The sequence below is a fragment of the Lytechinus pictus genome, chromosome 1 (assembly GCF_037042905.1).
Source record: "Lytechinus pictus isolate F3 Inbred chromosome 1, Lp3.0, whole genome shotgun sequence".
NCBI lineage: Eukaryota > Metazoa > Echinodermata > Echinoidea > Temnopleuroida > Toxopneustidae > Lytechinus > Lytechinus pictus.
Window position 1 is genome coordinate 14,881,802 of NC_087245.1, and position 103,260 is coordinate 14,985,061.

A 103,260-nucleotide genomic window follows, 5' to 3' on the forward strand; every position below is an offset into this window, starting at 1 on the left:
AGTATGGACTAGTGCCCTTTTTCCAGCAAAAATGAATGAGCAGCAGGTCCACTTGAACTCCTACCCACCATGACATTAAACCAAGTTCCTATCTGTCACCAGTGTTTTATAAATGCTGTCAAACATCAGGAGATATTGATAAACAATTACAGATGTGGGTTGATTTATCATGCACTGTAATGCATTCATGTATACATTAAACCACACATGAAGATGAGAGGTTGTATCAACTTGCATGACAGATGGTCTCTCCCACTTCTGTGTGGGAACAAATTTCAAATAATGTTGGAGAGGAAAAGTTGTAGGCCCGTGTTCTGAAGTCAGGTTTAACTTTATAGACCATGGTCTAACTCTGCGCTGAAATTATGTGAAGCCATAAGTGTCAAATTTTTTATCAAGTTGTATGTTTCTTATGTTTACTGTGCTCTTTCCTGATTCATCGATGGTGAAGACGATCATCTTTTTATACTTCCTAGACAATTATGAATGATTTGAGAGCCAAATGAGCTGAAATATAATATCTCTACCGTTAGTGATTTATGTAACAATTGGCTATCCATACTTAAACCACAACTTTAAACTTGAGTTTAAGTTAAACCCGACTTCAGAATACGGGCCTGAGAGTCTACATTATTTTCATTTTCACTGGGCGCCTTAGAGTCTACAATATTTTCACTTTTAATGGGCGAGTTTTATTGTGGTGCTATCCCGGTGCTATACAAAGGCTCTGTGGCAGATCCCGGAGTGGATGTCAATACTCATCCCACTGTTATGATGACTGTGTATCATGAATAATAGATTGAGCTACCAATTAATCAGAATGTGTTATTACATGTACTGTATTCAGATGAATCCATCACCATCCAAACAATTAACAATTCCAATTTTATAACAAACCCAGAGTCCATGTTAGACAACAATATGTCCTCCTAGTTAATTTTACAGTATATTGATACATTTACGAGCCACATCATTTCATTTCATAATTGCATAATTTTTTTCTGCCTTTTTTTTTTGGGGGGGGGGGGGAATATGTTTGTTTTTTCATTCTTTTTTTTCTGAGGACTGTATGATTACCTGTAAATATTGTAACTGCTTTTGATACATTATTTTATGTTTATATTTTGTTCTTGTTGACCAAAAAACAAAGAATATAAAGATAAATTAAATCCAAGAAACATAAAAAGGATTCAATATGAACCCTCCTCCCCCCCCCCCCAAAAAAAAGAATACATTCATGTACATAATGTTATTGCTACCCTTAAATTGACTAGCTACTGTACATGTACACACATGCAACAAAACCAATCACACCAAATTTCCTACTTTATCAAGCAATTACAATGCCCTTTTGCTGTAAAAATTATTTAACTAAATCACTCTCAAACCCTTAAGTTTATCGCAGATTAGCATTGAGGTTTCCTCTTATGTCCAGTACATGTATGATCCTTGTAACCTGCCATGAGAGCCAACTCTCATCCTTTATAAACTTGACCACAAGAGGGTGCTGTGCCATGAATAATTTGAGGAAACATACATGTACATGTACAGGTTCGCTTGCCTCTTACAGATAGAATAAGTGAATACATTGCACCTTGAATTATTCACAACAAATGCATATGATTGTGTTAATGTAGATCATTAACACCCCCCCCCCCCCCCCCCCGCCCCACCAACTAATGTTTTTAAGCCTGGAATACTACAAAATAATAGTACAGAATGCCAATTACATGTATAATGATTCTGCAATTAGCAATGTTAATAAAATTCAAAGTTTTTACTATGTACAGCAAAATCAATTTTAAATTTCAATATACAGATAAAATTTATTTCAGTCATTATTACCATTTTTTCTCCTCAGGTTGACTAATTTGACTAATTGACTTTGTCTGAAAAAACCTTATTTCTGACTAGAATCATGACAATACATGGGTACATGTAGAAATACATACATGTACATGTAATACACTGATACGTAGAGGCACCAAATTGAGGTCATTTAATAGCTATGCCATTTTTTTGGTTCTTGCACATTATTGCTATTAAAACAATGTTTCAAATTTGATGTGACATAAATAAACTTTAGGATGATTTCATCCAGTTCATCGACTTAAATGACTTTGACAGTATGATAACCATACACTGAGTATAATACATGTACATGTGTACATGACCTTTAAAAGTTATTGGCAAGAAGCACGCTAGCAAAACAAACTGTGACTTCAAAAAATAACAAACCTCTGCCTGCTTCAATAGAGTGAAAAATTTGCCATGCATCTGACAATATTTATGAAGTCGTCTGCTTGTCTGGTTCATGCATATTTTCAAGGTTGAGAAAAAAATTTACAGTTCAAGATCTTCATGTACCACTATATCATGAAGCATTCATTGTATATTCATATTTAAATTGTAGCTGACTGCTGACATAACAAACAAATAGGCCTACATTGATGTATGTATATTACCGGTTACCGACATGCATTTTCAAAATTTAAGCCCGAGTCGATTCTGCACTTACATGTAAATACCATTCCTTGGTTGCCAAGCCCAGTGCCATTTTGGCTCTAAGGATTCATGAACATGTAACTCATGCCATGATATCATAATCCTTAGTAATTCCTCACTACAATTTTATTCATCCATGTGTATGTCTAGAAAATCATACAAGCTTAAACAATGTGAGAAATAAAGAATAGGCATAATTATAGAGAGATTGGAGGTGGAACAAGTCTGAATACTGTGATTTTTTATGACACAAGATGGTGGTTATTTACTAGAATTCATGCGAAAACTACTGTTGTTGAGATCTGTTGCTGAGTTTGTGGGAACAAAACTGTTACAACAGAAACCAAAGGTCTATTCCCATTAACTGAATATTATTTCACTCTGGTATAAATGGACCTTTAATAAGTGCAACATACAAATACAGCAGCTGGTCTAGCTATGGGCTAAACATTGATTCATTTGATCATAATTGCTTCCAGGGATCACTGAATGTTTCATCCTGTCCCAGGGGAAATCACAGTGGAATAAAGCATGAATAAGGTGTCACAGCTCTGCTTCAGATCCCTGACCCCTTTCAGATTACTAGAATCAGTGTACAGAACCAGTAGCCACATTCCCTTCCATTAATATTTCTAGTCTGAAACACAGGCCGGCTTCATCAAAGACCTGTTCAAGATAGAAACTGTGCCAATACTACATACAGTATAGCAGGGCCACCAAAGAAACAACCTTCACCTGGAAGCTAAAAGATACACTGCATTTCTTTCCTTGAATATCACAAGCATACAAACTCTATGACTCTGAAGTCTGGATGGAAATAAAGCATACCTCTGGGACCAAGTCTCTATTGTCAATCAGTCAAAAAGTGTGATTGTGTGAATGGACTTTCAATTCTGGAGTCAATACTCAATAGGCCTATATAAAATACAAGGAAAATGATTGGGGTTTTTTCTGTTTGTTTGAACGGCCCGAAATAACTTGACACTAATCTCGGATTTACAAACCTATCAGAGTCCGCAAACTTCAAATCACAAATCAAGGCCATCTGGAAAGCAAAGGCAAAAATGTTGATGCAAAATAAGCCTGGCTTTGAGCCTAAAGATTTCTCCTCAATGTTAAGTTGAGGTGATCATCACCCCATTTATGTTTTCATTCAGTGACATGAGGATTGTGTGGGGAATAAAAATCGGTTTATTTTCAATTGGTCTAATGTCAATTCATTCAATGAAATGACCAACTCGTCTACTATCATTCGCTCTACCATCAGTCGTCCACTATCCACAGGGCCTAATTGCCATTTCATCCATCCATCATTTCATCTAATAACCAGTTTGTCAAATGGCCATTTAGTCCATATACATGTATATGTCCCATTTGGTCTAATTGAACTAAGTGTTAATTGGGGGAAATGAATGAAAAGAAAATGGGTATTAGACCAACAGGTTATGATACAAAATGGTCATAGACGAACTAGTGAAAAGATGCAGTGATTATTGGACCAAATGGTTGAATTAAATGAAATATTGATGGACGGAAAGGCATTTTAGATTAATTAAGGGTAGACCATGAGATGTGTGGACGAGTTGGCGGATAAATTGACAATTTACTTCTTACTAAAAATCAACCAAAGGCTAATTACAGTGACATAAAATCCAGTTCCTGTATTTTGATACTAGTTTTCTTTATTCCAAAGTAAAATTTGAAATACATGTACATAGACACTGTGTTGTGGCTGAGAGCCCAGGGATTGCTCCGACAATGACATCATACTCTGCTGAGCCGAATTGCACAGATTCTTCATATCAGGAGAGCCTTTGATGGATGACCAGCACGTGTGTGATGGACTTTACATCACATACAATCAGCTGATGACAGGGAAATACATGAACTTGTGCAGCAACGTCTTCAGTCACACCAATGAAACCGACTCCAGACCGACAGATGATATGCCATTTGCAATAACGTAATAGCTTTGATCGGTCTTGAGTTGAATTCATCTGTGTGACTGTAGCATACATGTAAGGGTGCATTCAAGCGATTTTCTTAAACTAGAAAGTCATTAATTAAGGAATAAAAACATAAACATACACTGTAACAATAACCACCATAAGTGAAAGACACAGGCAGGCAAGTAAAGATCACAATCACTTGCCCGATTTGATTGGGAAGCGATGAGTTGAGTGCAGGACTTCCATGTTTTTTACAATACATGTATTTCACCTTACAAACGCAATAACACAAATTCAACAACAAATATGTCACTACCAACTCTTGAGAAAACATTATCAAACATTTGAAACCAAGTCCTCAAAACTTCTGATAAAGAGCGAGTTTGTCTAGTGTGCAGACTTATTGTAATATTTATAGGCCCCTAGTTGACAAAATGGGTATTAGACCAACAGGTTATGAGACAAAATGGTCATAGATGAACTAGTAAAAAAGTGCAGTGATTATTGGACCAAATGGTTGTTGAATGAAATATAAATTCAGTAAAAAACTTCCCCTATCTTTTCAGATGAATAACATGCCACTGCGCAGTTAATTCAGGGGAGCATTTCATTTCACTGACCATGCAATGTTTTATAAGCTACCAAAATCCTTGCATCTGATGGACCCTGATCAAACTAGATATATCACTGAAGGTGATTATTAATACCGTCGTCCTATGCTGTTACCATGGCAATGCAGTTTCAAACACACTTGGAAAATTAAAATTGCATGTCGACCTTTACCCAAGATGTATGCGTGTGTAAAGTTTCAAGAGTAATAGGTAAACAAAAATCTGGAAGTAGTTTTCCTAGGTTTTTGCCAATAACATGTTGTTACAATGGCCACACAATTTCAAACATATTTGGAAAAGGGAATTTTAAATTATTATGTTTTTACCCAAAGACCAATGTTGTTGCCAACTCTCATGAGCACTGGCCATAAACTGGGAAAGTATTTTGGTCTGCAGTGAGTTTTCCTGGGTATTTGGCGATAATATGCAGTTACCATGACATGATTTTCAGCACATGCAAAACTATGTCTTGCACATCTTTACCTCAAACCCAATGTGTGATGTGTGGGCTAAATTTCATGAGAATTGGTGGAGAACTGATGAGGTATTTTTAACCACAAGATTTTTACTTAATTTTGATGTAACGTACCATTACCATGGCAACACAATTCAAACCTATGCGAAAAAAGTGTCTTGCACATCTTTACCCTAATAAAGACCAATGTGTCTTCCAAATTTCATGAGAATTGTTTACTACTTGAGGAAGTAGTTCGAAGCGCAAAATCGGCAACGCACCGACCGACCGTACGCTGATTCCTATATAACCCCCTTCAAACTTCGTTTGGCAGGGTGTAGTCAGTGATAATCAATTCGATACATAGTTCATGAATTAGGCCACAATAAGATCATACGTGTAGAATCATCATTGACATATACATGTATGCATATTTCAAGCAATTTCTAACAACCATGGATCTTTAAGTTTATATTACTTCTAAACCCAGAGAAAAATCATTTAAATACAACCCACTTTTGAACTAAAACTTATTTTAAAAAGTGTGTTGAATATGAAACAATATTATGTAGGATGGATTATGATTTTTTTTCACAGTTGCACTTGCATTGACCCCTGTGTCAGGAGGTTTACTTCAGTTACTTCAATCAAGGGTGAAGTAATCAGTCCTCAAAAAATAAGTTTGAATATACATGTAAGACTCTTGCCTCCCACCCCCCCCCCACGCTAAATGAGAAATTAATTAAGAATTACCTGTACACATAATTTTGTCTCATTTTTTGTTTATTATATCTGATTCAAATTAAAAGAGGTCTGATCATATATGCATCAATAACAACAACAACAAAATCCTTATGTATGTTCACATTACTGGTATATGTTAGAGAAAAAATTATCTGCAATCATTCCATTTCAAATACATCACTTCCCTAGTGTGAAGTCACTCCTGTGTGTATTTCTGGAATTGAAATTCTCACATGGTGGATTTATGTAGGGGATATGTAATGGAATTTGAAAACTGGAAAACAGATGTACCTTGGCATTGCCATCGGAATGGCTTCCACCCACGTCTTAATCTACCTCACCTTCACTCGAAACTGAACACAATGCAGTAAACATGCCTGAGAATATCACCACTCAGATAATGTGTTTTTTTATACTTTTACCTCAAAACATATATATAATTGATAGGCCCACATGTATACCCAGAATACCCATTCTCAATGAACAGGTGAGTTCCACTGACTTTTCCCTTCTACCTTCAACTACATGTAACATCAACAAGGACTCATTTATGTCGACTAAAACGCACATGTATGTATTATTTATTTCATTCATGATTTAATCCTGGGCCCGTCTTACAAAGAGTTGAGATTGATCCAATCAATCACAAATATGGAAAGTCATCATGTTTATTTAAAACAAGTGGAGCGCCTCTGGCAGTCTCACCTGCATCACGCAATTCAATATAGCAGCAGTGCTGACTTTGAAAACTACTATAAAATAATTATTCACAAAAAACACCATTCATATATTGATACTATACTACGTTCATTGACAATAAATGACATTGGACCTTAATCATGCGACCTAAGACTTGTCAGTGATACTTGATTACCCCTATATCCACATTTTATAAACTACCGGTATATCTACAGTGCGTCCCAAAAAAAACTATTCACTTTTGAAATGGCTACCAAACAAAAAATATGTCACTCTGGGGGAAAACACTTATATATATGAAAGCCAATAGTCAATTTTCAGATGACACAAAAAAGTTGGAAAACTATTCATGCTTGAGTGAGCACTACCCACTTAAACAAAGGGTATGGAAATTAAGCTGGGCAGGAATTAGCCTTCCAATTTCTTTCAGTTTTTGAGATGCGAGTCCCTTGGAACTTGCAAAGTTAAGGGTGTTTTGATAAATCAATGATCAAGCATTATCAATTTAGGTTTTTAAAGCAAATTTCAAGAATGATTAAATTGAAATTTAATGCATGAGTGAACATGAAATACAATTCTTAACTTTTTCGAACACTTAACCCCCCCCCCCTCCCTCTCTCCCCCTTTCTCCCCTCCTGAGAGACTAGCCTTTGCTAGGGTGTGCAGGAATTAGCCTTCAAGTTGTTTTTTTTTAGGTGAGTCCTTTGGAACTTGCAAAGTAAAGGGTGTTATGCTAAATTACTGATGAATTGAGATCAGTTTTGGTTTCTTAAGCAAATTTCACGAGTTACTAAATTGAAATGCAATGCATGAGTAAACAGGAATTGTAATTTTAGTGAAGCATTTTTAGTTTATTATGTGGATCTTATCAAGTGTGCTTGTTAGAGTCAGAGTGATGTGATGGTACCTGTTACATGCAAGGGGGTGAGATAGGGTAAGACTGGATTAAGGGGGCATTCTTCTTTGTGTTCTCTTACAAATTACAAATCATGTGCTCACCCCTGCCCTCCACCCCCTTTCTTTCTCCTGGATGGTATTCAAACTTAAATACCAAATGACTTATGGTTGATGGGTCTTTCTTTTCCATTGAATGATTATAAAGAACTTGACTAATTATGATGATTTATGAAATAATTTATTGAAAAAGTTGAATTTTTGATTGATAATTTATTGAAAAAGGTGAATATTTGATTGATCACATTGATTGAGTTGATTTACTAACAAATTGTTGATTGAATGATTGATAGGTAAAAGTTGACCTAATTTCAGAATTTATTATCAAATTGACAGTCCGCTCTGGACTTAATGCATACATGTAATAGCAATCAGTCTCAATCTCAACAGGAGGGGGGAGGGACGGACCTGTAGGAGGGAGACTAAACGTTCTGTTGACCCTTTTCCCATCAGCTTATTTCACCCACTGAAGTCCTATCTTACCCCTATTTTCCTGACTCCAATGAACACACTGCTGAGATCCACATTGTAAAGTTAAAATGCTGCACTAAAGATTGCAATTCACGCTCACTCATGCATGAAATTTCAATTTAATAATTCTTGAAATTTGCTTTAACAATTTAAATTGATAATGAATGACCATTAATTCATTACAACACCCTAAGTTCGCAAGTTCCAAGGACTTGCCTCTCAAAAACTGAAAGAAATCGAAAGGCTAATTCCTGCCCAGCCTTATTTAATTTCCATACCCTTTGTTTAAGTGGGTAGTGCTCACTCAAGCATTAATAGTTTTCCAACTTTTTGGTGTCATCTGAAAGTTGACTTCATTGGCTTTCCATATACATATACATAGGTATTTTCCCCCAAAGTGACATATTTTTTGTTTGGTAGGCCTTTCAAAAGTGTATAGTTTTTTTTAGACGCACTGTATAAACTTTGAAAGTTACGACAGCAATCTAATAATTACCTCCAAAATGGCCAAAGTTCAATTACCTTAAATGACCTTTGACTTTGGTCATGTGACCTGAAACTCACAAGAGATGTTCAATGATTCTTGATTACTCTTATGTCCAAGTTGTATGAACTAGACCAATAAACTTTCAAAGTTATGATGGTAATTCAACAAATACCCCCAACTTGGCCAAAGTTCATTGACCTTAAATGACCTTTGACCTTGATCATGTGACCTGAAACTCGCACAGGATGTTCAGTGATACTTGATTACTCTTATGTCTAAGTTTCATGAATCAGATTCATAAACTTTCAAAGTTATGTTGGTAACTCAACAGATACCCTCAATTTGGCCAAAGTTCATTGACCCTAAATGACCTTTGACCTTGGTCATGTGACTCGAAACTCAGGCAGGATGTTTAGTAATACTTGATTAACCTTATGTCCAAGTTTCATGAACTAGGTCTATATATTTTTTAAGTTATGATGACATTTCAAAAACTTAACCTTAGGTTAAGATTTTGATGTTGATCCCCCCAACATGGTCTAAGTTCATTGACCCTAAATGACCTTTGACCTCGGTCATGTGACCTGAAACTCAGGCAGGATGTTCAGTAATACTTGATTAACCTTATGGCCAAGTTTCATGAACTAGGTCCATATACTTTCTAAGTTATGCTGTCATTTCAAAAACTTAAACTTCGGTTAAGATTTGGTGTTGACGCCTCCGCCGCCGTCGGAAAAGCGGCGCCTATAGTCTTATCATCTGTTAGTAGTCTTCATTTTCGCCTACCACGCTTATATTGTTAAAATATTTTTTTTAATAATCAGCATTGAACCTCCAGACAGAATCCTGTAAAAATTTCCACGCTACCCCCTATCTTCTCTCAATCTACGAGTCGAAAGGTGTCTTGTTCCCTGGAAACATTGAGACATAACCACCACTGATATAACATTTACAAATAAAAACTTGTTTTTATATGGAAAAGAAAAATCAGACAAGTTGATAGGTGAAAGTTTGAACAATATTGGACAAACAACAAGAAAGTTATGAATTTTTAAAAGTTGTAAATATTGGTAATCGCTATACCCTTGGAGACTTCAAATTGGCAGCATTTGGGATGTCATTGTGATGTAAGGCAAGGACTACTCTTCCATGTACTATAATACATATTATGGCTAAAATGTCATTTTTCCCAAAAGTTTTATTTCAAATTATATTTTTCTTTCATGTGAACTTAAAACAATATACTACCTGGGTTATATTTAGATTACTGCCCCAGAGGAATGGGTACTTAGGAGAAAACCACAAATCCCTGATAATAAATTACATGGCCTATGGGAAATTGTCCTTGCCCCTTGTCATAATTTACTTACTCAGTTGCCAATTTGAAATCTACATAGTATTAGTGATCTCAATTTTAAAGCAGCTATAACTTTCTTATTGCTCGTCCGATTTCTTTCAAACTTTCACCATTCTGTTTAATTTATTTTTCTCCTTCCCAACACAACATTTTATGGCCAAGGCTGGATTCCCCTTTAACTGAAATCCAGTACCAGGGTACAAAATAATTTTCATATCTTTTAGGGGCTACTTTATTGCCATATAGGTCCAATGGCTGAACTTTGGGGGCTATTTCTTAAATTTCAAGGGCTACTTTTTTCCCCAAGTGAGCAATTGTGCTGTAAAAGCACTATTCTAATGTATGTAGAATGTTGATTTTATAAAAGGACAAGTCCACCCAAAGGGAACAAAAGGAAATAGTGAAAGAGAGACATCATCGAATCTCTCATTTACATGTCACTGAATTGTGCACATTTTTTTGGTGAAAATAAATAAAACTTTTTAAAATGTCATAACTTTCTTATTTTATATTGCAGCAACTTAAGAAAAGATGGTTGGTCCAAAGCTTTCTATTTTTGCAAGTTTTAGGGCAATTTTGACTGTCATGAGGGCGAAATCCCCTGTCGCCTTCATACATTTTCTACAATGTGCAATTGCAGGGTGGTATAACATACCTGCCAACATTTGGAAACCCAAAATCTGGACAACCACCGGCCGGGGGTCCATGGGGCCGCCTAGGCCCCTGGCGGGGTCCAGGGGCAGCGCCCTTTGCTGAAGCTGTTGGATTTTAGCAACTTTAAAGACCAAGGGAAAACAATTTTCATACTTGAAATGAATGTATTGAAGGTTGCAAAATCTTTTGAAATACACTGAAATACAAGTGGGCTTGTACATTTTTATCATTTGTAATTTATTTGTAATTTATTGTAATACAACAGCAAGTCTCTTAATTTTGATGTCACCCAACATTTTGCACTATTTACACTAGACATATACCTACCTTTCAACTGAACTTTTATTCTGTGGAACTTGAGTAATGTCTACGTTTTAGACCAAAAGCTTCAGTCTCTGTATTTTGATTGTTCCGCTGAACTGCGTTGGCTCACTCACCAATACATAGACTGAAGAGCTTGGAGGCCCGTACGTACATACAACGTATTAGCAGTAACGTTAGATCTAACATTCGGCGGAAACCCAATTTTCCGATCGTTTTTTTAACATAAAATGTCACATTATGGAAAAAAAATTTCATTCATATTGACGAAAAAATGTATAAAATTCAGAAATATCCTACCTTGGACCGCAGTTACCGCTAATTCCTTTCAAATGATGATCGAAACATCGTCATCTTCGATCCTTTCGTTGGTCAACGTATTAAAGTTGCCTTCTTGGATGACGTCATCATCCTTACAGACGTATTTACCAGTCGCTATATATCGCGATTTGTGCCGCTGCTTTGCATTTGTAGATGTGCGTGCGTTCGGAACTTGTCACTCGCATTGATTCGCCATGATATCGAAAATTAATCGGAAAGCCTTGATAAAAGCACAACTCATTGAACGTAGAGGGCAGCAACACACGGCTGACATTTTTTCATCTCCGGCATGTATTACCTACATGTATTACGCACTGCTGAACGCTAAACTGCAGAGTGCATACTGTACACACGCTGTGTGAATCGCAGTACGTAGCATAACATGAAAACAAATATGCCGGTAATATGATGACGCCCTCTTTCGGTTAAGTTTACAATATCTTTTTTTTCTCACATGAAATTTCAAAAATCGGGACGTCCCGATTTTTGGCCATTTTTTTAAGTTGTAAATCGGGACGATCCCGATAAAATCGGGACAGTTGGCAGGTCTGGTATAATACTAAAAATTATTTATAATTACGTAATAAATTTAAGTATAAATTTGTGAAATAATAATTTTTATCTATAAATTGTTCTTCAAGACGGCATTGCTAGCCGGAAGTACGTCATACATATGCGGTTCAAGGGTTGACGCTATATTGACTATTGTATTTCCGTTGTTTACATGTGGATCGAGGGGTCAGGTCTACGTGGCATCAGTTAGGTAAGAAACCTTTATTTTTTTCATGATGGTGGGCCCCAAGTCTGCGCACCTAACAATTTGAGTAAAGATTTAACATGAATTTCTTCATATTTCACAAAATCTTTCAGTTATAATGTTCCTTATATTATCATGAGTAAGTGTACCAAATTTCTCATTAAAAAATGAAAGAAAATATAGTATTTACTTGAAAAAACCTCGGGCAGTCATTTTCAGATTGAAAAAAAAAATGGTACCCCATGTCTGCACACTCATTCACTTTGCACACGATTCAGGAATTTTGATGAGAAAGGCTGCATTTTGAGGTCGCAACATGAAATGCCCTAAATTTATAATTTTTCCACCATTTTGAGTCGGATTTTTTAATGAATACCTGTCTATGCATTGCATGTGTAAAGTTCATGCTCGTTGCATATCTTCTTTAACTAGAATCGCGCAGATACGCCTGTGCGCAGACAAGGGGGAATGCGCAGACTTGGAGGAACTTGCCATACATTTTTATCTAACATTTTTTAAAACCTTCCTACGCATTAGGCGTAGCCGTAGGAAGGTGTAGAAATGAATAAAATAAACGTATTTCACGCGATTCTGTTATGAAAAGATGGATTTCCTAGGGAAATCCATCTTTGTTTACTTTGTTCTCTTACAGTTACATGTCTATGAAGGCCTGTTCAAGACGTCAATGATGAAGAAGTATATGACAGGATTTTAAATTTAAAAGTCATCATCATTGCGTCCTCAAGACTATCTGATCCCCGCCCCTTTTTACCGCCCATGGTCCGGGCGTGCGGAGAGGAACAACGACATGTACGAGTTCATGCCGGGTCGGCCCTGCCTTTGGCTTCGCTCAAAACTGTCTAATGCCTGGCAATGCACTCTGCAGCTGCATCTGCTCAGCTCAGCAGCTCATACACCACACCACATCACACGTACGGTACTGTACCGGTATCGTTGCACTGAGTGCACACGCATTAAAAACATGGTGAAAATGCAAGTTCCTTACCTCATCCATTGTTGAAAGAAGAATTCCGTCCTTTGGAAAATATTGAACCAGATGAATTGGACCTGCAGCCGTATCTCGTAGTCGTATCACTTCTCACAAGATTCACTTGCGTCAAACTCCGCTTCTTTCTCCGTCTCACTCTCAGACTCAGTCAGACCAGAGTCTCAGAACTCACGATCACGAGCGAGCATGTACACACGAACAACGTAAACCGCGTCTAGTTTATCATTTTGTTGACATTTATACACACGAGGGAACTCTTCCTCTTTTGCTTTGAGGTCGCCGAAAGTATCTAACTGTTATGGTACACCCAACGTGATTGGTTTATTATCTTTAAGAATGTGAGGAATTTCAGGACAATTGCCCAGATTTATCTATTTATTCCATTTCATTTCCAGGAACACAATTACACTCATAACTGTAGTAAATTTCAGTAAACTGAAAATAATCATCGTACAATATTCAAATTACAATATCAGAACGAAAGCCTAAAAAAAAACACAATAGGCCTATATGAGGATCAGTAATATAACACCATATCTATTATTATGCATTGGGATTATCAAAAGAAATCAAACTTCTGCATCTTCTCATTATTTATAGGATAGCTATATAATGATAAAAAGAACTTTAACATTAAAATACAGTTCAACATAATATTAACAGCTAACAAATATAGGCCTATAATTTGAAAACATAATTCGCAAATGCAGGGTACACTTTATAAAAAGGAGGAAAGAAAAAGAAAGGTAAGCATACGTTAGAAAGAAAGAAAGAAAGCCGGATAAACTGAAAAGGGAGAATTAAATGGTGAAAGCAAAGTATACGGAGAGAGCTAGGGTGACAGTTTGAATGTAAAAAGAGAGAGATAAAATGTGAAAGAGGGGGAAAGGGGAAAAGACAGCTAGGATTTCAGAGTTTTCCTAGCAATCCGTGATATTTCAATAAAATGTCCTCGGTAAACAAATGACACTACTCAAATATATATTGAATTACGTAATTACGAATCAAATCAGCAATGCCACAGAAACAGCCGTGGACATTCAACAACGCACCGTGGTATGTGTCTGAACATTACAACTACATATTTCAATCAAGGAATCAGCCAATCAGCAGCTACGTTACATAGAATAACTTACCGTACGGAGGGTTCCTATCGTACAATTGTCTGCTTTGACCCGAACGATCAACGAGTTGCATTGAAAATACTTATTTTCCGAATAGTTGCAAGATGGAGAAAGATCAGTTCAAGGATGCTATTCGTGTTGGAGAGATCGATGGAATGTGGTCATTTTTGTCTCACGTAAGTGTGTGTAATTGCGATTATTTACCCGTCTCTTCGACTTAGCTCTTGTCTCAACTTGGCCACGTCACAATTGATTTGAGCAGGCAGTTGCGAGTAAGCATCGCCAGAGGTTAGGCGGACAGGGCCTACACTACAGACCTGTGTTAACCACCACCTGCACCTAGCTCGAGCGTGCCCTCCTCTCCGCCTTTTTAATAAAATCCGGCCCAGGCGGCTTCTTGAGAGTAAAAATAATTTACTAACGTAGGCTTAATCTCAATGAAGCCAGGGAGTCCTTCCTAAGTTCCTAGTAGTAGTACTAGTAGTCTGAAGCCACACTGAAAAGTGTCAGCATAAAACAGGCTAATTTAGGGGGAAATATGGCACATTTTTTTCGGGGAAGTTCAGGCTACTAGAAAAATGTGATCTGAATTGATTATTAACTTGTGTTTGGCATGTATGGAAAGAGAAAATTCAGGGGCTTCTTTTGACAGTAAGGACAAGTTTATAGTCCAGTCAATCTAGCCAGAATAGGAGGGTAACCCACCACTAATTGCAACACGAGATATTCCACTGAAATGCTTTCCAGGAAGGTCCCCTAAACAACATACTAAAAGTCCCAAGAAATCCAAGCAGTGGAAATTTATGAAATTTGCATATTATGCAAATTAGCCATGAAAATTTAGAAAACGAAGAGAAATAATCCAAAGATTACAAATTAAATGTCCAAAACAATTTAATTTGAATGGAAACTCAAGATAAATAACTGAATTCAATGTTTTTATTCAAAAGTGCAAAAATTTCTACCTCATTTGCATATTATGCAAATAAGCATCCTTATATGGAAAAAATGTCAAGATATTGTGATTTTTCTCATATAAATTGCTTGAAAACATTTCATTAATGTTGACATTAATATGTTACTATATCACTAAGCATGAGAATTCATCCCAATGCCTGAAAATTAATTTGCATATTATGCAAATTAGCCATTTGAAAAAATAGAAAATGAGGAAATTAATCCAAAGATTACAAATTAAATGTCCACAGCAAGTAATTTTGAACAAAAGTTCATGATGACTAAATAAGTTCAATGTCTTTATTTTAAAAAAGCTAGCAAATCTGCCTCATTTGCATATTATGCAAATAAGTATCCTTATATGGAAAATATCAAGAAATTTTGATTTTTATGACATTGACTGGAGTGAAAACATTTCAGTTTTTCAAATTAATATGCTGCTATCACTAAGCATTCAAATCTATACCAATATGATTTATATTCAAGGAAAGATACTGGAAATAATGTTCTTTGCTTCCTAAGCCGCGTTGTTTGTCTGACAAGATGATTTGATTGGCAAGAACAAAGCACGGTATTTGAATTGGTGTGTAGTTTGTTAGAGTTGACAACCCTTTCTTATATGGATGGGAACGACTTAAACTTTCTTGAAATTTCACGTTATAAACATGATAAAGGGAGGCCAGGAAAAGCAAACTTATGGCAGGTAAGATCTGATGAGTAGTCTCATTAAGAAGTGTAGCAGAGATTCCATCTGTAGTAGCTTCATGCAGGTTGTTTTCTTTAACAATTTCTTCAGTAGTCTGGCTACACCTGCTTGACTAGTATCTGGCCATATCTTGGTCAGGACTTGTAGATCAGCGTCATCATCATCATGATCAGTGGTGAATACTAAGACTAAAAATATTTGCCTTCCTTTAATAATGGTATTCCAATGTAGTCATAGCTATTGATATTAAGGGCTCCCAACATGCTAATTGTTACAGCCTGGATCATTGTCAATCCGGTCAGCAAATTATGTATTATAGGCTTGTCTACAAACCCTCTTATGGTCCTCTTTAATGCATTGTAGCAATTCTGAGCTTTACCATACTGATGCTTTTGGAGCTCTAAAATGTGCAAGCCTTCCTAGCCTTTCTCTAAAACTCTTGACATCTTCCGACACAACTTATGTCCATTGTCTCATTGAGGCAACTTGTGTCGGAAGAAGACACGGTTAACGATGTGTTCTTGTTGAAGTCCTCTTGATTGGCATTCAGTCTCCTATGCTCGACTTGTCGGATTTCAGTACAGAGAGTTGTATGATTGTCCAAAGTACATCTGCATGACACTATTAAAGTCAGCATTCCTCCAGAACATCCTTAGTCTACCATAATTACTAAAAGGTTTATTCCTCTGGATAACCTCTCAATATACCCATGAGTAACACATTGTGGCAAACAAATCCTGGAAGTGGTACACCCTGTCTAATCAATGTTGGATGGTATTTGATGGTGATGTTAAGGGTGTTCCATTACATTGTGTCCTCTTGGTGGAAAGGCAATAATCTGGCTTAGTCCTCCATCTGTTTCGTTCATTGTCTCACTGAAGAATTTATGTTTACCATAAATATCAGGAAATTAATATTATTATTTGCATACGACTTACTTAGAAACTATAGCTTTAATATTTGGAGATGGTTGCCATAGGAGATTTATCAAAGAGGAAAGAATAGAAAATGAATGCTCCATCATGAAGCAGCAACTGGATTCAGCAAGAACGTCTAATCACGATTCCTGTATCTGAGAAAGATGCCTATAATGCACTTTAAGCCTTCATGAATTTATGAATGGCTTTCATGACGCTCGTATAGGCAAATGCCCATTGTTGCTCTTATTAAGCATGCCCAGAGATCCTGTGATCCAAGCAAGTACTCATATTCACCACCAAGACAAGTGATGATGATGATGACTATGGGTTCTTGTAAAGTGCCAGTATCCGCCCCAGCTGGACGCTCATGGTGCTTGCTCAAAAATAGGAAATATCTCACAAATTTCAATGTCTTCAAACAGTGCTTAGGATCATCATTCAGTTCAAGTACTGTCCTAGTAATGCTACAATTGAGTTATTCTTGGGATAACGTTGGAGTGGAGAACAGAAATGTCTTCAGGTAAGACTCAAAAGTTGATTGGGTCTCTGCTCTCCTGATAAATTGGGGAAGGCTATTCCACAGCTTTGGTCCAGAGATGTAGAAGGGTCTGTCACCCCAGGTTGTGTGGCTATTCCCTCAGCAATGCTGATCTGAGACTGCGTGTTGGTCTATGCTGAGATAAGAGCTCTGATATGTAGGGTGGAGATTTATCGTTAAGCGCTTTAAATACAAGGACCCCAAGTTTATAAGTGTGCTACAAGGACCAAATATTCAAAGCTAATGGGCTTTTGTTTGTTAGGGTGTGACATCTTGTACTGATCACTTGGCAATCCAGGAGCTTGCTAGCGTGGACTATACTCGCAAGAAACGCAAAGTCTCTACAAAGTCAAGAAGAGAGCAAGACACTGGATGGAAATGAAGCATTCAAGCAGTGGGATCTATGTAGAATGGACTCATCATTGTACAATATAAGTGGGGTAACTGCTTGTGACAAAAGTCAATATCAACCAAGCAAGAAGTGTAGGGAAGGTCACCATGGTTAATACACATAATCTACATGGAATTTTTATAAAGGAAATTATCACGTATGTGTTTCCTTAAATATATATAACATGTCGGGTGCTTATTTGCATAATATGCAAATTGCACTTCAGATATTAAGCTGATTGTTAATGTATTTGCCATTCTGAGTGATCACATCATATTGATCTAGACTGAAATGTTTTCATAACAGTTTTTGTGAGAAAATTCAAAATTTCTTGATTTTTTTCATATAAAGATGCTCATGTATATGCAAATGAGGTAGATTTATTTACGATTTTATTATTTAGAAAATAAATAAATTTGTAAAACTTATCATGGGCTTCAGTTCAATTCGTATTGTTTTCTGCACTTGATTTCCAATATTAGGATTTTTTTTCCTTATTTGTAATTTATTATGGCTAATTTGCATAAAATGCAAATTTTGTGATTTTCCTATATGCTTGTATATTTAAGGACTTTTAATATGGTGTTTAGGAAACCTTCCTGTATTAAAAGTATTGCCATATTCCAATTTCAATAGATAATCTACTTGCAATTTTTGAGGGATGTATCACCAGTGTGTTTTCTTGAATATTTATAACATGTTAGATACTTTTATTTGCATAATATGCAAATTACACTACATACACTAAGCTGAATACAAATGTATTCAACGTCCTTAGTGATAGCAGCATGTAAATTTCAACATTAATGACATTTTCAATCAGTTAATGAGAGAAAAATCACAATACCTTGACATTTTTCCATATAAGGATGCTTATTTGCATATTATGCAAATGAGGTAGATTTTTTGGCACTTTTGACAAAAAACATTGAATGCAGTTATTTATCTTGAATTCTCGCTCAAATTAAATTGTTTTGGACACTCAATTTGTAATCTTTGGGCTATTTTCCTTATTTTTCTAACTTTTGTATGGCTAATTTGCATAATATGCAAATTTCATAAATTTCCACTGCTTGGATTTCTTGGGACTTTTAGTATGTTGTTTAGGGGACCTTTCTTGAAAGCATTGCAGTGGAATATCTCGTGTTGCAATTAGTGGTGGGTCAAACCCTATATTGACTGGACTATTATATGATCATTTTAAATAAGGATTTAGAGATAAATTGCAAACCCTTATTTTTGTGTGTGTTGAGATTGCCATTTCTCCATGCGTTTTCTATGGGAAAATGAAATTTCTGTTTTGCACAATTTTTTTCACTTTGTCGCAATTTTTCATTGTGATCTGGTTTCCAAATCTTTATAAAAATCATACTATCAGATAGAGCATAAAAAATCCTATTGGACTCTTTATGGACAAGTTTTTGGCATTAATAAATAAATAATAAATTTATAACAGCTCTCGGAAGCTAAAAATTTGGATTTGTGTGTGTCCATTTCTTAACTACACAGTCTATGGTAGAGAAATGCTGAAAATTTACCTAATTTCATTCTTCTTTTTTGCAGCCAATAATTTGATTTTTTTCAAACATGTTACATTTTTGTCAGTCTGAAGGTTATTTCTCTTCAAATTCACAAAGAAAATGTGATATTTTCTTGAAATAAGAAAAATAATTTTTTTCTCCAGACACCCTACGTACTAGTAGTATAGTATTCACCTACACGAAGGACCCCAAAACCTGAAACTTTCACCCCCGAGATTTCTACTTTCCTTCTAAAAGATCTAGCTCTAAGTCTAAATCATGTACATGGGATAAAACTTCATTTCCGACATTTCTACACTCTCGTTATTTTTAAACAAGAATTCATCAAAAAAATGAGAAAAATATTGTGAAAAGACGGAAGAGACTTGCCCGATGTTTACGCCGCCATCTTGTTTCTTATTGTACTTCCCCAACGTTACGGACGCGAGCGAGATGGAAGGCAAGATCGATCCGATCCAAAGTCAAATTCGCTTGACGGAATTAAAAGTATATAGGTCAAGGGTTTCGCTTGTATCGCGATCTCAAAATTACATGGCGATCGACTAATCGCACTCGGCTGAAAAAGTGTCATAAAAAAGTGTGACCTTAATTTGCGCATGATCGTTTTGCAAAGCTTTAGAAAAGAAATCAAGCAGACAAAGGTAAGATAATTATATCAGATGGAGGTTAAAATGCCATAAATTCGGTTGGTATCAAATTTTACTTAGGCCCTACTTATTTATTTGGATAACTCTGCTTGCAAACTGGCGATTTTTTATGCTTCATCATCATCTGCTGTAAATCTTCAAAGGGCTCTGCAGCCTATCTCAAAGATGAAATTAGACATGGACGCACGTTATGAGGAGGAGTGAGGGAGGGATATTTTCAAGGTGATTTTGCAGGAGCTTTTGGAAGCTGTCAAGCGAGACTGCATTAAGTACTATTTGAAGAGGGAGTGTATTCCATTCAGGTACAGATCGTTGGGCAAAGGCAAATTTGTCAATATTGCCTCTTGGATGATATGTCTGAAAACACTTATTGTGACTTTTCCTATAGTGACAGTGGTGCTTAAAGAAAAGAATTTGTCTTGGGGTATTGCCACAAGGTCTTTCACAATCCTATACACCATGCTGAGTCTGCTTACAGTGCGTTCTACGGTAATCAGCTAAAACATAGCGAGCCGCTTGCCTTTGGATTCTTTCCAAATTCTGTGTATCCATGATAGAGTGAGGATCCCAAACACTGCAGCAGTACTCTAAGTGAGGGCGTATAAGGGACTTGTACGCTGCCTCTCTGAATGACTGGGGAAGAAACCTTGTATTACGCCTGACAAAGCCTAGCTGTTGGGTAGTTTTCTTGCAGATCAGTGAGATATGAGTTGACCATTTGAAGTCGTTGGATAGGGTAATTCCGAGATATTTTCCACACTTACAGAATTGAAAGAGTGCTTGTCGAAAATTTCACATTTTCTTGGAGCGGACGCAAAAGGAAACAAAATTTGCCGATGTTTTGCCAATATTTTCACAAATTGAAACCTTACTGTAACAAAAATTAACCATACTGAGTAATTTAGGGTCGCGTTTTCTGTTGGTGATACCAGTTTTTCAAGATATTAATCAGATATAGAGATATTCGACCGTGCACAAAATTAGGTAACGCTAATTAAGGTCACACCACCTTACTAGATGAGGATCTTCGAGTCGGGTTACATAGGAGCCATGTTTGACATTTGATGGTTGATTTAATTAATGTAGTCTGTTTAGAGTGTTTCTAAACAAGTAAAGTTAACTCGCTTGTAGAAGGAACAACCGACGAAACAGACTGAACTTGAAGCATTCGGACTGGCAGGGTGCCTGGCCCGGCCCTGGTCCTGAAATTGATAAAGAGAAATGCATGAGTCATATTGAATGTTTTATTGTTCCAGATGAATATTTAATAAAGAGTCTCTGTTCTTTCTTTTATTCATGAGTTATCAGTTTTTTTTTACTTTCCTTTGTTTCACTGGCTGCATACTGTACTGCACTTTACTGAAGTATTTAGGTATGCAACTGTGCATGTACTACTATGCATCGAATGCTTAGACCATATTCTAAGAAATCATTTCATCATGAAATACTGACATTTTTCGTTGTTAACCAATTATGGTACCAAAAAAAAACCACTACATGTACATGTTGTGGTATCATTGTGTAAACTTACTAACATAAATCACATCGATTGTCATGACTCTCTCAAAGTTTAGACAAATACCTTTCAAATCTGTGCTCTCTAATTAAAAAAAATAAACCCACAAAGGGATGACTAATTGATAAAGTAATGACTTCCAGTAATAGCTACCCTTACAGTTACAACTAGAGGTTGGGAATTCCAGGCTTGCCTCTTTGCCCTGTAAGTTACCAAATGATGATGATGAATATGATGATAAATCTGAGGAGGAGGACGGTGATGCTGCTGCTGCTGCTGATGATGATGAAGTATCATATTTTTAACTCTCCTGAATCTTTTAATACAGATGTCAAGGTTTTGTGACCCCAGCCCAGAATAGAAGGGATAGATCTTGAAAAAGAGTACAGAGTTAGCGTCTTTCGAAATATCTTTTGTATGTTTCATTCCATTTAGATTGACTGGTCTGAACCTTGGCTAATCTCACTGATTGCTTTCCATCTATTCTGCCTCATCATCACCATCATCACTAGGAGATATAACAACTTCCAGATCATCCTGTTTCTCATTATGTGTAAGACTTTTATTTACTTCTTTAAAGATAGTTCTTACTAAATGACATGACCATAATTTGCCTATTACAGAAGATTGTGAAGTCTTATCACTTTTCTATCTGTGTTGTGTTACATATTTGATTGATTTGTTATTTTTGAACCAAAAGAGATTTCATTAAAAAAAAAATTTTAGGGGAATTAAAAATGCATATTAAAAAATAAAGGTAGATGGTAATGTAAAAGAGAAATGAAAAAAAAACAAGGCAAAAATAAAAATATATAGTATTAAAATTCAGTACTATAATTGTATGATATGACAGGGCCGTTGTGGAAAGCAGTTTTGAAACTGACAATGCCACCCTGTATAAATAAAACTATAAATAAAGAAATAAAAGAACAATTTTGAATACATGTAGAGTAGCACCATTTAGGATCATTTCCAAGACGGCCATTTTCTCTGGTCACTGGGTAAGTCGACCTACCAAACCAAGTAATTTTCCATACCAGTTCCATGTACTGTACCTGGAAATGTGAGTAAGTGTAATGTTGAAATGTATTTTACTTTTATTTCCTTTGACAGTATTAATGATCTACCTGTCAGAATATCTGAACCAGTATGCTGCCAAACACTACAGGTATGTTGAAATTAATGTTAATTTTATTATATACTCACACTATCAAACTCTAGGATACCCTTTCTAATAGAATTTACTCGAACAAACTTTTTGAAATGCGTCATTATCAATGGAAATTTTATGTGGCACACAGATCAGGGACAGTTGCCCCCTGATATTTGCAAGCCATTCTGCTTTATCCATTCGGACTTTGCCTTATTGCAGTGTGATATACTGTAAGAGTAGCACAAAGTATGTAATTAATACAAGCATTTTTCTTAACATTCATATATATTTCTTTTCTCAAAGTTTATTTTCCTCCTTTTGCTTCAAATGTCTTTGGATTGAATGAATTAGATTGAACGTGAATGATTGCATTGAATTTAGTTGGGTGCATTGAAAAACGCTGAAAAATACATGTAAGCTTATGCAATATTAATCCACCAAAGATATCAGTGCATACCCAAATAAACAAACGCTGTATGGGAAAGGGGACGAAAAGAGATATTAGAGAGTTTAGGAAAGATAGAGAGAAAACAAAATTAAAGGGAATAGAAAGAGTGTTTGGGAATATGAAAATTTGTCTTGTTATTTTAACAATGCACAACATGTAATAATTCATTCCTGGGTCTTGTCACTCACATAATAAAATAACATTATATTACAGAGCTGCCAAGAAGTACAGATTTTCTGTATTTAGTACTAAAAAATTAGAAGAATATTGATAGTTTCATGCAAAATACTGATCTCTAAAGTTTCAGTTTTATGTGTTCTATGGTATTTCTTTGAAAATGCTGATTTCTTCACCAATATACTGATTTTCAGCTTTAAAAATACTGATTTCCTCACCAAAATACTGAATTTCAGCTTTGAAAATACTGAGATGTTCTTGTTCAGGTTGGCAGCTCTGATATTATCTCTGCAATTATTGGGAATACCATGGCAACATATAAATAAAAGTATTCATGGTAGCAAAGTAACAAAGTACATGCCACTTTTTAAGCAACCCAACCCAGGTCTTAGAATAATATGGTAATATTTTTTTAAAAGTCATTGATATTTAAAATAATTTTTTTTTCTTTTTACAGAATGTTCTCTCGACTACAGTATTTTGACTCTGGAGGCCTCTTCATTTCTGTTGTTTACAATGTTCCTTTACTTATCAATTGTCTTGTTATGATTGTAAGTACCTTTTTTTTTCTTTTCCTTTATACAAATATTACTCTTATATTTTGAAGATTTGAATTTTTTTAAATTTCATTTAAATCTCAAATTTGCAAAACTCTCATTAATAAAAATAAAATGTGATTTAAATGTCTTGAAGTAAAAGTTTCAGATACATGTAAATGGATGTTTTATTTTATGCTTGAAGTGTATTGTCAGGAATTGGGAATGAATAAATGACCATCAACTAATATATAATAGAAAAAAAATTATTATATATTTGTATATTTGTTATTTCAGTGTATATGGTTACACACAGCAGCACACATGGTGGTGTCTGTAAAAAGAGGAAAGCTAAAGGAAAAGGCCAAATCCCAGGAAATGCAGTCCTTAGAAACAGAAGATCAACTGGTTGAGAAGGATGAAGACAGTAAAAAGAAAGACTGAAGAGGTAACAAATTTTTCTACAGAGATTCACAGATTTGATCTGCAACATAAGCTATAACTAGACAATTGTTTTTTTTAATCACATACAAATTCAATCTGACTACATTTTTCATTCATATTTGTATTTATTAATGATAATAATTGTACGTATTCGATATCATCTCATTAGTGTTACAATATTTTATAGTATATACATGTATACATAACAGATGCCATCCTTTTCTTGAAGAATGGCTGCAGCAATGGAAAAAAGTTGAGGAATGTTTCGCATGATTTTCCTACTGTTTTAGAAATGCAGAAGGGTTCATAATAAGTGATTTGAAACTTGATCATTTGCCTGGTGATTACATCCTGGAGAAGTAGCAGATTTATAAAGATTAGGAACAAAAAAAATTTGCACAAACAATAACGTCCATGAAATGGTATTCTTTCTAACTAATCTAAATCTGTCACTATCGGATCCCATAAGAAGTCTAACACACCATGTGGCACGATAAACATCAGATTTACCTTGTATCACCAGTGTATACATATGTTTATTGTAAATTATATAAATCACTTTTACTATGACATAGAAATGCTAATATTGAATGATATTACATGTACATGTATGTAGCATTACTTGATTAATAGCAGGGAGATAGAGATTTTATTGGGAAAGAGTTACATCTTTGTCTGAGGGTATGTCCAAAGTCACCCTGGTTGATTTAAACAGTAGTTAGATATAAAAGAAGAATGTTATTATCAACACATACTAGTATTCATCAATATCAAGTACTACTTATTAGAAGGCATTAACCATACCCTTTCCATGACCCAACAAACAGTTTTAAAGGTGCGTGGTTCAGAATCTCAGATTCTAACTTGCAGAACATCTCAACTCTAGTAAATTCTTAAATATATCCACATTGTCACCTTTTGTCCATTTAGTTAATATCATGAAACTGAATAAAAAATTTTCACAATACGTTTTGTTTTCCCTTTGCGTAATACATTCCTTACCTGACTGTGTCCAGTATGTTGATTTTGCCTTAAATTTGATTTAATATCTAACATTGCGAACATTGTGCAGTGTGCACTAAAGATAACAGTGCCAGCAATTGTAATGGACCAGTAATCATTAATATTCTGTCATAAGTGAGCTCCATGATTTATTCAATGATTTTATGTAATTGTGTTGTTTTGTTTAAAGCTAAATGAAAGTAGATGCAGTAAAACACTGATTTCGTGAGAAAGTCTGTAAAACAAGGTTAAGTATTACAATGTCATCGTGGATCTAGATCTGGTACAGTTACATAAACTGAACTTTGTGTAATCATAAAATCTAAGCTGAAAAACGATCACACTGAAGATTGCCAACACAGATAGGCACACTTGGGACAGTGTATATTATTATTGCTGGAATAAAGACCCGACGGAAGTGCCCGAATCCGCGCTTATTTTGCTTATTTCTCAGCAATTACACAATTTCTTCCAGAATCCTTTGGCACATATTTTTTTATTCATACAGACACTTGGGTGGTCATTATATTGGACTGTGTAAAAAGTCATTTTGAGATCATTATCACAACTGGCATTTATCTTTAATTACTGCATAAATCCTGAATGTAACTGGAAAAAATCTTTCTGTATCTTTGTTAGAAAATCATAGATATGTCCATGTAAGTCAGCTGATTACATAGTACTTTTAAATAAAATTTTAGTATTTTTAAAAATAGTAGTTTTAAATTTAAAAAAATAAATAAACGATGAATTTATGCAATTGAAATACACCACAAGTTCCCCCCCCCCCACATTTTCCTTTTTGTACACCAGGTGGGTGTCTGTGAAATTGTTACAATGTACAAGAGATAATAAAGCCTTTGGTTAATTTAACCCTAATAAGACTTGGGAAGATTCAGCCCCCCTGAAATTGCACAACATTTCATACGTGCATGCAGACCCAAAATTGCTCCAAAATGTGAATTTGTGTACAAATCCAATGCTAATAGTTTTTTTTTGCCAAAATTCATAAATATATCATCAGTTCTCCTTTTACTGATTAAAATCAATTAATTTCATCTTGTTTATGGTCAAAATAAAGTCCCCTCCAATTTCCATTGAAAAAAACACACAAAAAGAAGAAAAAACAAAGAAGTACATAAGAAATTTAGAAAACAAAAAAATACATAAGTAAATAAATGTAATGTTGAAATTTTTTGTTAAAGTTCATTTGATCAGACTCCTATAAAGAGTCTATGAACCAAAAAATTAGCATTTTAGGGGCATTATTTAGTTAATTAGAGCAAACTTATTATTTTATGTGTAAATCTGCTATTAGCAATGAGATTTTTCACAAGAGTTTTGTAGATTATGCCATGGGTTACACGTGTGCCAATTTTTGTAGTTATCGTGTGATCTACGGCTGAGATAATTAGGGGGGTTAATCAGTCCCCCCCCCCCATCTTCTAAGGGTCTATTTAGGGTTAAAGCAGTAGAATGCAATAATTCATAATAGGCTTAACAATCTGAAGATATTCTTCAACTTGTGTTTAATAGGATTTGACAATTTTCTCTTTTCAGATCTGTCTCTCAAATTCTGAATTCCATGCTCGAATGCTTGCTTGGTGGATTCAGACGCAGGACATCATGGCAGGAATAATCAATCAGTCATGGAAGAAGCTTTCTGGATTTGTGAAGAATTCTCTCAGGCTGGAAACTCAGAAGTTGAACACTGCCCTCTCTGGTCACCTATCTGTACAACATGAGAGAAACAAGACAATGTCAAAGAAAGAGGATATACATACATGTAGAAAGCTCAAGCAACGAAATGGCCTTTATTTTTGTAACCATGAAAAGTACTATTTTGTATATTTTGCTAGTGTCGTGGAGAGACATCATGAAGAAAATATTCTCTTTGAATATTTCATGCAACACTTGCCATTGTGACAGCTATGACTTTGGCATTCCTTGAAAGTTTATAAGAAGACAAATGGTTTTAATCACCACATTTACAAGCTGTATCATAATGATTTATAGAGCTGCTTGAGCCAGAAGTTAAAAAGGTGGTTTTTAAAACCATGGCTTGAGATCAAAGGGCAATCAAGTTGAGTTTAAAACTTACATTCAGAAGGGGTACATTATTGAAAGAATAGTGTTTTATGAAATTGTGCTAACTTTATGTTTGTTACTTGTTGGTCGTGCACAATTTTGTAAAGAATACCCCATTTTGTACAATTTTATTTCAATTATGCAGTTGACTCCAACCATAGTCAAGCATTCTTTGACAAAATCATGCACTGATTGTTGGATCCTTAATCAAAGAACAGAACATAAACCACAGTTTCAAACCATATGTGATTTGGGGCCATAAAGTGCAGTTTAGGATTAATCCACAGAATTCCACTCCCACTGGAAAATCCCAAAATTAATTTGTCAATGTATGATTTCATTTAAACTCTTTAAGATTTGTATATTTTGCTTATAAATACTGTACACTTACAACAGAATCTTGTTATGGAGAACAACAAAGCTCTATACAGTGAGAAATTAGTGTGAAGTCAATTAATTTATCATGTTATACCAAGAACACCCTCGATGTCAGGTTTAGAATGAAAAGCAGTCTTGTTATATCAGGAAGTGGCTTTATTAGTGGGCTTTTTCGCAAAGGATAAGAATTTTGGTAGCATGTGGTATGTAACACAATACATGAATTGGTTAGTAATACCTATGATGAGACTGTGTTAATGAATTACATGTATACACAATTACAAGTAATTTATTTCTTTGTGAAGTGATAGGTTTTCCACCGTAAAATAGGGTTCAACATTTTTAAGATCACAATGTGGTACCTTAGACTGTCATATAAGAGGTTTTTATGTTCTAGCCCAGTCGTCATTAAATTCCAACTAACATCTGTATTTCATATATTTATCATTACTAAGTTATAACATTGAAATAATAGTATTGTGCTGACAGTATTCAGGACAGATGAAACAATGAATATTTTGATTCACTTGACTACAAATCACACCAATTTTAATAAAAATATGACATACCAGGTGGGTGTTTCATAAAGCTGCTTGTAAAGTTACGCACAACTTTACGAACGACTGGAACATGTTCTTATGTCCTAAATGAATGACATAGGGATGAATCATTTAGTACAAGAAGGGGTCACCAGTCATGCGTAAAGTCATTTTTATCTTATGAACAGCTTTATGAAACACCCATAGTTTGTTACTGTTCACACCAAAGATGTGATTTTCACTTGGAAGACATCCAACTTCTGTGTATGTTTGTATATGTTCAACAAGTGTTTTTAATTTCAGACCTAAGAATCATGGGTTTGGCATATGATGATTAAAAACAAAGTTGTGGGTTATAATGGTCATGCAATAATCATGATTGATAGACATTAAGATGATGAAAGGGTAATTTTATATATGTGTCTCCAGGAATCAATATTGAACATGTTAGAGTCGACCAAAGTCTTTATCATGTTTATGAGTTAACCTTTTATGACAAGATTCCATACTTAGTGTCAAAGATGACTTTGGGGATGTAAAGTATCCAAGAAAATGCAAATTTTCAGCAAACTTTGTTTTTTGTTTATTAAAATGACACATGCTTTTCATAGTCTGGGTTTTAACAAAAAAGTGCTTTAAACTGGTGATTATTCGATTGTGAAAGGTCAACTTTGCAGACCTAATTTTAAATGTACAAAATATCCAAATTGTACTCGAACACCATTCATATTGAAGAGTAATTTTACTCTCTTTTTTCAGGTGTACTTATTTTATTTAATTATTTTCATATCCACAATTTCTTTGTAAGGAGCTATGTTTGTGAACATGGAGTTCATTAATTTATTAAATATGATGTCAATAATTACATCAATATGTTTTCATTTAAATTTCTTTGTCAACTTTGTGCCATATCCTAATTTTCCTTTTGGGTTAAGGGGATGAATTTCGTGACTGTCGAAATGAGATTAATGGTTCAGATGAGATTTGAGGTGTAATGAATCTCTTTCTAGTGTATAATCAACAATACAACATTTTAGACAATCTATGACTATCCCAAAGATTTGACATTGTCTGCTAGAAGCATTCTCTATGGTATCTTGATAAAAAATTACACATGGCCCTGGTAAATACATAGAGTCCCAGGAAATCCTCATTTACTTTATCATTAAGGCTTATCCAAAGTTGCAGATTTAGGCAGTAGGTTTAGAAAAGTTGGTTTGTAACCAAAATGAAAGATTGTGTTACTTCTTCAGAAAAAAAATCAAAGGAGCAAGTGAAGTGAAGTTTGAACAAATCGGACAGAGTAATGATTTCATGAAGTAGTAGAAAGTTGTAATCACTGTACTTATGGGAAGTGGAAATTACATCTGTTTTAAATGAGGATGTAAAACAATATGATATCTATGTAAATGTTATACTTTGATTACTGCCCTGAGGTAAAAGATGCTTAGGAGAAAACCAGAGAGTCCTGATTATTATTATGTACATGAATGGGAAAGTTATGCTACCATTCGTCACAATCTACCCATCATTTTGCTCATTTGAGATTTGCATAGTCAGGTGATCTAATTCTATTCAAACAGCAATATACAAATAGCGAATAGGCATGAGTGCGATGGTGCGAGATTTCGCATGAGGTGAAAGAAAGATGCTCTATTCAACGAGTTGAATAGAGTGTTTCTTTCTTTCACCGAATGCGAAATCTTGCACCATTGCACGAATAAGAATATTCGCTATTTGTGTTGTACAACGCCTCGGAGTTTAGCGAATTTATGAAAAAACTAAGAGTTTTTCCTGCAGTAATCTATGAAAAGGGAGCAAAAATATGAAAAGCGAAAAGCAAAATCCCACAAGCGAACACCTCGGGCAGCATTGCGCATTTAGCCAGCAGGCTATACGCGTATTGCACCTGCATTTTTACTGAGCGCAATGAATTGAATCGTATTGTGACGTCACCTCCTAAAGCCGTGCAACGGTACATTATGGACGGTACATTTTGGATGGTACGTCTTTTGTGCAACGGTACGAATGTTTGACATTCAGCCTCCCATTTGCTCGCGTACAACAAGCTAAGTAGGCGTTGTACAATAAATTTTGTATTCCTTGTCCGATTATTTTCAAATTTCAACCCATTTGTTTTTCTGATAAAACTCTCCCAATTCCTCTCATTTTCCAAAGTGATTGTAATAAATGACTTCCATTTTAATATAAATATTTTTAGTTGAACTTGTTATAGAGTAGTTAACTATGAATGAAGTCCCCCGTTTCCCCTTTCTCAAAAGAAATTTCTGTTGTTCATCATTCTAAAATTCAAATTATATTTTCTTCAACAAAATGTGCATAGCAATTTTAAATATCAAAATATGTTTTTAAAAATGACATTATACACAAAGCATTCCAATCAATTTTGCTTTATATTTTCATGAATGATTTAGTCTCATTCGGTAATAGACATTTTGCCCCCCCCCCAAAAAAAAAAAATGTAGTTCAATATACAATTAAATTTGGTGTTCCTGCCAAAGTCTGAAGTTTTTCTGTTTTATCATAGAAAACTGGGGACCTAGAATTAAAGTAACCCATTGCTTGTAGAAATTCAATCATCACTCAGAAACTTGTTACAATAATATATTTACAATTTTTTAAATCCTATTGACTCCAGGAGCCTGTTTCATAATGAGTTGTTACCATTGTAACTTGGCTTTTTAGTGGTAATATCACTAAGGGGGTGTTGCAAGAAAATATTTGCAATCAATTGCAAATATTCTGTTGCAATTTTACAATTGAATGATCAATATTAGCTGTAGCAAATCAGATTACACTCCTTTTTTCAAAAAGAAGATTAGCAATCAGTTTGCAAATTTGTAATTAAGTGCATGACATATGATTGATTTAGGGACTGAAATTATACTTGCAATTGATCGCAAGTTTCTTGCAAGGCCCCATTAGTCTGTAAGTTTAAAAGTTGTTTATGAATCATATTTTCATTTAACAAAGTGCAAAATAATGTATACAATTAGACCATCTGGCCATTAGAATTATTGAGAATTAGACTAATTGGGTATTAGTAGACCAAGTGAAGTGTGGATTGAATTGGTAGTAGACCAAATGACTTTAGCCCATGTGGTTTTAGATGTACCATGTAGACCAAATGCTTGTAAACCATTAAAGGTAATCCTGGGCCCCGTTTCATGAAACTTTATATAATGACAAATTTGCAATAATAGTTAACAAGCTTCTGACTGGCTGATAGTGAATAGAAATTGTGCATTTGTCATTATAACAAGTCTTTATGAAATGCGACATTCTTCACATTTATCATGGGGGTTTTGTGCTCACACACTAAGGTTAATATTAAAAGTTGAATGCCTGAGGAATATCTACCAAAAAAAAAGGTTTCGTCATAAATGTAGGTATTGTTAGTTTCTAATCCCAAACGTCCCATCCACAATAAGAAGATCTTATATGAATACATCAAATCACTTTATCAATATTTTTCTTCAACTAAATGCAACTTTGTAATTTCTTAAATAATCCCCCCCCCCTAAAGAGTATTCAGGGTGTTAAATACCATTCTAAATTTGCAATATATGATTTATGAATCAGATACCTAATTGGGAATTAAAGAGGCTGTCTTATATACCATAAAGGTCAATGGTGCAACCAGTTAGGAATAGTAAACTTCAAACAATTGCACAAAAATCACCCCTAAAAATACATCATTTCTGGTAATATCTTTTCAGCATATCAATGAATTACAACAGACTTATATACTAAACCATGTGTGGTTGAAAATTTTGAAACCATAAGAGTTCATGCTTATTTCATTTTGAGAATGATATGACTGGCCCTTATACACACTCACCATTCTTTCAGTGTCAGTCTGTCTACCAAAACCTTCCCACTATATGCAAGCAATGCAGGTGGACAAAAAAGGGAGAGAGGAATGCAGAAAGCACCACAAAGTCCATAAGCATTAAAAGTGTAATACAAAAGTTTGTATGATACTTTTGAACCAATCACCGTAATAGTCAACAAAAAAGAATTGTTTCATGACAAATTAAAAGAATATAAGCACAGGCTACTAAGAAAACCTGATTAGTTTGCATGGGAAAGCGATTTCTGCAGAGAAAGCACAATGAGTGACATAATTGTTATAGATAAAAGTTTGAATTATGATTTTGAAATACATTACAAGAAAATGAAAAAATAATTTTATATAACCTGTGGATCATTCGGAATTATAGACACGACTATATACCAATGGGAGAAAGTTATGTGATAGGAACGTACAGAAAATGCTTTAGAAATTGTATACTGATACAATGTTTTATGCAGCAGTATGCCCCATTTAAATTGAATTAATATATCTGTTAACATTTTTTGTGAGTCTTGACTAAGATCCAGCACTTTCCTGCGGCCTATGATAGTTCATTAACTGCTGGTTGTCATCCTTATTGGGCTTATAAAGCATTGAAATTATCTACCTCCGCTCATGAAGATATGATAAATTAATTATGACTTCTCATACAGGCACGGATCCAGTAGGCATGTGCACCCCCTCCCCTCCCTGTAGCCCATATCCCCCTGTTTATGACATGTCCCCCGTTTTGAAAGTGAGAGCCATTTATCTTTCAGGGAACGAAAGCAATATTTTTGAGCTAGTCAGATTTTTTTAGGGGAAAGGAGGCTTTTTATGTGCCCCCCCCCCCCCCACATTTACGAATTCATGAACAATGTTAACCCATCAGTCTCAACATTGAATGTACAGTCAATGTCTCATATAAATTTTATTATATCCTACAACCTCGAACGAATAATATACCCGCTATACTTCCTCAAATCCTGGTATATTTGTATAATGTAATTGGAGATGTCGTGCCTGTCTATATCATTGAAAGAAAAGGGTTAAAAATGACGTCCCGATTTTTGGCAAAGTATCATAACTCGGCATGTGGTCGCCATTGCATTCAAATAATAAAAGAAATAGACGGGGATGAATAGAATTATTGAGGCATAGTCAAATTCGGACCGAAAAATATCATTCATTTCCAATGTTTATTTTGTCTGACAGACATTACATCAAACTCATGTATGAAATTAAACCGCTTCTCACGCAGAGAAACATATACATATACTACCCGGGTATATCATCTGAAAAGTATGGTTCCAAAGCTGATAGATTTAGTAGTCAAGGCAATTTATTATTTCAAGTTGGTGCCTCGATGATGTTCACTATATTTTTCTTCTAAAATCGGGGGAGAAAGGGGATACGTCCGGGGCAAGCGGAGAAAATCGTCAATTTATCCACCAATAATAAGAGCGAGCAACTCCCGTTTCACATATAAACAATATTGTTGCCAAAAGAAATGAACAAGAAGGAACAAAAAATTGTAATGCCTTTTACTCTAATGATCGCGGCGATATAATTAGTTCAGATGTATGTTAATTTTCAAAGGGGAAATTACTATTTATTCAAGATATATCTTTTTCGTTCGTTCTTCAAATATAATGTTTCTCCAACAAATTATGAATTGGACTGAAAGATATTCTAACGTCAATTATCATATCCCCGGGGCCGTGGCAGGTACTCGGGCAGGTACTCAGATTTGGTTCTGATGAGGGCGTGCCACCAAAGACACAAAAATCCAAACCATTTTCAGGGATCAATTCAGCGGGAAAAGGTATTACCTGTAATGAAAAAAAGTTTTTCTGTGCACTTTAGCGACGGAATGGACGAAACTGTCAAGTTCAAACATTAACATTAAAAAATCACACTCGATGTTTAATGCTTAGGGAATCTTTAATTGTCCGATAACCACATCCTTTGTTCAGAACTTATGGCGAAAAGGTCACCCGCCGAAACAACAGACTCCCGTATATCACGCAGGGTGAGCAGGGGCGGAAATCTCTCCCAAAAGGTAGGGGGGACACAGGGGCGGATCCAGCCTTCGCCAATAAGGGGTGGGCGGAAATTTGTTTCAGCCATATTTTCCCCGATCGGCAGCTCGAAGATGATTTTTGTTTGTTTCTTTGAAGGGGTAGTCCTCATTAGTCACTTCTTAGCTTTATTCTTATAAATTAATATATAATATCATAATCCTTATTTATATGGTGCGAGCGCGAAGCGCGAGCTAATTTTTTGGGAAATTTTATGTATTTTTTCCTAAAATTTGATTATTCTGGGCAATGTTTGTTATCCTGAAAAAATGTGTATGCAACTTAATAATTACTACAAACGCAAAGCGCGAGCAGAAATGAACTGATGGAAAAGATACCTGTTAAAGACTGCGTGCAGTTAGCATTTAACAATCAAATATTTTCGAGCGCGAGCTGATTTTTTTTGACATTTTCACCTAAAGAATGGAAATTCTAAGCACTTTTTGTAACTCAAGCAGAATAGGCATATACGTCAACAATTAATGCGAGCGCGAAGCGCGAGCGGAAAATTTCGAGATTTAGTACTATAATATTTACTGAACGAGACACTCTATTCATGTTTTGTAAATCCTGAAAAGGATGAGTATTAAGAATGCGAGCGCAAAGCGCGAGCAGAACAATTTTATATACGTTTTGAACTGGTACCAGTTGAAAAGGTACCTGTGAAGGACTGCTTGCACTTAGCCATGAAGGCGTTACATATTTCAGCAATGAGCGCGAAGCGCGAGCTGAAAATTTTTGAACTTTCTAAAGAAAGAATGGACAATTTTAATCAGTTTTTGTAATCGTGAACAGGATAGGAATATCATTTGACGATTGATGCGAGCGCAAAGCGCGAGCTGAAAAAAATTCGAGATTTAGCCCTAAAAATGGGCCACTCTGTTCATGTTTTGTAAATCATCAAAAGGATGGGTAATATGGGGTCTTCCTACATTAAGAATGCGATCACAAAGCGCGAGCAGAAAAATTTTGATATTGTGATCTGAAACTGGATAATGATTTGAATTAGAGAACAAGTTGAGTATCTGAATAAACATGCGCGAGCGTGTTTCATATTTAGACCTAGAATCTAGGCATTCTAAATACAACTTTAATCATGAAAATCATGAAACTTTGATATTCCGATCTGAAAAAAGAGTCAATTTCAGCTTTATATTTCAAGCACTTTGTATAAAAATTGTAAGGTGGATATGGATCGCACTTAAAAAAGAGCTGATATTATTATTACTTTGAGTTTTGACATAGGACCGGGACATCCTTACGACATGTCATCATATGAAAATGATGACTATCCTCCTATTCCTCTTGCTAAGCGCGAGATGAAACAAAAGGGACAATTTCATTATTAAATTAATATCATATTGATCATAATGAGGGCGCGAAATCTGATGATATCATGGCATAAAAACTGGACATTTCACTTTTGTGATTATAAATAGGATGCATCAGTTAATATATTTCTAACCATTAATGCGAGCACAAATCGCGAGCTGAAATTTTTGATAAACTGTAATGAAAAGGGGATTTTAAGTAGTTTGTTGTATAATCAATATTGAAACATTTATATAACTCGCCAATCAAAATGCGAGCGTGCAGCGCGCTAGCTGATACGTCTTGACAATCAGACCTGAAAAGGGATATTTTGAAAACTTTATTAAATACACGAAAATAATAGGTACCTGATAAATCAAAATTTGCGAGCGCGCAGCGCAAGCAGCAAATGTTAACATTCAGACCATAAAACTGACATTTTTACAAAGCACTTTTTAAAAACCAATTTGTAAATTACACAAAATAATGAATGTTCGATTTCCGAGGTGAAATATGTTTTGTATATTGACTTCCAAACATGATATTCGAACTCCATATTGAACAAGATATGTTAATCACATAACAGGCAATGCGAGCGCGAAGCTTGAGCGAAAATTTTATATGGTGGCACGAAATATTCTTTTTATTTTCCAAGTCTTCCCCTCATCTTATTTTAAGCACTCGTCGTCCTTCTCTTCTTTTTCTCCTCTCTTTTCCCTCTTTTTCCTTCTTTCTTTCCCTTTTTTCTTTTTTTGCTCCGCCAAGAGGGGGGGGGGGGGGCTTCGGCCCCCGGATTCGCCTATGGGGACAAGGGGCGGGAAAATTTGACAAGCAAAAAAAAGGTTATCATCGCCAAAGTAAGGTCATCTTGTCCCAAAATACATGTTTTATTTCGATTTAGAATGATGTATTTCTTACCATCATAAAAGACCAAAATAGTAGGGGGGACATTTGATATTGTGTCCCCCCTACTATTTTGAGTAGGGGGGACACGTCCCCCCTGTCCCCCCTGGGATTTCCGCCCATGAGGGTGAGTATTGCCCCCGTCCCAGGTCAAATCTTAGGGAATCGTGAAAGGACTGGTATAATTTGCGCCGCCCCCGCCCCCACCCCCCTGCCGTACACCCTAACATACGGTCGGCAAAATCATCCAGATATGTATACTATCCATATTTACTTTTGGTGACGATGACGAGAGAGATGATGACAGCAGCGACGACGATTAGAAGGATCATGAGAAATGAAATGATGAAGATCATATTTCTTCGGAACCTTTGCTTCTTTTTAATGACAGCCATGCCTGCGTCGAGGTCAGGATCGACTGGCATTGAAATCTGGGCTTCACCCTCGCCGTCGACCTGGAAAAAAAAGAGGAAAACTGGTACTGCTACTTCGTAATATATATATTTTTGTGGGGAGATCATCTAAATTATGTAATTACTAAAGTGAGTCAATTTCACTGTTGATTTTAATTTAACTACCGCAGTACTTGCGAAAAGGGGTTTGGTTTACTTTCCAAAATACATGCATGGTTAACAAAATAATTTCCAGTTTTTAAACACAATTTTTTTTCTTTAACCACTCCCCCCCCCCCCCTCCTCGGCTCTCTTTCTTAAGGTGAACGCAAGAAATAATATCTCGTTACTATATAACGATGACTATGGAAAATTTTCCAATTCATGAAAATCCAAAGTTATCATAAGACTTATTACCTCCATTTATCAAGGTGATTCTATGGAGAAACGTGGTATGATTTCTCTCTCTGAAAATCTATTGAATCAAAAGTCATATTGTAAAAGATACTACCCCTCCCTTCATTCCAGTGGGGCTAAGCCTGAAAAAATGAGGATGGGTAGCTGGCAAATGGGCCTTCCAAGTTTACTTTATGGAATCACCTCGGTAACCTTAAATATTTGACAGTACTTTAACCGTGCGTATCAACCCTGCCCCCTCTATCTAAATCACACTCCGTTGCCGTCTCCCTTTTAGGGTTCTCAGCTTTTCAAGAAAAACTAATTCCCTGATAATTTATTTAAACCCATTCCCAGTTTTGCGTGTTTTCTAAGTTGTTGCAGTGAATTACATGTAATTTCAGTATAAAAACAATAATGTAAAACTAATTAATACTATTACACTGGCATGTAATGGCCTCCCTTCTCCCCATACAGCCATCCTTTCCTCACCTTCCACAGAAAGAGGCTGATTTAAGGCAAACCTATCATTAAATTACAACAAAGACGCAACTTTGATATGCAACAAAATATAACAGAGTCTGACTGACTACCGTGCTTTCGACTTTTGGGCCGATGAAAATCCCCTGACTTTTCCCTCATTTGAAGCATTTTCTCCTGATTTGATGTTTTTTTTAATCAAATTCCCTGATTTTTCCCTGACAGGAAAAAAAAGTAAAATAGTTTTCCCTGATGGGCTGGGAACCTTGCCTTTAAATAAAAATCATACCTCTCCAGGAACCATTGTCGGTTGACCATCTATACTCCTGACGCGAGTCAGAATGATCCCTGAGCCACCTGAGCTGTTGGGTCTGGTGACGACACCATCATTCTCATTCTTCGTCGAGGACGTCGTCGTCTCGTCAACCTCGGAACTATGCTCTGTTTTCCGTATAAGCAGTATCCCATCGTCATCTTTCTTTTCCGTCCCTGCATATTTCGGACGTGGTGTCGCCGGGATTTCAAGACTTGCATCAAGTCGTGTATGGGTCCTTATTGTTTTCGAATTAGGTCCTGGCCCTTGAGTCAAGTCTAATTTCTTCGCGATGGACGACCCTGGCAAAGGTGCTTGCCGTTTCGATAGTGGTTGAGGTGAAACTGTTCGGGATCGACCATCGCTTGTACTTTCAGACGGATTAAGAATTACATCTGATGTTCTTAATGGTGTTGATGAATGAATACTGGCTTTGTTTTCAGAAATGCATCCCAAAGCATTTTCCGTTCTGTCATCTTCTGAATGTCGATGATCCAACTCGGCGTAAATAGGATCTCGACCCTGTCCAACAGTTTTGCCATTCGTCAAACCAATGCGACTTGCCGTCCCTGGAGAAACCATGGAGGATGCCGACGACAACGATTGACCTGTGGCTGGGGTTGATGACGGCGAGTCAACGTCCTCCTCCTCTTCTTCCACAAAGTTAGCGGCTGGAATCCTAGCATAGGGGCGTGTCTGTATACTACTGTGTCCCTGAGCGGGTAATGCTGATAATGGTGGGGGTCGAGGGGCGTTGAGCTCTTTTTCTGAGGCTGGGACCAGTGCCGGTTGTTGAAGACCTGGGGTTTCGGCATAGATGTGTAGCCTACGATTATATTCATCGTCGGGTAAATTGCGGTCCCTCATCTATATAAAATAAAAAAAGAAAACAAAACTTTATACTATTAATATGTCTATGTATATTTTTTTCCATTTGATATTTCTTTTCAATTTTTGTTCACTTCTGCTCAGAACTTAAACTATCGCGCAAGTAATGTAAATCATACAATATGCCCAAGTATTAATACAATTTGCCAGGGCTCTAGGATACACTCTGTGAGCCTCGCAAAAAAAAATATATGCCTACAAACAATCGAAATTGAGACACGAGGTCCTTGTGGTTCAGAAACAGAAACACATTTCGGATAAAAGGCGATAAAATAGTCTAAAAATAATATTGAACAATACTAATACTGAACAACCTTTTTTTTTCATATTAATAAGTTAGTTCTCTATTTAAAACATTCGTTGTGCTTACATACATACACTTTGGTAAAATGAATAGTATATCATGCATATGCCTATTTTCATAGATGAAAGGAGTATGTGTGTGTGTGTATTTGAGTTTTTGTCAGACGTGTATCAATCAGATATGATTATTTACGTCTGGGACCGACCTTTTAACGTCACCATCCGAAAGACGTGACCAGGGCTCGAACCTCGAACCTCTGCATCAATTTGTAACTTCCCCACAGCTTGGATTACAGGCGCACGCCACAACGCCCAGTTGTACATCTTCTCATCTTATCTATATCAAACCATATCATAACCTTGTTATATTACTGGGTAGACGATGCGGAGTACCACTTCAATGACAAATATCGATCGACAGTTATTTCAGTAACCCAAAATCGATATGGTGATATTTCGAAAAGGCTAACACTTCGAAATAATCAGTTTAATTTGTATCGTTTGCGACATTTTAGAGGATGACCACATTTCCAATGTTAGCATGCTTAGATGTAACTTTGATAAGATCATGAAGAAACTGGGGTACACACGCCGAGATAGAGTTGTAAGACAGGGGTGTGAGAAGGGGGTGAAAGAAGGGATATACAAATGAGTGATTGGAAAACAAGACTGAAGAAGAGGAGTGTCGTTGATCTAGTTCCCTTATGAGCACAATCTAAATTTGCTGTTTTAAAGGGACACCATGATCATATATGAGACCAAGTTAATTGAAAGAATCAATATAGTAACCACATTAACGTATTATTATAGATTTTCATGGGCCACTTCGGATAAACATGTCCTTTACTTTTGATAAACTCACAATATGAACCTGACTTTGTGAAAATATTTACATAAAGTACCATTGTCGTAATGATAACAATGTTGGTATCTCATATACAATAACAACAATTAATCATGACAATTTATACATTGTAGTATGAAAACGAGTTCGGGTCATTATGAATTACGTCACACAGGAAGAATTATTTAAAAAAAGAACATGTGCGTGAAAGTTTATTGTCATATATATTCATTTTCAGTGAAACTTTGGTAAATATGATGGTTACATTCGTAAAACATCATTGATCTCCAAAAAAATGCGCATTATATCTATGCAAGGCTTTTGGCCTTTTGCTATTGGATAATTAGGCTCACGGCAAAGGTAATGACCGCTAGAAATAAAATATGAAGTATTGTTCATATTTTCATTGTCATATTTTCAATTGTTATCCGTTGCCTTTGTACAATATCAAGCTGATTGTCGATCTTTCTAGATATCAGTCATTTTTTACTCATGAAATGTTACTTAAAGAAAAGGGACAGGTTTATCAACTTTGGAAAACAATTATATAGGTCTAAGTTGGTTATTGGAACCACTACAAACAAACTTTTGACTTTTCTATTTTATTTGGAGTACTCATTTTAATCGCGATATGACAGTTTAATTCACAGAACAACCATGGTACCATTAATTATACCCCCCCCCCCTCTTCGGGTCCCCTAAAAGGGAACAGTCAAGTGAGTCATTTCTATTACGATGACCATTGAATTGATGTGTGTGCCACTGACTGTGACCAGGTACAATAAACGATTCTATAGGCTAAAGGTCTGATTTCTTTTACAATGACGATTTTATGGACAATTACTTACCAAGCATATCGTCATTGTGATTTTGTTGAGTTCCGAAACACAAGTAAATGTTATGACATTTGAAATTTTCCCCAAACATGCACAAGAGATGTGTATAAAAGAGGGTCCATGATGTCACTCATTCACTGTTTCTTTGCATTTTAGTGTTTGAATTATACAATATTTCATTTTTGAATATCTGACAATAATAAGACTCTTCATCAATTAACAATAGATTACAATCGCAATTCCATAATAGTAAGATATAAAACTTTGTGTAACATTGTAATGAGGAGAAAATAAAAATATTCCAAATTCGATAAAGCAAAATGCAAAATAAATAGTGGGTGGGTGATATTATCAGTTGCATACCGACAAGGATGTGCATATAAATTTTTTGTGAAATTAAGCCCCAAATTAAAATTTAATAACTTTTTCAATTGAGGTCCTATTTCGATAAAAATGTTCATTATTAAACTGGTATGTTTTTTTCTCCCTCTCACTCTCTTTAATTATCTCATCCTTTTGCTGGGTGAACTTTTCCCTTACAAATAAAGCTTTTTAACAATGTTAGTGGATGCATTGACAGTATTTTAATATTTTGGACATACTCTAACATCACCCAAAATGTCCAAGGGCAGATATTGGATTTACCAGGAGAGAGATGCACTTTGAAAAATGACAATAAAAAAAGAAAAGATTGGGAAGACGCTATGTACAGTGTATAAGCAGATCTGAAAGCACGAGAGTTCGTCATTATCGTCACTTCTTTTCCACCACCACCACCGCCATCATCATCAGTTGCCATCGTCGTCACCGCCACAATCATTATCATCATAAGTTATCATCTCCACCATGACCCCATGACTACTACAATTATCATTGTCAACGTCCGTCACCATTTTTGTCGCTATGCCATCGCAATATCATTATCTTCATTTTGCCAACCATCACCCACGATGATGACCACCTCTATCATCATCATCATCACCACCATAATCACCATCACCATCATCATCGCCACCATCACATGCACCACCATCATCTTCAACATCGTCGTCGTCATCATCACCATCAGCAGCAGCAGAGTGTCATCACCGTCACCCTCATCTTTCGTAACCACCACAACAATTCATTAACAACATGATTGATGCAGATCGATGTAGTCCATAATCGTAGAGCAAAACATAATGCCGGAATTGGCACATCACGCTCATAATTATTTACAGAACTGTAATTTTCGATTGATGTGTGACAGAATAGACAATGGCAATATTGTGTTAACATTACGTAATATGTCTTCACTCGTTGATTCATCTTGTTTTCGCTATCTGAATCAAAATAATTAAATCATTATAATACGATTATGGACTACATCTGCTTAATAAACCTCTTGTTAAACTCTCGGAAGACTGGTAGAAACAGTGATTTCAACGAAGTAAAGTATGTTCAGATATTTTCATGATTATAACATTACGTTAAAAACACTGACATGGAGAAGATGGCATCAACCCTCTGTGTATTATGAAACGGTATGATGAAAAAATACCATATTTGTTAAACATAAACAAAAAGGCGTTACTTACCTTGCATCGTGTATTGAATCTAGATCTTTGAAAAATAGGCGTGTTCTATCTCGTATTCTACTTTGTAAAGTAACAGAATTGGCCACAGAATTATGTGCTCTTACACCAGGCTCCTGGAATATATTATGGAATTTCTCGACGCCTTGAGCTCTATTATCATGCTAACTACGCGGGCATCTTTTTTATGTCTTTCCGAAGGAGCATTGTTAAAACCCTGAACTCAAGGAGAACAATGGCGTAAATCTCTCTGCAAATATGAATTTTCTTGTAGATCAAGAAAGCGGTTATAACAATACCAGCCTTTGCACAGGACGCATGTAGTGGCCGGTGGCAGTATGAATGGGAGTGTCGGCGACCGTCTGCCCAAGTGAGTAAAATGAAAGAAAGTATGGATGAATGCCTCCGAAGAACAAAATCGATTTGAATAAACTCAGGGCGGTGTGTTGTTCCCAAAGTCCTCCAAATTTAGAACCACAACTGACGGGTTTTTTTTTTTGCTGTCTATTCCAATCACTTTCGTGAATGGGTTTTGGTGTTTAAAGATATATCGTCCGTTAGGTATTACGTAACGACGTACCATCTCCTATTGTTATGGTGAAGAGTTGGTGGTAAGGCTAAAGGTAGGTCATGAAGGAGCTCGATCGTACTGAATCGTAGGTATACCGATGCCTCGAGGTAAATGGAAACATCGGGAATGGTTGTTAATGACCTTTGAATAAAACATTCCTTTCTTCAGGATAACTCGAAGGTCTCGATGCTCTGATTAAAGGTCAAGTCCACCCCAGAAATATGTTGATCTGAATCAATAGAGAACATCAAACGAGCATAACACTGAAAATTTCATCAAAATCGGATGTAAAATGATGAAGTTATTACCTTTTAAAGTTTCGTTTATTTTTCACCAAATAGTTCTATGCACAACTCATTGATATTCAAATGAGAGAGTCGATGAGGTATCTCACTCACTATTTCTATTGATATGCAGTCTTGTAAAGAGCTCACAACTTTCTGTTGCAAGCGGCAAAGATCGTTCAAAGATTAAAAAATAATAACTACAACCTACTCATCTCGACCCTCAATATTTTTTTCTGCGAGATTGCGTTTCTGTTGTGACAGACTTTAACAGCCCAGAGAGACAATGATGAACTTTTAAAGAAGTTTCAAATCAATTCAGTTTCAATTTAATGCTTCTTTCAATTCCAATTAAAAGGCAATGTAGAGTAGGCCGGCCCTTTAAATCAGAGTAACAATGATAAGGCAAGCAAGTGCAAGATGGAACGATAGAATAAACAGAGCCCCCTAGCTGCCTCCATATGACAATAAAAAGACACAATATTACTAGAATTGAAATAAAGCATGCAAACAACTTAATGAACGTTTATGTCAGACATGGATAGGCACAAAATAGGCAAATAATTTTTTTTCTCTCCCCCTCTCCTTTTCTCACTCTCTGTCTCTGATTATTATTTATTATTTTGGTATTAAAAATGAATATCACAAATTATGTCAAAGTACCCAGTATTATTAACCTATACAAAATAAGCAATAACAACAGAACAAATTACATAATAGTTTTATAGATACAAACGTGGGATTGTATTGATTATAATGATAAAAAATAAAAACTAATAGAGTGCGCATAATCGGGTAATATTATTTTGATTGCTCTTTTATTAACGTGCATCCATCTCTATTAAACATTATAAATGGTTCAAGTCCATCCGAAACAACTACAAGTTAATTCAATTAGATAGAAACAAATAAAACGATTACAACGCAGAAAACCGGATGTGAAATACGAAAGATATGATTTATTCCCTATGAAGTTTCGCTTAACATGAACAGGTGCATGAGAGAGTCGATGTCACACTATCACTGTTTCTTTTTGTATTTTATTAACCCTTACTGTACATTTATCGGGCTATTTTGTGAAGAGAATACCCCGTGAAGTCAGGGCTGAAGATGGATACAGAATATTGTAATTTTTACAGATTTGAAAATAATAAAGCTCTTCATTTCAACCGCAATAACAATTCCACACGTTAAAGGAGAAACATACACAGTTCACAAATATTTCATATTGCATACAATCCAGGATGTGATTATGTAGTACGCAAAACTTTAATGTAATAATTTTCTTATTTTACATCCGATTTTGATGATACTTTCTGTTATATGTTTGTTTTATTTCCTCAATCTTTTCACATTTTTGTTTTGCTGTCTAATAGCTCATTGTACATTCTTTTTTTGGGGAATAGTTTCAACTATTAAATAATGCGAGCGCAAAGCGCGAGCTGAAAATTATTGACATTCCGACCTAAAAATTGACGTTCTAAGCACTTTTTGTAACCATGAAGAGGATAGGAAAATAATTAAACAATAATTGATTCGAGCGCGAAGCGTGAGTAGAGAAATTGAGATTTCAGCCCTAAAAGCGGGACATTCTATTCACGTTTTGTAAATCATGAAAAAAGAATTGGTAATTTGGTATCTCCCTATTAATAATGCGAGCGCGAAGCACCAGCAGAAGTTCTTTACTTATATTCTGATCTGAAAGTGAATAATTTAAGCACGTTTCAAATAAAGAACAAGCCATGCGTATCTCAATATAAAAGCGTGCGCGTGTTTTAGAGTCAGACAGAATCTGTGCATTCGGCAAACATTTTTTAAATCATGAAAATCAATAATGCGAGCACGAAGCGCGAGCTGAAAATATTTGATATTCCGACCTGAAAAGGGTCAATTTAAACACTATTCGAGCACTGTGAAGGAAAATTGTGAAGTAGATGTGGATCACTCTTGATAAAATTATGCGAGCGCGAAACTCGATTATTTTGACCTAGGGCCGGGACATTCAATGGAATGTCATCATTATATAACCATCTTTCTATTCCTCTTTCTAAGCGTGAGACACTAGCGTACCTAGGGGGGGGGGGGGCAGACTGCCCCCTGACGAGTCACGACCCATGCAAGGGACATATCCCTGCCCCCCTGACGAGTCTTGAAGACCTTAATTTGTGGTTGAAGACCTTTTTTTTTTTTTTTTTTTTTTTTTTGCTTGTCAATTTTTTTGGCGGACGAGATCCTTTATTTGTAGTTGAAGACCTTTTTTTTTTTTTTTGGCTTGTCAATTTTTTTGGCGGACGAATTTGCCCCCCCCCCCTGTGGAAAATTCTAGGAACGCCACTGGCGTGAGATGAAACTTGTCGATTCTCCATTCTGAAAAGGGAACAAGTTAGTTATTAGGAATTCATGAAAATCTTATTATCTTATTTATTAATCTAATAAGCCAATAATGAGAGCTGAAAATTGACATTTTAAGCACCTTTGTAATTATGAATAGGATGCATGGGTTAATATATTTTTAACAATTAATGCGAGCGCAAATCGCGAGCCGAAATTTTCGATAAACTGTCATAAAAAAGGGATTTTAAGCACTTCGTTAAAGAATTACCACAAAGATATACATAATAACTCTCAAATTAAAATGCGAGCGCACAGCGCTAGCTCATACTAAACCTATGTTTTGACAATCAGACACCTGAAAATATTTTGAAAACTTTATGGAAAGACAATTGGTACCTGGCAAATCAAATAAATGCGAGCGCACAGTGCAAGTTGAAAATGTTGATATTTAAACCATGAAACGACAATTTTACATAGCACTTAAAAAAATAGATTTGTACATAAAACTAATTATGAAAGCTCGATGTCCGAGCTGAAATATGTTTTGTATATTGACTTCAAAAATATTTTTTTAAGCTGTATATCAGCCCATTGAGCAAGATCTCATCGAACAGGCAATTCGAGAACGAAACGCGAGCGAAAACTTTATGTAGTAACACGAAATATTTTTTCCCGCTAATAGCTAGGGGGAGGGGGCCTAGCCCTCGCTCCCTGGATCCGCCTATGTAGTAATAGAATCATTGATGTACTTTTGTACCTAATGACTTTTTCCATTGTAATGAGTTTTTAGTTATTGATTCTACTTTCTGTTTCTTGTTATGTTAATCAAGAAAATAAAAAAACATTAGTGAAAAATTTTACATTAAAGGAGAATGAAACTCTTGGAGCAAGTTAGCTTTTGTGAAAGCAGAAAAATCAAAGAATAAGATCAACAACAGTTTGAGTAAAATAGGACTAGCAATAGAAGAGTTATGAGCATTTGAATGTCGAGATCACTAATGCTATGGAGATCCTCCTATTGGCAATGCGACCAAGATCTATGGTGTAACAGATGAACAACTCTCCCTTTTTGGACACTGAAAATATATAGACGGGTCAATATATGGTTTGACCCGGAACAAATTGCAACAAATAATTTTTCAACTGTTTCTGGTAGTATTTGACCTCAGGAATAACATACTAAAAATCTACCAAAATCCGCATACGGGAAAGTAGTTATTTTCAAGATGGCGTCCAAGATGGCCGCCATTCACTGAAAATTGATATAACTCAGTCATTATTCACCCGAAAATCCTAATTCGGTTCATATTCCATGGTCGAGTGGGTAAAAGAATTTATTGATACGAGTCAGAGTGAATATTAGCGCTCCGGGGTACCAGGAAAATCCAAGATGGCGCCCAAAATGGCTGCCGTATGCTAAAAAATCCACAATTCATCTATTACTTTCTTAGGTGGCTTTATTTTGGTTTCTATTCAATGGTTTGAATGGTGAAGTAGTACATCGGGACAAGTTACAAGGACAGCCAGTGGTTTGGTGCGTCCAAAAATCCAAGACGGCTTCCAAAAATTGAGTTTAATATGGCTGTCAATACTTAAAATGGACATAGCTCATATCATATCCACTTGGGAGATATGATTTTGGTGTCTAGACCATGGTTTAAATGGTCAAATAATACATTGGAACAAGTTACAAGGACAGTCAGTGGTCCGGTATGTTCAAAAATCCAACATGGCTCCCAAAAATGGAAAAGAAAATTCTCCTGCTACTAAAAAAAAAAACCCAACATAGTTTGTTCAATATCCGGGAATATGATTTTCGTGTCTATACCATGGTTAAATGGGTCAAATAATTCATTGGGATAAGTTACAAGGACGATGGGTGGTGAAGTATGTCCAAAAGTCCACGGTGGCTTAAAAAATAGTATGAATTAGCCACTGGTATTTAAAAATGGACAAAGTTCATGTAATATCCGTCAAGGGCATATGATTTTGATGTGTATACCATGGTTTTAAAAGTCAGAGAATTAGTAACAAGGACAGCCAGTGGCCCAGTATCTCGAAAATTCAAGATGGCTTCCAATAAACGGAGTCTAAAATGACTGCTGTTTCTTTGAAAATGGACATAGTTCATTCAAAATCCACCAAGGAGATGTGATTTCGGTGTCAACACTATGGTTTCATGGTTAAAATAAGACGTTTGCACCGGTTACATTGATATGTAGTTGTCCAGTTTTCCTAAAAATCCAAGAGGATTTTCAAAAAAGGCATCTTAAACGACTAATATCACTCAATAATGGTCCGAGTTCTACAATTTCTTTCTGTAAGAAATAATGTTGGTGTCTAAATTGTGGTATGATGGGTCAAATAATACATTCGGACAAGTAACAAAGATGGTTAGTATTACATTTTGTCAAAAAAAAATCCAAAGGGGATTCTGAAATTTCATCAAAATGGGTACTGTTACCAACTCATGAAACAATATGAAAACTAAATGTAGACACCAAGATTATTTCTCACAGGTCTATAATGTTTGAACTATGTCCATTTTTAAGTAACAGCACTCACTTTTGAACCAATTTTTTGAAGCCAACTTGGATTTTAAGGCAAAACGGATAACTGCATATCATGGTATCCAGTCCCAAAGTATTTTTGACCCTTGAAACCTTAATGTAGACACCAAAATACTATCCCCAAGTAACAAAAGTCATTTAAAACCCCAATTTTTAAAGCCATCTTCGATTCTTGGACACACCTGACACCTGACTGTCCTTTCAACTTAACCCAATATATTACTTGACCCTTTAAACTCTAGTGTATACACCAAAATCATACCTTCAATGTGTATTTCTAATAAACTATGTATACTTTCAAGTAACGACTGTCAATTTACACCCCATTTTTGAAGTCACCTTGGATTTTTTAAACATACAGACAACTGATCTTGTAACTTACCCTGGTGTATTACCTGACCCTTTAAACCATGGTTTACACACCAAACTCATATTCTCCAGACAGATATTGAACAAACTATGTCATTTTATAAGTAACATCAGACTTTTTACTCCTTTTTTGGAAGCCATCTTGGAATTTCTGACATACTAGTCTACTGACTGTCATTGTAACTTGTCCTTATATATTATTTGACCCTTGAAACCATATTTTAGGCACCGAAATCATATCTCACAGGCGAGTATAAAATGAGCTACATGTATGCCACTCTTTATGTATCAGCAGCCATTTTAGAATCAATTTTCGGAAGCCATATTGGATTTTTGGTCATACCAGACCACTGAATGTCCTTAAAACCTGCCCTAATGTATCATTTTGACCCTTGAAACCAGTGGTTTAGACGCCAAAATCGCATCTCCCAGGCTGATATGAAATAAACTATGTCCACTTTCAGTAACAGCAGTCAATGTAGAATCAATTTTTGGAAGCCAACATAGATTATTTGAAATGCCAGGCCTCTGCCTGTCCTTGTAACTAGTCCAAATGTATTAATTGACCCTTGAAACCAGTTGTTTAGACACCAAAATCACATCTCCGAGGCCGATATGAAATGAGCTATGTCAGCAACTTATTTTTAAGATCAATTTTTGGAAGCCATCTTCGATTTTTGGACATACCAGACCACTGACTGTCCTGGTAACTTATCCTAATATATTATTCGACCCTTAAAACCCGTAGTTTAGACATCAAATTCACATCTCCCAGGCCAAAATGATGTCCACTTTAAGTATTAGCAGCCATTTCAGAATCAATTTTTGGAATCCATCGCGGATTTTTGCACATACCAGGCCACTGACTTTCCTTGTAACTTGCCCCAATGTATTATTTCACCCATTTAACCATGGTATAGACACAATCATATTTCTGGATATTGAGCTAACTATGTCGGTTATTTTTTAAATAGCAACAACAATTTTAGACTCCATTTTTGGAAGCCATCTTGGATTTTTTAACATAATATGGACCACTGACTGTCCTTGTCACTTGACCCAATGTCTTATTTGACCATTGAAAACATGGTCAAGACACCAAAATCATTATGTCCCAGGTGGATATGAAATTAACTAGGTCCATTTTAATTATCAACAGTCATTTTAAATTCCATTTTTGGAAGCCGTTTTAGATTTTTGGACACCATCTTAGATTTTTGGACACACCAGATCAATGGTGTCTTTGTAACTTGTTCCTATGTACTACTTCACCCTTAAAACCAATGAATAAAAACCAAATTATTACCACATAGATGAATTGTGGATTTTCAGCCTACGGCAACCATTTTGGGCGCCATCTTGGATTTGCCAGGTACACTGGAGGGTTTATAATTCACTCTAGCTTGTATCAAAAAAATTTTACCCCCTAGACCATGGAATATGAATCGAAATAGGATTCTAGGGTGGATAAAGAGTCATTTTCAGTGAATGGCGGCCATCTTGGACGCCATCTTGAAAATAACCACTTTCCCGGATGCGGATTTTGGTAGATTTTTAGTATGTTATTTCTGAGGTCAAATAGTACAAAAAGCCATTGAAAAATCATTTGTTGCAATTAGTTCCGGGTAGGGGTATTTTTGGTCGTAAATTGACCCGTCTAATACCCCAAAACATCTCTTTTTGCTCATTCTAATCATATGACAAACGATTCATCAATGATATAATTTTGTGAAACCTCTGTACTTGTCCTCTCATAAAGAGAACACCTCACCTTGTGACAGACTCTATAAAAGTGAGAATATAAGTGAAATAAGTACTAAAGTAATGAGGGAGTTGTACGTGTGTGACATCACAGATCTTGGTCGCATTGCCAATTGGAGGATCTACATGGCATTAGTGATCTCAATGTTCAAATGCTCATAACTTTCTTATTATTCATTCAATCTTCCTAAAACTTTCAACAATACGTTTCTTTGATTTTTCTCTTTGATATGGATTCAGCTGGTTTCAAGGGTTTCATTTTCCTTTAAAAGATATGTGTAAACAATTAATGATTAAATTTCATCATGCATTCTTAAAAATCGTTTCCTTTTTAGGTTTTATTAAAAAGAGGTATAAAAAAATTAACACATTGATGAGCTGGCTATTTTCAGTGAAAAATAATAATTTCAACAATTTTCTAATGAATTAAAAAAACAGTTTGCTAACTTAAATAAATAATTAATTCTACTCATTATTGATATAATTACAGTTATTGTTCATTTACATGTATTTTTACTAAGACAATATTTAATTAGACAAATGATTCAAAATGATTTGATGCACGTTTTTTAAGCAATCTTCAGTGTCACATGAAAACGTGTCATTGTGCAAAATACAGAGGTCAATTGGCGAAATCACCCTCACAACAGCCCAAACCGCCACTATAAAATTTCTAAAATCGCCAAGATCCGCCACAGACAATACCTCCCCCCCCCCCCAAAAAAAAAAAAAAAAACGGAATAAAAATATTATTCTACATCAAAACAAAATTATGAGATTTGCTTTGTCAGCATGATTGCTAGTTCAGCCAATTGTATTATTTGATGACGAATAATGGGATGAATTCTGCCCCAATCATAAATCGAGAAAAATTATAAAGACATATAAGTCCGGGTAATAAAAGTTTAGCTCCCTCTACGTTTCGTACATGCAAGGAACAAAATTTACACGACTCATGCCAAAAATCGGTGTCTGAAAAGTTCATTAGGTGAGTAAATTACATTTTTGTATGACTTATGCGAACTATTGATTGACTAAAGAGTTGTATTTGAACTATAAGATAAAATTTCAGGTTCACTATGTGACTTTCTTTTGGAAATAATGACTATAATATATGCCTTGCTTCATCGTTGAATTTAGATCTTTCACCTCGGTCCCATATGTATACATTTTTGTCGGTTGGCCTATACGGGGAAAATTCTGAATCTGACAATTTCCTGGAGCTGAGCTGAGTGAACTCCGTGCAGTCGATTTTGAGTTAAAAATGTGGAATTCGCGAGATATTTTCAAAGCAAGTGGCAGCTTAGCTCCAATTTAAGAAGTGGGTCACTGAAAAAATGCACTAAAATAAAAATGAAGAAATCCGTGGTTTTTGAATTTTGGTTCCGATTTTGCGAATGTTCTCGCCAATAATGTAGATTTTTTATGATCGTATACTATTGCCATTGAAATTGCACAGAAATCAAGTTGACATGCTTGCGGGAGGTGGCACTGCGGCAGACCTCCATTTGACATGAAGTCTGGGTCCGAGCGCAGGAGCTAATGAGTAATGGCCTCTGCAACTTCCGGGTTGCATATCGCATGCTGTGCTCGCATGCATTGACTTTGAACGGAGGAGGGCAGGGCTATCGAATGGCTGGTGCTAAATATTGTGTTTCATATCAAGATTTTATGAAATATTGAGATAGGAGGAGAAAATAAACATTGCATTTGAAAAAAATTGAAACAAACATTGAGGCATCTTTCATTTTGTGAAAAACCGTTTAGAACAAAATATATTGCAGAAATAAATGTTAAACTCCAGGCAGATTACTCTAGAGTCTGTTGAATTGTGAGTTGAAATTGGATTTTGCAATTAAGAATAAACAATGTATTGGGGAAATTTTTTGTAAGGAGAGGATTGAACAAATAATACTGCAGTTGAATCTTGGGCAGATCAATCTCATGACTCTAGTATTTAGACATGCTAGATAGAAATTAGAAGATAGACAAGACCTTGTATTTCCTGTCTGATAGTACTCAGATTCCCTTCAGAGAGCTCTGCTATGAGGCAGCAGAGCTTTAGGTAAAGTTAAAGGAAATATGTTCCTGCATTTTTTCATTCATCTTTTAATAGGGAAGATAATAATAAAAAAATCAGGAAAATGAGGGGTGTAATCCACCATAACAAGAGGTTAATTGTTGGATTTTTGAAATTTTTTATAAAATTAAATACCTGAATTTCTGAATCTCATGCCTTTTGCCCAGTTTTATTTGCAGGTTGAATCAAATCTAATTCAATGGAGTAATATGTATGGACGTCTTATGACTTGTCTTGTCTCTCTGTCTTTCCGTTAATGCCCACAATCATTACATTGATTATTATGGCAAATGAACGTCAAGATTGACTTGACCTGAATTTTGCTTGGACCGGCAGGTGCAATGTACCGGGTGAACACCCTACTCTTTGACGAATAGTGTATTGGTTTTAACGTGCATAGTTTGTGACTCTCCTATACACGGACCAACATTTGCGTCCTTTCCGATGGACGGAATGTTTTCCAACTGCATTCACACCTGCACTGAATACAGTGGTGAGGCATGCTTACACACAACGCTATAGCATCAGATTTTTTGTTAGACGCGTTTCTGCATGAGCGGAACTCAAACCCCTCACCTTGAGATCTACGATCTTATCCGAAACATAACCGACTGAGCTACGCTGCCTCCCATGAAATTTTGAACTCATGTACATTTACAGGTATTATTGAAGGTTTGCAACCAGTTTAATCAATATAAGAATGCCAAAACACAGAATGGGATTTTGGTAATATGCCAACTGGCAAAGCAATATTAAAGTTTGGAGAAAATTTGTACAGGTTGGTGTCATTGAAACTGGGAATAAAAAAAAAACATGATTCTCTTCCAATTTTCTTCGTTATCTTTCAGTTGAAATCACCAAGACAGACTCCCACAATGGACAGGTTACTTAGACTAGGAGGAGGTATGCCAGGCCTTGGGCAAGGCACCACACCCAGCGATGGACCCGTTGTTGATACTGCAGAACAAGTGTACATATCATCTCTTGCTCTTTTGAAGGTAAACTAAATAGTTATGTTTATCTGGATGAAGAAGTTTGAATTAAACGTTTGCAGTTTTCTTGTGTTACAATTTTCCTTTGAAATTCTGCAAATTGATATCAAATGCATGGGATTTGATTTGATTGATTTAGCTTGGATGTGATACCCCTTAATATATTACATGCCACCCCTGTTTAAATGCATACAAAAAGAATCCTTGTTCAAATATACTTAAAGTAAGAAAGGATATCCTTTGTTATTCATGAATTAATAAGAATGTACTATAAATTTGCAGTCAGCCAAAGGGACATAATTATAATGGTGAAAGTTGTCAGGAGTTGTCCAGAAATTAAAGGAACAAGTGATTACATTTTTTTTTGTACTGGTACAGTATATCATTACACATGTGTAAGTGCAGTGCATGCAATATAAATGTTTTGTATTATATATAACAGGATTCTTTTCTTTGTGTCGCTTTTTACCTTGATCTCTCATTGAAAAAGAATATATTTATATCTTAAAACTAAATCTAATATTACTCTGTCACACTTTTTAGATAGTTTGACAAGTAGAGTAAGAAGTTTAAATAACAGGGTTAGCAAGATCAGACCATTTGTTAAATAGAACTTGATGTGAACTTTTGATAATTTCATTTGATTGATTTGTTTTCTCTTGCAGATGTTGAAACATGGTAGAGCTGGTGTACCTATGGAAGTTATGGGTCTTATGTTGGGAGAATTTGTTGATGATTACACAGTCAGAGTCATTGATGTCTTTGCTATGCCACAATCAGGAACAGTAAGTTCGCAATTATATCATGATCCCTCGTCTTCTTTGCAGTGATCCTTAAGAATATTATTCCTTGAAATGCCACTGCGCTGTAAAAGGCTGCTAAAGCCAGGGTAATAGTATCCAATTATTAAAGCGCATAGGGACGCATTTGGCAGTGATATGCGCTATATAAGCATGTTGGTATTATTATTATTATCTGTCAATTTCTGTTGTGTAGCTTTTCATTAAAGAAGTTATACCCTGTTAGTATCCACAGTAATATTTCAAAATACATGTATTTCTGTAGTCTATTAAACTGGGACTTTAATGCAAGGGCAGCACCAGGGTATTTTGAAAGAGGGGACAAGGGGACCTCCTTTTCAAGATTCTCCTTTCCTTCTCTTCTTCCCATCAAGTATTATTTTTTGTATTGCTTAGAAAATTGAAAAGGTAGCAGGCAGTTGCTCCACACAATCCCTTCTCTCATTGTGGTGCCGCCTCTGCTTTGATATTATGAGAAAGTTGGAAGATGTTAGTAGATTTACACTGGTGCTAAAAAGTTAGTGAACCCCACCAGAAAATGAACATACTTAAAAGTTTTCAAGTTTGGCCATCTTTTAGATATGTAATTGTGAACTCAAGTCAGGTGATAAAATATTACATTCAATAAAGTTTGTTTCTCGAGGCTCACTGGACATTGTAGTGTTTTTGTCTACATTCAACACTCGGCATGAAGAAGTGCATTTTCTGATGGGGTTCACTAACTTTTTAGCACCACTGTAAATGAAGATGTTAGTGTGTATTAGATGTTCATGTATCTAAATGACTCTCCTGTGTTTTAGGGAGTGAGCGTAGAAGCAGTAGATCCTGTATTCCAAGCCAAGATGTTGGACATGCTGAAGCAGACAGGTCGTCCAGAGATGGTGGTTGGATGGTATCACTCCCATCCCGGGTTTGGATGCTGGTTATCGGGTGTTGACATCAACACACAGCAGAGCTTTGAGGCCCTATCAGACAGAGCAGTGGCTGTTGTGGTCGATCCCATTCAGAGTGTCAAAGGAAAGGTGAGAAATCAATCCCTTGCCAATGTTGAAGCCACTATTACCGTGTTTACACTTAATTGACTCCCGGTTCTGAACCGCGAGCCGATGCAGCATCGGCTTTTCCATAGCGTGTAAACGCGAATAACTTGCATCGGCTCGCGGTTCAGAACCGGCAATTTGCACCACCAAAGTAGTATGTTCAAAACCGCGAGCCGATGCAGAATCGGCTTTTTTACTACGTGTAAACAGAAAGCCGATTCTGCTTCGGCAATTTGTGCGCATTTCATTTACTTTACCATTGTGACGTAATTGTAAGCGCACTGATCCAGCGTTGTCTTTATTATGACGTACAATGTATATTGTTGGTGTGCGTATCATTTCAGGTTTTTGCATCGGCTTGCGGTTCTGAACCGCGAGCTGTAACAACGTGTAAACGCAAACCAAAAGCCGATTCTGCATCGGCTTTTGGTTCTGAACCAACAACCGATCAAGTGTAAACACGGTAAATGTTACAGCCACTTTGAAATGTGTGATCTCAAGATCTAAATCATCTTATGAAAATCTCTCCAGTGATTACTAATTTAACCCTGTATACATGATTTTCTTTCTTTTTGTTTAGTTGAGAATACAAGTGCATCAATCAGAAAACAATATCTTTTACCAATAACTTGAAACATTAAATCACTTATTAGCCATTTGATATAAGAATTGAATCCAATTATGATAGTTACTTCAACATAGTACTTGATACAATATACCAGGCTGGTTAATGGTCGATGTAGCACATATATATTGATGCCCTCATATCAAAACTTATGAGTAGAGCATGCAGTATATCGAGTACCTGACGGTTTGTAACCAGTCTCTTATTATTTTTGTTGCTATCTCAGGTTGTAATAGATGCATTCCGATTGATCAACCCTAACATGATGGTGCTGGGACAGGAGCCTAGGCAGACCACATCAAATCTTGGTCATTTACAGAAGCCATCCATTCAAGCCTTGATCCACGGCCTCAACAGACATTACTACTCAATCGCTATCAACTACAGGAAAAATGAATTAGAACAAAAGGTAATACCATAATTTTGTTTAAATAAAAGGCAGACAGTATTGAATTGATTTACAAGAAAGGGGGGGATCATTATTTCACTTCTGAACTAAGCTTGTAACCGATTTTGCAATCGGCAACCGATTCCATTCGATTTCACAACAATCGGCGATCACTTGCCGATCTTCGATCATGCCCCTTGAAGGAAAAAATCGGATATAAAAAATCGGCATACCTGTAGATCTAGTTACAGTGCAGTCAGAACATATTTCAAGATTGTTCTTGCGGAGGTGCTAACTATTTAGAGCTTTTTAAACAATCGAATAGTTCGAACAATGGAGATTCCTGGAATGTCAGAAATTACTCATAAAAGGTTGACCTACTTATGATGACCTGCCGGTAGCTGCGCTGACTGGTATGGTGGGAGTGGAACTTGGAATGAATGTATTGTATAATACAAACAAGGAACATGTACTTGTACTGTGTTTGTCATTTATCCCGCCCATGAGTGCACACAATGGCCAATAGCAATGGAGTTTGAGAGCTGTATGTGGCTGCATGGGTGCATGAATGTGTTGTATGCATTATGTAAGCTAGTGCTTATGCTGATAAATCCCGCCCATAAGTGAATACAATGGACCAATAACAATGGAGTTTGAGAGCTGTATGTGGCTGCATGGGTGCATGAATGTGTTGTATGCATTATGTATGCTAGTGCTTATGCTGATAAATCCCGCCCATAAGTGAATACAATGGACCAATAGCAAAGGAGTTTGAGAGCTGTGTGTGTACTGCATGAATATTACATACATTATGTATGCTAGTGCTTACACTGATAAATCCCGCCCATGAGTGAATAGAATGGACGAATGACAAGGGAGTTTGAGATCTGTGTGTGCAGGAATGTATTTATGTATTACGTATGCTAGTGCTTGCGCTAATTTTTGTCATAATCCCGCCCATGAGTTCACACAATGGACGAATAGCAAGGGAGTTTGAGAAATGTATATGAATGCTGGGGTGCATGGATGTGTTGTATATGCTAGTCAATGCCCTGCTTAAATCCCGCCCATAAGTGCACACACGGCCTAGGTACGAATAATAGCAAGGGAGTTTGAGAGCAGTGTGTATGGATGTGTTGCGTGTTGTATGTATCATGTATGCCATACTTGCAGTGATATATTGTCATTAATCCAGCCAGTGAGCCAACTCAAAGAATAGCACTGTTAGCAGTGTCAATCAAACCCACCACGTGCACATGCCAAAAGGTAGTGTAAAGAATTTTGCGCTAGCCCGTTGAGTCTGGGCGGTTCCAGTTCTCGGCTATGCCACAAAACTATCTTGTATTGTGTGAATGCTTGCGCGCATTGCGTAATTCACTGATGTTGTTGAGTGGGTGGGTATACAAAAAGATCGATACTGAGGCGTGACTTAACTTTTCCCAGAACTGATTCGGAGAAATGATGTACCAAGTAAGCTATTATAACAAAATGGGTGTACTTTGGAATGGTTATTGGGCGTGGCTGTAATCACATATTATAATGAGCGAACCTAGCTGAGCTCAGCTTCACATAAAAATACTTATGATGTCCCGCCGATCGTTCATTGACCTGTGATCTACGATAATTATTTTCCTTTGCGACTATGCTCGGAAGATGCGTCATTCGTTTATTTTTCTAATATAAATCACTCATTTGATTGTAAAGCAGTTAAACCTCAAAACCCTTTAAAAGCATGTTCCAAACGATCGCGCATGTCGACGACTTCCATTCCTAAACATTCGTCTTTGTGACTTTGTCAGGAAGATGCGCGCGACCGCAAACAAAATGTTGATGTATTCCTTTGTTTTTAAACATCGCCGATTCGATTTTCGATTCGATTTCGATTTTAGAAGCTTAACTGCCGATCCGATTTTCGATCCGATTTACAACATTATTCTGAACACATGCCTGGAGCAATTTGACAATCACATTTTTCAAATGTTTGCTTTATAAGGGAGTTCATGAAATGGTGTTTACATCCATATACATGTATGTCCCATCCTGAATTTGTCAAATTGGATGTTAGTTATGCTGGATTCTTTGTAACTGTTAAAAATATCCAGTAAAAATCTTCTGTTTGCATGTACAAATCTTACACACTGATTATTTGGTATAAAATGTGTTATTTATTTATTTAATTTGTACTCTAAAAACATCCAATAAACAACAAAATTGAGACATAAATGTTTTTGTTGTTGTATTAATGACTCTCTCTTATCATTTTTCAATGTAACAGATGCTGTTAAATCTTCATAAAAAGAGCTGGATGGATGGATTGACATTGAAAGATTACAATGAACACTGCAAACTGAACGAATCAACAGTCAAAGAGATGTTAAACCTAGCCAAGGTTTATAACAAGGTATGTGACTGTGTCCTAACTTAACAATTTTCTTATGATTTATAGAAATCTTCTAAGTCTATGGAAGGCCAGCAATATCATCATACACATTCTTTTATCTTGGTGTATGTAACAGGGAACCCTCCCCAAATAAAGACCCTCTCCCGGATAAAATTCCAATATGAAAAATCTGTTGAATGAAATTTCCTCAAAAGATCCCCAGGGGGCAAGTCCTCCCCTGAGGACCTCTTCCACAAATGGACCACTCCATAGAGGAGAACTTGCCAGTCAATGGAAGTTTCCTTAGATTGGACCATGTCAGTTTGCCTAACATGTTTCTCTTTGTTTATTAAGGGACAGCATGGACACATGGGAGATGGCGAATTAAGGCCTTGCCCACTTTCCATCATTTACAATCAGTTACTCTATTTGTGTGCTCAAGCAGGGCCATGTAATTAATGATGTCCAACATTGTGATAAAAAATGTAATATGAATACTCAAAATATGTCGGATGAATTCTTTGTCTCTCTGTGTTTCTACATTTTCCCTCCTTCATAAGGCTAATATGGATAGACTATTGGAAGTACACAATTGCTAGTTTTTCCAAAAGTTTGATCAGAACCTTCCAAAACCTCTAAATAGATAAATGTACACAAAAAATAATAAATTTGGTTTATTTATTTGGACAGGCTGTAGAAGAGGAAGACAAAATGACGCAAGAGCAACTCGCGGTGAAGAACGTCGGCAAGCTGGACCCTAAGCGCCATCTTGAGGAGAGGGTGGAGGTACTTATGACGTCGAATATCGTTCAGTGCCTTGGTGCTATGCTGGATACGGTTGTGTTTAAATAGTATATAACCAACTGCCGTCTCATGTAAATATCTCTTGTAGGCTTGTGAAACTATTATTATTATTATTGATCAGTAAAGTGTCAGAAAATCTATTTACTACTGGTCATGTTAATGTAACTGATGTTTTTGTGCACCAATGAAATTTGAGGATATTTCACCTGTGGTGATCAGTATCAATTATGTAAAGTCCCCAGTTTTCGGTCTTCTGAAATGTAAATTCCATGTTTTCAGTCTTTTTAACATCATAGTTTGTGTTCTCTAATGACAAGTACTGTACAAAACATGATAAAGCAATTGGAATTCATGAAATCTTAGAAAAGCATAAGTTTCCATTGTAATGTACATGCACTGCATTAAGTAGATAAACAAGGAGATCACATCCTAAAATCTGCAATCAGGTTAGGTTGGCAGATTTTTCAATTATGTACTGTTTTGTTTATTGGGTTATTGCATGATTTTCAATTTTCTGCTTTGTAATTCATATTTTTTGCCTAAAAATTGTAAATTCCATGAAATCATTACATTTTGTGTATCATGGAAAACTGGGGACTCTACCTTAAAGGCATGTGATTGTCATGAAGGGTGATCTGATATATCAGATTGAAAATTGAAACAAATCACATGCTCCAATGTAAGAGATTTAGGTGATGTTACAACGTGGAAGGCAATTTTATTGTTCAATTGAGATTAAACTCACCGCTAGTGTAAGAGGTTTAAGAATTCATGTAGAATTTGAGTAATATTACAGACACTAGTTTGCATATATATGGTCATGTTTAAAAGAATTGTCCACAAATTTTTCCTTTGAGTTCAAAAGATTTTTCTGTAGAGTCTTGAAACTCGCAAAACATCACAGAGTTATCTATTAAGTCCAAGTAGTCACAATACTTACACACTTATTCCAGTTAAAGCTTTTTTTAGCTACAAGAGGAATTGTATGCCAATAACAGACAATACCTATGTTTGTTGTGACTATTGTGAATCTTCAAAGTTTACCAAAGACACATGTTACATGACTGGTTTCCAGCACATTGCTACTGACTTATCTAATGACAATGATAAGCAGGGCATTGTATTTCAGAGTAATATAAGCTCATTGCAGGCTTCTGAATGCAGAAAAATGTGTATTCTCGTTAAGAAAACAATAAATAGTGGAAAAGATAGCCAAATTCACACAGAATATAAGGTTTGACTAAATAGAGAAAAAGTAAGCAAGCATAACGGTGCATATTTCATAAAAATTAAGGTGTAGGCATTTTGAAGTTATACATTATTTCATATGATGGTCACGCATATTGAACAATGTTTCATGAAATGTGCATATCGAAAAACTCATATTTTGATGAAATTTTAACTCTTATTCTCATATAAGTTGTCTTAGTTTTCCCAACTAAACTTCAATTCTGTGAGGAATTGACTTTTGAAGCAGTTAATTGTAAAACTTTTGAATCCCAGACAGCGCTTCTGCAAATTGTCCATCTAAGACAAAATCACTTGTAAAGGATTTTGTGGCAATGTTTTCATAAAAAATAACTAATTACATGTATGTTTGTAATGTTTCATTATGTAAAAAATAAAAGATGTTCATAATGTACAATGTAAAACCTGTTTACTTTTTTTAATTCTTAGTATATAATCTTATTTGATACATTCAGTCATCATTGAGAAAAACAGTAAATAAGAATTAACAATAAAATTTACATATAATTTGAATATTGGCATCAAGAAAAAAAAATTACACTCACTTATCTTTTGCTCTCTCATCCCACCTCTCCTTATTCATCATTCCTTTCATACTTCCATCTCTCTTCTTTCAATTTCCCTCTCTGTCTGTCTGTCTCTCTCTCTCTTACTCTGTCACTTTTATTATTCCTTCCTATTCAACTTTTATTCCTGACATGTAAATGCACTAAGATCTGCTGATAAAGTGGTACTTTGAGCTGAAACCAGAGTAATAATAGTAATACTTTGTATCCTCTGGTAAAAAGCACTATAAATCCAGCTATTTGATATTCGCCCCTCTTGCTCAATACTTTCACATCCAGTTCTCCATCAATCTTGTCAGATAAGTACTGCAGCGAAATTATGTTATTATTCACAATAATTCCAATGTTGAAGATGAGAATGAAATAACTTGTAGCTCTTGGAACTTTAATAAAGAAAATTTTAAGAAGACACAAATGATAAACGAATATTAAAAACATGTTGACCATTGAATGGAATACAGTCAAACTGTAACAATATTACATGAAATACATTTGTATATTTTACCCCTTGTGCCTTTGTGGCCTCATAAAAAAATGCAAGTACTGCTGCAAAAACACTTGCCATCAGTGGTAACTTCACCATCAAATGGAAAAGTTTCCATGGATACCATGTTCTACCAAATTCTAGCTCAAATGAAATGAAGTAAAATTCTGAACTAAAAAAAAAACTGTCAAGAAAAAATAGTTCCAAATACATGCTACTTATTAATAAAATAGTTTTTTCTAGGCTCTCATTATTGTAGGAATATCATTCTGTTTTCCTGAGGAATTTGACACTATTTGGACATAAATTGAGTAGAACAAGATTTATGACCAGAAGACGATATGTAAAGCCACTGGATATTGCCTTATGGCAAATAACATCAGTTTGGTAGAGTTTATTTAATGGATGTACGAGTATCCTACAAATCATATTGGCATTTAGTTTACCCATGATTTTTACCTTACTCAATTTAATATACAAATAAATGTTCATTATTGATATTTTCACATGGCTAAAACGTGCTGAAAAACATCTCTATGAATATCGCAAAATGGATAAAAATCTTAATTTGGAGATTTTCAAATGGCAACATACATACTCCAAGCCAAATTTTCACAAGGGTTATGTATTTTGTGGTGTATAAACTATTATCTATATTATTTGGCTTTTTAGCAGAGCATTAAAACACAGATTTTGGTCTACATGATTTTGCCTGTGTAATATCTGAGCATATTGCACAGATTGCCAAAATCTGACAAATTCTCTATAGGCTTACGGTACCCGGGAGGGGGGGGGGGGCACTTACATATATGGGCGGTACGGGGACTTGCCGCTTTGATGACCCCCCTTTTCAGACCTAATTTTCACTTCTCTAGATACTACGAATGACAAAAGTTCAATTCAGAAGCCGCCCAGCCCCACTCGCAAGACCCCCATTACGAGACATCTCAGTTCCCCTGCCCTGCCAAAATTGTCAAGCACGAGCGCGAGTGCTACATGTGAGAGATGCACGTATGGCTTCGCAACTCCCTCCATATAATTAGAGGCCGCTCTCTGCATGGCTAGCGCATGCCCAGCACTAATGTGCAGTGTACCTACAGTGCCGCGATCCCGTTCCGTAGACCCTGTTTTTCATGCTGCGCGGTATTTAAGTCCTCACGACCCCGTACTTTACCCTTGTAGTCAGTTCCTTAGACCCCCATTTCAGAATTTCGTGAGGCACACCCCCATCAAAAAATAATTTGAGTGAACTCCCCCCCCCCCCCCACTGTGCCAGAGGTCAGTTTCTAGAAACTCAATCTAAATTAAAGAACATAAAATGGAATGTGTATTTTAAAATGAAATGTGGCCCCTGTAATTCAAACTCTGTTTGGCACAAGAAGAGGGGGTTATGTTTCACTGATGCCTACATGTCATCCAATATTCATGATAGCAATAAACTGTTCTCTTTTACCCAATGTAGCAGTAAGCTGTTGAGCCCACTTGTGAAGTCTGAGGACACAAACCCTATTGAAACTTTAATCAACAAGTGAGACTTTAGACCATTATAGCATAAATACAACTTTCAACTTCTCAGCAAAAGAAAGCTTCAATAAACACAATTCTCAGTCAGAGATTTTAGATAGCAATGCAGACTTTCATAAAAAGAAAGGGTTTTTACAGCAGTCAAGAATTTGAGCTTACTGGGTTGTAAATAGGAAATGTGATGGCATGGTTCCTTGTTTTATATTTTCATTTGATAGCTCTTTTCAAGAAGTGATTTTAACAAACTAACTAATAAATACAATGCTAGACATGATTGATTTGGTACAGTGTCTGAATACTCCCATAAGGCACTGAGAAGTTAACAATTAGAAATCAATTTCAAATACCTAATAATATATAATAAACTTATCATAATAAATCATAGAAGTAATCCAAACCCTGTCCAAGTTCCCATATTGATATTCCAGTGCCAAGCTCCCGAGCTAAATCTATTCGCATTGATATTGACTGAAAGAAAAATAAAGAGAAAGACATGAACAATAAGTATCAAATATTATTCTCAACAAACAAGTTCTAACACCATTGATAATGCAATTTATAATAATTGTTATGTTATAAACTGATACTTTATAATTATGAATTGATCATCAAGCCACAAATGATATCTCAATTTTCATCAACCCATTTTGAATGAAATAGATATATATTACAACAATGAGAATTCATTAAACTCTCCCTCCTTTTTTTTTTTTACAATTCATCGGTTGTTGCAATACTTTATTAACCCTACTGTGTGCATAGTATCAGACATTATCTTGCATGACTGTTTTGATCACTAGAAATTCTAGTGACCAAAACAGTCATGCAAGATAATGTCTGAGCTGTTTTAACAACATTTAATTGTGATGTGAAGGTGCACTTAAATTTAAAGTTGTAGGTAGTATGTCATTCATCACCAGAAATTACACAAGTGACAGATGCAACTGAGTATTAGTATTTAATGAGATTAAAACATAAAAAATAATGTTGGTGTTGAAGTATGGTTTTAAGTAAAACCTTAAATCTTTGTGAGGCATCCCTTCCCAGATACATAATCAAATAATAGAAATATAGAAAGAAGATAAAGGGCAACAAAGACAAGATTCCTACCTGGAGAGTCGGATAAAATACACGTCGAGAAATAGATCCATCTCTGAAAAAAAAAGAACAATGAGAAAGAAACATGACCTGGTTATCTTGTGTATTTTTGCATTTTGCTGTCTTTATTAACATAATCATTTTAGAAGAACACGAGTCCCACCAATAAACTCAAATTTGTGTAATAATGAGTCATTATGGCATTATATGACAAAAGTCATAACAGTATTGTCACAAGTTTTTATCACATTTAATGGATACTTTAATTTTCATTAGTGGAGCAATGTGTATCATCATGTTTGAATACTGGAAAATGTTTCTTATCACACCTGAAATGAGGCTTAAGTTTTTTTCTTATTATGAGACTAAAACTTCACCTACAGATTGATTTAAGAAAACATTGAGATTTTTAAAAAATTCATTTGAAGCATTAGGAGCATCTGACCTGGGAAGGGGGGGGGGCATATCCAGTGTTAAAGTTAGAACATGTACTTTTCCCTATCAAAATCAGTATAAAAATGGACATACATGCAATTTCAAAGAAGACCAATGCAATTTAACTTACTTGTATTCAAAGTAGTGTTCTGCTGAATTTGAGTCCCATTTTAATTTGTTTTTCTTGAGTAATTCTAAATACCTGGAATGAAAGAAATGCAAGAATAAAAGGCATTTTTTAACCAACAAACATAATGGAATGGATCAGTTCTACCACTACTGCTATCATGTTTGCTGATTATTATGATAAATAAGAAATAAATATAACACAAAATATAATAAGGAAAATATAACAACTTACAAATTTTACTGCCAAAGGAATGACCTACAATGAAAGCAAGTTGACATAAGTACACTATACAATATTGACAAAAAACATAATATTACATGAATTCATACAATTCATCAGATTCACTTCCCGATGATTTATTCACATAAACTTTGTGAAATGAACATCAGCTAAGTTCTTTTAAGAAAGTATCTATAAAAATATTTTTTTTAGAAAGTATCTACAAAAAGAGAAACAGTTATGAAAATGAAGAAAGTACTGACCTTGGGCCTGTGATAGCATCAGCTGCTTGTGGACCAAAGTCATAACCATAGAAGTTCAGACCAAGAAGGACCTTAGCACGATTAGGTCCTGGATCTGGGACCAGAGCCTCCACGCATAGTCTCACCCATTCAATAGGAGAATTGGGACCAGGTCTAAAAAAATATTGGTACAATAAATTTTCAAAAGCTAAGTGAAAATTTGAAAATACTGAGTTTACATTAAATGAACGCCACGCCATGACATACAGATTTTTTATAACAGACGACAAATGAGGATCGAATCATATGAATATATTTCGCATGAATTTCCAATAGGACTTAAACTGTAGCAACTTTTTAAATAGCAATCATAAATTCAATTTGGAAACCAAACCAACAAATAGACCCAGTAAATATTGTCATAGGAACTTACTGAAAAAGGTAATTCAATTGGTGCAGTAACATGAGAAAACATTTTTTTTTAAATCATGAAATCTGACACTTTGTCATGCTGTATCATCAACTCCCCCACCTACAACGATGGGTCAATATCAACAGTCACAGTCCACGCAATGCTCAAATGTCTGCTGGTGGGATCATCTCATATAAAATGTGCGCAATGACAGATAAATATAGAAATCTCATTGGTTCTTCAAATGGGTAGCTTTGTGTGTTACATGTGTACAAGACTCAAGACGTATGTATTTTAAATACTTTGGCCATTTCTGATCAAACTGTTTGTAACTTATGATCTAACATCAATAAATGTAGACATTTTTATTCGAGCTAAAGAAGTTGAATATCCAAAGGGCAATGTATCCAACTACTAAACAATATTTTCTTGAAATCCCACTTATTTAATTCCTTTCTCCTATTAGTGTTCTCATTGTACCCTTATATTTACCACTCTCTTTCTGAAGCAAGTAGACAGTATATATAATTATTCCATCCCTTCAGTACCACAGACGTCATGGAGACATGATCCAAGTGTACAAAACTGTTCACGGATTTGAACGCATCCCAAGTGATGCCTTCTTTGAACTTGCAGCAGGCAATACAAGAGGTCACAGTCTGAAGCTTTCTAAACCCATATGCTTGACCAAACTGAGGCAAGATTCATTCAGCCAGTGGGTCATAAATGACTGGAACTCACTCCCTGAAGAAGTAGTTACAGCTCAGACTGTGAATAGCTTCAAGATCAGACTGGACAAGGTGTGGGCAGACCAGCGGTTCTGCCCACCATATGAGTAGCAAACCCCTTATAGAAGATAGAGATCTGAGCCAAAACGACACTGAGCAGACACCACACCAATCATTAAGACGGATGAAAATGGCACAGAACTGGAAGCCTGACTGCTGGGATCCACAGCACTCTTCCAGAATCTCGGGTAAAGGGTAGATATGCGAAACAAACTTACCTTTGTACATTGGAGAAGTCATATGTCATGAGGCTAAATCCATCTACCACAGGCGCCAACATATCAAAGTTATCCTTTGTAAAAAGAGATTGCTGCCTAAAACATAAAGGTGAAGAAAAATATCAAGAATGGGTGAGGTGAAGAAAAGGTGTAGAGAAAGAGGAAGAAGGGAGGGGAAAGAGAGAGAGAGAGAGAGAGAAAGAAATTGAGAGAGGGGCAGATATCTATATAAAAAAGGTCCCCAACCAACAAAAAATATTCTTTAATGCTCAACTGAAGATGTTGAAATATTGGTGACTTATCATTGCTTATCTTTATCCTCATATTCATTATGCTTTCCAAAGTGAAATACACCAAAAGATTGAAAAGATAAAAATACTGAAATAAATTAGATAAAAACTAAGAGTCATGTAGAAGACAGAGGCTATTTTTTTTATTTTTCTTAACACTAAACAAAATAATGCTTTAAAAAAATGGCCACAGTGCATGTGTACCATGTAGATTGGGTTTATTTCCAATCGGTCTAATGCCAATTCATCTAATTACTAACTCGTTGACTTTCATTTGGTCTATCATAAATTTGTCCACTATCCATATGGTCTACTTTCATTTAGTATAATGCCATTCCGTCTAATAACCACTTGGTCCAATAGCCATTTAGTCCATAAACTATTTGGTCTAATTGGATAAGTATTAATGGGGCAAAATGAATGAAAAGAAAATGGGTATTAGACCAACTGGTTATTAGACGAAATGGTCATAGACGAACTGGTGATTAGACAAAGTGATCATTGGACCAAATGGTTAATGGACCAAGTGGCCGTTAGACGAAATGTTGATGGGATGGAATGGCATTAGACTAAATGAAGGTAAACCATGTGATGAGTGGACGAGTTGGCAATAAACGAATCGGCAGTTTACCTTACATTGTATGAAATTTAGGCCGTTCCATCAATAATTAGGAGGCGTGCTAGCTCAGTCGGTAGAGCTGTGGTCTAGCAATCTAGTGATTCGAGTTCAATTCCGAGTCAATGCACTAGTTCCCATTGGTAAGACATTTATCCTCATTACAAGGTCCCTTGGAGAGGACCTTGTGCTATTGGTCCTCTAGTTGCTTACTAAAAAGCATTCCATCAGGTAAAATAATAAAAAGGAATCCTCACCACAACCTAAGTCATTGAGCCAAACATAAAATGTGGTCGCTCTGAAACCAACAGGTTAAATTACAGTTTTTCATAACTTGAAGTACATTTCATTGATAAAAGAATGACGAAAGTTTACAGCAAGTATATATGAGACTCACTCGCCCAGCGAAGGTGGAGGTATAACCAGATAGAAAGTCATTCCAGCATTGTGGACTGCATCTGCTATATCGACAACCATGTGAAGGAGATCGTCTTTATTCATGGAACGAACCTGACTCCATACTTCTAGGACAACGCCATCAAATTTTTGTTTCTGAGAAATAAAATGTTATGAAAAGAGAGAGTTTGAATCATCAGATATGCCAGTCTACACCATCCCAAATTTTAGAATTTTTTTAGTACCGTACTTTATCTAAACCCTTTGGCCAAAATTCACAAAAGAGGAGTAAACCAGAATGGGTTTTTAAACCATAGATTATGCAGCTCCTACACTGAAAAAGATCCTAAATATTTGTGCACTTTTGGCAAAGGGTAATTGAATGAAGCGTGATTAATTATGAAATACACAAAATCTGCATTGCAAAGTCCACAGTTTAAACCTAAATCTAATTTGAGGGTATTTATCCCTACAGATTTATGATGTTCACATAGCAAGTTGAAATCTCAGTGATTTTTAATTTAATTAAAATTGCTAATATTTCTAGATCCAAATATGGCCTTCGCTACATATCAAAATAAAACCAAAATGCTTAATATGATTACTCCCAAATATTTGATCACTTTGAAAATTGTGAAAATATTTGCAAACCAAAAAATATAGTGGCTTGTTTAGTATTAAATTTTTAAATCAGTACAATGAAATGGTCATGATACCTGATAGAATTTGACTATTGTATCTGCCAAACTTTTAATTTCTGCCTCGCTCTTGAAGACCGCATCGTAGTCCCTCATGGTCCAACCATCAAACAAAAGTCTGGGAGCAAGACCAACCTGACGTTTTCCTTTCTTGACCTCTTTAACCCAGCCTGAAGATTAAAAAGGGGGAGTCATTTCCCAGAAATATTATAGATGATTTTGATGGAATAGAAAGAACATCACAATCATGATGAAATTACAGAGAACACTCACACACTTAGGAAGCCCAGTCATTATCTCATATTCCATGGGTGTGTTGCATGAAACTTTTTGTAATTCATACACAACTTTACACACGAAAATGCTGATCATTTCTTGTGCTAGATCAGAAACTCCACAGTTTCTGTTTTCATAATGAGACAGAGATTTCTGTCATTTTAATTTTGAAAAATAACAAACTTTACATTCTCCATATTAGATTTCAACGTCAGCTAATGGGAATACAACTTCTTGATAATCCGATTTTGCACATGAAACATTCTCCATTTGTGTATCATTTAGAAAGGGGAAAAGAACAAAACATTAAGAAAAGCACTGATAAGATTTAACATTTGCATTTAATAGAGTTTGTTAGAATGGGAAAATATTTAGACATGCCCTGCTGAAATTTATAAAAGATTTGTAACATGACAACTCGCCAGGATTTGATTCCTACATGGACACCACCATAGGAGCGCATCATCATAGGAGCACATCAATCCTGCTGGAGAGCTTACCAGAGGCAGTCTCACTAAAGAACACCTTAAAAAATAGGCCCATCCAAGTTTACAAATTATTGCACTATCTGATACAGGAAATTATCCCAATAAAAACACTCTAGAATGTTTGTAATAGAGACGCAATTTATTACAATATTTTGTAGGCTTAATCTCAAGATTACAATCCCCAGTCAACTTTGGATTATCTGCAAAATATTGTGCTACACATTAATTACCCAGCTAATACCCAGGTGGAGATGTACTCAGATTTGGCTTTGGGCCGATTGATTCATTGTATTATATCATTGCACGTTCAAAGCTTAATGCATGCGCACTCTACCGACCAAGGTCATATTCCACGCTCATGCAAGAACTCTCTCCACTTGTGGAGAAGTGGTTTGTTGAGTCTAAAGACTAATTGCAAAAGATAATGGGGGAGAACCTGGGGATTGAGTAAACTTGGACCTATGGTGCACCAGCTAATGATTACTTCTTGCAAGAACACTTGTCATTCATGAGGGGACGTCCTCCTGAAAGGGGATCCATCCTTTTGCCGAAAAGATCTTACTACAAGCAGCTTACCTTTATCTATATCATGGGCACCATTGATGGTAAACTCCCTGGACGCTATCCGCTTTACCTGTAGCCACACTGGAGAGATTGCAGTGAACTTTCCACCAAACCATTTAGCAATGTCATACCCGTGAGAGTTCCACTGAAAAAAATACAAATTTCATAAGTAACGAGAAAAAAGAAAAAAGAAATTGCATTTTTCATATAATTTGAAAGACATTACTCAAAATACAAGGTTTTTTAAGGAACATGGTAAGTAGTCAACACAATTGGCAGATTTTGAGATACTTAAGTTTACTGAGATCCAAAAGTGCAGGACTAACTTAGTGACCAACTTGCATTTTTTTTGTACTAACAAAGATCTATATCAACAAAGGACTATTCCAATTTGCTGTTCACTTTTCAAACCATTTGAATTAAAAAATCCACTCAGGATTGAACATTCTTTGTGAATTCCTGCAGTTATGCTTTGTGGTTATCTGTTCATCTGTCCTGCATCGGTTGTGAAACGATGTTCGCTTAAGTTGTAAGTCCAGTTGACGAGCTTAATTCTACATTTTAATCAAATATCAAGAAAGGGCTGCAAAACAAATTGCTTGTCTGGTTCTCAAGTAGTTTTATTGAAGTGTCATATTTGCTATCAGAAATCTGTATGGCACCACTATCCAACATGTGTAGTGAGCTAAACGGCACAGCGTAGGGTCCAGGGGCCTGCTTAAAGGGCCTCTTGTGGTGTTCAAGGTGGAAAACTGTTAAATATGAGGCATTTTCCTTAGCCCCCAAAGTGATATCATTAATATTAACAACATTACTACAAATTATATTTGGCTTCCATGCCCCACATTGCAAGGTCTGATGCATCACAATGCAGGAACCCCTGATATAGAGACTTACTGGGGTAACATAGCCAAGCACCTCTCCTGTGAATTGCCTTTCCTCTGACTTGGCGTTGCAGTAGTTGGCATGCTCCTTGTGGATATCTTTTGTTTTGGGGTTTTCTTGGACCAGTCCTCTCTCCATTACAGTCCTATCAGAGAGCTTGACTTCCGGCTGAAGTACAGAAGGGGAAAAAGGAAATAGAATGATTCATCTTACACATGGAGAAAAGCAAATAAATTGGTAGTAAGCTTTGGTCAATTCACAAATCTTTAAAACATTCAAGACAAAGTAACCATATTTTGCACAGAGCCATATAAACAAACAAAAATAAATGAATCAGAATGAGTGATCAAATCAGTACTTAATTATGCCCATAAAAGTAAGATAATCACTTAATTTCTTAAATTGGGAAAGCAATAAAAAAACGAAAATGAGCAAATTTTAACTTCTAGATTTATTTAATTTCTACAATACAAATAAGATATTAAACGAATATTGATCGTAGTTTTTTGTACATGACTTTCCATCAACTTGCAGTTAGGCTTCTTAATTGAATAATTGAATATCATGGCACTTATCTAACAAGTTAAGATTTATGGCCCAGGATTTTTTTCTTACCGTTCCATTTTTGGACTTCTTGGCTGCCTTTTTAGGTGGACTGCCTGCATCAACTGGTAAAGACCACAGGTAGATGGAGAAGATGATGACTATCCAAGCTTTCCAATCCCAGCTCACACGCATCTTGCTTGATCATGTGACAAGATGCACAAGTGATGAGAGAATGCAGTTCAGGGGGTATCAAATCTTCTGGATAAATCTGAAATTATTGATAGAAATGAATACATGGATTAAACAGGAAAAGGCAATCGTATATCCAGATGTTGTATATCAATGTTGTCTAAAACATATTTTTGTCATATATTCTAATCTTAACAAGACAGACTGTTTTTTCAGACAAGATGGCAATTTGGAGAATTTGGAATATTTCATTTGATTGAGAATGTCCGACAATACATAGCACAATCCTTCAAAATATATCTTACATATTTTAATTCCATGAAATAAGTTTTTTTCATAGGTTTTACTTTGTCTCGGCAATGGACCACATGCTACAAAATTGTAAGGTAAAAACATTATCAATGCCAATGGTAATATTAACTGTCAAACTCAAAGTTATTCTTCAGTAATTTTGGTCATATAATTCATAAAGGGACACAAATGCACAACAATTATTCCAACATAGAAAATAGAAATGTACATAATATTAATGATCAGAAGCACAAAATAATACAAGAAATGGATTATGGAGATTCAAGATTTCAAGAACAGAGCTGCTCTTTTTAGCTTTTAGGAGCAGCTAGTCTAATGACTTTAATGTTTAATTATTAAACTGACAAAAATAATTAGATCTAACCGAGTAACACTCTTCAGTAGATATAATATATGGAAGTGGAGCATACATCCTACTTCCTAAAAATACTAGAATACAAGGAACAAGGATTAACGATGCTCATATTTTTTTACTGGATCTATCAGTCTCAGAACAACGTTCTTCTAGTCTACTCGTAGACCAAAAGCTTCAGTCTCTGTTAATGTTGGTTGTTCAGCTGAACTCCATTGGCTTCACTCACCAAATACAGAGACCGAAGTTCTAGCGCGATCTGTACAGGGGACTCAATGGCCATATCTTTATGTACTTAAGAGCGGATAAAAGGGGGAAGTGAATTTGCGCGACAGCCGAGGTAAGTCACTGTTTTTGTTCCTTTTAACTTGATTTTTCTCTGTTTTTTGGCAATTAATGCCAAGAGGGAATATTAATTTGCATTTTGGTCGCGTTAATTTTCAAAAATTTTATTCATTAAACTGTTAAAGGCAAAAATTGAAGAGCCCCGACGGGGGGATTTTGCATTGCAAGTCCCCTAATGGTGGCTGCACGATAGCGAGCCGTCTGAGCTGTGTACGAGGAGAAATAAAAAAAATAAAAAAATGTTAAAAAACTCCTCGAAACAGACGGCTGCCAGCTGTCTAGTCTACTCGTTACTTAGAGCTCGTTTTTTTTTATTCGATACACAAAGTACTGTATGTGGGACTGAGCTCAAAATAATTCTAGCTCCTAATTTGATAATTAACAGTACAAATCGTTGCAAACAAAATAATTGAGCCCCCAGGCCCCAGAAGATGATAATTATTCTGTTTATCATAACAGACTGGTAAGTCGGAAATTTTACCTTACAAATTGATGATGGTGAGGCAATGCAAAGGCAAATCCGAAATCGGATCGACAACCCAACTATGGGCGTGGCTTGCGGTGGAAGGGGAATTCCCTTAAAAAATAATAACATTGACACTTTTCGCTCCAGCCACATTTCCCCTACGGCGTGTCGAAAAACCACCGTTTTATACCTCAGTCCCATTTCCTCTACGATGGCCGTAAGGCGAGTCGAAACAGCCTTTTAACATTGTTTGTATCAGCTACACATGGTGGTAAAAAAAAATGAATAAAATGGTTGTTTTCGACTCGCTAGCGCTGTACGGCCGCCGTAGAGGAAACGTGACTGATTATTCATTTTCATTCTAACCACCGATAATTGGAGCTGGTACAAAAAAAATGTTAAAACGGCTGTTTTCGACTCGTCGTACTCGCCGTAGGGGAAATGTAACTGCGCTATTATAGTCACGTTGTCGCTCTTTATGGTACACCCCCTCAGTTGGTTTATAAAAAAAATTGGGGGGGGGGGGGTGGCAGAATTCTAAATGACTAAATTCTGAATATATAGGCCCTATTTTTTTTCACCTGGCACACACACAAAATTAAGTAGATTATGTAAAAGTGACCCGAATTCTAGTGACTAATCTTGACAATATTAATTTGGACATCTCACAAAGATTTGACTATCGCGTTGGGTGCACACGTACAGTATCAGGTAATCTTATCGTATTCACTATAATACGAGCACGGAATCAGGGGCGATGCTGCATGTGAGGAGTGGGGCTGATGCGGTGCGGCAGCTAGGTTCCCAGGAAAGAGGGAAAAGAAAATAACAAATCACCCCCACCCCACCCCTGTGATTTTGTTGAAGTTGTGAAAAAAATGGGAGAATTTTAAATCACTTAAATGACAAGGAAATGGAAAGGAAGGAAAGTATCAAAGTGGACGTCGTTCGTATAACTTCATAATCTCGAAAATTCATTAAAAAAGAGCAAGAAAATCACCCTCATGTTGCCCCCCCCCCTCCGCGCAAAGGCGTCACCCAGCCTGGCCATGCATACTGTATCAAAATTACTACTTAACATGCTAAACCGTTACTATATGCTACAGAAAATGCAGATGAAAGGTACCATGAAAGTTACCTTGATAGAAAATTTATGATATTTTAAAAGATCTATTTTTTTCTATTTATTTTTTTATATGTTACATACATTGCTATGATGTTGAGTTATTTATTAAACTGCAGGGCACCTTTGGAAAGCAGTTTTGCATAACTGAACAGGCCTACCCTGCAGTATAAAATATAAATAAATAAATATCTTTTCAAGGAGAATGACATTTGGTCGTCATGATCAACAGGGCCTATTTTTCGTTGTTTTTTTTACCAGAAAAATTTCAATTGCTCCATTAAGTATTTCATAATTGTTGCATTGATGACTAAAATGCCACCAGTGCAAGATAATTCGAGTCAAATCTGAAGATAATTGGTCTACTCTCATTGGAGAGCTGAAGTACGGGGAGCGTTTCATGAAAGAACAAAGTCTGATTTATTCTTCAGTTAACGCAATCAAAATCGAGGAAAGTTGTCAGATCTGACATGTTGCCATACTTACAAATGTTGATGAAATGCTCTCCGGGGCTAGAATGTAAAGCAAGAAGTAACGTCATGTTTTTAATTATTTAGTAGTAATTGAAGTTCATGCTCAACATTATATGCTTACAATGATATCACAGGAAAGAGGGTAAAGAGAATTTTGCTTTGATGTGTTTGACGTGGACATACAGAAGAAGGATACTTGGATTCACCGAATGTAAAGACAGGACCCGTTAGTAGATCATATATATAGCTGCAGTTGCTACCTACTGTCATGAGGAATTATTATCATTATTATTATTAATATTATTACTATTATTATCATTATTATTATCATTATTATTATTATTATTGTTATCAGTATCATTATTATTATTATCATCATTATTATTATTATTGTTATTAATATTATTATTACCATTATTATTATTAGTAGTAGTATTAGTAGAAGTAGTAGTAGTAGTAGTCATGGTAGTAGTAGTAGTAGTAGTGGTAGACAAGTTTTATTATTTTAATATTATTATTATACTAAATCCAAAAACATTATTGTGTATGACCGAGCGCACTATGATTCTCCAGGGTATGGCACAAAATGTTGGACCCGGTTGGGTTAACATGTTACTGCAATGTTTTATTCATATAGCAAAATGGAAGAAATGGTTGGGCACAAACGTGCCTCATTTTCCCATCTCTCATTTTCCATCCCTTCGTCGTTTTCGGAAAAAAGATAAACGCACTTCTCAATCAAGCATATCGTCAGTCATTACGAGGCTTAACTTGATATCTCACGAAGAATAATCAACAGTTTCCATGGCAACCTGCTGTGCATAATAACAGGAGATGAACAAAGCTCTTTGAAAATCAACTCAGATTGCCGACGGCGAACTCGGGAGGTGCATATGAATTGTGAATATATGGCGAATAAATTGCATTAAATTTCCTGCATTGGAAGAAAGACAATTCATTCGCTCGTCTGTCAGATATATGCATGGATGTGGGTGCCTGAATATTGGGGGGGGGGGATACTGAAGAAAACTTCAATATACAATATACAACACTTAAATAGCGCTTTATACAAGTATTTATAATTTCTTCCTTTAATATGAATACCTGTCTGTACAGTCTGTTACCAATTTACGTCAGTTGGGGACCGTTTCATAAAGCTGTTCGGAAGTTGAGAATGACTTGTCATTTTACGCACGACTTAAAAATGATAAATCCCTATGTAGCTGACTCGGCACAAAGTCGTGTAAAGTCGTGCGTAACTTACAAATGGCTTTTATTTCAATACCATCCATGGTCGAGAGTGGCAAATGTAGATAAACGGACGGTTATATACCGAACCCCGAATAATATGATCTAGTCGGGGGACACATCCTCTCTAGCCATGGCTGATGGGGTTCATTCCATTTTTATCAACTTTCAATAGGATATATGATATGGGAGAGTTGTAAAGTTAAGATAAAGATCCTATAAAATGTCTGTATACCACAAGAGTGACCTCCCTTTCATGCCCTCCCCTGAAAATACTCGGCCTCCCGTCCCCATCGTTAAGTTGTCCATAGTCCATTTTAATGATTTTAAATTCAGTTGAGCATAATGATGTTTACTAAGTACAAGTGCTTTATCTCATATTTTCTATCAGTCCACATCTATCACCCTCTCCTACAAATCCCTTGGGCCTGATTGATAGTTAGAAGCCGGAATATAAATTATGTTGTTAACCGATGAGCATCAATTTTATGGCCAATTATTAAAAACATGAAATCGTTTATTCAAGTAAGAAAGAAAACATGAAGATATGATGGGATACAGAAATGGCATTAATCCGGCATAGTTGAATGGCCAACGTGTAATAAAACAATACAGGATAAACTTGGGGTGAATGTCTTTGAAGATTTCGTGTGTGAATAACGACAAGGAGCCAAGGACATGAAGGAAAGAGTGCTTATTGCATTCTAATTTAAATTATAATGGATAAACACAAAACAGTCGCTCTGTCCTTCGTTTAAACTTTCACGAACTTTGGCTGGTAGAATTGTTTTTCATGTAATAATGATGATGATGATGATGATGATGATAGCATATAACATTATTGATAATAAAGATAATTATTCACCATCACCACCATCATTAACACGACCGTCCCAATAATGATGATGATGATGATAATGATTTCCACCGTCTCACATTCCGCTTCCGAGACTATAATATAGATGCATTTCTGCTCGATCGTTTGCCTCTTCATTTTAACCCAAAATAGTGTCCTTCTTTCCTGATTCTATATGATTTATCAATTTATCCATCCGCTCATCCATTAATTTATTAATGAACTAATTCATATTATCTTTCCATCCATTTATCAATCAATTCATTAACTAATTCTCTAGCCCCTTACGTTCGTATATAGGGCTTGTTTCGTTAGTGACATATCCGCATCATTCACGATTACAAAAAGTGCCTACAACAACGTCGATCTCCTGTTTTTTATGTTTTTTACCTGAAAATTATATACCACGTTTATTTCAGATAATGTCAATTATTTTAACTTGTTATATGATGCAATGTGCCGTTAGAAAAATTTGCATTATTGATTATAGTCTTTTTAGCAACTTTTTTAAAAGTTCTTTTTCATAATAATGAAAATAAAACTTAATTAGTATTAATTGTCATCTATAACAGGGATTTGATTTCCGTATATTTACAAAGTCGTATAGATTAGAATATGACAGGATTGATACAACTAACACCACACAAAATAATAAAATGAGGCCCTGTAATGTCTTTATTTAGTAGGTTCCATGATACTGTCACACCGACGAAACCGACTCCAAACCAAGTCCATTTCAAATAAAGTACTGAATGGCTTTGATCGGTCTGGGGTCGGTTTCACTGATAAGACTATTAGTGTCTATTCATTAGCATGATGTTTACAGTAACAATATACATGTATAATAAAAATTACACAAATGTACAATCTATAACTTTTTTAAAGATACTCCATAATATGTTGTCAAATCATTAAAAAAAGTACCGGAACACATTTCCATCCACAGTTTACGCTAGGAGAAAACCGATTGACATTTCCATTTAATTTATGTTTATACTTTTTACGAAGCGCATGATCATATGTTTTAAAGATAAATGAATTTTCATGGCATCTTAAACATCACATTACATTCCCAGATAGCACATAAGACTGTAGATCATATTTTCCAAAGTAATGAAATCCCTTTAGATAAGGATTATGATAATACCCCCACAGCACTGTAAGATGAATGCATGGTGTGATCATAATGACTTCAATCCCGAGGGTCTCATTTAATCAAAGTTATTACCTGCTGAGACAGCACGCAGACGTCTTAGCAATATAATTATGCATTTCAGTTATAAAAGAAAAATGAACGTATGTTGTAGGATCGAAGAGCAGTTTCTAAACACGTACTAGTAACTTAAAGATTCATTGGATGTAAAGTGCACCAGTACTACATCAAAATGAATCTGATGTTCTGTCAAATAAAACAATGAAGTGAGTATAATGTAAATGAAGGCTTATATTTCAATAATTTCTTAGAAAGAATGGTTGAGATGTTTTACTTTCCACATAGCAATGAGAGGTGAATCGATTTTAGGCCAATCTCCGCGTCAAACTTCTTATCGAAAATGTTGATGATTGTATTCCACAAAGATATAGGCTATTCTTTCCGACCACATTCACATAATGACAACATTCCCAAGGCTCTATAGGAGTTTCATTTAATCAAAATTATGATTACCCGGAATACCCGCTGACACAGCGAGAATTATAGGTCCTGCGTTTTTTGTTTTAAATGAAAATGAACTGAAGTTGATGATATTACCGATAACATGAAAAGGAGAAGTTTCGACTGAAATTTGTAAGCCCGTAGTTACAACTTCTAGTCAAATGACTACCATATAAAGCGTATTCATGCAGTATAAGGGCGGCTCTATTTAATCCGCCAATGTATATAGAGAAGACCTCACCCCTCCACATCTGGCGATGGCGATGATAAACATTGGAAGGGGACCCCCCCCCCCCTTTCGCTGGTCATATTTAAAGGAGAAATGGGCCTACGATAATTGTCTGTTTTGCATATCATTTTTAAAGTAAGAATTATGTAATTTTTCGTCTAGAACATTTTATTTCCTTTATCGCCCCTGGCGTGTGGTATAATAGTCTTGGGCAGCCGCTGCAGTGTGTAGTTTGTGATGACAATGATCACTTTGAACCTATTACGCATCACCCTTTATAAATAAATTTCTAATCTCTCGTGTGGGGACCTTACGATTAAAATGTGTTATTTTCATTAGCATCATTTTATTTTATGAAAATTAGCATTATCATGGATACGGCGCACTTGATAAATAAACAAGGTATATTTCATGTTATTGCCAATTTCACTCATTTGCAACATGCTGTACCCGGCAGTTTTCAACTTTTAAGAGGGGTAGTTTGCATTATTTGATAGCAGTTAATACAGGCCTACTCATATTAATATAAGTAGTTATGGGTGAGACCTCATACCAACTTGACCTTTGACCCGGTCAGCCATGACCTTTGACCCATGACCTTAGACCACATGACCTTTAACCCGGTCATGACCTTTGACCACATGACCTTTAGTCCGGTCAGCCTTTGACCACATGACCTTTAGTCCGGTCACCCACGCCCTTTGACCACATGACCAATACCCCGTTCAGCCTTTGACCACACGACCCGACGGCCCTAACCCAGACTTCCGGTCAGCCATGATGTCACCATGAAATGGTATTACGACACAGTTATGCAACCACCATGATGTCATCCCAGGGCATTACCCTTATTGCACCATCGATATTGCACCACCGTGGCGTCATCGCCACGTATTGGTGATTTTCGGTCGACCTTATCACACGATGCAGCGACGTTGCACGGGTATTTTTAGCATACGATACGATGCACAAAAAGACATCTATACAGTTTCTTATTTAAAAAGTGATCATTCTCCGCCTACCAGCGGATATGTCAAGCGCCTCGCATGACGTCACCAGCTACGCAAGCACCGTGATGTCATCCAAGAGAATTACCCTTTACCCGGTATTGCACCACCGTGGTGCAATCGTCATCGCCACGTATAGGATACGATGCACATAAAAACGACGTATGATTTCTATACAGTTTCTTATTTAAAAAGTTCTTTCTCCGCCTACCAGCAGATATGTCAAGTGCCTCGCGGTTCACGATCGATCACCCCATACACGCCCAACGCTCGTCATTGAACTAGGGAGATCATATTCAAGGTGAGAGCCGACTCTCTCTGCCTCTTAATTATTACAACAATTATTGGTAATCCAACATGTGATTATAATCATGATAATAGTGATATCTCTAGGCTCTACTCATTCCAGACTTTTCCCCATCAAAACTCTCTGACTTTTTCATACTGTTTTGTTCATACTTTTCATTTAACTCACATGACCTGCCCGGCTCTCTGACTCGCAAAAAGTATACTATATTGAAACCGGTAGATGACACCTTTAAATCAACTTCATTCATCCGCAGTACAGATGGTGATAACATGAAACACTATATAGTCAAGGATGATTCTTTATTACTATCATCATTTATTCTATTCCATTTCAATGTAGATAGGTTCAGATATTGTATAAACAGCAGATTTTGATACAAAGGTAAAATAATGTAAGTTATGTTCTCAAATTATGTTGTAATAACAAACTAATTGTTAACTGTTCATTGTTGATATTACAGTGAAGTTCTCGTTTTTCCATATTTTCGCTTAACTTAATGGATTGTAACATATGTATATGGATGGCATTCAGAAAATATCGGCTATGAACACAATGAAGTTCAATCTGTCATTTATGTTGACGGCGTTTTCTTGGATTATTATTATTTGACAAGCTGATGTGTGTGCCTTATTGGTTGTAGGCTCCATCTTCACCCTCCGTTTCTTCTCCACCATCATCATTATCGTCATCGTCACCTTGATACTGGAATAAACCATCGAATTGTGAACCATGCCTGGCTAACACTCTCTGTACGGCTTTCCGGAATTCCATGCCATTCTCTAATCTTTCCATGAGATCGGACACGATTTCATGATTGATGTCAGCGTCTTCGAGGTACACGTTCTGCTGCAAAAACTGAGAGTAAAGATCGAAAAAGATGCGTTTGACTGCCTAGAGTAGTTTCACGTGAGCCTTTGCTTTAGCGTCTTCTTCTTCCATTCCTTCTGAGATGTATTTCTGATATTTTTCGTCTCTCAAGTCCTTGGTGGCTGTCATGGCTTGCTCTAACCATCCTCGATAAGCAAGGTTGTCTTCAGTTTCTTCCATGTTTGCTGTCATTGACGAATCGTGTCCATCGCTTTCTGATACGCTCCTTTCGGAATCATCGTTGGATTCTTCAACTCTTTGCATTTGAGAGGGTGGGTCGGAGTCTTCATCTTCACTCGTTTCTTCTCCAGTATCATGCTCATTTTGTTCATGCCTCTGCATATCATACTTCCTACTAAAGGTTTTATCGCATCGTGAACAAGCGTAGCGTTTGGACATATCCAACGTATTCATGTTGACTCAATGATTATTTGCTGGGAAATGAAGAAAATTAACGTTCAACCTTGTAATAATACGTAATCATGAAACGCGCGCGAATGTACTTCGATTACTCACATATTTTTACGGATTCTACGGATTCTTACGGATTTTTACGGATTCGTACAGATTTTTACGGATTCTTACGGATTTTTACGGATTCGTACGGATTTTTACGGATTCGTACGGATTTTTACGGATTTTTACGGATTCTTACGGTTTCGTACAGATTTTTACGGATTCGTACGGATTTTTACGGATTCGTACAGATTTTTACGGATGGGGTGATCGATCGTGAACGGGATCGTGAACCGCGAGGCACTTGACATATCTGCTGGTAGGCGGAGAAAGAACTTTTTAAATAAGAAACTGTATAGAAATCATACGTCGTTTTTATGTGCATCGTATCCTATACGTGGCGATGACGATTGCACCACGGTGGTGCAATACCGGGTAAAGGGTAATTCTCTTGGATGACATCACGGTGCTTGCGTATAGCTGGTGACGTCATGCGAGGCGCTTGACATATCCGCTGGTATGCGGATAAGAAACTGTATAGATGTCTTTTTGTGCATCGTATCGTATGCTAAAAATACCCGTGCAACGTCGCTGCATCGTGTGATAAGGTCGACCGAAAATCACCAATACGTGGCGATGACGCCACGGTGGTGCAATATCGATGGTGCAATAAGGGTAATGCCCTTGGATGACATCATGGTGGTTGCATAACTGTGTCGTAATACCATTTCATGGTGACATCATGGCTGACCGGAAGTCTGGGTTAGGGCCGTCGGGTCGTGTGGTCAAAGGCTGAACGGGGTATTGGTCATGTGGTCAAAGGGCGTGGGTGACCGGACTAAAGGTCATGTGGTCAAAGGCTGACCGGACTAAAGGTCATGTGGTCAAAGGTCATGACCGGGTTAAAGGTCATGTGGTCAAAGGTCATGGCTGACCGGGTCAAAGGTCAAGTTGGTATGAGGTCTCACCCATAACTACTAATATAGCTCTATCAAAGTGATTAATGAATAGGCCTATACCAAAAAGAGTGGTGATGGTAATGGTATAATAATGGAAGGTCATGGTGAAATCGAGACTTCTGTTATAGTGGAATAATCCAGCACTGTGTTGATCACAGGCAGTGGCGGAAACCGATGAGGGAAGAGGACCGAACGTCCAAAAAATTACTGAATTCTATTTCCAACATGATAAGATGATAATATTTACGGGGTTTCCTTGACCGTGAGGCCTATTCAACTTTCTAACAAATTCTATGCCAGAATTTGCTACTTGATTTGAAATGTGGTAATTTTAGAGCTCGCGTCTTTCGCTCGCGCGCAATTTATTTCTGAAAACGTACACCGGATCCAAAACTATAAGTCCCGATAAATTTTGCCGCATTTCATTTTTTATTATACAAGTTTTACTAAATTTACTCCATACGCAGAACTGACGATTCTTGTAAATTTTAAACTTGTCTCTATTTAAAAAACATTTCAGTCAATAATGATTCGTTCACATTTTCAAGGAAGTCTAGACTAGGGATTATACACAAATAAGAAAAGTAATTAGCTTAGAAATAGTTGTGTCGTCTAGAAATACATCTAAAGGATTAGGAGCCCGCCTAATACAAATATGTAATTTCTTTTCATACCACCAAAGGCCATATACCACTCTGTATTTTTTACCTTTTCTTTGGCCGCTTATCAAGTCCCCCCAAAATCAAACTTCGACCAACTGCTGCTCTCTCGTGGGACTTAAAAAAATAACCCTCTCTATGTTCCATGAAAAAAATAATACTCAATTAATGACCCTTGAAGTTGTATTTGCAATATTTTACACACAAAAAATCTACCACACCAACCTAATTACGGGCCGAGGAGAAATCTATACTACCCTAAAATGGCAGGCCTGCATAAAATGGTATCCATTTATATTGTGTTTACATATTGTGAGTGACGCAACATGGCATGTGGGACATGCATAAAACAAAACGCCAGCGAGGGAAGAAAATGGAATTTAAAAAAAGGAATATCACATTTCCTTTCACTTTCATTTTCTTCATTTTCTCTTCTTTTTTTTTCTTGGTCATGAAACTTTTCTTTGGTCAATTCGTGCCACAAGCCTCCATCTATGATATAATTATTTCAGTGGACATGATGGATGTGAGAAGTTGTGGGTGTAATGTTTTCGCGTTGGAATACCTGTTAAACTTATTTAAACGTGAGTCGAATCATGTTTCAAAGTTTGCCAGCTTTAACCATGTTAACGTCTATAGCTTCTGTTGTCTTCATCCATCCCACAATCATTATCTTTAGTTCCTTATATTGAATTCTAACAAAACCGTCCTTCCAAACATCAACATGTCACACTGGACTTTGTTACTTTTAATCTGACAATTGACATAGAGACATGCCTGCGTTTTCCTTTTTAAATGTTTACTCAGGTTACCATAGTATATACTTATGATGAAATACTTTTGCAAGTACATGATCACAAAGAATGCAACCGATCATTATTGATGCGGTAGGATGTTTCAGGGACGTTGAAATTTGGTAAAAGAGCTATTGAAATTGATTAATCGTCGTGAGCAATGGATATTTAAACGTATTTATCTCCGGCAATACAGACGTATTAGGTGCTGAGTAGACGCCAAATTGTTTTACCATAGCCCTATTCCATGGCGTCAGTCCATTTGACTCAATTTCGGAGTTAATTGACAGATGGAATGATCTTAATCCTTGGGTCCATAGAGCGAATCTAAACAACAAAGAGATGAGATGGTAGATTTTAAAGTGTTAGGTCGTGTAAAAGATACTGAAATTATGCAAATAAGAATAGATAGATGTAAATGGATGTCTATAATACAAGAGATCAATATTTAACAGATGACGATGTTTCCGTAAAAATATACACGTCTTTCAAAAGTGCACTTTAACAATGTCAAAGCAGACGGCTTTTATACATTCTGAATGTCAGATGAGCTGAAGTTTTGAATTCTGTAGGGAATATCAGAAAACAGATGGATGGTCTGTGGTGACAAAAGGCAAAATAAAAACAAAACGTAATAAAATGATACAACAAATCTTACAAAAAGAGTGAATTTCAATCCTATATTATAACTAAAAACAAGAATATAAATCGTTCGGATACTTGCTGTCGATCGTCCATGCCTCAAAAATCATATAATGGATCTTCCATCATTGCAAACGTCATGAGTTCAGAAACGATAGTATTACATGATCAACGGGGGAGGGGGGGGGTGTACATGGAGAAAAATAAAGAGAAACTCATCTAGATTTTTTTTTCTTTGATCACCTTTTGATCAGCAAACACTTTCCTATGTATCGGGTAACCAGTATAAGGAGTAAAAGATAACAATCACGCCACATGCACTTTTTCACGTTTTACCAGCGTGTATAAAGTTACCTAGCAAAGGACGTATCCCTGCCCCCCTGACGAGCTTGAAAGACCTTTTTGCCCCCCCCCCCCCTTGACGAGCTTGAAGACCTTTATTGCCTCCCCTGACGAGCTTGAAGACCTTTTTTTTTTTTTTTTTTTTTTTTTTTTTTTTGCTTGTCAAATTTTTTGGCGGACGGTTTTGCCCCCCCCCCCCTGTGGAAAATCCTAGGTACGCCACTGGTGCAGGGGCGACAATTTGTGGTGCAACATACACTGTTAAAAAAAACCTGATTTTACAGGGGGAAGAAGATTTTGCAGAAAGCAATAACAGAATAATTCTGTAAATTCATAAAACAGGAATTTTCTACAATTCAACAGAACAGGTCTGTTTAAAAAGGGGAAATTGGTGTTTTATTCAAGGAAATTTGTAAGGTTCCATACACCAAATACCAATTTCCTGTAATTTTACATGATATAATGTAAGATTACAGGTGTTCTCAAGACTCTGCTGCAAGAACTTCTTTTATTTTAAGAATAAATTTTCTTACAGTGTACCCTCATCTGTCCCGTCTTGTCGACTCCATCCTTCAACGCCCATACGCCAACGATAGCGTAACATGGGAAGTAATTGAGGTGAAGATATATTATGTTACGTGTGATTATTTCATAATTTGAATATTTTTCTAGTTTTTCCCCTTGCTCTAGCAGTCTTTCTCTGTATATTTGATGAACTAAAGAACCTCTCCCCTCACACGTGTATACCGTAAACATGAGTGTCACTATACGATAGCTGCCGTCTTCATTACCTTTCAAAAGGACACATGTAACCGGAAAGCATTATGAACCTATATCCAAGGACATGGACAGATGGATATCACGTAAATGCTTCTATTTTTTTTTGACAATTTTGATATTTTGTTATGTTATTCTCTCTTCTCTCAATAGGCCTAAATCAAATTAAGGTTTTGAAGGTTTCAAGACCTAGAGCATTCTCGAGTAGTTTCGTAAGACAGAGTTACTTTTTCAGATTCTACTATTGGCCTACATGTATGGTAAACCAGGTTCTACAGAACAATCTCGGGAAAATGTATGATTTTGCGTATTGTTAGCATGGGTAAATGTGATCTTAAGTATTGTAGGCATTAGTAGAAATCTCTTAATTTTTGTTGATTCACTATGCTTGCCATTGCCTTTCTCTGTCGGTCAAAACGATAAATAGTAACATTCATTTTTTCTTTAACTGATTTTCATCACACCTTCACTAATAATTTTATGTTTGAATAATTTTTCTACTTTTATTGCAACAATCTTATTGTCAGAGTTAACTTCCCATTTAAGATGTCAACTCAAGTTACATCATTAGTAACAATTGACGATGCTACAGCTATATGGGGGTGCAGGTGGAACGGGTGCACCTTACCCTTCTTATCCCCCCACCCCAATATCAAAATGGGAACATAAATTAAGTGGAGTAATGAGCGAAAAATTCAAGCAATACAACATGGTGTATGGGGAGGAAAATTTATGAAAAGTCATGAGCAATTTTTTTTCTTTTTAGAGTAAAAATGAAATTTTGTGATTGATTCTGACCTAATGATCAAAATCACCACTTTCTTTTGCTTTTCTTTTTTGGTCGTGCAACTCGTTTTGGGTGGTGAGTGTCTCCAAGCTCCGATCTATTTGCCAGTGCATATAAGGCGAAAAACACAACAAAAAGTGATCTGGGAGAAAAGTCGTGTTTGTTTAAATGGTAAATCAATTAATTTTTTTAGTGTTATGCCTCAGCTCTTTAAAAAGTCTCTGGCGCTGACAAAAGAGAACTCATGCAAGAAGCTTTCAATGATCTCGAGTAGATGTAGCTATACCTATCGGAATGAGCCAATTTCATGTAATGATGATAAAAACCAAAATTGAAATCACCAGTATACTCGAATTGTGAACATTGTTGACTTATAGAAGTGTGATGAAATTTTGCTCAATGAAAGTAAATCATCTTTTATGTCTTCGAAACGTATTCAAAGAAGCAATAATTTCAACAGGCAATAATTTCAACAAGCTGATGAAGTTATTATTCAGAACATCAGATATCCAAGCGTATTTTAAAAGTATTTTGTATCTCATTTTGATTTAAATGCAATCTGTTATATAAATTTGGGATTTTTCTTTTCATGGAATATCGGGTAGGGTATTTTTCCCCAATCACCAAGCCTTTAAAAAATACAAAGCAGACGTTGGATATCATTCCAAATGATATTTTTCTGATGGATTATGCTGAAGAGGGAAGAAAGATAGAGAGAGAGAGAGAGAGGGGGGGGGATAGAATCAAATAAATATTTATATTAAAATACTCTCTAAAAATATTGGGTAAAATGCTCCATGAGGGTACTTGCGTCCAACCAACATTGGGCATTTCTTTTGGACATTTTTATTCATCCAGTGGGATGAAAACTTTGCCAATTCTAAAGTGCTTGCTGCTTATTTTTTTAACCCTAATCATACTAATACTGGTCAATATGCTTCCCGCATTGGGTAATACAAGTTGGTTGGAAATAAAACTACCATCGGGCTGGTTAAAATTTTACCCAATATTTTTTTAACAGTGTATCGGGGGGGGGGTGTTTAACAATGAGTTAGGTGTATTTTACAGTTGTATAAAAGTGACAAAGCGCATGGTATATTTTATGCAAACTTGATCTTGGAATTTAGGGGCCGTTTTAAGTTCGAACACTATGTGTATCACCGCGGGTTAAGTAAAATTAAATCGCACATAAATTAGTAGTTACGTATACATAGTACGATATACGCTTCATCGTGCTCATGATCTGGGTGCCGTTTCATAAAACTGAGCGTAAGTTAAGAGCGACTATAAGAACGACAGGTGATACTTTCTTGTGGTAAATTATATGTTTATTGGTGATAACTGAGCGCGTAAGAAATGTTCACCAGTCGTTCTTAAAGTCGCTCTTAACTTACGAACAGCTTACACCCACCTGGAGAGCGTTCCAACATTTTGGTCCGTCAAGTTGTCAGATCTGTCGGATAAAACGTCCTTAACTCTTGCTCTTTTTGAAACACTCCCTGATCATTAAAAAAAAATGTTAATGAAGTCGGAGGGATATTTCGTTCTTTTTGTTGATATTGTTGGTTTTTTTTACATTTGTGTATACTTTAATTGCAACACACACTTCAATTTCCAAACCTTGAGCGCACTCATGGATATTTGAAGGCTGCAAACTATTATGACTCTGCGATGTAGTCCTACCCAATCATGACCAAATAACCAGAGAAGAAGACTTTTGAGGTTGGTTGATTAATATCAATCTTTCTCGTGCTGTCTTCCAAAGAAACCTTAAGTAATTTTGCTCTTTTTTCTGAATCATATCAACAAATGCATCAATCCCAATCCAACTGTATGTCCATTTCAAGTTGAGCGCGCTTAACCAGTATACAGAAAGTGCATTTTGTTTTCTCGGCCCTGACCTTGACAAGCGAATGAATGACCGCTTGAGGACATCGTCTCATGTATTTTCATGAAACACCACACTCCGAAAACAATCCAGAAAAATGATATGATATACATCCTACGGGCTAAATGACTTTGAAAGTTTTCTGAAAAGATGATATTTTCTTTCACATGTTTATGCTGTCCCAATAACATCATTGGACGCCTTCGGCAGTACCATGCAATGCAACGGATTGATTTTCACTTCCAATGTCATCAGTGCGCAGAGAACAACGTGGAAGGGTCGAACAAGCAAGAAATTAAAGATGAATGATGCAAGGCTGCAACACATTCTAGTTTGTTATATAAAACCTGCCAAGCGTGTAGATATCTCCAAACAACTTCCAAGCTAAATGAACTCGAAAGTTTTCTTGAAAGATGAGTTTCTCTTCAGACATGCTCTCGCAAATAATCATGCCGCATATAACAGGAGCCGCGGAACGGTTTTCAAAGTGGGGGGCTGAGCCAAAAGTGGGGGGGGGGGGGCTGACCATGCAAAAAATCACAATCATAACTATGGTAATTTTTACGTTTTTGTACATGGTTTTGGAAAAAAGTGGGGGCTGAAGCCCCCCCCCCCGCGGCCCCTGTATAACAATCTCACAATGGTCACACCCCCCTTCCCAAAACACAAGTAGCGTACGCAGGGGGATGGTTACAGGAGTTGGGTTCAACCCCTTTAATTTTTTTTGATATCCCAACCCCCCCCCCCTAAAATTTTGTGAAGACCTTTTTATTTAATTTTTTTTCTTCATTTTTTGCTTGTCAAATTTTGTTTGAGGTACAAAACGACGTAAAATTGATGATGAAGAACTTTTTTTGGGGGGAGGGGGGTTGTCAACATTTCATTCAGCTTGAACACCCCCCTTTCAAAATGACTGCGTAAGCTAACATGCGGATTATAATCCAGATCAGCATATGATCTCAGGTGTCTTCAGTATCTGTTGATTATTTCCAAGGGGCCCCGGGAAAGAACAGATTGGATATAGCCAATCTAAAACGGGTTATCCTGACGATATGTGTTCGAGCTCTATATTTTGTATTCTTTTCATGGCTTTGTTTAGATATTGTTACAAGTAATCACTTGATCATGCAATGTATTTTGCTTATTCGAGAATAAAGCCAAACCAAACCAAACTAAATTTCAGTGGATTAATCTTGGTTTCAGGAAGACATAGAAATATGTACAAATCTAATCATTTTTTTCTCTCTTTGATTTATTCACAAACAATAAATAAGAAACAATTTTTATCGAATTCATAGTATAAACCAATTAGATTCGTGATTATTATGCTATACCGATCCAGTAAGCGGTAAGTAGGGTAAAGCTGTATAACAGAAACATGATATAGAAATGAATCTAAACAGAATATTTGACATTCATTTTTTTTTCTTTATCTAAGACGTGCTCCAATCATCCGCGTGCTCAAAAGAAAGAAAAATTCAAAATTGTATAAACACGATAAAAACGATTAACAGTGTACATAATAAGTAATACAATTATGCCTATCTACGTATGAAAATGAAGTTTTCAATAATAAAAAAATAATATTATAATAACATTCAAGGGTTTAACGATAGAATTTCAACTTTTTTGGACTAGATAATACATTCTTTACACCACAATAACGCCAGTTGTTCACAATGTTTATCCTTAGTTTATGCGAGTAGAAATGGCGTATTTTACTCTACCGGACACCTTTATACCATCTTTCCCCTGAATATACATTTTTCATATCATTCAACCCTTTAAGATTCTTTATTATGTTTCTTTAAACTTAACTCTGTAACACAGTATAATCATAATAACCAAAACTCTATTATCTTTATGGATATTGGTGATACGTGGAAGTATTCTTTGAACATGGTTGTGAGATTTTAAATTATTCACATGTGGTGGTTTCAGGCTTCTCTCACGCGGGATGCCTACGTCCCACTGCACCAGGTGAATGTACTATGAAGTATTCCTCAGTTCAGTGCGCGCGAAGGATAAAGAGGTGATGTTTCGAAGGGAATGTAGTCTGCTGTGCGAACCCTTCACCATGCTCGAGTTAAGGGTCTGAGTTGCAGCCTACCCATGCCTTGTGTACTGAAGGCCCACTCGCTCAGGCAAGTTTTGTATGTGCTAGTCTTTACGTTGAGACACACTCGTTGATCAAAGTTTCATTCAGGGTCTGTGCCTGCAGACTAGAGGGAATGTGCATGGGGAGGGGCTGGAGGTTTATAAGACTGTTCGTAGTGAGATGCATCCTTTCATCATCAACCGCATTGAATGGTATATTTAAAGAATAGTTTCTGGATTATTCTAAACACAATACTTGCTGTTGACTCACAAATTTTCTTTTTATGAAAATTAAGTATCATTCCTTTCAAGGTTTACATGAAATAACGAAATATCCTTAACACGTCCAGGCATCCACGGTTACAGTATGGTATTTGATTTCAGGGATCCGCTGTGTAAACTTGTTTAACCCTCAATTAAATAGGTAACCCATCATGTTTAGATAAAAATATCATTAACCGCTAAAAGCAAGGAACGGGGGAAAGGAGAGTGAGGAAGAGAGAGCTGATTAAGAGAGAGGGAGGGGGAACGAGGGCTAGGATGGGGAAGAGAGTTAGATTTTCGTCCCAGTACTCTATTGAAGAAATTCACAGCACGGAGCAGATGAATGGAGCTTCAACATCGAGTAGACATCACGTCACTAAACATATCAATCAACCCGCACCCCCAGCATCAAAAGCTATCATGCACTTTTGTAAGTGCTGTTCCCTCGCATGTATAGCAACATCTAATGCCTCTTTGGGTATTCACTATCATGACTTTTACAAACCAGCGTGTCTTACAAAAGTAAACGTACACAAACTATGAAGTGTTGACAGTGCTTAAGACCATAATTGCATGGAATATAATAACATCACTATTTACTTGACAAGTTTTTACCTTTGGGTAAACTCAACCCCAGTAAAGATTCATCACCAACAGAGAAAACGATATCTCATTTATCATCATTCGTTAGAACAACCGATCATTAAAATAATGTTGTTGACAAGACAAGAAAAGACGTGACTGGCAAGATCCTTAATCTGATCAAACAGAATTGGTAAACAACTGACTGTTTAGTTTTAAGTGCTTTGGTGCTGTATTAGCGTTTTCAAGCTCATTCTGTCCACTTCATAGGACACTGACTTTAGCATTTATCATTAGACTAATTATTGTCTTATTTGAAGTTCAGTGGTCTGAACGAGAGTGCAATATAAAGGAACAGGGAAATTAGAAATAGCAGAGTCAACGAAATTGCGACTGCCATGTATAAACAAACAGGTATGTCTCTGTGCAGATAGCGATCGATCCAGGACATGGGACAGCTACAGAAAGCCACTGGAACTTGGGAATCTTCAGATTTCTTGTCAAACTTTCAAAGAACTTCCCTTCTGACGAGTACACATCTATTGAGACGCACTTCTCTACCCCCTTCCTGGAAAATACGACGTAGATATTGTCATTCTGGTCGACTGCACACCATGCACTCGACCAGTCTTCCTGGTGTATTGCAGAGAGGATGGATCCGTTTTGGTGCACGAGTTTAATAGCAGGTCCGTAAGGAGGACAAGGATCAGCAACCAAAAGATTGCCTGTTGATAGAACGAAGAGCTGCCAAGGGGTGGTAGCACCGGTTGGGATGGTTCGAAATGCTTTTTTAGCATCACCCTTGAGATCAAACAGAAATATCTTCTCCAGCTCGCAATCGCCTACAAAGAGCATGTCGTCCTTGTCCGCGGTCACAGAGAACATGAAGCAAGTCTCCTGCGGACTGTGTATCTGTAAGGCTTCCCCTTTCCTGCTGTAGACATGGATTTGACGGTCAAAGCTTAGCAAAACCAGAGTCCCATCAGGACGGACTGTCATGTCTCGCACAGTCACGTCATTGACCAACCGTTTAATTCCAAAATCGCGTCGAAAGATATCAGCGCCTCCGGATTCATGTCCAATGACCACACTGCCATCAGGTAGTGAGGTCAGACTTCGCTTCGCGTGGCCAGGGCATTCTGGTAACTTGATAGATGCTATAAGTCGAAGTATCTTAGGCTGTACTATATGTCCTATAGACAATTTCGAGTTCGCGTTCTCGCGATTGAATTGGATATCGTTTAAGAGATCTAACACTGCTGTGATATGTTCCTCGATGTAGGCAACCGGATCATCCATATCAACCGATGCATAGCGTCCGATGACGGAGAAGCAGCCGACATTGTTCTCGCGCGATTGGTCATCTCTCTTGGAGGCATATCCCATCCCGACCTCTCTAAGCTTGTAGTCGAATTCCTCAATCATCCTCTGAACCTGTAGAAGAAGGGTTCGCCTGCACTGTTCTATCTGCTGCATGTCCTGATCAGCTGCTTCTAGAATCTCTTGTCTAAGGGACTCCATTCTTTCTTTGATGATGGATCCATACTTTTCCAACATGTCCATCCCATCTCCTGGGGTTCCCTTAAGCAATGAGTGGGTGTCCAAGTTACCACCCTGAGCCATCCTGGATTTTTATCAAGGCACCTGAAAAATAAACAAATGGGATAATATATTTAATTTAATCTTACACAACAATAATGTCGGTCAACAACAATTTCCACCCACACATATCTGCATCTGCATGTTTTTTAATACCAAAATAATTATGTTTAAAGTTTAGACCAACTGCTTGTCTAAACTAAAGAAAAATAAAATTTTCCCAAACATTTACTTACTATTCGACCCACTAATGTATATATAACATGACTTGTTTAAAAACGATATTTAACAAAAATCAACCATTTACCAGTGAAACTTAGCTTACTTAAACTTAATCAGAAGACTTTCTTGAACTGTGTAACTCCTCTGATTGATATAGAAAAAAAAATCGAGCTTAAAGTGGAAGCTTCACCGATCTCATTATTTCCGCTGAGTTTTTCAGTCAGACAACAAGACTTGTGTTATATACAACAATCACTGTATGCATTTATCATTTTTCACACCCGTCAAAGCATTTGGCGCTTTCCATTTGTCGTAGCAGCAATGCATCTTAATCAAGAGTATGGAAGTTATATTCCCCAAGAAGGGAGTAAACATTAAATTATTTCCCTGGGTGAATGAAAAATAAGACTACTGGCAAGAAAATTTGACAACCATTAGCTAATTTTACAGGAAAGCGTCCTTGCAGACAGTGATCACTTTCAAGAGACAAAACAAACAACCGAACATGCTAAAGGGAAAAAGTCTTCAATTTCAACATCGAGGCTCACAAGTAGTACGTCAGAAATGTGTCGTTTTTACAATCCACTGAATGACGGTCATGATAGTAATGATTCTTTTCTTTTATTTTCTTATTTGATTTTACATGTCACCATACGTCGTTCTATCCCTCTATTCTTGCTAAATTATGGAACGTTTGAACCCCAAGGCTTTGTTCAATGTGTGAAGATTGCAAAATATCTCTCGAGGAAGGTGTCGCAGCGCGAAAGTAATATCCATATCATTTCTGAAATTATAGGGCATGTTTTGAGAAAGTCATATCGTCATTTTGAATGCTGGATCATAATGCTTACCAAGAATATGCCTCTTATACAGTGCGTCCCACAAAAAACGAAACCGAGATTTATCGATGATTTATCATAACTTAATCGCAAATACAATAGACAAATGACCTACCATTTTAAAGCTTAGAATCTCCTCTTTCATCTGAAATTACTTAGATTATTTCTCATTCATGCATGAGTGAGCAAAAACAATTTGAAAAGGGGATACCAAAAAGTCACTTGGCGGGCCGGATCTGGGTTTTAAAAAGAAAACCACATTTTTAAAATGTTCAATATCTGCTCTTTAATTTGATACCTCAATTACAGAAAATGGTCAAGAAATAACAAAGTTCTGGTTATTTGAAATAAGGCTTGAATTTCAATAATTTTATAAAATGAAGAGGTTTAACAGGCTAGCGTTCAAACTCACTCGACACTCCGTTTTGTTGACGATCAGCCATGCATTAAGTCTTTTGTTACCGTGCGATAGCTTCTGTGGGAAACCAGTGAAAACACGTTTATTTAATGAAATTATGGAAATACAAGCATTGCTTCGAGGGATCATAACTTTTTTACTACTTGACCATTTGCTGTGATTTAGGTATCAAAGAAAAGAGAAGATGTTGAACTTTTTAGTCATGTGATTTTCTGTTTGAAATTCAGATACCCCCCGCCAAATGAGTTTTTGGCATCCTTTCTTTGAATTGTTTTTGCTCAATCATGCGTGAATGAGGAATAATCTAAGTAATACCAGATGAAAGTGGAGATTCCAAGCTTTACATTGGTAGGTCATTTGTCTATTTTATTTATGATTAAGTTATGATAAATCATCGCTAAATCTCGGTTTCGTTTTTTCTGGGACGCACTGTATATAGAATGAATGTATCATCTTGAACATTTAAAAGATGATAAATGTACGCTTATACTGTCAGGGTTTTTTAAATCAAAATACCCTACAAAAAATTATTATAAAAATATAGAGGTACAGATTTTTTTTAAAGGCTTAAACCATTATGCAGTCACTCCCTAAACTGGCAACAATGTTTATCTTTTTTACCCATTTACATAATTTTACGAAATATCACGTAAGTAAATGATTGCAAGATTGCACACAAAAAATGCCCGTTCGCATTTTAAGTTTTGTAATTTAATTGTTCGGTTTAAAATGTTGCTAATATAAATTAGTGTTTAGCTCAAGTGATTACTTTATATTGTGATGAAGAGGGTTATTTTTTTTCAGTACATCTATTTCTAGTTATATTGCGCGCATTCAGTATAAACATACTCTGCCAAAGGGTTGTCAAGAAAACACTGTACCTGTAAGCATCTGTTAGCTCATTGGTTTTTATTTTGGATCATCTCCTTATCAATCCTATCGTAGATTGTGTCGCCTTCTTAAAAGGAAATGTAGGATTGGCTTTCAATCTTAAAATAACCTCCCAGAATACAATGAACTTTCTAAGTAATAACCAATTATCTTGAAATCGGTTGTTTTTGCTATCATTCTGTTAGTAACTTGTTGCAATAAGGGTCAAATCCAAAACTTAATTGAATATCTTACTTTTTCAATACAATTCTGTATTTTCTCTACACTACACTCTTTAAAAAAGATATTGCCTGTTTTAAAAAATAGCATCTCTTCGACAGAGGCGGCGTCAGATTTGTGGGAGAGTAAACGAAAGGGTGACGCCATTAGTTAGAGCCACAGTCTCGCCACACTGTGACCTCACAACAGAAATTAGGTATACTCAACATCTGAGGGGTCAGTACGTTCAAACAATATCACTAGTAATTTTGGCAATTTCTCGTGTTAATCGAGTCAATGCTTCATAAGACAAAACTTTTACGAACACCGATGAACAATCCCAGTTTTAAAACCAATATGAATAGATATTTGATAAAAGTTAAAAACCATACCATTACAACAGAGATAAAGCATCCAAGTAAGATTGGGCTTGATGACGAATATTTAATTCATCTGATGTGAAAATAGTGCCAAATGCTTCCTTCTTTAAAACTAGAATTTCGAGGAAGCCTTGTGACCTCTTGACCTCACTATCCTCACTACAACAGTCCATTTTGATGAACATTTTTCATGAATAATGTAATGTATATATTCTATATAGGGCTTTAACTGATCAACAAGAACAGAAAATATTTTGTTATATCTTATAAAAGTCCAGCCAATTGCTATCTTCATTAGATATTAACATGACCGAACAACAAACATTGACCAATAAGGAATAGATGTAGTGTGAACCAGGGGCATCAGAACGTATTTTGCTTTTTTTTGGAGGGGGGGGGGGGGCAAAGCCAAAAAAGGGCACTTAGATTTCAAAATTGGCATTTTGGTACAAACGGATATTTTCACCACGAGATTATCATCTTTGTGAAGTAGTTGTGTGTTTTGTAGTATAATTCAGTTGAGAAAAGCCTTTTTGAAGTGATTTCTGATTGATAAGACATATTTTTTAGGCTTTATTTTTCGGCGAGCGAGCGATTTGGAAAATTTTCAATTCTGAAGTTGTAAAACTCCCCTTTTGGTCAATTGTGGCGCTATTTAATGTTAAAATGGTATCCTTGCGAGTTGTCGCGAGCTTAAATTTTTAATATACTGACCAGAAATGAAAACTTAAGGACTGCATTTGGTGACTCATGAAAAGGATACATAATGGCCGAAAATGCGATCGCGAAGCGCGAGCTGAAATTTTTTGATATTCCAACCTGAAATCTGGACATTCTAAGCATTAAGAAAAAACATGAACAGAATGAGTACCTTACTAAACAATTATTGATGCGAGCGCGAAGCGCAAGCCCCCAAAAATGTGATTTCCCAAGCTAAAAGGTATCATGTTCTACTTCAAATAGTGTATTACATTTTGAAAAAGGGTATTTTTTCTAACGGGGCCGGGGGGCACTTGTGCCCCCTGCCCTCCGGTTCGCCGCCCCTGGTGCAAAAATAACACTAGTCGGACTTGTTACCGATCAAGCCAGGTCAATCACTTTTTGGCATCCTTCAGGGAATTTTAGCCGCATGCAATCTTCATAAGATAGGCCTAGCATTTACAATTCGGAGATTCTAGTAGTAGCAGCCTCAAGTCATTTAGTATCACAACAAACATTGGTATGGGTGGTGTAAATACTATGTTAATGTGGTCTCTATGTGGTACATATCTCATCCGGTCATTAGCGTTTGTCACTAAGCATGAAAATCAGGCACAATGCTAGCTTCATTTTTTTAAATTATATTTTGATGTTATCGATTGATGTGATAAAAATGGTAATAAAGCTTTTGTATGCCAAAATCAAACATTTCCTATTAGGCGTCTAACCAATCAAGCTTGGCCATATTATTGCGTCATCTTGCATGTCAACATGGTAATGGCGCCAAATGCTATCTTCATAAGATCACAATAGAGAATCGTGACCCTACACTCTCTACTTAAAGAAAGGGAAGTAAAGATTCAACAAAGCGTGGGTCTCATTAATTTAAGCAACTTCTCTCTTACCCAACCTGACTTTGAGATTTGTCAATAATAAGTTGTCGACAAAATATGTATTTGTTTTATATTGTAAAACACTACTTCATTATTGCCCAGTTCTCGAACACTGAGAAAATAAAACTTATTTTTAATGAAGCATTTGTCACGTATGATATATTTCATTATAAATAGAACCTGACATATCGGCGTTTTGTTGGAATTATCTCACTAGATCATTGTTTTGATACTTAACAATTTACAATGTGGTACGAAATGGAGTGGATTAAAAAAAACACCCCTGAATACAAGCTGCACATGATTATTGATTTTACAAAGTGTCAAATATATCACAGAAGCATGAAAGATCATCAGTACTAGACAGGTTGATAATCTCCCCCCCCCCCCCCGCCTTTACGGGCTTTATACTCCCACCCTCCCGCTATGTTTGCACCTAATAAACTCTCATCATCGACAACGATGGATTCAATGACATAAATTTTCCTAGAGCTCCCGAGGTCGATCTACATTGAAGAGTCCTTAATTGACCTCAAAACACTTCGTCTATTAACAATCCCCCAGGAAATCATGGAAAAAAAACTACCACAAACAGTGGAGCTGAAACGGCGTGAGATACGATGGGGGTACCAACAGTAATGTGTTTTCATCATCAATTTCACCCATTTTATTCAAGCACCTTGCTTGCAATCTTTCTAACGCTCAAGGCGCAAACGGCATTAGCAGGTCAAAATTCAGTGTACATTTCACTTCACTGTTTGCATTTGCATTCTGAACTGACTAGTCAGGGGCGACATTTCTCTTCTAGGCTACGCCGTTGTCATTCTTGGTCTTTTCCCCATCACATTAATATCCAGGGCAGACGTGTAAAAGCATCCAGCATCAAATAATTTATTTGAAAACCCGCATTATATTTCATTATTATCCGCTCAATCTCTCATCCCACACATCACCCGTCCTCGCTATCACCCAAGGGATTAAAACAGTCCAGATGTTGTTTTCCCCCATTATTTGATTAGCTGACAACCACTGACAAAAAACATGTAGGCCTACCATAATGCTATCGGGAATAAAAGTGTTCCGTTTCATCACTAGTGCAAAATATTTCTCCGGGTGGAAGCGCATATAGACTTTTATACCTTTATGAGAATTAATATCATTAATGAATCACAAGTATGAAATGTATCTGGGGATTACATCCTTTAACGAAATCTTTTGTCTGGATCAACATTTTAGGATTCTTCATCGTCTGAAATCTCTCAGGTAATACCTGGAGATTTGCGCGCGCTGACGTCACAATTGATTTAGTGAGGCTCTTCGAAGCTGTTCATAAGCGATTTATTGAATAACATATCATATCATCCTTCATGCCCTTGGTGCATTCGTCAATGTTTTGAAATAAAGTCAAGAACTGATAAACAAATGCGTCTCTAAAACTTGAATTCTTTCTCATAATGTCTTGATATTGTATTCATTTTGAAAGGCATGGTAAAGGCATGTATTTTGAAAACTGTTTTCTCAGCGGGTCCTGCTATTATTATTACCCCGGCTTTAGCTGGGCTGCCGAGGCGCTCAAGCATTCAAAGAATTCCTACCGGGTACTTATTCACCTCACCTGGGTTGAGTGCAGCACAATGTAGATAAATTTCTTGCCGAAGGAAATTACGCCATGGCTGGGATTCGAACCCACGACCCTCTGTTTCAAAGTCAGAAGACTAATCCACTGGGCCACAACGCTCATCATACAGATGAGGGCTTGGGGCGATGGGCGCCCAACGTTTTACGTCCAAGAAAAAACAATTGAGAAAATTAAAGGGAAAGACCCTTGCACATTTTTAGAAACTTTGCTCCATCCGCCATATCTTTCCCTTCAAAGTTGTTTTTTGCCCATTACGCCACTGATTAAGTTGATATAGAATGTGGTATCTCCTGGACTGTGCATTTCCTGGACTAGAAACACCAACATTTATGAGCGATAGCCACATAAAATTACTCATGCACTATAACTTAAAAGCCTACATAATTGGGCTCTCATTTACCCCTGTGCTTCCTGGCCAAACTAGAGGAATTAAGTTCAATACAACTATCACAACCATTGTAGTATATCCCTAGACTAGCTCATAATACAATATTGGTAAACTCGTTTCCGCTCTTCAAGAAATTTATTGGTTTATCTCATCTTCTATTAACCCCCTCGGTCTTTCACTATTATTTTAAATGAAAACGGAGAATCGTATAGAGGCTTTCTAATTTGTTCCAAGGGAAGTTGGATAGACAGTGGTTGGGTTTTCCCCTCGAATAATTGATGATTCCTAAATCCTCATGATATCACGCGAACCACCAGGCTATCAACATTCACATCAAGGGAAGAAACCAAAAACTTCCCCAATAATTCCCACCAACACACCAACCAGGTAATTTTCAGGTATGCCCTAGATAATGAGCAACCTTATCCAAAAGACCACATTAATTCCCGGATTGTTACAGTCACATCAGTGAAGTATGAGTCAAAAAATTTGAAGTGCAAAAACATGACCGCGCTCCTAAACCTGAAAAGTCGAGAGCGAGCAAAACTTTGAACCACTTGAATCTAAAGCTTTTTTGTGTGATAATAATCAATCTGATTTTTACAGTTAATTTGTCCGCAATTAAGTTAAGTTATTTTACACTCTAAAAAAGGTTGGGTAACATACTGTCCACACAACAGTTGGTTAAAACTTAATCCAATTCTGGGTAGTTTTAAACCAATAATGTGTGCTTTAGGTGAAAACTACATTGAAAACTTCCCAGAGTTGGATAATTTTTTTAACCAATTGTTGTGTGCGTGGACTGTTGACAGTATGTTGCCCAACATTTTAAGAGTGTGGGTAGTGACATTAAGTTAATTAAATTAAGTAATTAGGTTTTTCAATGTAAAGCGCTCAGATAAATTTTAGTAGGCGCTGTATAAATATCAAATTATTATTGATATATTTTGACAATTTAAATTAATAATAGTTCAATCTTTTACCTTTCCCTTTTCTTTCCTTTTCTCACTTTTTTTTCTTTGTAGTAGAACTTACGCCATGTGATACACACTGATGAAACTGACTCCATATACCGAGAGTATTAGGCCTTACATTAACACCAATGACATTATCAATCGGTCGGGTTGGAGTCGGTTTCATTTGTGTGACTGTAGCATATACAACCTTTAATTGATCAGGTGGGGGTGCTGAAGTTAATTTGACAAGCCCCCCCCCCCCAAAAAAAAAAAAAAAAAGAGAGAGAGAAAGAAAGAAAGGAAGGGTTTTCAGTCCAAATTGAAGGTCGTTTTGGTCCCAACAAATTTGACAAGCCAAAAAAAAGAAAAGGTCTTCACTCAAAATTGAAGGTCATTTTCGTTCCAAAACAAAAATTGTCAAGCCAAAAAAAGGGGGTTTCAACATGTTTTTGTTTGTCTTTTTACATACATTTCTCAAATTTTACACACCTACCAGAAATCCAGGGGGTGCAGCAGTGGCGTACCTAGGATTTTTCACAGGAGGGTAAATTCGTCCGCCCAAAAATTTGACAAGCAAAAAAAAAAAATGTCTTCAACCACAAATATAGGATTTCGTACCAGAACAAAAATTGACAAGCAAAAAAAATAAGAATAAAAATAAAAAAATATTTAAAAAAAGGTCTTCAACCACAAATATAGGATTTCGTACCTGAAAAAAATTGACAAGCAAAAAAAAAGAAGGTATTCAAGCTCGTCAGGGGGGGGGGCAGGGATACGTCCCTTGCATGGGTTGTGACTCGTCAGGGGGGCAGACTGCCCCCCTGCCTCCCCCCCTAGGTACGCTAGTGGGGTGCAGCCTATATGTACGCATGCAGCACCCCCGCTTCCCAGGGCCATGTAATTGATAGTTTCTCTTTTGACCTGTTCATCATGTCCATTGTCGTGAAAAGATGAAGAAATATAAATCACATTTGTGTTGTATATTATAGGAGCACATTAACAGAGAAATGATTGAAGTTTAGAGGGATGTATGACTTTACAAATAAAGTGTTTTTGTCTTCCCCCCCCCCCCCCTAATTTATGAGGTACAGCCTTACCTTTCCCGGGCAAGGAAGCATCTCGTAATGCAGTGGAGTGGATGGTAAACAAGCAAATCTAATTAAACAATCGGAAAATGATAAAATTAATGAAAACAAATATAACTAACTCTTATTCGCATTATGCTCTCCATCAAATTAGATCAATAAAGTTAGATTAATATGACCACTTAAATTGGCTCAATTAGTCAGAGGATAGAAATGAGGTTTCGTGGTTTCGGGCTCATTCCATTTTTTTTTCATACTGATATTCCTTATGGTTACACCATGAAAATAATGATTAAAAAATCCCATAAAAGTATAAATTTATTATAATAAAACGTCAAAAGATTTGGGATTTTGGTCTCTCGGGGGGGGGGGGGGGTCGGCAAAATAGCCCTATGTAGGCATAATAGGCTGATGTAAATAAAACAAAAGGGTTCGATCCCGTCTCAGCGTGGCATTTTACAAAAGAAATTGTGACAAGTGTTATTTTGGCACCAACGTGTGTACTTTTTTAGATTGGAAAAGTATATAGCCACTGGTTATTGAAATTCATATAGTGAAATACGATGCACTCTCTGGTCAACCCATCTACTGTGGTAGTGCTGACCTGGTGCTGGTGCTCTAAATATATGCCTAATTTTAATCCTCATCAAGCAAAAATCGAAGCCAAAATGACCTAGCCTTAGTGATAAAATTTAAGGTCTTTTATTCTCCAATAAAAACACCTTTAAGATACATAACTGTTTCCCAAAATTGCTAAAACACCCGATATTTGACATTCCCCAGGCCGCTTCATGCTATTTTTGAAGTATAATTTCATCATGTTCATTATGATGCAGCTGTGAGAAGGAAAAAGAAAATTACTGATGCATGGGTGGGCTCTCAAATAAAAAATAAAACAATAAAAAACCTCGAGTGAATCGGGGGAAATGTATCATAAAAAACCATAGCATACAGAAACACAAACAAAATAATTACATAAAATTGAGTTCAAAATAATAAAATGAATGCGAGTGATAAATAATAAGACACCATCTCTTCTTTTCGTATACGAAATAAAAGGAGGAGAGAACTAATCAACAAATTAGTAGTCTTTCAATCACTATTGTGTTATAAATGGCTAGTCTTAAATTATACCTTTTGAGAACACTATTAGTAAAACCGAGAATTAAATGACCTAGAATTTTATTTATGTGAATAAATTAATATGTTTTTGAGAAAAGTACCCACACTTGGTAACATAATCATTGCGAATAGTGCGTTCTCATTTAAGTGGGCCTATATTACGAGACTACACCGCTCAGAATTATGGGTAAATAACCTGGCCAGATCATGCAAATAGGAGTAGTTGAGGGTTTGTGGAGGGGGCTGCTAGATTTAAAACGTAGTAAGAAGGATACGAGCTTACTGTTAGTAAGATTGAAACTTGTTTACACATGGGCCGCGGAACGGTTTTGAAAGGGGGGGGGGGGGTGGGTGGGGTTACTGACCATGCTAAAAATCGCAATCAGTACTGATGGAAAGGTTTTGAAAAAGTGGGGAGGGGGGCTGAAGCCCACCCAGCCCCCCCCCCCCCCCCCCCCGTTTTCGCGGCCCCTGTGACAGATTAATCGCCCTCGTTTATTATTACACTTGAGTGCAATGAAAAGTAATTTTTACCCCTGTGGTAATTACCGTGATGT

The 103,260-nt window shown here is 36.3% G+C and overlaps 5 protein-coding genes across 7 annotated transcripts; 2 read left to right on the forward strand and 3 right to left on the reverse strand.

Annotated features, from left to right (window-relative positions):
- Window positions 1-14,366: 14,366 nt before the first annotated feature.
- Window positions 14,367-29,263, forward strand: LOC129258055 (transmembrane protein 18-like). The gene is made up of 6 exons (XM_054896512.2): window positions 14,367-14,593; window positions 22,069-22,186; window positions 22,747-22,801; window positions 23,869-23,962; window positions 24,245-24,395; window positions 26,954-29,263. Exons 1-5 carry the CDS (start codon window positions 14,522-14,524, stop codon window positions 24,389-24,391), a joined length of 486 nt encoding a protein of 161 aa, XP_054752487.2. The 5' UTR covers window positions 14,367-14,521; the 3' UTR covers window positions 24,392-24,395; window positions 26,954-29,263.
- LOC129258039 (uncharacterized) lies at window positions 24,451-43,102 on the reverse strand. 2 transcript variants are annotated; one of them, XM_054896497.2, is made up of 5 exons: window positions 42,579-42,966; window positions 38,107-38,997; window positions 36,824-37,004; window positions 32,261-32,299; window positions 24,451-27,125 (listed from the first exon to the last, which is right to left on the reverse strand). In XM_054896497.2, exons 2-4 carry the CDS (start codon window positions 38,995-38,997, stop codon window positions 32,283-32,285), a joined length of 1,089 nt encoding a protein of 362 aa, XP_054752472.2. In that variant the 5' UTR covers window positions 42,579-42,966; the 3' UTR covers window positions 24,451-27,125; window positions 32,261-32,282. The 2 variants fall into 2 exon arrangements, with proteins under 2 accessions (XP_054752472.2, XP_054752476.2); XM_054896501.2 differs by lacking the exon at window positions 32,261-32,299 and having other exon boundaries at window positions 42,579-43,102.
- An 8,268-nt stretch (window positions 43,103-51,370) lies between these two features.
- On the forward strand, window positions 51,371-61,225 carry LOC129258064 (26S proteasome non-ATPase regulatory subunit 14). The gene is made up of 7 exons (XM_054896517.2): window positions 51,371-51,452; window positions 53,393-53,542; window positions 54,202-54,321; window positions 55,137-55,358; window positions 56,228-56,410; window positions 58,665-58,790; window positions 59,460-61,225. The coding sequence occupies exons 2-7, from the start codon at window positions 53,420-53,422 to the stop codon at window positions 59,619-59,621; spliced, it is 936 nt and encodes a 311-aa protein (XP_054752492.1). The 5' UTR covers window positions 51,371-51,452; window positions 53,393-53,419; the 3' UTR covers window positions 59,622-61,225.
- LOC129262283 (chitinase domain-containing protein 1-like) lies at window positions 61,215-73,809 on the reverse strand. 2 transcript variants are annotated; one of them, XR_010293056.1, is made up of 13 exons: window positions 73,749-73,809; window positions 73,376-73,518; window positions 71,766-71,964; window positions 71,163-71,318; window positions 70,278-70,410; window positions 68,956-69,107; window positions 68,241-68,395; window positions 66,938-67,033; window positions 65,541-65,693; window positions 65,059-65,130; window positions 64,506-64,548; window positions 63,096-63,863; window positions 61,215-62,641 (listed from the first exon to the last, which is right to left on the reverse strand). XR_010293056.1 is itself a non-coding variant. In XM_064096903.1 (11 exons), the coding sequence occupies exons 2-11, from the start codon at window positions 71,886-71,888 to the stop codon at window positions 63,765-63,767; spliced, it is 1,182 nt and encodes a 393-aa protein (XP_063952973.1). In that variant the 5' UTR covers window positions 71,889-71,964; window positions 73,376-73,623; the 3' UTR covers window positions 61,216-63,764. The 2 variants fall into 2 exon arrangements, 1 of the variants encoding a protein (XP_063952973.1); XM_064096903.1 differs by lacking the exon at window positions 73,749-73,809 and having other exon boundaries at window positions 61,216-63,863; window positions 73,376-73,623.
- A 15,423-nt stretch (window positions 73,810-89,232) lies between these two features.
- LOC129262381 (uncharacterized) lies at window positions 89,233-93,014 on the reverse strand. The gene has a single exon (XM_054900529.2). It carries the CDS (start codon window positions 92,995-92,997, stop codon window positions 91,753-91,755), a length of 1,245 nt encoding a protein of 414 aa, XP_054756504.2. The 5' UTR covers window positions 92,998-93,014; the 3' UTR covers window positions 89,233-91,752.
- Window positions 93,015-103,260: the final 10,246 nt, after the last annotated feature.

What these genes read in the sequence shown, in the direction of transcription:
- LOC129258064 (XM_054896517.2), top strand. Translation starts at nt 53,420, where the DNA reads ATGGACAGGTTACTTAGACTAGGAGGAGGTATGCCAGGCCTTGGGCAA. An exon ending in CATCTCTTGCTCTTTTGAAG is followed by an intron (nt 53,543 to 54,201) that starts GTAAACTAAATA and finishes TTTCTCTTGCAG; the next exon opens with ATGTTGAAACATGGTAGAGC. An exon ending in AAAATGAATTAGAACAAAAG is followed by an intron (nt 56,411 to 58,664) that starts GTAATACCATAA and finishes TCAATGTAACAG; the next exon opens with ATGCTGTTAAATCTTCATAA.
- LOC129258039 (XM_054896497.2), bottom strand. Translation starts at nt 38,997, where the DNA reads ATGAGGGACCGCAATTTACCCGACGATGAATATAATCGTAGGCTACAC. An exon ending in CGACAATGGTTCCTGGAGAG is followed by an intron (nt 37,005 to 38,106) that starts GTATGATTTTTA and finishes TTTTTTTTCCAG; the next exon opens with GTCGACGGCGAGGGTGAAGC.
- LOC129262381 (XM_054900529.2), bottom strand. Translation starts at nt 92,997, where the DNA reads ATGGCTCAGGGTGGTAACTTGGACACCCACTCATTGCTTAAGGGAACC.
- LOC129258055 (XM_054896512.2), top strand. Translation starts at nt 14,522, where the DNA reads ATGGAGAAAGATCAGTTCAAGGATGCTATTCGTGTTGGAGAGATCGAT. An exon ending in TGTGGTCATTTTTGTCTCAC is followed by an intron (nt 14,594 to 22,068) that starts GTAAGTGTGTGT and finishes CATTCCATTTAG; the next exon opens with ATTGACTGGTCTGAACCTTG. An exon ending in CATCCTGTTTCTCATTATGT is followed by an intron (nt 22,187 to 22,746) that starts GTAAGACTTTTA and finishes TTCCTTTGACAG; the next exon opens with TATTAATGATCTACCTGTCA.
- LOC129262283 (XM_064096903.1), bottom strand. Translation starts at nt 71,888, where the DNA reads ATGCGTGTGAGCTGGGATTGGAAAGCTTGGATAGTCATCATCTTCTCC. An exon ending in TGCCCATGATATAGATAAAG is followed by an intron (nt 69,108 to 70,277) that starts GTAAGCTGCTTG and finishes TTTAATCTTCAG; the next exon opens with GCTGGGTTAAAGAGGTCAAG. An exon ending in CCTCCACCTTCGCTGGGCGA is followed by an intron (nt 67,034 to 68,240) that starts GTGAGTCTCATA and finishes TTTATGTTTTAG; the next exon opens with GCAGCAATCTCTTTTTACAA.